Raw genomic sequence first — 143,818 nt, forward strand, 5'->3', positions numbered from 1 at the left:
GGAGAGGCACGTGCTGGCCTCTGGAAGTCTAAGATGCTGAGAAAGCTCAGGAGAGGAAGCCACCCTCCCTCCCCGTCAGGCAACTCCTCCTAAATCCTGCAAGACGTGAATGACAGCATCTTCCCAGGAGCAGCACCGCTGTTTTCCCCTGTTCACAGGGCCGCTCTGAGCATCAGAGGGGAAACGATACATGAAAACTGGGTGCAACATGGCGTGTTAAACAGTCACAAGGTATGTCATCATTAGCGCCCCCCGATCTTATGATTTTATATTACAGTAATGAGGACCACTTAAAACCATTTTCATTTTCATTGAGAAGAACTTGGAAACTACAGCAGACTATGAAATAAAATACAAATTAACCATTGTTTCACTGAACTTCCTAGCCTGACGTTTACATAGCTTCTTACCCTTGTTGCTATCCGTATTCATGGTGGAACATCTGAAAAATGCAGGACAGAAGAACGAAGCAAAGACAAGTTGCCGGTAATCCGACAGTCTAGAGATACTTTCGCATATTTATTGATAGTCTATTTTCAGTGCCCTTTAAATTAAGCGGTATTATTCTGTAAACTGTTTCTTCCCCTAAATATAACATGAATATATTCTCTTCTCATGGAATATTCTTTTTAAACATTATTTGAAATGACTGTATACTGTCCTATTTTATGCATGTAAAAATTACCCTTTGGGACTTTCAAAAGTTGTTTTTAGTTTTCAGAGAAAAACAAAACATCTTTGCTTTTAAAAATCATGATGGTTCTAGGCAGCAAACATAGAAAAATACAGAAACAGAGAAAAAGCTACTTTACTCTCCCCACTTAGATAACCACTGTTAACATTCAGGCCTATTTAAAAATTTTTTCAGTCTTTTCTTATGCACACATGAACATATGCGTATATATACAATTTTATTTAGAAATCTATTTGGAACATTTTTTCAAATCAGTAACTATTCCACAAAGTGATTTTCAGAGGCTGCTGGCCACGTGGTATTCCACGTTAAGAACAGACCACGATTCTTTCAACCAATTCTCTATTCTTGGATATTTCAATTATCTTTTATTTTCAATATTACAGGTTCTATAGCACATAATAGGACCCTATGAAGTCATTAAATTAACTTTCTGAAATAAAACTCCATGACTCGACAAAACGTGCATGTTGCATTACAAAGCAGAAAAAACTAAGTTGCAAGATGTTACCCTCCACGATGACAGATTTATACACACGGCAAAACTTATCAACTGTATGGCGTTCACCTTACGTCAGCTAGAACTCAATACAGCTGCTCTAGAAGAGAACATGCGCTTCTTTTATAAATAAATAAATTCAAGTAAGATAAAACGCATTTCTTAAAAAAATTTCTCCTCGACGCGATGAGCGTCTTCGTCTGTCCTTGCAGCAGGTCCTCAGAAGCGAAATTCCTGCCTCTGAGGCTCCTGGACCCTTCTGAGCAACCGCAGGCGGTGCTGGAGATTCTGGAGATGCTCTTCTGAAAGCTGAGCGGGAGACTGCAGGGCTGAAAAACCTTGTCGCTCACCAGATTGTTAGGGGAGGATGCGATGATTTTTTTCCAACGAGTGCAAAAATGGGTAAAAATGTATTTGAACTTCGCACTGGGTGACATTCAGTAGAAGAGGGAGAGAAGGCAGAGCCACGGGCGAGGGGGACGCGGGGAGGAGCCCCCGACGCCGCCGAGTCGCCCCGCCTGCGCGAGCCCAGCGCCCTCACCCGGTGACGGGACGCAGGTGCACGGTGCGCGGAAGCCGGGAGCGCGAGGCGCCAGGGAGCGTCCCCCGAGCCTCGGGGGACGCCTGGCCCCGCGGACGCCTTGCTTCCGGACCCCGGAACTGGGAGAGAATAAACTTCTGTGGCTTCAAGCCCCCCAGTCTGCGGTCATTTTTCACTGCAGCCCAAGGAAGCAAAGCCACCTAGCAAGTCTTTCTTCACCTCCGACCCGAGCGGAGCCCCCAGAAACGCTCGTCAGAGTTGCTCTGCGTCGTGCAGCGCTGTCCTCCGCGCTGGACCGTGAACCGCGCGAGGGGAGGCGCACCCGTCCCTCCGCACCGCCTGGCGTGGAACCTCAGGATACTTCGGAATAAATAATGAGTCACGGAGCAGGGGTCTGCACCTGGCCACGTGCTCAAGTGCACGGGGCAGAGCAAGGCCCTCGGCGGCCACCTGCCGCCCCCCGCCCCCCGCGGTCCGAGGCCTTCGCCGTGGCCGTCACACCGCGCGGCACCATCGACCCAGCCCGTCCACCTACCGGCTGCTCTGCTAAGCCCCGCCCAGCGTCACCTCCGTAATCCTCGCAACAGCTCGATCGGGTGGGCGCCTGCGTGTTTCCCACTTCACAGATGCAGAAACTGAGGCTTGGCCGCGGTGGCACAGCTAGCAGACAGCAAAGCCAGGTTTGTCCGGGGGCCCGGGCACAGAGCCGCTTGGAGCCCTGGCTCCGCTGTGCTGTCCGGGCCAGGTCCTAAGCTGGGGGCTGGGCGTGACATTAAACGGAGGAAGGAAATGCCCCTGGGCGGGGCCTCTTGTTTTCTCTCCCTTCTGCAGCCAGGGTGTGGCACCATCTAAACAGCAAATCTCTTTGTGTCAATCACCTGCTTAAGATCCCACCACCCTGAGAGCAGGAGCCTTCAATGCGGCGCCCACAGCTGACTCCTCCGCAGCTCTCTGCCTGCCAGGGTCCAGCCACCTGGAGCAAGGGTGGTCCCCAAAGGGCCGCCCTCGACACCTCCCCGCCGCAGCCTCTGACCCACTTGTCATCCCGGACGTCGCGTGGTGGGAAACCGGGGCAACATGACGCTGTGGCACCAGACAGACCAGGGCTTTTATCTTGTCCCCCACCCTACCCCCCAGTTGCTCACTGGGGGCCCTTTGGGCAGCCACCCAAACCGTCTGAGTTTCATTTTCCTCATCTGTAAAATGAGCGTCCTCTTACTCATAGGGATGCTGGGAGCTGAATTACATTGAATTATATGCCAAAACAATTGCACATGTTAATGAGGCCAGATGCATAATGAAATCTCATTCCCTGCATTCAACTCCACGTAGTGGACATCCTTAACCAGGAGAGTAAGTCTGCTTGGAAGTTCCAGGCATGACCTGACTTTAGAATCTTCTGCATCCTATAAGCCTCGGCAAGTCCCATCGGAACACCTAGATCTGCGCTTTCCCATGAGGTGGCCGCTGGCCACGTGTACCTGCTGAGCACTTGAGATGCGGCTGCCCGGAATTCAGTTGTGCTCTATGTGAAACACACACGGGATTTCGAAGACTTGGAGGAGCAAAAGAAAGTAAAGCATCTCAGTAATCATTTGGACTGTTGATTCCATGTGGAAATGATCATATTTAGGATACGTTGGGTTAAATCAAGTGTATTATTAAAATTTTATTGCCATATTTCTTTTCACTTTTTTTTAAAATGAATTTGCTCAAACAAACTTTGAATTACCTCTGGGCTCCCCTTTGTGGCTTGAACTGTATTCCTTCTGGACAGCCTACCGCCGACTCTCAGAGGACAACCCGGATGTGTACAGCAATTCGCTCATGGGGTGTGTGTTTTAAGTCTTGTGATGGGCACGGTTCTAAGCGGCCATAGGTAAGGGGCCAATCAAACTAGCCATGGGTTCCCTGAGGAGGATAACTGGGTATGGGACATGGGTCACACAAAGGACTATATTTTTACAAAGAGCTCTGACCCTGTACACCAGAAATGAACACGACGTTGGAAACCGATTATACTTCATTTAAAAAAAGAAAAAAATTAAAAAGAGCTCTGACATTTGCTTCTGCCCCTGTGAGCTTTCCACTCATACAGTCTAAGCCTCCAGGTCTTGGGAGGCAGCTCTGACACGCTGGCTTCTGTGACAACCTCTGGCCCAGGTATGGTCACTTATGTGTCCTCTAAGGAGTCAGGGGTCTGTCTGCTGAGGCTAGAAGGGCTTCAGATTGCCCCAGATGTTTCCACAAGTGATAGTCGTCAAGTGAGATAAGAAAACATCCACTTGGCAGATGGAAACACTGAGGCGCAGAGGGCAGAAGCCCTTGTGCTAAATAATGCTGTCACTCTGTGTGAAAGACTCTGACTTCAGGCTGCACCAACAACAAACAGGGAAGTTCTGATTCCAGGAACGATGGCTTTGAGGAATTACGATTCACCCTTGGAAGTCTCTGAGAAAATTAGTTGGTAGAGACCAGAAGGCAAAGGGGAGAATGTAATTAAAGAGGCCGCTGATTGGGGTAAAATGCGTATTTAACCTCAAGTATCTTTCAAAGAGAAACGTGAAAGAAACCAAGCGGTCAGGCAAACATTAAAAAAGAAACAAGCCAAAGACAAGATGGTAGCCTCCTGGAGTAAGTAGAGACATCAAGAAGTGAGAAAGATAATCAAGGATGGGACTCTAATTTCAGAGCATATGGGTTTAGGCTAATAACCCAAAGCTCTGCAGACGCATTTGGAAAGAGAGAAGGAAAGAAAATATCAATTTCAGGAAGGAAGTCCCACTGGTTCAGTTACTCCGTCTCCTGAGGCTCCGTTTCCTTGTCTATAATCATCTCCAAGGCCTCTTTCAAATCCACGCTTAGAATTCTATAAAATAGCTAAACGAACATTTTTATTTATTTACTTTTATCTCAAAAATCACTTAGGTAATATTTTTGCAGAAAAAGTGAAAATCACATCTGAGCAGGAGAGTCGGCATCACCAGTCTTACCACCTAGAGAAAGCTGCTGTGGACGTCTTACTGTGGGTTCTCCCAGATTCATAGACAGACAATTTTGTCTAAATTTTGTGACTGCCTTTTTTTCAGCCAACAAAATATTTCCAGGGTATTTTTTGGTCATAATTTTTTTTGTTCTTTGGCTGCCAGGAATTACAGTTTAAGCCAAGCATCAGAGTGTAATATTAGTCGCAGGAGGTGTTACATTGCAAATGTGGGTGTGTCCAGGCTGGAAGAGATGAAAAAAGTTGAGGGGAAAAAAAAAAATGTATGAAGCCTTCTAATTTACAAAGGGCTTTTTACATAAAAGCTTTATAATCTACAAAGGGGGTTTATATCTCCCCTTATGCCCAGCTAGCTGTGTCTAGCATATAGGAACCATTGATAAACATTACTGAATAAGTGACAAAAATGAATAAACACGCATTATCTTATGTGTTCCTCATAAAACTGGGATGAGATAGGCACCATCATCATCTTGTTACAGATTTTACAGGTTGCGTCTGTTGCGTTGGTAAAATTCATCCTGATTTACATAGCATTTTGCGTAAACCCATCTCATTGGAGCTTCACAAATGCTCTGTAACTAAGTAAGATTTTAGTCCCATTAGAGAAAGACAGAAACTGAGGCTCAAGTAGTGAGGGCCAGGTGGTCAGGAAGAGAAAGAGCTTAACTTTGACCCCCTTAAACCCATGACACCCATTGCTTCCCAGCTGCGGAATGTCCCACTACAACCTGGAATCCTGGAAGTTGCTGGTTACTCCAACCAAGGCTACAACTCTTGGGGCTGTTTTTCCCCCTTAAGCAGATTACGGGGGATCTTCTCCTGTGGATCTTCACTAGAATTGGTCTGTGCTGATTAAAAAACTTGACTTTCTTGAGGGGAGATATGCTGTGAATCAGTAAAGAGCGAGGAGGAAGGCGGAGAATAAGACGGGCTTTGGCGCCATCTGATGGGAGTTGCTGTTTTTACATGCCGTGCGTGAATTTAATAAGATGGACAAAATTGAAATTCTGTATCCTGTTCTCCAACTCATAGCCGACTTTGAAAACCTCTTGTAAGAAGAAATATGGAATTTTGAAATGTAGAATAGATAAACAAGATTGTACTGTGTAGCACAGGGAAATATATACAGGATCTTGTGGTGGCTCACAGCAAAAGAGAATGTGACAATCAATGTATGTATGTTCAGGTATAACTGAAAAATTGTGCTCTACCCTGGAATTTGACAACATTGTAAAATGACTATAACTCAATAAAAAGTTTATATATTAAAAAAGGAAATATGGAAAACATAAATCGAATAAACATTAACTACTAACTTCTCCTCTACTAAAACACTGATCAAATCTGCTTTCAGATTGAATTTAAACCCTATTTTACCTTCCCCTCCAACCTCCCTCCACCCCTTCAAACACCCGCTAGAACAGCGCACAACTAGAGAAGGGGGGTTGGGACAGCAAGGCTGCGCGAGGCCCTGGCCTGGAGAAGCTGGCAGGTGGCTCTAGGTGCAGAGCCAGCATGGCCCGCTCTCTCAGGGGCCAGAGAAATGGACTTTTAGCAACTTCCCAAATCAGGTAACCACAGCAAAACGGAAACCGGAGGAGACCCGCCAGCTGGAGCCTGGGACCTCCTGGGTTTGGGCAGCGCCTTCTGGGCGAGTTCCCTGGGCGGAGCCGGACCTGCCAATGCCGAGCCCCCCCATGACCCCCGCCCCGGCCCATCTCCCCACCAAGAAGCGGCCTCCCAAAAGCTCGAGGTGCTTTTCTCCTCTTTCTCTCTGACTTAATTCACATTCATTTTCAACGATTTATTTGTAGGATACGGATAAATAACTTCTCCGCCCCCCCCCACGCCCCGCGTTATAGACCTAGGCGCACAGAGATATCACGTGGCCCTTATGTGTCGTCTGATGCTTTAAAGGCCGTCAAGGGGTCACCTCCCAACACCCTGCAAGGGCATCAGGAGGATGCCGCCCCGCTCCCTGGGCCCCGGGTGAGAAACTGAGGCTCCTAGCCGGCTGGATGCGTGGTCCAGACATGCTTCGTGGGGCCGCAGGGGCCGGAGGCCTACTTGGTGCGGAGTGGAGACAGGGCCAAGCGCACCACGCCGGGTGGAGCTGCTCCCACTGCCACCTCCCGCCCAGGCTGCCGGAGCAGGTTCTCCGAGGAGCAGGAGGGAGGGGAGGCCGCCCAAGGACCTGCTGAGGGACACCTGAGCTGAGCGTGGGCTTGATTCACGGCCACAAGGTGACTGTTGAGCAACTTACCAGGTACCAGGTGCTGCGGCTGCCGGAACCCAAGGCTGGGCTGGGTCCTGTGTCATCCTCGGGGACTCTCAGTTTCAGGGGACACCAGGCGGGTGCAAATGACCACACTAGGAAGCAGGGAACGGTCATTATCCTAAGACAGAGCATGTGTGCCAGGAGACCCTGGGGTGGGGGCGGGGGCGAGAGGATGCTCAGGTGGCTTCAATGGGACGTCCAAACCAGGGAGTGGGTCTGAGGGATGGTGTGAGATCAGAGGCAATCATGCCCACATCCACACTCACACGCAGATTACCAGAGGCAGCCCCCTGCCATGCCGTCCCCACCCCACCGCACCCATCAGGGGCTCAGCTCCCCCTGAATTCCCCAGGAGCAAGTCACACAGGTGCTGATGACACCGACCTTCATGGAGGATTTCTCCCAAACTGGGGGAGACAAAGGACTTTTCCACACTCTGGATTTGGTTTTAGCTCTGCTGGGACCAGGCTGTGTGAAGCCGCACAGCTGTGCTGTGTCACTGGCTTGGGCCAATGTGGCAGCTTTGTCTTGTTTCCGGGACCAAGGGGCCTGGTGGTGAGTTACAGGCCTGGCAACTATTTCTGCTTCCTGGGGTCTCCTGAGCTTCCCGGAGATGGGACGGTGGTCGCGGGAATTGTTCCATGATGGAGTTGGTATGTCTGGATAGCAGGAACTCTCCAACGAGCTCAGCCGAGGGGACCCCCTGCCTGTGACCCAAGCTGTCACTCTCATGCCCCATGTCCTTCCTCCTCCTTCTGGTAACTGACTGCCTGACAAGTTCCACGGAGGCTCCCACAAACACCAGGGCGTAATTCCTCCTAGGTGTTTAGGACACAAGAGGCAAGGGAGTGATTTCAGGTGTTGAAAAGTGAAATGCATGTGATTAGGACCTGGCCCCACCCAGCCCTAGGAGAGAAGACACATCATAAAGTGTATTTAACGGGCTCAGAGCCCTTAGATACCCGGGCCCCTGCCTGACTCATTTTCCACCCCTTGCACTTAGCACGGTGTCTCAGGTTTGAGTTTAGGAGCTCAGAGTTTATTGAATGACTAATTGGTCAGTGATGAAGAATCTACTTGTTACAACATTGTAAATCAACTTATAACTTTAAAAATGTTAAAAAAAAAAAAAGAATCTGCTTGCAACAGTGGCGATGGGTCCACTTGAGAAGAGAAATGGCAACTCTATGGTAACATGCAGAAAAAGGAATTATTGTTACTGCTTATTAAAGAAATAAAATGAAAATAACATGGGTGCAGGGGAGAGCTCCACCACTGAGCTGGGTTCCGTACCCAGCCATGCTCCAGGTGCTTGTTTAATCCTCCCAACAGCCCTGTGAGGTGAGTACGGTGATTGGCCCCATTTTACAGATGAGAACACTGATGCACAAGGTCAAGGAACTTGCTCAAGGTCTTCTGGGGAGAGAGGCAGAGCTGGAACACGCCCCTGGGCAGTGTGACTGCAGAGGCCACGCTCCTCGTATAAATCCCAGATTACCTCTGGAGTGTGGGGTGCAGGGAGGGGAAAGCGGAAACTTTCCTTTTCACATTCTACGTTCCTGAACGTCTGAAGTTTTTACAAGTCATGATTATTGTCATAATTTAGAAAAAGGAAGTTTTGGTGTTTTTTTAAGGCTAGATATCTGAGTGGAAAACACGCACAGGGAGAGGAGTGCCGTCAGCTTAACATACAGCTGAAAAGCAAGAAAACTACTGGGGGCTTCCAGCTCGCTCGGCTTCAGAGATGGGCGCTCAGGTGGCGCCCTCAGATGCTGTAACAGCAGCAACAAAGGGGACTGGATGCCACGGCCAGCAGAACGGGCCTGAACGGCCCTGCAGGTGGGCCCAACTGGCCAGCTGGTGCGATGCTGTCCAAACAAGCGGCTGACTATGTTTCTCATTTTTCATCCTTTGTTTTGCCATAGTCTGACTTCAGTGTAAACCTAGGAAGGAACAAGCCCCTCTCAGGCAGCCACCCCTCCCCTGAGAGGGTCTCAGGCACACGGTCTCTCTTCACACTTGTAAATATTCAGCACTCTGGTTCCTGGAGGAAGAAAAGAACCGTGCGTTCGTAAACCTTCCCGGGCTGCGGGACAACCCGGCGGGGCGTGGGTTCGGAGCCGAAACGTCGCACCATATTTGGGCTGAAATGAGTGGATGGCTGGTTGTTTTCATTTCAGCTCTTCTAACTGGAACGAAGGATGTTAGGTCCACACAGTTGCCAGACATAAATAAACCGTGTAAACTGTATGGACAGTAGGTCCACGCAGTTACCGAAAAGAAATGGACTCAGGGGGTTTCTGTCCATTTCTTTATCCGCAGGGCTTCGTGGCGGAGAGGAAATCCGTGTGCCTTACACAGAACCCCACATGAGCCTCCACCTGGCAGGTTTTAAGTGAAAGGGGCATTTTGCACCTCAGTTAGACTACTTATAGAAAATAACATTTGAACTAGTTTTGGGTTAAAAAAACGCATCGCAATACATTGTGTCCAAAGATGATACATTAGTAACAGCTTCATAATGGCTGTTTAACTCATTTGCCTTTTTAAAAAACAATATAATAATCAGCTATGTTTTCTCCTTAATACCTACCTCCTATGCTACAGACATGCTAGCAAAAAATAATCTATGTTGAAGGACGCAAATGTATGTCTGTGGCCTACTGTTATCTGGACCAGTGAAGATGCCCTGCTGAGGGTAATAAACATATGAACTACACTTGTTTTAAGCACGTCTACACCTGTCAAGGCTCTCAGGGCCTTCCTGAACCCAGGGACCAGTGAGTCAGTTTCCAGGCGGTATCTGATGTTCGCACCCCTCGCAGGTGGTTAGTTCCCCAGCTGGCTCGAGTCTGGGTCGTCCTCATCAAGGAAACCGCTTGAACCGGATAGTTTTGGCTCAACATCAGTTCAGTTTGGTAAGCATTTCGCAGACATCTGCTCTGCGCTCCCTCCTGTGGGACCACCCAGAGGAGAGCAAGGAACTGAGCCTGGTAAGGAGAAAGGACTCACAGTGACAAAAGGTGATCATAGGTGCGATCTGAAGACACGGGAGGTACACTCTGTCTTCCAAGGGGCGGGAGAAGGGTGTGGGGCACAGGAAGCTGCGTGGGGTGCGGGGTGTCTGGGCGACAAGCGTGAGGTGGGAAGTGAGGGTTGCCTCCTCCACGGGCAACCCCCAAAATGAATAACAAAAACAACAAAACAAAACAAAAACAGTCCTGGGGCACCTTTGTTCTGGGACAAAGCTTTCATTAGTCCCTGGTAAGATTGTTTTAAAATGACACATATTGGGCGAGGAGGGCACAGCTCAGTGGTAGAGTGCGTGCTCAGCATGCATGAGGTCCTGGGCTCAATACCAAGTACCTCCATTAAAAAAACCAAAAAAAAAAAAAAAAAACTAATAATAATTTAGCCCTAATGACCCCTCAAAAATAAAATAAAATTTAAAAATAAGTTTAAAAAATTACATATATTACAATTACATGTTATATATAATCACATATATGCAGTTACATATACATATATATTCTTCATATAAAGTGGATTTTCCAGGTTAAACATATTTAATTAAAAAGACTTTTTTTTTGCCTTTTTTTAAAAAAAAATTATTGAAGTATAGTCAGTTTACAATGTTGTGTCAATTTCTGGTGTGCAGCATCGTGTTTCAGTCATACATGAACGTACGTATGTTCCTCTTCAGATTCTTTTTCATTATAGGTTACTGCAAGATATTGAATAGAGTTCCCTGTGCTGTGCAGTAGGACCTTGGTGTTTATTTTCTATACAGTAGTGTGTATCTGCAAATCTCTAACTCCTGTTTTATCCCTTCCCACTCCGCTTCCCCCGGTAACCATGCTCGTTTTCAATGTCTGTGAGTCTGTTTCTGTTTTGTGAATACGTTCATTTGTGTCTAAAAGGACTCATCTTGACCTTGACCCTGTGTCATTCCAGTATTTCAGTGTGACATTGTCCTGTCATTAATTGAATGATGGGGACAATAAAAAGTTGGTGATTCTCTGTTGATTCCCTCGATTTTCACTTAAAACCTCGTAGGTCTCGGGAGCCTGCAGTTCTGGGAGCCTCTAAAAGACGTAATGGGGGATGACTGGGGGACCGCGGGGTCAGGCTGTCTGAAAGCTCCCTCGGGCAGTTGGTGGAGGGTGAGAGGGGGCCAAGTGGAAACAACTCAGGACCCAGACAGGAGGTCACGAGGGCCCCAACACCCAGGGTCCGTTTCTGTTTGTGTTTCAGCACAGAAATACCCCTTCAGCCTGAGTTCAGTCAACCCGAGTCCCAGCTGGCCTGGCTATGCCTGGCGATGGCCTGAAACAGAGGAGGCTGCCCGCATTCCCTTCCTCTGGGGAGACATCAGCTCGGGGCGGGGTCTTTGCTTCCCCTGGAGGGTCCGCTTTCCCTCTTCCTGTAAAGATCCCAAAATACTACCAGAAACATCCGACCCCTTCCCGTGTGGTCCTTCCATCTCTAATAGGAAGTCCTTTTCCCCCCTTTTCATTTCAGACTTGAGAGGTTTCCTGACCGTTCTAGTGAGGTCTCAGCTCCCCCTGAAAGCAGAGGCCCTGCTCATCAGCTTGTGTTCCTACCTCAGGCTCCTCCCCGCTGGCCAGTCGCAGGGCCAGGCCTGGCTCAAGCCACGGCACAGACTCTAGAGAAGCCGGGGAGTGACCCTGGTTAGGGGCAGGGAGCACATCCTTCCTGATTTAACTGGGCGAAGCAGGACGGAATCAGGCTCAGGAAGGGAGGCAGAGCTCAGAGGCCAGGCGGTGCCCTGAACATCACCTTGCAGTAGTCGTTCCGGTCCTCACACCCAAAGCACCACACAAGCACACACACATTCACAAGTGCACACACATGTGGAACACATGAGTATACACACTGACCTCACCGACTACTCCCCTCTCTCACTCTGGCTCTAGCCACTCCTGCTGTCTCACATATACCAGCCACGGTCCTGCCCCAGGACCTTTGCACTGACTGTTGTTCCCTCTGCCTGAAAGACTCACAGATCATTCACTGGCTTCCCTTTAGCCTTTGCTCAGTTGCCACCTTTTCAGCAAGGCTTTCGCTGACCACCTTATTTAAAACTCCGACTTCCTTTCCACCCTCACATTTCCAGTGCCCTAGCTTGTCTCTGTTTTCTCCACAGCACTTCTTCTGATACATTATATTTTACTTGTATGTTTATTTTCTGTCTCCCTCCACTAGAGTGTAAGTTCCATGACAGAAGGAATGTTCATCTCTTTCGTTCAATCCTGAACGGAATGCTGAAAACAGGAGTCACCAAATAATAGTCCCTGGGCCAAATCCAGCCCTCCCTAGTTTTAGTAAATCCAGCAAGCTTGGGAATGTTTTTACATTTTAAAATGTAAACACATAAACAAAGACCCACTATTAGCTTTTTGCTTCAAGAATTCAGGACATTGAAGACACTATGAACTCATCTACAAAACAGAAACAGACTGGCAGACATAGTAAACAATTTTCTATGATTACAGGGGGAAAGGAGGTGGGAAGGTATAGATTTGGGAGTTTGAGATTTGCAAATTTTAGCCACTATATATATACATATATATATATAAATAGATTTTTTTTAAAAGTTTCTTCTGTATAGCACAGGGAACTATGCTCAATATCTTGTAGTAAACTTTAATGAAAAAAATATGAAAATGAACATATGACTGAGATATTGTGCTGTATCCCAGAAATCAACACATTGTAATCGTACTCCAATAAAAAAATTTAAATTTTAAAATTAAAAAAAAAAAAAGAATTGAGGACATTACCTCTTCACCCACAAAGCCTAAAGTATTTATTTGGCCCCAAAACTTTGACCTACTCTGACCTAAAACAATGTCCAGCACATTGTAGATGCTGAAAGAATGAACAAATGAATGAATGAATGAGTAACTCATTTCACTTTTAATTAAAGAAGTCAAATAGTGAAATTAAAGAATTATGTGGCAGCGTTTAGGAGGAGTTTGATTTTTCAGGGTTATGTGGATCGAAGAGGGGAACGGGGTATTTCTCTTGCTTGTTAGAGGAAAGAGAAGGAGTGTGTAGGATGAAGTAAAGACTGAAAGGGGGACACTAGAGAGGGAAAGAAGTGGAGGAGAGGGTTTGAGACCACGGCATCACGGAGGGCGGTTTGGGGTCCACCCCCAGGGCCTCTGACTCCGTAGTTCTCGGTGGGACCCCAAGAACGGGCACTTTAACAAGTTCCCAAATGCTGCTGCTGGTCCCACGTCCTGAGCATCATAGGGCTGGTGTCTCCTTATCAGAGAGGAATGATTCAGAACACTGGCATGCTGTCGGGAAAGCCTGCAGCTTGAATGACAGGCAGCCAGTCTGTCTGCAATCAGATAGTTTCCCAGCCTTTGATAGAGGACCCGCTCACGTGGTCATGGGGCATCCATCTTCCATCCCCGTCCCACGACCCCAAAACATCCCTTTGCCCTTCCACACACCCTAAAAATGTTCATATCCTTTGACCCAGTAATCCTATTTGGGGGAAGAAGATTAGAGGAAATAATCCCCAGAGAGAAAGAGCAATATTCACTGCAGATGTTTTAAAATAATATCTGGGAAAAAAAAAAAAAGAAAAGGAAACGGCCTAACTGCTAACAGATGGGAAATGGTCAGATTAATCACGCTCTAATAAATGCAGTGTATGCAAAGTAGGCGCTATGAAAGCTGTGCCACAGCATGGGAAACCCATTGCATCAGCGTGCTCACCGGAAAAGGCGAATGCAGAACGGGGCGTGTCCATGGCAGTGGCAGCCTTGCCTAGAACATTTGCATAATAGAACAGATTAGAATGCAAAAAAACCCAACTTCTATGTTTTGTATTTAGGTAATCGTCTTATGTGGCCTCAAACATTTTTTATGCAATTGCTTGAATGTCTTGACGTGGATGGAAAGAGTATGGTGTTATGTTTATCAGCTGTTGAGACCTCAGGCCACCATTTAAATACTCTCAGCCCCAGTTTCTGCACGAGGAACGTGAGGATGGTCATACATCCCTCACAGGGCTGCTGGAATGATTAGATGGCCCATGTATGTGGGACATCTTTTGTAAACGACACAGATGTAATGGTCCTCTTTGCCGGGGGGCAGTGAGGGAGCCAGTCCCCAAATCTCACCCATCTTCTTCTTGGGCCTGTGAAGGATAAAGCAAGGGAGCAGGCGTCGGCAGGGGACCATCAGACTCAGGCGGTCTCACGCGGGTGGAAGGACGGGGAGGAAACCGGAGGATCCCGAGGAAGACCCTCAGGCTGCCACATGACTCTTGTTAGCCGATGGGGGCTCCTTGGCCAAGTCACCTGAAGGAGGAGCCCACACCTGCAGGAATGGGGTGCCCGTACCCCGCCCCCCGAGTTGGGGCAGGGGGCCTCAGCCTGATGCTGCGATGGGTGCAGAGGTCCAGCCACCAGCGCTGTCAATCAGCGGTGATGGGAGCAGCACGTTTCCATGGCTACCGCATTCCCCTCCTTTTCCTCCTTATCGAGTCGGTCTCTCTGAAGTATTGGTATCTTTCCCTTGTGCCTGACACTCCCATATTCATGACGTTTCTTCACTAATTCCTCCTGAACCGTACAGATACAGGAGTCTTCCCACAGGACAATTCAGTTACTGTCACCACTCAGACACTATCAGCGGCTCCTCCTTGCCCAAGAACACACCTGGTCTCCACCCTCGTGCAGGCCTGCTCTTCTGCCCCTCCACGCCCTAACCCGGCCTTCCTTGTCTGCTTCCTTGTCTGACGTATCATTGTCATACTGCTGCAGTGTGGCTGTACACGGGGTGATTATTTAACCCATGGGAAGCACAGACGAGTCGGCTCTGGTTATGTAGCAAGAAGTTGTACCCAGACCCTGGATTTTATCTGCAGGGGACATGCCTTGCCTTTGCAACCCAGTGGAGTTTCAGGAGATGTGACCGGGGTTATAAGAAGTTTGATAAGACACCACATGGGGTTCTCTACAACCCCTGGACATTTCTCATCTCTCCTGGACAGGCAGCAAACCAATACCGCCAGCCTATGTGGTTTTCCATGAGGCAGTAGAAGACTTGGGAAGTCATGAGCCAGAAAATTCCTGGGCCAATCATTTCCCCCAAAAAGTCTCCTTTGCACTTACTTGTGTAACATTTCTGTGTCACCACCCTCACTTTAGGGAAGTCTCCCATCCACCCCTCAGGACATTCAGAGTTCTGCTGAGTCTGACCCTAATGGACCTCTCCAAACTGACTTCCACTGGCTAACTTCCAGTTACCCCTCCTTCTAACGAATTATTTGCTGCCAGAAGACAAATTTTTGCCATCTAAATGGATGACTGTGCGTGGTTTCCAGTGGGCAGGAAGCCAAGGGCGGGAGCGTCTCCAGGAGCAGATGTGGACGAGGCAGGCGCTTTGAGAAGGATCTGGAAGGCGGACTCCCTGGCCCTCTGCAGGAGACAAAGTTAACTCAAAGGAGGAAGCCAGGTGCCCTTTGGTCCCACAGTGGCCTAAATGTCATCGCTCTCCAGGTTGGCACTGGGAGGTCACTTTTTTTCTGATTTGAATGACACTGGAGGGAGACAGGTGGATCCGAGGAAATCTGCACATCATCTTGGCTGTGCTGGAAGCTGTTACCGGAAAGTGACAGGTTCTGCTAGATGGCAACACGTGCATTCCTGAAAATCACCGCAGAAATAAAAACAGGGGGTTTGTGGGGGAAATGGTGTTAGGAGCCCAAAACTTCATCAGTGAAATTTAAAAAACAACAACAGGAGATAAAGGGAGAAAATGAACAGAAAACAGAGAGAACAAAGTGGGCTGAGTGGATAGTAGAGAGAGGATGGCGGGGCCCAGAGGGCCAGGGTGGGGCTTTGCAAAGGTGAGTGTCAAGGAATGGATGGAGGAGTATCTGAAATGGGAAAATCGTAGCCCGACCTGGGGGTGGGCGTGGCTCACCGTCCTGGCAAGAGCTGTGCGTCTGAGAGTTTGTTCATCCCTACGCAGCTCAGTTCAACTCGTGCAATTTTCTCTGTTCATCTGATGCTTCTGGAAGACGAAGTTTTGCACAAGCACTTGCAAAAACGCATTATGCCGCAACCGTTCCCTAACCTATCGTCATTCCTGTTGGAACAGATTTGCATTTTCCAAGCAAGCAGTCGAGGAACTGGCTGTACTTCTGAATGAGAAGGCACTGGAGTTTTGCTCTTTGTATCTCTGTCTTCCCAAGGACAACGGCTCATTCAGTCTCACACTGGGATCATTTCCCTTCTTGGCTCTCTCCTGCTGGATTCGTACTCTCTTCAGCGTTTTCTATAACCAGAGGCAGCCATTGAAACTCGATCATGAAAATACGTATTCTAGGAATCTGGTGATTCCTTCCGGTTTTGGTATCGCTTCCTGGGCCATTCTCAGGCGCTTGCTAACTGTCCAAAGCCCTTACCGGGGCCTGTAGGGCCAAGACGCCTACCCCTCACTCACCCAGCTCCTCCTGCCCGGCCCACTTGCCGTTCTGCGAACACCGGGAGGCCCTCTGGCTCAGGAAGCTCACATCCGCGGTCCCTGGGCCCCCGAGCAGCCCTGCGCAGACCTCCGCCTGGAATGCTCCTCACCGCACACGTGCGGCTCCCTCCCTCCCCTCCTCAGGCCTCTGCTCCAAAGGAACTTCCTTGAGGAGGACCTCTCTGCTCTCCCTAAATAAAACCACCTCTCACACCGACCCGTCCCTCGGTAAACCCGTCCCCTAATTTCCTTCCGAAATTGTGTTCATTCGCAGCACCTTCCCTCATCACCACCTGACACAGCGCATAGCTGCTTATCCACCCCGTGACGGTCCGTCTTCCTCACCGGCATGCGTGGTTCTCCGTGTGCCCAGGGCCGAGAACAGTGCCAGGCAGGTGCTCAGTACATAGTAACTGATGAATAAATGAACAAATAGATGAATAAATGATCAGTGTAGGTTACTAAAGATGTAAATATAAACTTGCATTTATATATACAAATATACGTAATGATAATAAATATATATTTACATTTATACTTAATAATGCATTTACGTGTAATTATTATATATAATATATTATATCACACAATGTAGTATATAAATATAGTAAAATAATAATTAATACTTACTAAATATAAATTGATGAATAAATGAGTAAATGAATTAATGATCAGTAGAGGCTATTAAAGATGTAAATATAAATTCACATTTGTATATATAAATATACATAAATATAACATTACACATTTTATTTAATAATACATTTATATTTAATAATTATATAACATATATGTTATATACTTTATATAATATAATATTTTATGTTTTGTAATAATAATTCATACTTAATAAATATAAATGAATGAATAAATAAATGAATAACGATCAGTGTAGGTGATTAAAGATGTCAGCATAAACGCTAGGTAAAATGACTTGGAGTCAGTTAACCCAGCAAAAAGCTTAGCACCAAATATGTGCCCTGGCCTCAGCACTTGAATGGGCAGGCCTGGCTGACCCCAGTGGGACCACGAAATGGGCCACTCTGGTTTCCCCAGTCTCTTATTTTCCAGCCCTCACTGGTAACCTCCCATACTTCTTCTAGTCCTTGAAATTCTCTCTGCTGTGCCAAAACGTGCTTTTCAAAACTCACAAACTTAGGTGGCCTCTGCTTTAAATCGGAAGGAAAACCATAAGTTTGACAGACAAAACGAAAACCAGTGGGTAAATCGGGAAGTGGAGGCGTCTTCTGTACCCTCTAAAATAATCCCAGAAACAACAGGTTTCTAGAGCACAGGGAACTATATTCAATGTCTTGCAGCAAGCTATCATGAAACAGAATATGAGAAGGAATACCTGTGTGTACGTGTCTGACTGAAACATTATGTTGTGCACCAGAAATTGGCACAGCACTGTAAACTGATGCTCTACATCAATAATTTTTTAAAAATCCCAGGAAGGCAGTTGTCTAGTCTATTTCACAGAAAGATAAACTATCCAGAGAAGACATTATGATGCAGTAGTTCCCAGAAGGCACAGGCTCTAAGCGCAGCATCCAGGCACCAAGGACGTGGCATGTAGCCTGTACCCCCGGACTGGGTGATCTGAAGTTCTAGCTCAGCAGATTCTTTCTTCACCCCACCTAAGCACACCTGGGGCTGTGAGGAAACGGGTTACAATTTTGTTTTTTTATTTTAGAAGATCTGTTCCCCACCCATTTGCTCAGTGGCTAGTTGGTCTAGCAACAAACACAGAACCAGAGGCCAAATGGTGACTATTGCTTAATCCCATTCCAACAAGGACAGATTGTACAGAACACACTTTTGAAATCACTTTCCACCGAACTAGCTAACACAGAGTAATGAGCCATCATGCTCTGACCACCTTCTTGCTATGTAACGGAGTACAGTCAGAGATAGCGAAGTACATTGTCATCAGTCATCACAATTTGTGCTGAATTTACTTAATTATGTGAATTTGATCTGCTCTGTTTTGTGGCACTAAACTTGCCACATGGAAATCGGACTTTAAAAAAAACTGATTTTATTTTTTTAAAGATTTGTTTTTATTTCTTTTTTTTAAGTGAGATTGACCTCATGCATGCAAAGGACCTCATGCATGCGAAGCACGTGCTCTACCACTGAGCTATACCCACCCCACTGGAAATGGGACATGATGAACATTTATTAACAACAGAGAATTAAGAGAAAACAATACCTTTATTTGCACTTGACTGAGATGGAGTGGTAGTCAACAAGCTTAGGCCGTGAGGGTGACCTATCACAGATCACTGTTTTCTTTAACTGAAGTACCGTCAGTTACAACATGTCCGATTCTGGCGTGCGGCACAGTGTCCCAGGCAGGCATGTGCGTCCATGTACTTGTCTTCATATTCTTTTTCATTGTAGGTTACCACAAGATAGTTCACAGGTCACTGTTATTGTCCATGAAATATCCATGTGAGTCATCTAAGGCGAGTATGGGTGACAATGTTAAAAGCTTTTGCTGTTCTCTCAGAGAAGGGGGCGTAGAATGGTGGTTGCCAGGGGCTGGACAGTGGGGGAAATGGGGAGCTGTCAGCCAGAGGGCACACACTTCCAGTTACAAGGTGAGTAAGTCGTGGGGGTCTAATGTACAGCATGGTGACTCTGGTCAGTAGTGGACTGTACACCTGAAATTTGCTGAGAAAGTAGATTTTAAGTGTTCTCACCACACACACAAAATGGTAATTGTGAAATGAGAGGTGTGTGAATTATGATAAATGTGATGGATGTGCTTATCATATGATAATGGTAATTATTACATGATGTATGTGTATAGCAGATCATCACACTGTACACCTTAAATGTGTATGATTTGAATTTGTCAATTAAAGCTAGAAAAAAAAACAGTGATTAAATTAAAATATGAAAATCCGCTATTGGAAGAAGGAAATTGTGAACCAGAGCTGAGAGGCTATAAATATAAGCCTTTTAGGTTAATCTCCCAAGTTTCCTGTAGTATTGTCTGGGGACAAACATTGTCCTGGAACACAATGTAGTTGTAAAAATACCCTCACAAATGATTTTGGAGAGAAAAAAATATAGAAGAAAATTGATATTAAAGGAAAAATTTGAAACACAGGGATTGGAAATGGAATTAAACACATGAATATGCTTTACAAACTCTGAAGTGGGGAAAGATAATGAGTCTTCATTAATAACAAGAGTAATAATGCTGGTGCTTAAGGAGACATTACTAGTTAATTTTACTTTCTACAAAAATACAAGTGGAGAACTCTGGCAGACACCACTTCAGTCAACTGACCAAAGTTAACACCACCAGTAACGGGGCCGAGGGACGCACTGTGACGCCACGTCAGTTCTGCAGTGTTCCTGCCCGATTGCACAACCCTGCTCTAATCCTGAGAAAACCATCAGACAAACCTGAACTGAGACGCGTCCCACAAGATAATCGACCTGTTCTTTTAACAACACGGAAGACACAGAAGGACTGAGTCTGCTCCAGATTAAAGACTAGCGCGACAGGACAACTACATGCAACGCGTGACCTCGGATTAGATCCTGGATCACCAAAAAATTCAGGACCACAAAGAACGTTATTGGGACAATTGGTAAAATGCGATACGGACCGCGTGTTCAGGTAATGAGACTGTGTCCGTATTAAACTTCCTAAATACGGCGCTCTTAGGAGACCTCCCATCAAATACTCAGGCACAAAGGGTCATGAGACATGTAATTTACTCTCAACTGGCTACACAAATAATAGTAATAATGTACAGAAGGGGTTGAGTGAGACGAAGCAAATGTAGCAAAATATTAACAATTGGTGTTTTGGATGCAATCTTGACCAGATTTTCTCAAATTTGAAATTTTTCAAAATAAAGAACTTTAAAAAGGGACCACTACTGATGGAGACTCCAAACAAAACCCAATCCAAAATGGGCAAAGGGCTTGAATAGACATTCTTCTAAAGAAGATATGCAAATGGCCATTACGCACCTAAAAGATGCTCAGCATCACTAATCATTAGGGAAATGCAAAGCAAGAGCCACGGTGAGATACCGCCTCACACACATTAGGATGGAAACTATTAAAAAACAAAACCACAAAAAACAAAACAGGGAGTAAGTATTGGTGAGAACGTTGGAGAAACTGGAACCTGTGTGGACTGTTGGTGGGACGGTAAAATGTGGTGCAGTCTCTATGGAAACAGCATGGTGACTCCTCAAAAAGTGAAAATATAGAGTTACCGCGTGATCCAGCAAGTCAACTTCTGGGTCTAGACCCCAGAGAACAGAAAGCAGAGGCTCCAGTAGGTGTGTGTACACCCCTGGTCACAGCAGCATCATCCACAACAGCTGAAGTGTAGAAGCAGCCCAGCTGTCTCTGAAGGGCGGTTGGACGAGCAAACGTGGGGCACGCGGGCAGCGTTCTTCAGCCTGGACGAGGATGGAAGTTCTGACACACGCTGCAACACGGATGCACCTTGAGGACACTGCGCTCCGTGAAATAAGTCTCCAGAAGGCGAATACTGCTTGATTCCACTCGTCTGAGGTACCTAGAGGAGTCAGGTCACAAACACAGAGAGTAAAATGGTGGTTGCCAGGGGCTGGTGGCCAGAGGGAGGGTCGGGGAAGAAGGCGGATTTGTTGTTTAATAGACAAAGGGTTTCAGGTTTGCAAGATGAAAAGAGGTTGGAGATGGAGGGTGGTGATGGCCGCACATGAATGTGCTTCATACCACTGAACCGTACACTTAAAAATGACTCAGATGGTAAATATTATGTTATGTGTATCTCACCACAATTTTGAAAAAAAACTTTTAAATGACCAAAGGAATTAAAAACCATTTGGCAAACATCACAATAATAACTGATCCTGGCAAGAATCATCACTGGAGTTTCAACGAGAAGGTAAGCGTTTGATGAAGAACAGGATATTTACAGCCTCAAATTAACTCCCTACAACATACATATTAATTTCAAAAGAAAATACCATAATTTTATGGTGGAGAAATCCAGGAGATGCGAATGTACCCGGTGCAGCCAGCGTGAACACCGGCAACATCAGGACCAACCGACACCACGTGCCTCTTGACATGACGCGCTGAGAAAGACACCTCATCACTTCCGCGCTCCTCCTGCCAACACGTATGCAAAGATCTCATCTAATTATAAAGGACACGTCAGACGAACCCAAACTGAGAGGTAATCTGCACCCTTAAAAACCATCAAGGTCATGAAAGATAAGGAATGAGGAACTCTTTCAAATTAAAGCAGGATAAACTGTTATGAAAGCAACTTATAAGTGGGGATGTTCTTCTGCTATTAAAGGACAACATTTTGACATCTGATGAACTTGGAAAAAGATCAGTAAATTAGATGACAATAGATTATGTACCACATACATGGATAATGATACGTAGTGGTGTATATACTGATATATAATCATATATATATATATATATATATATCCACACATGCTTTTCAACGTTAACATCCTTATTGTGATGAGTACACTGTGGCTGTGTAAGAGAATGTTCCAGTTTTTAGGAAACGTACACCAGAGTATTCTGAGGTAACGGGAGACGTTTGAGACTTACCTTCAAATAGTCTAGGTAAAATCGTGTGTGTGTGTGTGTGTGTGTGTCTGTGTGTGTGTTTTATGTGAGTCTGCAAATAACATAAACAAAAATAGACTATTAAAACAACAACAAAAGGCAGGTGTTACTGTAGGTCTGATGGTAATGAACCAGCAAAACATCCAGATGAAAACAGGATGTAGCAATAGAAGGATTAAATGTTATCCTGAAAACTGCGGTATCTTCCAAACCAAACACATCGATGAACATGATCGTGTTTCCCCAAAGTCTCTTTGCTCCAAATCTCCTTTGAAAATACTGAAAATTGAGCGCCAGATCCTGTTTGACTCTCAGACTTCGCTGGGGATGGTCATTCAATTTACGGTCTCCTTCTAGCAATGGAGCTTAATTTAACTTGTTTAAAGCAGCAATCATCTTACTCATGAATTAAGTGAATTCCCCTGGAACGGAAACAGTAGTAAATTTAACTCTACATGACATCTGGTAAATGAAGGACTCTTCGGTGGCCATATGTGGTCAGCAGCCAAACCTTGCAGGAGAGTGAGATTAGAACAGACATCTCCTTCAGCGAAATAGACAATTGAGCTATTTTTCCACGCGGTTGCCTGGATGTTTGTTTGAATGAGCCAAATAGAAGTTACCTTGGCTACTTATAGAAAGAGCCTGCTTCCTAAATTTTGTCTTCCTGCCTCACCCAATGACTTTAACTTTAAAAAAAAAAAAACACTGGAGTGATCATGCCTTTGTGGGTGCATATGCTACTGCAGATCTCAAATGGTTCTTAAAAGTATTACTGAATTCTCAAACTGTTGACTTTTATTAATGTGCATGCAGTACTGGGCTAGGCTCTGTAAACTTTGGAAAGGAAAAAGGACACATGATCCTTGCCCCAAAGAGCTAATATCTGGGGGAAAAAAACCCATAAAACAACTAGAGAAAAACATCTAGTTATTAAATACACTTATGTATATTTAATGACCAGAGCAAAATATGAAATTAAATATTCTGTGATGAAGATTATGATTGCACACTAAGTAAGTGTACTTGAAACTGTAAGTTCCAAAGGAGTGGCTGGCAACCAGCCCACATTGTCCTAACGGGAGGCACAGCATAGATGTCATGTCCCCCGAGCACCAGGCAATGTGCTGGGCTATCAATAGGAAATGACAGGTAGTGACAGCATATACCCCACTTACTTCATTAGCAAGACAGTTGCTAATGAAATCAGGAAACAGAAGCAGACGTAAACGGGGCATGAACATTGTGTGTAAACAACGGAGCAAATATGTTTTGTGGATGGCAATGAGGGAGCAACCTCTCCTGCTACAGAAAGGAGGGTGTAGTCCATGGAATATCTGCTTTGATTTCAGATACACTGGGATTCAAATCCTGGCTCTTCCACTCACTGTGTGAAACTGGGCACATTAGCTTTTGCAAATCTCATTTCCCTTCATCTCCTATAAAGCTACCAGCTTGAGCAATTGTTAGTATTAAACTTGAAGCTCTGTACAGCATCCAGCAGGCGCAGGCGTTCAGTTAGGGGCGTCTGCCGTCGCTCTCCGCGTGTCTGTTCAACATCCCACTCTGTTGCCGTTGTGTCTGCCTCTTCCAACAGACAGCGAGCTGCTTACAAAAGGGATTATGAGTTCATGGTTTTCGTATTTCGAATTCCTAGTACAGTGACTGACTCCAAGTGGATTCTGAGTGAATGCTGAAATAAGAAGAATCATTAAAAAAAAGTACATTCAATAGTCATGATGGCTTCATATTAACTGAGCACTTACTTTGTGCCCGGCTCTGTGCTGGGACTATTTCCAGGATCATCTCATTTTTTCCTCATAACAATCCTTTGACGGTAGGTATGACATCCCATGCAAATGGGGAGGATACAGAGCCCTGCCTGAGTTTAGAGGGCTGGTAAATGGCACAGTGCAAGTCTCAGCCGACTGGACTCCAAGCTGCTCTGAACCGCCAAAGTGAAGACCTGCCCCTGCTTCTGCGTTAGCTGAGGAAAACTGCCTGGCCCAACAGGCGTTTCAGAAGCTGTCTGAGTACTAAAAAAGGAGAATTCGTAAGATGGGTGAGAGCATTCCAGGGCCAGGCAACAGCGTCAGAGGCCAGAGGTGGCTCTGATGTCAGACAGAAGGTGGGATGGGGGTTCTGAAAGGGGAGGGTCCGGGGTGTGGGCAGGATGCGGCTGGCTGAGCGCACATGGGGAGTCATGGGGCCCGTGCTGCCTACAGGTGAGCACGGAGGACGAAGAGCCTCTATATGGAGTTCTCTTGGTTGGAACAGGCAGAAGCCCAGAGATGGACCGCGCAGCAGCTCAGGCTACGGATGGCATGGTAGAGTCAAAGTGCTCCTGGGGCAGGACGGAGGCTCCAAGCCCCCAAGTGCTGCAGTTCTGGGAGGGAGCTGAAGGAAAAGCCAACGGATTTGGCAACAGACTGCAGGCAGCATTAGTCACTCTTTAACCACAGGAGTAACAAATGCAGCAACAGAGGCCACTTAGTGTCCTGATTAAGGTGGCCCCAGAGCTGGGTCCCACGCAGGCTTCCAGCTGTGTGACCTTAGCAAAGTGATGCAAACCTCTCTGGGCCTCTTCGTCCCTCCCCTGTAAAGTGGGGGTGGTCTCTGCCTGCTAGGGCTACTGTGTTTGCAAAATGAGTGTGTATTTTACTGGCTGCTTCTTTGTATTTTCTACTGACTCAGAACTCATGCTCCCTAAACACTATATAGAATTTGCTGCCTATTGGGAGAACTATCCCAAACCGGTCCCAGGTCCTTGATTTTAGCAGGCGACAGGCAATGGGGGATACCCTGGTGACCTCTCCAGGCTAACAAGTCTGACATCCAACACATATCCAGCTCCCAAAGTCCCAGCTCCCATTCCCTGATTGCAAAAGGCAGCACAGGTTTTGCAATTCTCCAGGCTCAAAACCTTCCACCCAATTTAAACTTTTCTCCTTCCCCTCCACCCCTCCACCCCCCTAAGCAAACGTCTAATCAGGTCTTATTCTTCTTTCATTGCAGTGCCTGTTTGATTCATCTCTTCTCAGTTTCCACCTTTTCCTCTCTCACCCCTGTTTTTCCCCCCTTTTCAACGATCTTCTGAAGACCTCCAAGTCTTTACTTTCAGCCCAGTGCCAAATTAATAATCAACCGACGATTCAGAAGACCACTTACATGGCTTATGTCCCTTTGTCAAGGACTCTCCATAGTTCTGTGAGAGTTCAAATTCCTCGGTTTGGTATTAAAAGACTTCACTTCGAACAGGACTCCTTTCCCAAATTCTCCACTGGGGGATGGTACCTTGACTACACCCACAGCTCACGCCCTCCAGCTTCCAGAAATTTCCTTCTCCAGACTCCCTGGTGAAATTCCATCCCTTCCAGGAATCAAGCCACGTCCCCAGAGAAGCTCTCCTTGGCTTTTATTCCAGCCCTAATGTCTTTTATCACTGGGGCACCCCACCCCACCTAGCACTGAATGATGTTTAATACATTCTTGACCGCCTGGGAGGGTGGAACCCGACTTCTGGCCGAATTTCCACGTTACCGAGCCCCAGATCCGGCACTCAGCGACGCTGAAGGAATGGATGAAGGCGCAAAAGGCCGCGCTTCTGGTCCAGGCCCTTCTTGCTACCTCCAGCCCCCACCACCCTCTCTTCCTGCCAGAGTCTGAGCTTGTGGGTCCGACCGCCGACGCCGCCAGGTATCAGTGGGGTGGACTGTGTCCCCGAATCCAGAGCATTTCCGCGTCGCCCGACCTCCACGACTTAGCCCTGACCCGAGGACAACGGTGCAGAGCCGGGCGCATTGCTCCCCCCTCCGGGAGGGGCCGTCCCCTGGGAAGTGGGCTGGTTTCGGGAATCGCGGCCACCAGAGCCCATGACCCCGCGGGAACGAGGGCGACCGGGCCCGCAGGGCGGGGAGATTCGGCGTCGCCCCTCGCCCTCCCCCTCGCGGCCATTGGGCAGCCTCGGCGGCGCGCCCCGTGGTCGGGGCGGGGCCCTCCCCATCTCCCCTCGGTTCCCCTCCCCTATTTCCCGGGGTGGGGACGGCGGGAGGTGGGAGGCGTGGAGGGGCTGCCGGGGCGTCGGGTTACGTCTCCGCCTTCCTCAGCCTCGGGCCGCGGAGCCGCTCGGCTTGCGGGACGGCAGTTCGGGATCATGTGGAGCGCGGTCCGCCGGAGCGGGGCTGCGTGGACGCGGGCGCTGCTGCTGCTGCAGCTGCTGCTGGCTGGGCCCGGGGGCTGCCTGAGCCGCCAGGAGCTCTTTCCCTTCGGCCCCGGCCACGGGGACCTGGAGCTGGAGGCCGGGGACGACCGCGTCTCCCCAGCCCTGGAGCTGAGCACACCGCTCCGCTTCTTCGACAGATCCGACATCAACTCGGTCTACGTGAGTGTGCGACCCCGGGCGGGAGGTGGAGGCAGGTGAGGGGGAGGACGTGGGGGGCTGGCTGGCGTCGGAAGGGAGCCCGGGGCGGGCCGGGGGCGCCCGCGGAGCGGGCCGGACGTGGGCGTCGTGGGCGGGGACCGGGACCCGCTGGCCGCCGGGGTGCGGGGTGAGGCGCCGGGTCTCCAAGCCCAAGGGGGCTCCCGCCTCCGCCCGGCCCGCCGACGCCTCCCCGCCGCCGGGTCACTGTCGCCGCTGGAGGGGCACTCGGGTCTGGGGAGCCCGCCCCGTCTGCGCGGCCCTGCGCGCGCCCTGCCGGACCCCGTGACCCAGCGGAGTTTCCTCTCCGGAGGCCGCGGGGGAGTCGGTCCGCGACTCGCCATTGTCCCCTGACTTCTGGGGACAGAACCCGGTCCGGTTGGGACCAGGCGCGGGCGCGGGGTGCAGGCCGCAGGCCGGAGCTGGGTCGCCGCTGGCGCGCGGGCCCGGGGAGCCCGCCGCAGCGCGCTCTGCGCCCGGGAGCGGGGCCGGCAGCCCGGCCGCTGCGCGCGCGGACTCTGGGCTTGTCTTGGCAGCGGTTCTGCTCGCCGTGGGGCTGGTTTCAGTGCAGGGTTCATGGCTGGGGACGCGGGGCGCTCCGGTGACCCAGTTTCCTGTCGCGCAGCATTGTCACCACGGGGGGCGGGGGACAGATGGGGAGCGGGCCCGGGACCTCCCGTTCTCTGGAGCCTTCTCGAAACTGGCCCGGCGCGGGGACGCTGTCACCTCAGGAAAGTCGTTTGGTGCCGCCTCCTGCCGCCGCGCGCCATGTGGATTTCATAAAAAGCTGCGCGCATTCCAGGAGGTGGGGGGCGCCGCCGGCCGCGGCGGGAGCCGGCCCTGCGGGGGGAACGGCTGTGCTGGTCCTCTGGCCGGGCCCCCGCGCCTGGGACAACACCCGCGTGCAGCTGGCCGGCTGGGCCGAAAGAGTGAGTGCTTACAGCCTCCGCCCGCAGAGCGTGTCGCCTTGCGGGCGCCTGCCCTGACCTCCCTGTGAAGACCCCGTCTTAGGTTTTAAATGCGTCAGAGAAAATCCACAGGTTTGCCGAGGAGATCTATTATGTTGAAACACAAATTTAAAAAAATTTTTTAAGTCGTAGGAAATAGTATATGTGTTTATTTTTTAACCATATTAAACAGCACGGTGTAGCCGTGGATGCAATGGCGGGTCAGCTGGTGACTGAACTTTCAAGGTCATGAGGACTGTAAACAATATTGGGAGACACCTGCGGTTACTATGATGCGATTGGACAGACTCTGACTTCTAATAGTGGCAAGGTCATTAAGTGCTAATTCTACTGTGCTTCGTTGCCCGCCTTTATTGTGGAAGGAAATTCTAAATGTCAGTTAGGGGTTACTGAAAAAGGAATTTCTTTTTCCATCTAAGTTAACAGACCCCTGAATTCTCTTCATGACCCCTGTGGGGGTCCATGGACCCCCAGCTCAGAACCCCCATGTTAAATTTGGTACCTCCTGCCGTCCTTTACTTGTGGCATCAGACTAACCACATCACCTTCTAAAGACCTAGAAAATCTATTGCTAAAAGGTGATTCCTGTCAATCCACACCTTATAGCCTACTGGGGTTTTTAATCTGCACGTCAATGAGAAAGACTGAACTCACTTTGCGTCTTATTCCTGGGCTACAAATTGGGTTCCCAGGAATCTGACTCTGAGATGGAGGTAAACAGGCAAGTTATGTCTTTAGGGTGAGCTCCTCAGATCCGCACCTGTGGAAGGGAGGGCACTGAAGAAGGATGAGCAGAGGGAGATGCAATGCAGGCCAGCGAGGGTGTCAGGCAGCCCCTGGGAGCTCTGGAGGTGGGATGGCCTTTCAGCGCAGTCTCAAATCTCCTGAGAGGGCTGGGCTTTTATGTCCTTAACAGTGATTGGTGGTTAGATAAGGGCTGCCCTGGAAGGAGGTGTGACCCGTGAGGGAGGCAGTTTTTTCCACGAAGGCCATCATCAGAGAGGGCTGACCACTGAGGGCTGCATTCCCAGGGTCTGAAGGGGGGTCTGGTGACACATCCCAGTGCCCACCACGATCTGCAGCTGTGTAGGTGCTCTTCTGAGCGGATGGAAACCCTCCTGAGGCCCTGAGCGAAGGGTGAATTGACAGGCAGTGTGAGTATCAACAAGGTGATCTATACCGTTCTGGGCACTAAATTAGGAAAATGAAAGGAAACCCACCGGGAAGGAAAACAATTATTGAATGAATATATCTGTGTGTTCCGGGGTCTTAGTTTTACATTATTTAATCCTCAAAACAACCTGCCCCTTTTTTCAGATGGAGAAATAGTAATAATTAGTAATTACCCAAGGCCATACCACCAGTTAAATGCCCCAACTAGGATTCTAGCCCAAGTCTGTATCTGACTCATAATGCTTTCAAGCATCAAGCCTAAAACATGGAGAATGGACACAAGGGATTGCTGTGAGTTATAGTGAGGGGAGACTTCACAAAGGACGTTACATTTACGACTTGAAAGACAGGTCCCGTTTTAGTTGGTAAAGGGGGTACTGGAGAGGCCATTCAGAGTGGAAGGTACTGCAGGAGCAAATGTGTGAGGATGGGAAGAACCTTGGCATATGCTGGGAGAGTGAGGGCTATGATCCCATTTGTTGGAATAGGAGGGTTCTGTCTGGGTAGGCAGGTGGGGTCAGGAGATCTATCAGCTAGCTCTTGCTGTGTAACAAACAACCACAAGACCTCAGTGGCATGTAACAATAAGCATTTGTTTGTTGCTTACGTGTCTGGAATCAGCAGGTGGTGGGCTGGTTTAGGGTGGCTTCAGCGGGAGAAACTGGGGTGATTTGGTTCTGTTCCATGGGTCTCTCATCCTCCACAGCTGTTTTGCCTGGTATGGGTGCCATGAATGGTAGCTATTTTCATTTTCAATTAAGTTTTCTGTGTAGCTATTTTCATTTTCAATTAAGTTCATTAAAATTAAATAGTGTTAAAATTTCAGCTTTTGAGTCGCAGTAGCCACATGTCAAATGTGCAGCACCCTCAGGTGGCTAGTGGTTACTAGATTGGACAGTGCTGCTGTGGAATGTGTCCATCATCACTAAAAATTCTGTCAGGCAGTGCTGCTTCAGAGGGCCAGCTCAAGCATGTCCTTTTTCAGGGGGATGTCAGAGCTATAAGGAGCAGAAATGCATAGTGCTTTTTGAAGCCTCTGCTAGGGTCCTTGTGGACTAAAGCCAGTTTCATGGCTGAGCCCAGAGTCAGTGGGTTCCGAGACTGGCAACAGGCATGGATACGGGGATAGGTGACCATGAGGGGCCATAGGATGCAATCCATTACATGGAGGGTCAGGGCCAGGCTGATGGTTGGTGGGTTACGCTGTCTGTCTGTCACTGGTCACAAGGCATGCCCGTCTTTTTTTTTTTTTTTTTTAATTGTTTTTTAATTGAAGAATAGTTGATTTACTATGTGTGTTGGTTTCTTGTATACCACATAGTGGTTCAGTCATACACATATATATTCTTTTTCATTATAGGTTATTACCAGATGTTGGACTTAGTTCCCTGTGCTATACAGTAGGGTCCTGCTGTTTATCTGTTTTATATATAGTAGTTGGTATCTGCAAATCCCGAACTCCCAATTTATCCCTCCCCACTTCCCCTACTCTTTTCCCTTTGGTAATGGCATGGCTGGGGGTGGTTTGCAAGAAAGCATGAACAAACAGATAGGGAGAGTTTGGGAGCAGGAGAACCAGTGTGGTAAGTTGCAGATTTGTCCAGACATGGGGATGAGAGCGTACAGGAAAGGGAGGCAAGGAGAGAAGTGGGTGAGCCTGGGGGATCTAAGCTGCATCCTGACCAGTCCCACATCGGACGTGGAGGAGGCAGGGAGGGAGGGGCTCTTGGTCCTGAGGACTGAGTGAGGAGATGGCTGAGGGGGCTGACCTGAGGGGAAAGGCAGTAACCCAGGGTGAGTCTGTGGCATTGGGGACCGGAATGTGGAGATGCCCTGGATCTTGTAGACCTTCAAGCGAGTGGTCAGGCTGGGAGGCAAGTGGAAGCCCTGACTCTAGTTGACAAGAGGAGATAGGAGAGTAAGAAACAGTCTGAGGGCTGGGTTCAGAGACCGTGGAAAGGGTGCCGTTAGTGATGCCCCGACTCAATGGTCCTCACAGTGCGGTCTGGGGACTCCTGGGTGTCCTGGAGGCTTTTTCAGGAAACTCACAAGGTCAAAACTCTTTCCCCAATAAAACGAAAATGTAATTTGCTTTTCATACTCCGTGCCCTCATGTACATCGTGAGCTCACTGGAGGCTACGTGATGGGTGATATCTTCACACGTCGTGGTACCTGTCACGACAGATCAAATGCAGAAGACAGGAGAATCCAGCTGTCTTCCACTAAGCCAGATGTCAGGCTGACTTGTACAAATGCAAAGCAACGACACTTCTCTCCCTCGCTGCTTTTGGGTTTTACTTTCATAAAAAAAATACGTTAACATGTAATGAGTTCATTATTGTTGAAGTATTACAGATATTTAGGGTTTTCTCAGTTTTAGTTTCTGATACGCTAACTATTGATCAGCATAAACGCAAGCTTCTGGGGGGGGCTCTTTAATAATTTTTGAGAGTATAAAGGAGACCAAAATGTTCAAGAGCTGCTGGTCTAATGGTATCTCAGCGTCGCATGCCTCTACCTTAACTTGAGAGCTGTTCAAAGGCAGAGGGTTTTGCTGGGGAATGTTCCACGGTGGCTGAGGAGCTACCTTGGTTCCCCGACTTGCTCCTGTGGGGCGTGGCAGGCTCACTGCAGGATAAGATCGGATTCTCCCCAAGGCGGTACCGGGGGTGGAACCCAGGACCTCGTGCATGCTACGCACGTGCTCCACCTCCGGTTGCAACCCTCCCCGCGCCCTCCAATAACCTCTTATTTTTGAATGGTGAATCGGCATGTGACTGTCCCAGTGATGAAACCAGCCATTCTTTGGACCCCATCCTGGGTAGGCTGAGTGGAGAAGGGACCAGTCTGTATACCGCAGCCAGCTCACCGAGCCAGCGGGCACTTTGCAGGAGCTCTACCCCCTGGGCCGATGGCCCGACCTCCCCGGGCAGGCGAGAGCTCTTCAAGAACATGGTGAGGCTGTGCAGGGCGGATAAGGCGCTTTCCTCCTTTGTGTGGAGCTGTGTCTCCGCCGTTTACTCTTGCTGGTCGTCTCATGCTGACTGAAAGCTCCGATCGCCTACAGACCAATAGGATTTCTAGAACGTGATTTTATTGCATGTGGTATTATTTATGTCTTGATTCATAAGGATGGAGAAATGAATTAGTTATTATTTAAGAAGTTTGTCTCTCTGTCTTTCTCTCTTACACACATCCCCCCCCCCCACGTACATCTTCCACAAACTGAGTTTCATTCTGTCACTCACATATAGGAATCTTTCCTTCAGTAGGGTACATTTAACTCCTCTTTCAAGATCTTCTGATTTTCTTCCCACTTTTACCCTAACCTGTCTGTCAATACAAAACTTGCTTTCAAAGGGAACCTCCTACACTGCTGGTGGGAATGTAGTTTGTTGCGGCCGTTGTGGAAAACAGTATGGAGAGTTTTTAAAAAAAACTAAAAATAGACTTCCAAAGAACCAGCAATCCCACTCCTGGACATACATCTGGAGGAAACTCTAATTCGAAATCCTGCCCTCAAGGAGTTTACATTCTAGCGAGGGATGGGAGCAAGAAAGTAAACAGCAAGCAGAATGAATAGGTAAGTTATATGGTGCATGTGGGTGGTCCTTCACTAAGCGGGGGATTCAGGATGAAGTTGGCAGTTGGCTGTCTGAGTCTGGAGCCTGGAGTCTGGAGGGGACGCCTGGGATTTGGATGTAAATTTTAAAGTCACTGGCACACAGATGGTCTTGAAAACAGGAGAGCTATGTGAACTCCACCGAGGGAGTATGTGTAGACAGAGGAGAGTTCTGGGGGGGTCCCCACAGATCAGAGAAAAGAGGAGGAACCAGCAGCGGGGACGGAAAGGGGGTGGCCAGTGAGGCAAGAGAAGACAGTGCAGTGGGGTCCTGGGGTGACGTGCTCTAAAACTGGGTTTGCTTCTTCCCTGAGAGCAGAGATGTCTTTTTTTTTTTAATTGTGTCTTTTTCTTTTTTAACCAAAACCTTTGTTCTACGCTTTATTCTGTAGGACTTTGGTGCTAGGTTTTTGGTGTAACTTTTGCAAAAGATGCTTCATACACACCAAGCTGATGCTACTTTGTCAACAACAGCTACAAAGATATGCCCCTCATACTTTCATGCATAATATACAGAACCATAAACTATGTCAAGGTGGAAACTCCCTGCAATTTCTTAGTGTGCTGGGAAGTACAGCAAGGCAAAAGAAAGCGTGCATACAAGTCGTGTTTGAAATGACACAAATGGACTTATTTACAAAACAGAAACAGACTAGCAGACATAGAAAACAAACTTGTGGTTACCAGGGGGGAAAGCTGGGGGTGGAGGGATAAATTGAGAGTTTGGGATTAGCAGATCCATACTACTATATATAAAATAAACAACAAGGTCCTTCTGTACAGCACGGGGAATGATATTCAATATCCTGTTATAGCCTATAATGAAAAAGAATATGAAAAGGGATCTATATATATATATATATATATATATATATATATATATATATATATATGTATGACCAAATCAGTACGCAGTACACCAGATGCTAACACAACACTATAACGCACTGTACTTCAGTTAAAAAAAATAGTGTTTAAGCCTTCTGGCATATATGGTGTTCTTGGTGTGATTTATCTGTATATACACACAAAATATTTTAGAAGTGTGGACAAAAATAATCAATAAACAATCTATAATAGGAATAGAAAAGAGTTTTATTTGAGCCAAACTGAGGACTATAATCTGGAAGACAGCCTCTCAGATGACCCTGAGGAACTGCTCTGGAGAAGCAGGGCTCCCAGCACAGGGTTACGTCTTGTCAGAACAAAGAACATCAGACAAGTCAGGGATATATCCCTTCTAGGTTTCAAAACAACAGCAACAAGAACAAAGCAGGCCAGCACGTACGTGGTGAGTCCGTGTGTGGCCTCGGCACCTGGGAGGGGAGTCTTACCATCAAAAAGGACCAGCACTGGGGTCCCAGGAGGGGAGGCATTGAATCTTTATTTCTAACAGACATTCTTTACTTCTGGTCACCACGCCCTCTTCTTCAGTAATGAACGCAGCTGTACAGTGTATGTTTGATAGGCCACCAACAGGCTGTTTCAGTTAGCATCAAATCTGAGTTACATTATGTATAAGCCAGAATGACTTCCAAGACCTCAAGATGTGAAAATGTCTTTTATCAGAAGCAAGTGAAGTAAACAGAAGCGCCAGTTCTAAAAATTACTCTTGGTCGTGCAGACGAGGGAGTCTCTGAGAATTCCCCGGGTTCTGTCGAAACAGCCTGGGTACCAGCAGAACCAGTGGGCCCCGTGCTGTTTCCATCTGAGATCAGGGCCAGCTTCAGCTGCCGTTTCTTTTTTTTTAATTGAAGTAAAGTCGGTTGACAGTGTTGCGTCATTTCTGGTGCACGGCATCATGTTTCAGTCATACATATACATACGTACACTGACTTTCACGTTCTGTTTCATTATCGGTTACTGCAGGGTGTTGAGTGTAGCTCCCTGCACTGAACAGTAGGACCTTGCTGTTCCCCTGGTTTATATGTAGTCGTGTGTGTCTGCAAATCTGAACTCCCAAAGCTGCCCTCCCCTGAAGCAGCAGATCCGCTTGGTTTGCGGTGCTGTCAGGGGTGCGGGACCACTCACCATGGCCTCCCTTTGTTGGGACTGAACACCCAGCATTTCCAACCGGTGTTCATATTTGTCCATCGGCGCAAACATCTCTTCAAGGTTCTTGCCTCTCAGTGCAGCATCTGCAGACGTCACCCACGACCGTCAAATTGTCACCTTGCCCACGGGGTGAACTCCTGCTGCAGCGTCAGCCTGGCGCTCACACTCGAGAAACCAATTACTTGGTTCTTCCGGTGGGTCACATTTTCAGCGTGTCTTCTGGCAACTTCTGTACTGCTCTTCTGAGTGGCTTTTTTAATCTTGGCCTTTCCATGCCTGTGAGTCTGTTTTTGGGTTGTACATAGAATTTGTATCATTTTTTTAGATTTCACATGTAAGTGGTATACGGTTTTTGTCTCTGACTTACTTCGCTTACTACGATCATCTCCAGGTCCATCCACGTTGCTGCAAGTGGCATTATTTCCTTCTTTTTTATGGCTGAGTAGTAGTCCATTGTGTATATAATGTATACACCACATCTTCTTCATCCAGTCATCTGTCGATGGACATTCAGGTTGCTTCCATGTCTTGGCTGTTGTAAATAGAGACGCTATGAATGCTGGGGTGCATGTATCTTTTCAAGTTAGCGTTTCCTCCAGATACATGCCCAGGAGTGGGATTGCTGGATCATTCAAAGATTCCCATTCCTCCAACAAATAAATGGCATGAGAGGAAAAGGAGGGAGGACTGGTAGAGATTAAAAGAGGCTTAAGAGACATGTTAACCGAATGCAGGGCGAGGCCCTTGTTGGTTCCTGATGGGAGCAAAGTGGCTGTGGAAGACATCTTTGAGACAAACTGCCTCTGCAGAAGAGATCCACATGGAACTATTGACAGGGGAAATCATTTGTTGTCTGAGATTGTATTTAAAATACTTCAAAAAATTAAAAAATAAACATGCATATGTATGGAAGGAAGGATAAAAGAAGAACAGAGCATGTGGTTAATTTTGGGAACCAACCGATGACTGTGTGGAGGTTCATTGTACTATTCTTCAGTGTGTGTTTGCAAACTTCCCTTATAAGAAGTCTTATTATAAAGGATTCCTAAACAACTATGCTGCCTCTTGGGTGGAGGACGTTTAGCGGCGTGTGGAGGAGGAAGAGTGAATTCCACGGCTACACCTGTTTCCAGGGTCCGGGTGAGAGGTGGTGATGGTGTGTAGACACGGGTTGTGGGTTCCAGAACTCTTTCGAGGTGGGAGCCAGGGGGCTTGCTCATGTTATTTCATCTGAGACAGGCAACAGTCCTGTGAGGTCGCTCAGGCACGCCACACTCAAGCCCCGTGTTAGAGAGAAGACTGGTGCGTACATCTAAGGGTCTTGTCCGTATACGCTTAGCTGGTATCAGAGTTGGAACTTGAACTCAGATCTTCTGACTCCCATCTTTATACGGTGCCATGCTGGGTACCAATTTCTTCCCTCCCTTCATTCATTTATTCACTTGACAATTTCTTAGCAGTCCTGTAATGTACAGAATTTTGGGCTAGGTGTGTGGGGCTGCCTTACACGACGAGTGACATCACACGTGGTCCCTGCTCTCCTGGAACTCACTACTGCTCACCCCACTGACAGTGCATCACACCACCTACTGCTGCATCAAACTGCTCATCACTGCATCCCGCCACCCACCACCGCGTCCCGCCACCCACCACCGCGTCCCGTCACCCACCACTGCATCGCTTGTGAAGAAAGTTGGTTCTCGGGCCATAAGGAGCAGGTTTCTCAACTGCTTTGTCCTTAGGTAATTTTTTTCTTTAATTATTACTTTATAATTTATTACAAATGTTTTCAAACACACACAGAAATGGGGAGAAATTAGTATCACCAACACCAGTAGGCACATTACATACGTGTAACAGTTGTTAGCATTTTCCTTATTTGCTTGATTAATTTCCCTTTACCTCTGTATCCAAAGTATATAGTTTCATGACCTGGCATCACAAGGTACTTTATATGCATTCCCAAAGCAGTAAGAGCCTTTCCCTATATAACCACTTAACAAAGTCAGTATTAATTTGATATGATCACACTTAAGGTCAATAATAATTTCCTATCATCAGTTTCTGCCTGGTCCATGTCAGATTTCTCCAGTATTCCCAAAGCTGTCCTTGGCAGCTGGGCTTATGCAGACTGGGGTCCAAAGGAGGACAAGCATTACATGGGCTGTGACTCTCTGGTGTCTTTAATCTTGACTAGCGCCCTCCCTCTCTTGATTGATCAGTTCATTTACGCGGCGGTGCGAGTGTCCTGTAGGACGTCCCGCTTCCGCATCTGACGGCTTCTCTGGAATGTCATTAGCCTGTTATTCCATCTCTGTATTTTCTGCAAACGGCTAATTTTGAAAATATTCAGGTTAAACATTGTCTTTAAATTTAGTAAACATGTAGAAATTTATTTTTAAATTAATTTTATTTTAAAATTAATTTTATTTTTAAATTTAGTAAACATGTAGAATTTTATTTATAATTAAATTAAAGGAATAGTAAGACAATGCAATGGTTTAAAAAAAATTGTAAAAACAGTGTTAAAAAGAGTTTCCTTCCTACCCTGGCCTCCGGCCCTGGAGTTCTCTCCCCAGAGACAGTCGCTATTCATGAAAATGCTTTATCTCCATGCAGAGAGACTCTCACAAGCACAAGCCTATGTGTATACACATCCCCCTTGTTTTATACACCTCCTTGATTTTCTAAATAACAGCTTTGTGAGACATAATTCACATGGCATAAGATTCACCCCTTTAAAGCATACAATTCAGTGTTTTTGTATATCCAGGGAGTTGTGCAGCCGTCACCACTGTCTAAGTCCCAGATGTTTTGCTCACCCCCAGACAAACCTGGTCCACTTCAGCTGTCACTCCCCCCCCCCCCCACTCCCCTGTCCCTGGCAACCGCTAATCTGCTGTCTGTCTCTACGGACTTGTCTGCTCTGGAAATTTCACACAAATAGAATCATACAACATGTGACTTTCTGTGACTGGCTTCTTTCACTGTGCAGAACGTTTTCAAGGTCCATCCACATGGCAGCTCATATCAGTTCTTCATTCTTTTATGGCTGAATAATATTCCGTTGTTATATTTGTCTATCCAGAGATTCATGGGTGGATATTCAGTTTGTTTCTCCTTCTTGGCTGTTGTGAATCAGGCTACTTTGAATGTTCGTGTGTCCAAATTTTTGTGCGGACATCTGCTTTCGGGTCTCTTGGGCATATACCGAGGAGTGGAATTGCTAGGTCATGTGGTCACTCTATGTGTAACATTTTAAGGAACCATCAAACCATTTTTCAAAGGGGCTGCACCGTTTTACATTCCTGCCAGCAATGTGTGAGGGTTCCGATTTCTCCACATCATCGCCAACACTCGTTGTTATCTGATTTTGATTTTAGCCATCCTCCTGGGTGTGAGGTGGTAGCTCATTGTGGTTTTGTTTTTCTAATTCATATTTTTTATTGAAGTGTAGTCAAGTTACAGTGTTAGTTTCAGGTGTACAGCAAAGTGATTCAATTATACATAGTCATATATATATATATTTTTTTTTCCCCCAGATTCTTTTCCGCTACAGCTCATACTCATGGTGGTTTTGACTTGCATTTCCTGCAGCTAATGATGTTGAGCATCTTTTCCTGTACTTACAGGCTATTTGTGTACCTTCTTTGATGACGTGTCTGGTCACATCCTTTGCTCATCTTTTAATTGGGTTGTTTGTATTTTTATTGAGCAGGCTAAGCATTATTTAACAAGAATACTTCATGAACGAAGCCTTATGTATCGTATCGTGTAATATTGGGAGGCAAGTGACGTCTGGCTGTTGCTCTGCTGGCTGCTTGTGCTGAGGCGACGACAGTTACATCGTATCTGCTAAGTCATGTTTCTCCCCTTCTGAGGAGCCAGCAAGCGATGGGGTGATACTTCGGCCTCCCGCAGCTGTTCCCTCACCCATCAACCTTTCGCTTAATGTCTTTAGCAACCATCGATGATCTCTGCCTGAATCAGTTATTAAATTAAGGGTTGCCAGATGGTGTTTTATTTTGTTTTGTCATTTGTGGCTTGGTTTCTGTCATTCTTTCTGTGTTTACTAGCCGGCATACTTCTGTACAGAAGGGTTTTTCCTCATCCACGGGGGCTTTGGCGTCCACTGACACGTGTCAACTGAAAAAAGGTGCAACCTAAAAGCTGAGAATTATTATTTGGTGGACTTTCTGAGGATCTCAAGCCTGGGAGGCAGCCTCTCAGATGCCTCTGAGGAACTACTCCGAAGAGGTAGGGGAGGAGCCAGTATACATAGGAGTTTTTGCAACAAAGACCAGGTAGAGGTAATGTCAAAAGATTACCGTCAATTAAAGAAAACCAGACATCTCAAGTTAAGGAATTCAGTGTTTTTCTATGTACAGGAAGGTGCGAGAGTCTGGGCTCATTGAAATCATTCCTTTGATGTGCTCCGTAGCTGTCCAGGGCCCGTGTCCTGTTCTCTCCCAGCCGGGGGCCCCTCTGAGTGCTCTGTTGGGGTGGCAGCAGTGGCTGAGGGCTGGGCAGCCGGCAGCCCCTTTGTCTCCATCCTGATTCCCTCAGGGCTCCCCGTCGGGGCGGGGCGGCTGTAGTGGCTTGATGGCCGCAGCATCCTTTGTTTGCTGAACGGCAGGCAGCATTTTTCAGTCACACATGCTTCATTCTGGAAAGGCAGATGAGTGTTCAGTTTTTTCCCTCTAATTTCTGACATTCAAATTAAGAGATGGTTGTTCAAATTAAGGGATTGGTATAATGCAAATTCAGGGAGTCCTGGTGCTCCAGCCAGCACAGGTGAGCACCTGGCAGCTCCATCTGAGGTGTTTAAGGAAGGGCACACTTCTGCCCGAGACTGAGGGTTTGGACGAGGTCCTTTTCTTCCCTTCCCTGACCACCGCCTGTTCTGGAATGCTGAAGGACACTACTTCTCAGACAGACACATCAGAAGTTAAAATTTAAAGACTCTCAGCCATTCTTAAATGTTGGAAGGTAATCTCAGGAAGAAATTTCCTGCAAAGAAGATGGGTAACTAAACTGATCCAGTCTCTCATTAGACATTAACTGGATTAAGTGTAAAACATTGACTCTTAACCGTTCCCCCTAGATTACGCCTTATTTTCATCTGCTAATCCTTTTGTTTCTAATTCAAGCCAGAGTCATTTCTCTGGCTCTGTGGAGTTAATAGAAAAAATTTGCATTTAGACTCAAGAGTTTTGTTCTGGAACTTCTGTGTGTGATCTTAGGCAAGTCCTATAAATGGAAACTCATTTTTTTCTTACGTGAAGAATGAAGATGATATTAATACAGTAACTGGAGTAAAAATGCTTTGTAAACTGTGAAGTGCCACACAAGGGGGTCAGGCCCCAGGCCCCCTCTGGGCTCTAGGCTGGAATCAGTCAGTCTCCACTTTGATTGTATCATTAGCCCAGGCTATTTCTGGGACTTCTTCATCAATTTTCCCCCTCCACCCCGTAGGTTCTTTTAGGTTTCCAGCTTCTTCTAGCTGCCCAGTCTCGGTCCATGAAGCCATTCTATGAAGCTTTGCAGCGTCCACGCCTTTTGCTCCCAATTTCTCTAAACTAGGCGGCTGAACAGAACAGGAAGAGCACAGGCCACGGACTCTGCCAGATGTGGGTCAGATCTAGGTTGCATCAGTAGCTGGCAGTGTGACACGACACTACGTTAAGGCTCTTGCCATTTCCTTGTCTGTTTGATATACATGACAGGAGTGGTTGTATTAAATTTTTGGAAATGCGAACAGCGTTATTAAAGGGCCTCAAACTTAGCGTAAGCGTTTGCTGCCTTTGCCTCCTTTGCCCTGATTACTTTACCTAAAGTTCTGGCTTCTCCCCACCCGGGAAGCTGGTTCTTGCAACTCCCTGCGATTTCGTTGTCTTCCCAGCACAGCTATTTGCCTTTCTAAAAGGAGCCCATTTGTTTCTCATTTGTGCCTACCTCCCGTATTCTTAACCACGTCTGTTTTAAAGCCGGCTTTCTGCCCTGAGGAGCTCTACGAGGCCCGGTAAGCCGAAGACGATGGCTTTTTGTTTCACTTCTCATTGCTCACTTGAATGTAAGGAACCTATAACGTGCAATTCTAACGTATTGAGTATCTGCATTTAGACCTTCTCCAGGGCTTCACGCCTCCTGTAAATTCACTTTAAACCTGGACAGGAGATTAGAAGTGCTTTTTAAAACAGGGCTCACTCCCCATCAGGAGTTAGTGGTGTGCCCCTTCACTTCTTACCGTCCGTCCAGTTGAAACAACTGTACGTAAGTGACACCAGCTGTTAGCCGTGGGGGGCTGGCATTCCACGCCTCCCTCCGCACCCCACCCCCACCCACCCTGGGGGGCGTTTTGTGCTGTAATTGATGGTCCTGTTGGATGAAGAGTCTGCTTGGTGTGTGCCTTGGGGTGACTGAACAGGTGTGCTCTGTAAAGGGGCGTTAAGTTGTGCTGGCAACACGCTGAGCTGACCGTTAACGTTGCCAAAGGAACTTCTTTATCCCAGTGTGAACCGTCAGGAAGATTTAGGGCGATATTTACAATGGTCAGTGTGCTGGAGGTAACTGTTTTTCAATTAAAAAATTAGGTATTTACTCTACCAAGAACCTCAGCGAGGCAGTGTTTGGTTAGAGTTACCACAAGACGATAATTTTATTATTTTTTATTATTATTATTATTATTATTATTATTATTATTATTATTATTATTATTATTATTATTACTACTACTACTACTACTCCTCCTCTCAGTAATCCAGACACTTTCTCAGGAATGCACTCAGTTCACAAGAGTTTTGCTGTGTAATCTGCAGCTAGGAGTGTGAGCGCTGGTGCCTCTGGGACTCAGGGCACCTGAGCCTGGGCCCCGAGGTGCTGACTCCAAACGGTTAAAAGACAAACTGAGGCATATTAAAAATGTTAAGAACTTATTTGAGCAAAAATTGACTTGGATTGGGCAGCATCCAATCTAACAGGTAGAAAGGGGCTCCGAGGAGCTGGACAAAAGAAAGACTTTCGTAGGCAGAAGGGAGGGGGCAAAAAGAAGTCATCTGGCAAAAAAAGCAGGTTGGAGGTTTGCAGATACTAACTAATATACATAAAATAGGTAAACAACAAGTTTCCACTGTAGAGCACAGGGAACTATATTTAATCTCTTGTAGTGACTTATGGTGAAAAAGAATATGAAAATGAATATATGTATGTTCATGTGTGACTGAAGCATTGTGCTGCACACCAGAAATTGACACAACATTGTAAACTGACTACTCTTTAATAAAAATATACTTTTTAAAAAAGCAGGTTGGTTATGGCAAAGTTACTTTCCATGAAAGGATGGCAGGGATCTCCCCAGTAGATGACCTCACAAGTGCTGATCAAGTGATTCCTGACTGACTGGTTTAAGATTGCATTTCCGGGAGAGTGGAAACTGCAGTTAATTAAGTCTTGGTTTGGTGAAATGGGGCTTAGCATAAGTGACTCCATTTTAGGTCTGTTGTCTTGTTTTTTTAACACAAGATAGAGAAAGGAGCTGGTGATAAACTCTGCTTGGGGAGGGCAGGAGGGTGTCACATGGAGAAATGGGACTTTGCCAAGGACATGAGCTGAGTGAGGGTCTTCGAGGCCGAGGGGACCACAGATGCAGAAACACGCCGCCTGTGTGCAGTTAAGCAGGTGAAACACCATGGTGAGTTTGGAGACGTGTAAGCAATTTAAAAAAATTTTTTTTTCCAGCACATGTATTTCCAATTAGCCTTCTCCTCACCAACGTTCGTATCAAAACTAAAACCTGGTCCCGTGATCCACGTAAGGTTTCTGCTGGCACAGAGGTGGTGCACAGAAAATAATCCTGGCAACGGCTGTGAATACTTGTATTTATTCAGTGTTTCTTTCTGGACTCAGGGCGCTGCACCTGGGGCCTCAAGCCTCTGTAACTTTTTTAAATTACTGAACCTGTTTTCACAAGCACCTTCTGCTCAGGAACACTGTCCAGCTCACCTCCCACAACTAACACTCCTGAAAGCCTCCGGTAGGGGAGGGGCGGCGGCTGCGAGGGAAGCGGTGGGCAAGTCTGCGGAAGGAGGGATTCACACCAAGTGCCTGGGCCCTCCTCCTGACGGAGGACGTTAGTGTGGGCTTAGCTGTGAAAGTTAACTGCCCTTCTTTGCTCGACTTTAGATCAGTCACTTCAGTATCTTTTTTTCAGCTTCTTTTTGAAAATTTCAGACTTATGCACAAATAAAGAGGACATTACCATCCACTCCCGTGTACCACTCAGTTCAACAAGTATCAGTTTATGGTTTGTCTAGTTTCACTTCTGTCCCCACCTGTCCCTCGGATCGCCCTCCCTCATCCAAACTGGGATTGTTTGTCAGCAAATCCCAAATATTTTATTTCGTTGTAAATATTTCAGAATGCGGCTCTAAAAAATGTCTTTTTTAAAAAACAAAAGTGCAAAATCATGGGAGGAACAAATTGGGAGTTTGAGATTTGCAGATACTAACTACTGTATATAACAGATAAACAACAAGGTTCTACTGTACAGCAGAGAGAACTGCATTTACTATCTTGTAATCCATAACTTAAAAATATGAAAAGGAATATATATGTATAACTGAATAACTATGCTGTACACCAACAACTAACACAACATTGTAAATTGGCTATACTTCAATTTAAAAAAAACTTGCAGAATCATGATCATACCTAAAAAGTTGATAACAATTCCTTAATACCATCCAATATTGTATAGGTTCGTAAAACATTTTATTTAGCTCCTGGTTTAAGTCAGGATCCAGGCAAAGATGCCACATCACGTCTGGTAGATACGTTTCTTAGGACTTCTGAAATCTACAGGTTCCCTTTGCCTTTTTTCATGCAATGTGTTTATTAAATAAACTGGGTGTTTGTCCTTCCAAATGTCCCGTATTCTGGGTTTTGCGGGTCACATTTCTCTGATATCTTTTAAGTGTGTTTCTGTCCCCTTTTTTTTGTGTAAAATGGAGTTAGATCTAGAGACTTGCCTAGATGTGAGTTATCAGTTCACATTTAAACATTAAAACATTTTTTTACTTACTTTTAAAATTTTTGGGGGGGTGGGTAATTAGGTTGTTTATTTGTTTACTTACTTGTGTATTTAACGGAGGAGCCGGGGATCGCACCAGGACCTCGTGCACGCTGAGCCGTGCTCTACCACCGAGCTGTCCCCTCCCCGGTCAGTACACGTTTACGCAGACCGTTTTGGTCATCACGTCACCCCCCAGCGGGAAGAACCGTGGTGACGCGTAATGCTGCGGTCCTTCCTGTGGCTCACCAGTCAGTATTGCTGCAACAGCCTTGGTCTGCAGGCCTTGTCCCGCGTGAACCTGCCAGCCCCACTTCCCAGGGGGAGTCGGGAAGGAGGGGACTGGTGGGTGCGAGGCGTGGTGTAGGCCCTGCAGCTGCAGCAGAGGCCAGGACGGACCTGGTCCTGGCCCGGGGCGTGCTGCCCGTGAGGAGAGCAGCAGAGCCGGCAGGTGCATAAATGGGATCGCGACGAGCTATGGTCTGTGCCCGGAAAGAAGCAAAGAAGAGGCAGAGGTGTAGATCGGGGTCGGGAGTGAGGGAAGGGAGGAAGAGGGCCCGCCAGAGGGGCCTACACTGGGTGGATGAGAAGTCTCCCTTAGAAGGGGGTGTTTCCTCTGAGCCCTGGGGGATGCGGGAGAGAGTCGTATGGATGTAGGAGGTGGGGAGGGGTGCTGGTGGGTGTGGAGATAGTGCATATAGTTTGGAGGCTGGACCCACAGGGCCTGGGATGAGAGAGAGGAAGGAATCAAGGCCGACTGCCGGCTGTCCTCGTGTAAGCAGCTGGGTGAATGGGTGTCACGCGTGAATCTCTGTGGCCTCCGTCTGGTCCCCTTGGAGACTGGGTTACTAACCTGGTCCTTGGCCTCTTTAATCAATAGAAATTGATCAGAGGCCAGATGGGAAATTCAGGCAAGTCTTTGCTGGGACTCGTGCTGCAGTGGGAGGAGGTGAAAACAAGCAACAGTTTCCCTTGCTGGCTCCCCAAGGGTGGGTCGGATGGGTGGGTCAGGCTGGGGGGGTCGGCCCACCCCCTTGGTGGTGCTGTGTGCAGGGATCATACGTGGTCCCTGCTTTTGCTCAGAAGTGGCAGTTGGGTTTTTGGTCATTTTGTATCTTGTTGTTCATAATTTGCCCCAATTGCACATGCACATGGTTATTTTTGGTCTCTTAGAGTTTCTTTGTGTCCTGTTGCTCGAGGAGACATTTGTCCGGGTGCAAGTGCAGCCGGGAGAGGGTCCCAGGCCCCAGCCTGTCTCACTTGTACCCAGGTCTGGCCTCCTGGCCTCCTCAGTGCTTTTAGGCCCTTCCCTTTGTGCCCCTGCCTGTCTACGGAATTGCTCAACTTTAAAAAGATGGAGAAAAGGAGCAAGGCCAGTTAGAGCATCACAAGCTGGAGGGATTTGTGAAAAAGAGGTTGGCACCCAGACGTAAGGGAATGCTGCTCATCAAGCTGCCTTTAATGGGCGTATCTGGAGAGAGACAAAACCCCAGACCAAAACCACTTACTAAGGAGTGTAAGGATCAAAGGAAGCTCCTGGGTGCTCCGTACATGACATTCACCTTTCCCCATCATCACAGACAAGTGAACTGGATGTGCCGTGAGACTGGCTGGAAGCTCATTTTCCAGCACTGACACTAATGAGGGTCACCCGGCCTCTGTCCAGAGTGTTTGTAGGGCTCCGCGGTACTTGTCTAAAACTCCACTGCTAAAGCCTGCCTCGTGCAAACAGAAACATTGCTGTGCCCAGATTCTAAATGATAACAGACACTGGCAGCATTTTCAGAATGGTTGGACGGATTTAAATTTCACTGAAAAACAGCTTTTTGAAGCTGAGTGGTCTGGCCTGTATGCGGCCTCCGTGTGTGACCACTTCCCACTGGTAGCCGGCAACTGCCAGCTTCTGGTGGCTGGAGAGAGTGAGTGGTTTCCCACGCTCCCCCACGTAAACCCAACCGGGATGTCTGTGCTGGGAGATGTTTGGATGGGGTGGGGGAGAAGAGGGAGCGAGACCAGCCGGACGGAGCTCCTTCCCCGACTCCCTTCTCTGCAGCCTGTCCCTGCGTTCCAGAAAGTCACTGCCGGCGTCAGCCGGTGGTGGACACTCTGTCAGCGGAACAGCTAACCGCCCGTGCAGTTTGGTGAAAAGGGGGGATTCTAGGCCCATACTTAACTCCCCAAACTGTTGTTCCTTTCCCTTCCTGGGGCCCCGATCGGCTCCACCACAGAGCCTTTTTGCCTGGCTCTTGGCAGGTTGCAGATTTGGGCCTAAGCTCCTTTCCTGCTTGTCTGCCCGCCCCACTCCAGGAATGGGATCTGAAAGGATGGACGAGTAAGGCTGCAGGGGGAGAGGGGAGGGAAATACGTGACCTGGAAAACCCACAGGCCTTCTGAGCAACTCCTGAAGTGCTCTTCCAATCTGCAGCCTCTTTTTTAGCGGGGAGGAGGGATGCGTTCTTTTTTTTTTTTTTTTTTTTTTAATTGAGGTCTATTGAGTTTACAGTGTGTCCATTTCTGGTGTGCAGCACCATGTCTCAGTCATCCACAGACACACATGCATTCCTTTTCGTAGTCTTTTTCGTTCTAGGTGACTGCGAGGCATTGAATTGCAGCCTCAAAGTGCAAACTAGGACTCCATTGGCAAGGCTCTCCCAGTGGATTAGGGATTTTTTGTTTGTTTTAATTCCGGCTCTGGAAGTAAAAAGACCACTGGCGTGGTGCTGTTCGCTGCCACTGCACGCTCACAGGAACGTGGGACGGGCCGAGAGCTCATTCTAAGCCCGAGCACGCCCACCCCCGGAAGGCTGTCGCCCGTCCCCCACTTTCCCGAGGAGTGTGGGTGTCAGCTGGGGGAGAACAGTGGAGTCTTTTCATGGGCAGAGAGAGCTGATTTCAGGAAGGCTGTACGTGTGCTGATTCAGAGGGCTGCCTTCGGAGTCGGGCCCCCTGGGTTCAGACCCTGGTGCTGCTCCTTGCTGGTAACTCTTGCCTCGTTTGCTGCCTCAGAAGAGTGTGGATAATAGTGGTGACTGATCTGAGGGGCTCTTCCGAGGATTAGATGCTAATAGGAGGTCTGCATGGCGAACACGCAGTAATTGTGAGCTGGGGACCTAACACATTACACTGTTCAAAGTGATGGTGGTGTCATGGCCTGTTCACGGTGACTTGGTGACACTCATTGTCTCATCATCTGTTTCTGTTAATCCCTCCCCGTGGTCTTCTGGACTGTGGGTGCCTCGAAGGCAGAGCCTCTGTTCTGCCTGTTTTGGGACCCACAGCGCTTAGCGCAGCCTTGGTGTGTAGTGATTATTCCATTTGTTGAGTAACTTAACGCCGGCTTTAAAGATGGCTTATGTTTGAGTGGTGCTCCGTGTGTGGAGCCCCGCACGCACATGTGGGAAACCTGAGGCCCCAGGTGTAAGGCCCTTTCCCGAGGTCTGGAGACTGGCATAGGCCAGAGTCAGGGCCTGGGATCCTTGTCCAGCCGCCTTCCACCGGGCCAGCCTCCCCGGAAGGCCAGCTGGGTGTTACGGCTCCGGCCCTGCCTTTGTCCTGTTCCGTCGTGTCTGCGCGCCGTCGTGCTGGATGCACTGTGACTGCACTCTGCGAGCGGAGCTCAGTCTCCCGGGGGAAGGTCGTGCCTGCACTCCTTTCAACTATGCTTGGTTTTTGTACAGGTCACCACGAATGGCCTTATTGCCGTGAGTGAACCCCCCGCCGAGGAATCCCATCCTGGGCTCTTCCCACCGACCTTTGGAGCTGTCGCCCCTTTCCTGGCCGACCTGGACACGACAGACGGCCTGGGGAAGGTGTATTACCGGGAAGACTTATCCCCCGCTGTCCTTCGGCTGGCGGCAGAGTGTGTCCAGAGAGGGTTCCCAGAAGTCTCTTTCAAGCCCAGTGGCGTGGTGGTTGTCACTTGGGAATCCGTGGCACCCTACCAAGGACCCAGCGAGGACCCTGCCCAGGAGGAGAAGGTAAGCACGCACCAAGGCACGAGCGCAGGCAGTCGGTGGCTTGGCTTTGTGTGCTTTGGTCTCTCGGGGTGTGCTGCTCTGATGTATGTGCCATCACCCCCGTCATTGATAAAGCCAGGACGCCCAGAGCAAAATCTAGTAGGCTGTCTATTGCAGCTCTGAAACTTCCAAGACTTTTATGGGCAGGGCTACCTAAGTCCCTGCTTTAATGATGATTGGATGTCAAGAAATCCAGTTCCTAGCGGGAGGGTACAGCTCAGTGGTAGAGTCCCTGCTTAGCGTGCGTGAGGTCCTGGGTTCAATCCCCAGCACCTCCATTAAAAAATAAGTAAATACACCTAATTACCTCCTGCCCCCATCCCCCCAAAAAAGCCAATTCCTGAGAAGATGGCCACGTGGCAGGAATAGGGTTGATAAATTGCAGCCCTGGCTGCTCTTACTTGGGGTGGTGGATGGTGGGAGATGGTGTCTAGATAAACAGGGAATTTATTACTAAGAGGTGACAGCAAAGGCGTTCGAGTGGGTAGAGCTTGCACTTGGCCTTGAAGGACGGAGGGTATTTGCAGAGGTCAAAATACCATCCCTAGATCTGGAATGACTCTTTGGAACGTGCCTCAGTTTCTCCTTGGAAAAATAATCTCGCTCCACTGTTATTTAATTTTTATAGCATTTTATAGTAATGCTATAAAAAAAAGGTAGAGAGAAACTTGGAAGGTCCAAAAGCACTTCATTTAAATGGGGAATGGTCCTGGCTGGTGGTTCCCAAAGTATGTGCCGGGGAACACGGGTCCTACAAGACCGTCCTCAAGAAAAAGGACGCCTCAGGCCACATACGTTTGGGAAGTGCTAAAACCCTGTCTCCCTCTTGGTGACTCTCCCTGGAAAGCCCTACAGTAAAGACGCTCGCTTACTTTTGTTTAGTTCAGCTGTCCCCGAACCTTTAGGCCAAACCCCTTCCCTCCCAAATGAGACCCATCGCACTGGACAGAGCACGCTCTGGGGAGTCTTGCGTGGGCGTATCGGACACATGTGGCTTCGCCACCTGTTTGTGTTACCTGCTGGACTGCTGTGCTTGAAAACTGCTTAAAACCTTCCATGTCTCAAGTGTGTGCCCCTTTCACTATTTGTTTTTAAAATATTGAAATACAGTCAGTTTACAATGCTGCCAATTTCTGATGAGGGGCAGCTACCTGACCTCTTGCAGGGAGCTCTCACCTGCGTCTCCAGCCGAATCCCCGCCCCTTCCTTCTCTGGGCCCCCTTGCAGCAGCTGTGTTAAATGTTACGCAGTTCCCTGGTCCCGGCGTTTGGCTCCTTGTTACCCGCAGTCTCCTGTGCTGGCTGTGCTTGCTGCTTCTGCCGGCCTCTCCCTGCCCCTCCCTGCTTGGGTCTCACTCCTGCTGGAGCATTCAGCCTCCTCTGCCCACACCCCTCCCCGCTTCAGGCACTCCCCCTGCGGCTCCTGGAGGGCAAGCACACGACTCAGTCCTGGAATCTGTCCTCCAGAGTGGCGATGTTACGTCAACAGGTCCGTCTTCCCACCTGGACTGTCAGTTCTCAGTGCGGAATCACGTGTTTGTATTCTTTGCAGGGCAACACCTGGCACATAGGAGCGGTATAACATTAAGGAATACTTCCTTTGTGCCTGGCCCTTCATCTGCCTTCTCAGAGTCCTCCTAACATTTCTCCACGGTCCGTGGTTTTATCTCCATCTTACAGATTCAGAAGTCGAGGCCCAGAGCGCTTAGGTCACAGGTCCGAGGTCACACAGCCAGTGATGAGGAGAGCGAGGGTTTGGATCCAGCTCTGTTCTCTCCCGGAGCTCATGTCTTTTCTTACTGTGTGGCGCTTGGCCTTAATAAATACATGCTAAATAAGGACTGTGGCTGAATATGTTTAATGGCCATGGAAACAAATTCTGAGGATAATTTGCTAAAATTGAGTGAGATTTAGGCCACCGTCTGGAGGTACTATCTCTATAATTTTTGGTTAACCTTAGGGTCACAGTGGTGCAGAAGGTATTTGTTAGTTAATTAGGAAGTTTCCTGTTGACATAGCCTTAGAGATACTTAAGTGGAACTATCCTGGGATACTTGGTCCTTGCTACAAAGGTGCTTCTTTTTGGAAGGAGGGCGTAGTTCAGTGGTAGAGCGTGTGCTTAGCATGCACGAGGTCCTGGGTTCAATCCCCGTACCTCTGTTAAAAATTAAACAAATAAAAATAAGTAAACCTAATTACCCCCCCACAAAAAATTAGACCAAAAATAAAAGGCTAAGAGGAAACTTTAAGAAGTACTTCTTTTCTTCCAGTTAATTGTTTTTTATTGTAGTACAGTTGATTTACAACATTCTGTTAGTTTCATGTGTACAGCATAGTGACTCAGTATTTTTATAGATTATTACTGGGGAAAGGGGGTGGAAAGGGATACATTTGGGAGTTTGAGTCTGCCAATGTTAGACATTATATGTAAAAATAGATTTTTAAAAAAGTTTCTTCTGCACAGCACAGGGAACTATATTCAATATCTTGTAATAACCTCTAATGAAAAACGATATGAAAACGAATATATGTATGTATATGCATGACTGGGACATTGTCCTGTGCACCAGAAACTGACATATTGCAACTGACTGTACTTCAATTTTAAAAAATTTAAAAAATAACTTCAAAAAAAAAGGTTATTACAAGATAACGGCTGTAATAGGATAAGGTGACAGTACTGCCATCTCGCTGCCTTTTCATAGTCTGGTGAGTAGCATATTTTAAGATCTGTAGATATTTTCCCGAGTAACTGAATTTTAACTCATCTTCACAGAGAAACACGTTCCAGGCGGTTCTGGCCTCGTCCGAGTCCAGCTCCTACGCCATCTTCCTTTATCCTGAAGATGGTCTGCAGTTCCATACGACCTTCTCCAAGAAGGATGAGAACCAGGTTCCCGCGGTGGTCGCCTTCAGCCAAGGTTTAGTGGGATTGATATGGAAGACGGACGGAGCTTATAATATATTTGCTAACGACAGAGAATCAATTGGAAACTTGGCCAAGTATGCGTCTTTTTTGCTCTTCAGTAGATTCTCCCCTTAATGAGACAATCATGTTACTATTTAATTAAGGACAATGTAATGAATATCATATAACATTACCTAAAAATATTCCCATGGATTTAAATTTTGTATATATACAGATAGATAGATAGATAGATAGATAGATAGATAGATAGATAGATAGATAGTTTTTATATTACACAGTACTTTTCCCTCATGACCTCAGGGGAACGTATTAGAATGAACAGGTGTCCTGTTTTTTAGATCTCCTTCTCATTTGAAATTGCTTTGCCGTCCCTTCCACAAGTATAAAGTTAGAAACACAAGTTCTTCAAAACTATCTCCTGCTATGAACCCCAGGCTGAGAAAAAACCCTTTTCCCCTGCACTGACTAGGGGAGGATGTTCTTATGATAGAAACAGTGCTCTCTTGGGCTGTTTTGTAGAATTTGGCAAAAGAGGGGAAAGCTCAGACTGCGTTTTTAAAGTTAAGTTCTTTTTTCTCCCATTATTTGAAAAAAAAAAAAAAGAATCACTTCCCCGCCCAACTGCATATTGTCGGTTGAGCCTAGAACTCCTCTGCCCTTTAATGGTGTGCTGGTACATGCTTAACGACTGGCTTTACAGGGCTGGGGGGAGACCTCGTTTACAGCATTTGCCTGTTCCCGCGGTGTCAATACTCCCCCCGTGGCCCGTTTGCAGCCACTCACATCATGTCGTTTACCCTGGGGTTGACAAGAGGTGAACCATTACGTAGCGTTCTCACCCAAGAGGGGCAACGGATTCAAATAACGTCAAGAACATAGCTAAGAGTAATGTAATTCGGATGTGATGAGCTTCGAGTCTCTATTGCCTCTGCTTTTAATTATCGTTTATTTAATTGCAAGTTTATATAATTTAATTTTCTGCAAGCTGGTGCAAGCAAGTTCTTGCACGCCGCTGCCTTTGTTTGAGTCCCAGGCACACAGATTGCTTAGACATCCAATTCCTGCAGGACTTTCCTGATTCCTTGTCCTCTATCCCACCCCAGTCTTCTTTTTATGTTAATTTTTAATTTTCATTATTTTATTTACTTATTTGTGTGTGGGGGGGTAACTAGGTTTATTTATTTATTATTATTTTTTTAGTGGAAGGACTGGGGATTGAACCCAGGACCTTGTGCATGCTAAGCACACGCTCTACCACTGAGCTCTACCCTCCCTCCATCTCAACCTTTTGCTTAGTGTTCCCCACTGAGTAATGTATGTCCTTTCTTTCCATGGTATAAGCTGGTCATTTTGCATAATTTGTGATAGGAACACTTTAATCACACACGTAGAAAAGCAAAAACGATGGTGCAGGAAGTAGAGATGAGGGTCATTCTGCTGCATTTTGGAACTATAAAATGCTCTTAGAGTCCAAATACCATTTGTCTCACTACATCCCGTGAGCATAAAAAGGCAAACTGAGACCTGTTCCAGGGCCCACGGCTAACACTTGGGATTGCTAATAAACCAAGTCTGGACTGTCTTCACACATAACACTTCTGACACCAAATATGCGTGTGTGTTTTTTTCCCTCACCAACCAATTTGCCAACTCTTCTGACACCAACTGGATGTCCTGCAATTTAATTCAGTTCTGATTCTAACCACCTGGAGTCAGCGCAGATCCCATCACTGAAGGGCTCAGTCCCATAGGACGGCCCCGGATTCAGAGCCCAGTCGCAAGTCCCAGGTTGTCACCTGAGCTTCTGATCAACCAGCTCTAAATCAGGGGTCTCCATGACCCCCTGCGCAGGTTTGATAATTTTCTAGACTGGCTCATAGAACTCAGGAAAGCACTTTACTGACTATGACCAGTTTATTAAAAAGGACACAACTCAGGAACAGCCAAATAGAAGACATGCAGGGGGCCGGGTTTGGGAGGAACAGTAGGTGACATGCTTCCGTGCCCTCTCTGGGCGCACCACCCTCCTGGCACCTCCATGTGTTCACCCGACTCAAAACTCTGTCAGCCTCATGCTTAAGGAATTCTCATTATGTAGGCACGATTGATCAAATCCTTAGCCGTTGGTGATATTTAATCTCCAACCCTCTGCCCTCCCTGGAAGTCAGGGTGTGGGGCTGAAAATTCCAACCTCCTGGTGACCAGCACCCATCCTGAAGTTATCCAGGGTCCCCAGCCCCCAGCCATCTCATTAGCATACACAAAGACACTCTCATCACTCCAGAGACGACAAGGATTCTAGGAATTTTATGCCAGAACCAGACAAACACCAAAGTCATATTTCTTTTTTTTAAGTATATTTTTATTGAACCGTATTTCTTATTGTATCACACATGGTGCCATGGAAAGAGAATGATGGAGAAGACAGATGTCTTCAGTCAACAGGGTGCTCATGTGGTAAAACTCATGACCAGCAATTAGTATAAATCGTATTTTAAGTCCTGAAAATGTCCCTGACGGGTGCCTCTCAAATGACCACCAAGAATAAGCCTTTGCTAGGGTTGTGCACCACTGCATACAGCCTCACCGAGTAGCCCTGGGTGGTGGCAGCCCCGCGACGACCAGACATGACCGCACCTGCTCTTCCAGCGCCCACCATGGCCGTGGGCGGAAGCGGGCGATGAGGTTCAGATCGACACACATCCCCAGGGCTCCTGCTTGGTTGGCGGGGGACTGTTTGTGGGTTGCTGGCCTGCTTCCAAGAAGCCTGTCCTTCCTCCTAGGAGCAGCAACTCCGGGCGGCAGGGCATCTGGGTGTTTGAGATTGGGAGCCCGGCCACCGCCAGCGGCGTGGTGCCCTCGGACGTGAACCTTGAAGTGGACGACGGGGCAGAGTATGACGATGAAGATTATGACTCGGTGACACATCTGGGCCTGGAGGACGTGGGCACCACATCCTTCCCCTTTGAGGCTCCGAGAAGGGGAGACGCTGGCACGCACAATGTGCCCAGCGTCCTCTCCCCGCGCCGCCTGACCACTGAGAGACCCCTGGAAGCCCCCACGGAGAGGACCAGGTCTTTCCAGCTGCCGGTGGAGAGGTTTCCCCAGCAGCAGCCGCAGGTCATAGACGTGGACGAAGTTGAGGAAACAGGAGTTGGTAAGGCCGTTTAAGTAGCAGTTGTTACGTTCTTGGATGCTTGGGTTTCCAGAAAGGGGAGCATTGCTGGAGGGTGTCAGCTGTGTGTTACACGGAGGTCTGTAAGGCTGAGAGCCTGGGGCCCGAGGGGCCAGGCCCACAGCTGCAGAGCATGGGTTTCAAAGACTCCAAGGGATCTTCTGAGACTGGGGCTGGGGTCATGGAGACTGGGGAGTATGGCCTCTTTCAAGTTGCCTGTTTTTTTTTGACTGTTCTGTTGTAAAGAGAAACGTGTTCAAGAATTATTTTGAGAGTCAGATTTTCTTATTTGTGACTTCTGGGATCAGAAATACATTCACCCACCTGAAAAAACATTTTAGAAGTTCCTTTGGCTCTGTGCACGGTTTGTGTTTGACATGTATTTCCTCTCGGTTTTGGAAGGGGCATGGTTGATTATTTTTCCTCCTGGGTCCTGTCAGCTTCAGAATTGGCCTGTGAAAATTTTAAAAATACAAAATGAGTAGATCCCCTTTTCAAAGATGGTTTTGAAGTAGAATATCTTCTCGTCGACTGTGTTCGATCAGATTTTTCCACATTTGCCACTTGGACCCTGGCAGGCTTTGCTTTGTTTTATAAAAGACATTCAAGCTGCACTGTGTCTATTATTTTCAGCTCTTGAGGTTGACCTATAACCCGTTAGGATTCCTATCAATGGGATGGTCCAAGCCTTTAAATGATGTTTACCGAGTTGCAACAGCTTCTACCGTGAAGTTATCTGAAGGCCCTCAGAAAAAATCCCCTCTATTCCACATTATTCGCTCATTTTTATTTCTTCTTACCTGCTGCGATTTGTCTCATCGCAGTAGTCATAAATGTTTCTTCTTCTTGAATAACCCAAAGCCTGGACCAGATCTGGCGGCCAGGAGTCACGTGTTTACTGACTTCAGAGGCACAGAAGTGGGGAGGTTGCCCTTGAGTGGCGTGATGAGGACATGGGTTTGTGTCTTGGGGCTCCCCTCACGCACATGGCGCCCTGGATTTCCCAGAGCGATGCTGACATCTCCCAGTCCGGGCCGCCCTTCTCTTACAGCTGGGTCTCTAGAGTGATCGCCCCAACGTGGCTTGGGTGTGTTTCCTTGCAAACGATGGAGTTTTGAGTCTCAACCTGTCCCCACCCTACCTAGGTATCTCTGAAATTCGCGTTTGTGAAGCCGTCACTCTGAGATCACAAGCAGCCCCGACAGCTTATGGTCGTGTCTTGGTTCGAGTAAGAATAAAAGCCTAGATTTTAGACCCAAAGGGGTCTAAATCAGCTGTTTTTCTGCCTTCTGCCCCAGTTATTTCACTGTTTTTCTTAGAAAGATCCGTCTCCTGTAGCCAGCAGTGCCCTCCTGGTGCTGTTTGAATGGTCACACACGGATACGTAGGCCATCACAGACCCCCCGGGAGCTGGACTTAAGCAACCACTAGTGTCACGTGCGTTCAGCGTAGGGCCCGAGGGTTCTCGGCTCCAAACGCCACCTTCCTACACACAGGAAGTTCCCTCCTGGGGATGGAGGACACATGGAATCTACCTGGGGTTAAATAATACTTTAATCTTCACTCACCGCAGCCAGTTGTACGCTGGGTCGCTAGCCCCTCTAAAAGTCCACCCCCTCTTGTGCGTTTGAACTTCATTCCCAGCTAATTTGCTCTTGGATTTTAAGTTTAATGAGCGAGTTCATAATTCCAATCAAATGAACCCGGGAGGGAGAAATTTGAAATAGGGAGAAGTTCTTTCTGAGTCTTGAGTCAAAGGCTTTCTAACTGGGTATGACTGAGGAATTACGCCTCATCCGCTTCAGAGTCTAAGAGCCTCCGACGTACCCCCTGCTGGGAAGAAGGGGGCAAAAAAAGTTCTAAAATACTTGAAACTTGTTAAAATGGCACATTGTATGTTATATATAGTTAACCATAATAAAAAATTAGTTTAAAAATATTTTAAGGATCCCCCCCAAAATATGAAGCTGACCTTCCCCTGCATTGGATGGTTGTCGTATTAAGAGCGATAATGGCAGGGGGAGGGGACAGCTCAGTGGTGGAGCGCGTGCTTAGCATGCAGTTGGTCCTGGGTTCGATCCTCAGTCCCTCCATTAAAAAAATTAAGAAATAAATAAAAATTAAAAACATTTTAAACAAACAAGCAAAATGATTGATACTGGATGGCAGGAACCCCATAGTGATTCAGTGATACTGAGCACTTTGGATGATGGCAGCTTTTGATAATTTGCCCCTGCGATTTTGCAAACTCCTTTTAGACCCACCTGCCTTGGTGGTTTGAGTGATGGGGCCACCACGCTGTGTTGGAGGTTACAGGCAGACAGTCCCGTGTTGGAGTTGCCGGAGCAGAGGTCAAGCCTTGCAGGGCTGAGGGTGCGCAGTGTCGTGCAGCCTCGTGGTCCAGGGCCCTGGGAGGCGCTGACGGGTGTGCTGTGTTCTCTCTGAGCAGTTTTCAGCTACAACACGGATTCCCGCCAGACGTGTGCCAACAACAGACACCAGTGCTCGGTGCACGCCGAGTGCAGGGACTTCGCCACCGGCTTCTGCTGCAGCTGCGTGGCCGGCTACACGGGGAACGGCCGGCAGTGTGTTGCAGAAGGTACTTTGCTTTTGTGTGTTCAGTGGGCGGCGGGGGGAGACGGGAGGGGTGGAGTTTCTGTTTTAGTGCTTGTTCTGACATCTTGCCTTTACCCAGATCTGTAAGGGTGGGTGGTGATTGTAGTCTGCACAATGTTTCATCTCTCACTGCCCACTCTTGCCTGTCCGTCTCTGATGAGTGTTCCTTGGGGAGTACCTGTTTCTCCAACCAGATGAGGTCTCTTTCTTTCCTGGGCTATTTCCGCATCTTGGAGATGACTGCCACTGGGATCCCATCTTCACAGCTGCCCCTAGTGCTGAACAAAAGCTGAAGTGTTGAAATTGTGCAGCCTGGACCACGAATTATCAGTGCCCCTCATTTTTCTCCATTTCTTTCAAACCTCCTATTTTGGCATTGTGCACAGACCGGGCCCTCCTAACGGTCGCTCAGCTCCAGCAGGTCCACAGTGGGCTGGCGTCGACCAAAGTAATAGCGGGTCAGGTCTATTTCAGCCCCCCGCCCGCTCAGTTTTCCCGTACTTGTGCCCCTGAAGTCACAGCATGGTGATGGTGGGGCGTCAGGGGTGCACGCCAGCTAACGGGACCCCAAGCCCACTGTAGGGCCAACTCCAAAATGGATTCAGCTGTGGGCCAATGTCAGTTCCGAGCTCTGCCTGCAAAAGGGCCCCCATTCTTGATGCTCTCAGATGGTCAGAAGAAGCTTCTCTGCAGAAATCTAGGTGGCCCAGATAACAGGTCGCTCAGAGAGGGAGACCTAGTGGGGTCTGAAGCCAGGAAGTAGAATTCAACAAAACCACAACCCAGCCACACTGAACATCTGTCCCTCAGATGCCACGTCACCGCACTTGTCACCCGTCACTTTCCCGGTGTGCTCAGTGAGGAGCCTCGATTGCTTTGTGAAACTTGACTGCGTAACACTCGGTTGGGGAATATTTTTCTGGTTCTCAGATCCCCTGCTCATAGCTGTACTTATGTCAGTTATCTTGATTTGCCACCAAAAAAAGTTTCCTTCTGGGTCACAGTTAGGGAGTTTCATTAACTGCCATCCTCAGCAACAAAAGAAAACGTACACTTCGCGTGTTAATTTGGGGGCGTGGTTTTTTATGGTCTATAAAATGTGTTTCCTGTTTTCTTCCAAAGCCCACCGCCCCGGGGATGGTGTGCCTTGGCTGCTTCGTTTAGGCTTGGCTGTTATAACTCCTTCACCCTGGGGGAATCCTCCAAAATCTGCAGTGAACCGTTGCTCAAAGAGCAATCTCGTTAGCTCTCTCCATGCCAAGTGTCAGAGCTGGGAACGCTGACCCGCTGCGTTTGGCAGCAAGCGTAGATAGGACGGATTCCTTGGCTACATGTTTTGGCGTTATATACCCGCCCCGAAATAGTTCTGTGGTTTAAATATTTGTTGGATTCTTGCTAATTCTGAAACATGTTTTGAGCTCAGAGTTTGGTGGAGAAAAATTTGTTTGGTTTCCTTCGCTTGGCTCTCCTGCTCGCTTCTGTCGTAGTTTGGGGGAGGCATTTTTTCAGTATTAGTCTTCTAATGGACAGCGTTCCCCAGCGTGATGAGACCGTTTCTCCGCAGAAGCACTCCGCGGGCCGAGTGCCGTGCCGTGTCAGCGACCCCGTGTAGCGCCTGGCAGGGGGTCTTCAGAACGCGGGTGATGGCGCCCGGGTGGGAGCGCGTTCAGCCTCTGGTTACTCCACACACCGTCCCGAGGACTTGCTGTGGACGGAAAGCTCTGCTGAGATGGAGCCAGGGAGTCCGGGGTGGAAGTCCTGTCTCTAGTCATTTACAGTCTGGGAAGAGAAACCTGATAAGTACAGTCAGTAACTGGTAGAATTTAATTCTATATCAAACCGGAACAGTCCAACGTGGGTTTTTTTCCCCAAAAGATGTAAGAACAAGGAGGAGAGGGTACAGCTCAGTGGTAGAGAATGTGCTTAGCACGCATGAGGTCCTGGGTTCAATCCCTAGGATTGCCATTAAATAAATCACCTAATTATCTCCTCCCTCCAAAGAAAGAAAAAAAGATGTAACACACTCATTTAAAGTACACCATTCAGTGCTTCTCAGTATATTCACTAAGTTGTGCAGCTGTCACTTTTCATTTTAGAGCGTTTGCATCACTCCCGAAAGAAACTCTGGGTCTGTTAGTAGTTACCCTCAATTCATCCTCATCCCCCAGCCTCTGTCAACAACTAATGTATTTTCTGTCAAATTTTTTTTCTGTTCTTGAAGTTTTATATACATAGAACCATACAATATGTGACTTTTGTGTTTGGCTTCTTTTACTCAGCACCCATGTTTTCAAGGTCCATCATATTTTAACATGTCAGTACCTCATTCCTTTCTTCTAGCTGAATAATACTCCGTTGCATGGATATACCACATCTTGTTTATCCATTCATCAATTGCTGTACATTTAGGTGGCTTCCCATTTTGGCTCGTATGAATAATGCTCCTAAGAACATTTATGTACAAGTTTTTGTGTGGCCATATGTTTTCTGTTCTCTTGGGTAAACACCTAGGAGTTAGGATTGCTGAGTCCTATAGTAAGTAACCTTCAGTTTTCTTATTCAAATACAAGAACAGCTTCACTTCTTGACATCTCATCATTTCCCGATTAAACAGTAAGACATATATGCAAGTTATAAATATTTGAACAGGATGGAGATACACAGTATAGAAGATGAAAGTTCGCCATGTCACCCCGAGCTGACCACTGCTAGCAGTTTTGTGCACATCTCTTCAGATAGTCTCCCTGAAGTGTATGCTAACATTTATCATTAATCTGACTTTCAAAAATGGTGTCCGACGTATACTCTTTGGCAGTTATGAAGACAGCTTTTAAACATGCCGTAGTAGTAAGTGGCACATCTTTCCCAGTCGTCCAGATGGAACAGTGACCCACAAACACGCCCCGGTCCACAAGCTGGTGCTGCGTCAGAGGGCGTTATTTGCGTGGCGTGCAGTATGGCCACGTCTGTCTGGCTGGGGCTGAACGAATCTCCAGGACTCAGACCGGCTGTTCTAACCCTGGGTAGTAGGACAACCCTGAGCCAGAGATGCTCAGTTAATAAACGTCCCATCCCGTGTAGCCCTGCTGTCCCAGTGAAAGGACTAATACTCTCACAGTGATCAATTACATGTCACCTCGTCTGAGATCCCCTGTGACACTTTCCTTCACCTGAGATTGTTTTATTTGCCTCTGAAGTTCCTCCACCACACAGTGGCTCCTACTTTCTTGCTGACCACGTTATCACTCAGCGTGGGAGGGGGGCACGATGCTGGAATTTCTGAGGCTCACAGATGCGCTCACTGGAATTGCCTTCTTGGGGAGTAGAGCTGCATTCCCTTGTCCCCAAGCCCTTTACCCCAGCGCTGTGTGGCACAGATGCTTCCAGACATACGATCCTGTTTTGAAGGGCTGACTTCTTTCTGTGTCTCTTACTCAGGTTCCCCACAGCGAGTTAACGGCAAGGTGAAAGGGAAGGTCTTTGTGGGGAGCAGCCCAGTTCCCATTGTCTTTGACAACACTGACCTCCACTCCTACGTGGTGATGAACCACGGGCGCTCCTACACGGCCATCAGCACCATTCCCGAGACCGTCGGGTACTCTCTGCTTCCTCTGGCCCCCGTTGGAGGCATCATTGGATGGATGTTCGCAGTGGAGCAAGGTGGATTCAAGAATGGGTTCAGCATCACAGGTGACTGACATCGGACCTGGAAATGAATGCGCCACAGAGTGGGGCTGGGCGGGGTGGCTGGGTGAGTGGGAAGGGAGCTCTGTGTCTGCAGACCACTTACTGACAAGCATTTTGTGGCTCTGGAGATTGGGGTGGGGTAAACATATCAAGAAGTTCCCCATGAATGTACATGAAGGCTGTCTAGAACTGTGCTTTGACCAGGGAGTGATTTGGTGGTGCAGAGTCAGGAGTCTCCAGCACAGCAAGTGATGTTGTCTCCTGTATCTTTACAACCCAGGGTGTGGGTGGGGCTCACTCTGTTTATCCAGCCTGCCTCCAAATCCCAAAACAACCTGAGATGCATATTTGACATGTCCTCTGTATCTGCTTGGAAAAGGGAACCTGTCATTTAGAGCTGGTAAATTCAGCCTGATAAACATAACCCTCATGAGTCTTAAGAAACCTGAGTTTCCTTGGGGCTTCAGGGGAAGTTCAGTCTTCAGGCAGACCTTAGCTGCACAGCTTTTCATGTATTAGTGTTGCTTTGTACGTGGGTTGATTTAAATTGATGGTACTTTGTAACTTGTAACTTGCATCAACTTCAGGGAGGCTGAGGGAGCCTTGACAAATTCCCTACCGCAGCAAATCTTTGTGACTACAGTGGTTCTTCTCAGTTGCTCCAGGACCTGTGTCCTCAGCTGGATATCTGCCTGGGACTTGGGGGCTCTAGAGCAGGCGCTGTCAGGCTTTTCCTGCAGAGGGCCAGACAGTAAATATTTCAAGCTTTGCCTAAATATGTTAGGCTGTTCGGTCTCTGTTGCTTGCATCTCTTCGACTCTGTCATTGTAGAGCAAAAGCAACCGCAGATGATATTCAAGTGAATGAGCGTGGCTGCATGCCAATGAAATTATTCATGGGCCCATGTACATTTCATATGCTTTTTGCATATCATGAAATAGCATTCTTTTGACTTAAAAAAAAGCTTTAAAATGTAAAGACCATTCGTAGCTCAAGGCCAGCCAGCCCTGCTATCGGAGGGGTCTGCAAACGTGGAAAAGCGAGGAAGCTGGTAGAGAGGGAGTATTTTTCCTACTTGTCTGGGGCTGCTGCCCTGCACAGACCAAGGGGAGGTCCTGAGCCAACACCATCGTAAGCGCTCCTACGATGGTTTCTGGGCCTGGTGATGGTTTGCCCAGAAGAACTCACCCATCCTGACCAGGACTTAGCTGTTAACAACAGTCACTGCATAGCTGATGTCTTGGCGCACTTAACATAGAGCAGAGGACTTGTTGTTGTTGTTGTTACAAAAGCCTTCTTCTTTAATTGAAGTATAGTTGATTTACAATGTGTGTTAGTTTTTGCTGTACAGCATAGTGATTCATTTATACATATATATATTCATTTTCGTATTCTTTTTCATTATAGGCTATTACAAGGTACTGAATATAGTTCCCTGTGCTGTACAGCAGGACCTTGTTGTTTGTCTATTTTGTGTACAGTAGTTTGTATCTGCTCATCCCAAACTCCTAATTTACCCCTCCCTATCCCCTTTCCCCACTGGTAACCATAAATTTGTTTTCTATGTCTATGAGTCTCTTTCTGTTTTGTAAATAAGCTCATTTGTACCATTTTTTTTTTTAGGGGGAGAGGGTATAGCTCATAACTCAGTGGTAAGAGTACATGCCTAACATGCACAAGGGCCTGGGTTCAATCCTCAGTCCCTCTAGTAAATAAATAAATAAATCTAATTATCTGCCCCCCAAAAAAACAAAAAAAAAGAATTGTATTTTTTTTTAGATTCCACATATAAGTGATATCATACAGTATTTTTCTTTCTCTGTCTGATTTACTTTACTTAGTATCATAACCTTTAGGTCCATCCTTGTGTCTGCAAATGGCATTACTTTATTCTTTTTAATGGCTGAGTAGTATTCCATTGTATATACATACCATATCTTTATCCAGTCATCTGTTGATGAACACTTAGGTTGCTTCCATGTCTTGGCTATTGTGAATAGTGCCGGCCCCCACTTTTTAACCTACTTCAGCTCATCCAATTTCACTAGATAGATTGTATCCCTTTTTCATCAGCAGGAAATGGAGGCTCAGTGTAACTTGTTCAAGTTCCCCTAACCAGTACCTACCACAGTTGAAGGGTCAATCCCCCATCCCCTGCTTTTCCCGGCACAAGCCCTGGGCCTGCCCATCTCAGATGCTAGTTTGCAGCTGAGAAGCAGCTTCTATTTTCTGTGTATGACTCAGTTGAGCCTCGTGGGTGTCCCAGCTTTGTCCTTGGCATCACCAGCCCTAATTCTACCAACCAAACTAAAGCATCTGCAGAGGGGGTGTGAGCCTGCCTCACTGTGAGCCCAGGGCGGGCGTGAGGGAAGCTTCTTTGACGGCAAAGTGACAGACTGACCTTGCTTTCTAGGGGGCGAGTTCACCCGCCTGGCCGAGGTGACCTTTGTGGGGCACCCGGACAAGCTGGTCATTAAGCAGCGGTTCAGCGGTATTGATGAGCACGGACACCTGACCATCGACACAGAGCTGGAGGGCCGCGTGCCGCTGATCCCCTTCGGCTCCTCGGTGCACATCGAGCCCTACACGGAGCTGTACCACTACTCCCGCCAGGGTGAGCCTGGCCCCGCACCCGCACCCCCATTCAGGGCCAGTGCCGCGCCCGCGCGCCCGCCCCTGGCGCTCTCAGTCTTCTGGCCTTCGGAGAGGGAAATGCCGGGGGTACCTTACTACAATCACCTTTCCCTGATTGTAGACATCGGGCACACTCACCGGAGAGGACTTAGTGCAGACAAAAATAAGCATAACTTACAGAAATAAAACCAGGACACAATTATTATTGAATTAAATGTATTTCCTTTCAGCCTTTTCCTTACATATTAAAAATATCCCAACGTATCTACATACATATATATAGAGAGAGAGCATGTATGTTATCCCAACATAAATATCTCAACATAGTATATAATTTCAAAAGAAAATACTTTTGTTATAGTATACACCATATGAAGTTTTTAAACTTTACTTCAGATTTACAGAAAACTTGAAATTAGCACAATTTCCACATACCGTTTCCTCAGCTTCACCAATTGTTAGCATTTTGCCACATTTCCTCTATCATTCTCTCATATATATATATATATATTTTTTTTTTTTTTTGAGAGTAAGTTGTAGGCACCATGATCCTTCATCCCCTAAATATTTCATGTGTTTTTCCTAAGAACAAGAACATTTTCTTACGTGGCCCCAGCACAGTCATTAAAATCAGGAAATTTAACATTGATTCAGTACTGTTGTATACTCTGCAGTCAGGTGTATAGTTTTTATTTAAATAAAATTGCAGTCATACCACATTATCATATCTTCGCTTTTCCAGTTAACGTCAAAGCATTAATACTTTATAGTTAAATAGGCTTTGGAAACATTTTGTAATGACTCCGTACGATTCTCTTGTATGGCTATTAATTTAAACCACTCTTTTGTCTAAACCTTAGGTTATTTCCAATTTTTTCCTTCTCAGAAGGAGATGAAATGATCATCTTCATCATAAATCTTGACCAAATTGCTGGTTCTTTCCTGACCAAGTTCCTAGAAATAGAAGTGTTGATCAAACATTAGAAACTCTTGAGAGGCTCTTATTAAATTGCCATCCAGGAAGGTCGCACCAGCTGCCATGCCTCTGGGCCTGCTCGGCTCTCCTGGGGGAGGAGGTGGCTGCGGAGGAGGTGGGGTGAGCGCAGGACCGCGGTCTGCAGCCAGGCTGCACCCAGAGGGCGCTTGTGGCCGCCCCGCACGGGAGAGCTGGGCGGAGGCAGCTGACGCTAGTCTTTCATTTCTCCTCTGGCTTTTATCGCCAACTACAGCAGAGCTCTCTGATCTATACTTTTTTTTTCCTTTAAGTAGGAAGTTGAGATTTTCACCGAATGGGTGAGAAGCAGGCTGTCTTCTGAATGGGGAAGACTGCTTCGCTTCTCTATTGAGACTTGCTCCAACTCCTTAGTAATTTATAGAAACCCGTTAACGCCTCATTTTCTGTATCTCAGAGAACCGCTTGATCTAGGGTCTTTGTCACAGCCACTATTTACTGAATCCGAAGTGAGAGAACCCACCTAAAGCAGTTAGCGCTCTGCTAGTCACGTGGTGGGGGCTTTATAAAGGGCAGTTTGTCTCAGTAAGGTTATATGGAGTCCAGAACTTTTACACACATGATCTCATCCTCACACCCCTCCCCCTGTTGTAAAAGAAACAGGGCGAAGAAGTTAGTAACTGGCCTGTGATCACACACCTTGTGAGTTCAGGTGCGTCTCCCTCCAAGCCTGTGCTCTGTCCACCAGGTCTGAATCTCTGGGTTGGTTCTGCGTGACTTAGAAACTTCCAGAGAAGCACTTGATGAGAAAAAGCAATAAATACTTCTCACATGAATAGCACCCACGGTAGCATGGGAACTCTGGGTAACAGGATGACCCCCAAACTGAGATAAACGGTCTTATTTATCCTGTTCCGCCCAAACTCTCATCTGCTAGCATTATGGGCAGAGAGGACTGCTGATGGTTTTAAAGCCTGTGAGGAAGACTTCTGCATCCTCAGGACCTCTCCTTTGTCTCCCTGCCTCGTCTCCCTCCCCTCCCGCTCCCAGTGATCACCTCCTCCTCCACCCGGGAGTACACGGTGACGGAGCCCGAGCGGGACGGCGCCGCCCCTTCGCACGTCCACACCTACCAGTGGCGCCAGACCATCACCTTCCAGGAGTGCGTCCATGATGACTCCCGGCCGGCTCTGCCCAGCACCCAGCAGCTCTCGGTGGACAGCGTGTTCGTCCTGTACAACCAGGAGGAGCGGATCCTGCGCTACGCTCTGAGCAACTCCATCGGTCCTGTGCGGGGTGAGAGACGGCCGCTGGGTGGGGAGTCCTGGGCCTGCAGCACGCATGTCTCTCTGTGCTTTGTGACATGTTGTTTCTCGTCTCTAACTCTCAGTAAGAAGAGGAAAACTGTGCTAAAATAGCTCCCTATCTTGCTAAATGTCTCGTCATCTGCGATTCTTATCTACCCATCTCTGATCTGCTAACCTAAGGCATCTTTACTGTCCTCTTTGGGGTTGAGGAGAATGCTAACCTGTTGGCTTACCTTACAGGGCAGCCCATTCAAGGGCTGCAGCTGCCTGTGGCCGGGCATTTAAAACACGGACACTAACTGTGAAAGAAATGTGTGCTCAGGGCCTGGGAAACCCAAATAAAATCTGGTAAAACTCAGGTTCAGAGCCTACAGCAACCTCTCCGCTGGGGATGGCACATTGCAGGAGCTGAGGTCCGGTCTGGGGGCTGCGTGGAAGGAGCTGGCACTGGGGACCTCGTGGGACATCTCAGAGTCAGACTCCACACTGTCCACATCTTTAAGCCCCCTGTTCTGTGTATTTGGGCATGGGCATTAAGGTCTTTCTCTCTCTCAGTTCTTTTTGGTTCTCCCTCTGCCCAGGTCACTTCTGCAGCTGATCAGATTTGTCCTTAGCTCCCGAAAGCAGGAGGGGTGGCAGGTGTCCCTACCCCTCCTTTGACAGCTGTAGCTCCAGGCATCAGGGATGGGCGTATTTTTTCTTAAAAAGCCAGATAGTAAGTATTTTCAGACATGGCCAGCCACACAGTCTCTGCACGGGAGCTCACTTCTGTGACGGCAGCACAAACGTAGCCATAGACTGTGTGCAAATGAGTGGGTGTGGCTGCTTTCGAATAAAACTTTATTTACAAACACAGGCATGAGTCTGAATTTTGCTGATCCTGCCCCGGGTGATGCAGGAGTTGGCAGGTTTCCCATTCCAGGACCCTCTGCTGCGCTCCTGGTCATCAGTCCTGCCCTACTTTCTGTGGGAGGAGGAGACTGGTCAGTTGCTGAGGACTCACTTGGCTTCGATGTCTCTGCTTCACAGACGGCTCCCCTGATGCCCTTCAGAATCCTTGCTACATCGGTACACACGGGTGTGACACCAACGCAGCCTGTCGCCCCGGCCCCGGGACCCAGTTCACCTGCGAGTGTTCCATTGGCTTCCGGGGAGACGGACGCATCTGCTACGGTACAGCCGTCAATTCTGATTTGGGGGTGGGGGTGGTTCGGGGACAGATTCGGGAAACCAGAGAGCTGGGTGAGGCGAGGAACCACGGGCGAGTTAAGCACTGACAGGTTCACCACGCCGGAGTTGTTTCAGCCCCACACTTGCTGTTCCCCCCGTGATGTTAGGGACACTGCCTCTTCCTGCAGATTGTCAAATGCCCGGACTCTAGGCAGCAGAGTAGAATTTATAAGGCCACACTCCACTCCACCTTGAGAATGCAAAGGTTTAAAGAGAAGAGAAAGTCCACGATGAGTGAGAAACACAATGAGTGAAAAACTCTGACTGTAAAATCCCCAGGCGTTGTTTGTGTTCCGTGCTTCCCAGACACCATCTCATTTAATCCAACAATCCTAATGAGATAGATTCTTTCGTTTCTGTCTTTTAAAAATTACTTGATATGTATTTACAAATAAATAATTTAATTGTAATTTAATGTACACACAATATAAAATTGATCACTCTCACCATTTTTACGGGTCCAGTTCTGCAACATTAAATACATTCACGTCGTTGTGCGACCATCACCGCCACCCATCTTCAGAACCCTTTTTCATCTGCAGAAGTGAAATTTGGTTCCCATTAAATAACACCGTCCCATGCCCCCAGCGCCTGGCAACCACCATTCTACTTCCTATGAATTTGATGACACGAGAGACCTCATATAGATGGAATCATGCAGCATCTGTCCTTTTGTGACGGCTTCTTTCCCTTAGCATAATGTCCCCAAGGTTCACCCATGTTGTAGTGTGTATCAGGACTTCCTTCGTTTTTAAGGCTTTAATATTTGAGGAATGTTCCATGGTATACACGTGCAACATTTTGTAATCCATTCATTCATCATTGGACACTGGGGGTGCTTTAGTTCTTTCACTGTTGTGAATAATGCTGCTATGAACGTGGGGGTATGAATATCTGTTTGAGACTCCACTTTCAACTCTTTTGGTATATGCCCAGAAGTGGGATTGCTGGATCACACGAGTCTGTGTTTGATTTTTTTTTTTTTTTTGAGGAACTGTTTTGCACAGCAGCTGCAACATTTTATGTTCCCACCAGCAGTGCACAAGGGCTGCAGCTTCTCCACATCCTTGCCAGCGCTTGTTTTGTTTTTTGATAGTGGCCGACCTAATGGGTGGGAGGTTCATTCTTGTCTTTATAGATGAGAAAACAGAGCCCGGGACATTGGAACGTTGTAACTTGAGTCTCACTTCAGTCTCTGACTCAAGGGCATGGATTACATGTCTTCAATGCACTTAATTTATTACTTGGAATTTGATTCTAAATACTTTCACATAAACAGCTTGATACTTATGTTTGTTACCAAATTTTTAAACAAAATTTTTATTGAAGTGTCGTTGATTTACAATGTTAGTTTCAGGTGTACAGCAAAGTGATTCTGTTTGTTACTAAATTTTAATCCACTGCCGAAGGGCAGTTAATTGACTCCTGACTCAAGGAAGAATCCACATAGCAGAGGCACCTGCTGTAAGAATGTCAGATGCTTCACTGAGTGCTACCAAAACCCACAACAGAGGGCTCGCCAACGGGTGTAAGGAATTCTAGAAGCTTCTCTAGTGAAATGGGTGGTGTGCACACATATGTTCGGCGGGAACCACGAGCCGCCCCCTTGAGTGACGGGGGCGTGAGGATCTGGTGAGCCCAGCAAGCTTGGAATTTGGGAGCGATGCCTTGGGTCTGGAATCCAGGGCCGGCACTTAATGACGGATTGAGTGTGCTGAGTTAACGCGAAGCGGAGCAGATCCTGCTGCATTCGCGTCAGGGTGAGACTGGATGTAAGGTGCTCATTGGAACATCCAGAATAATGCAGAGCAGGGACTGGGCTTGCGGGAACCGGTTGTGCAGTTGTTCAGCCAGCCTGCTGCTCACTTTGCACACGTGCTGGAATTCGGTCTGAGACTGGCCCTCCTTGGAACATACCACCAGGCAGGGGACCAGTTCCTACTCACCTCTGATCATCAGACGTCCCTAGTATTTCCCCAAAGAGCCCATCAGTCTTGAGTGGCTGCATGCATACTGCGTGCGTGTGAGCAGAGCCCTCCTGGGCCGTGGAGATGGTGCCGGACACCGCATGGGGCTGGGGCTCCCGTGCTTCTCCAGTGGAAGCATCCACCGCTTCAGTCTTTCTGGAGCCTCGTTTCAGCTTCGTAAGCCAACTGGACATCAGTCAGATGTGGCGCTTCCCCAGCCCGCAGAAACCGAACCTCTCGGGCTGGTCCCACTGCCGGAGCCTGAGCTGGTAGTGGGAGCGCTTGCTTCACTTCCCAAGGCACAGCCAGCCGAGCTCCGTGCGTGTCATCGTTGCTATCATGGAAAACGCTCCGGTGTCCCCGCCCAGGAAGACAGGTGTTGGTGTGCACTTGCTTCTGTCCCAGCGTTCGTCCTCATTCCGGCAGATTTGCACCCTGGAATGTGAGTCTGTTCCCGGTCCGGCTGCTTTTTGTTCTGGGTCACGAGAATCACCCTCGGAGCGCTAATGCATTGAGACACGAGGCTGTTGATAGGAAATTGCATTAAGCAGATCATTTCACATATTATTTTGACCAGGAAAGTGCCTCAGAAGAGATTGAGGGTGAGCCTTTGTAATGCGGTGTGTGTCGCGTTGATATAATGACAGGCGACACCCGAAACAAGGCTGGTGTCGGTTAGACCCTGCAGGGTGACCCGCCAAGGTAATTTGGGGAAGATCTCTGGTTGAATCACAGAACTCTGGTGTCTGGCAGAGTGGCTCCCATATATTTCTCAGTTGGGAGTAAAAGATGGTTTTGGGCCATTTCTCATTGAGTCATTTTGAGAACACACAAGACATTTAACAAATCAATCATGAGACTCTTCTGCGAGAGCCTGTTGTTTATGAAAAGGAGAAATTATGGAAAAGAGTTGTGGAAAGTATGTGAAAAGTAGCTGCTCTGAAAGACAGGTCAAAAAGGAAGCAGTCATTGCAAGAAAAATCCACAGCTTTCCTGTGGGGTGAGAGAGTGATTTATTCGTGAACGGAAATCTCTCCCCAGAGAAGAGGGCGACTGGATATTGAATAATGAGACCAATGGTCTCCAAGCAGATCTTGTGATATTTTACGAGGAACAGTTACCACTAATGTTTCTACTGAAGACTGGATTAGAGTCCCAGCCTCAGTTTACAGAAGGGAGGGTTTCAACTGGGCATTAGGAAGAATTTCCAAACTGTAAGGATTGGGAGATGTTAGCGGGGAAGTTGCTAGGGTTTTGCTCTAACGAAAAGGTGTGGCCCCGCTTGGATAACCTGTGTAGACTTGCGTGGAGGGAGGGGTGGTCCCGGGGGCCCACTCCCACCCTCATCCCACAGGCCACCAGATCCTATTTGCACGGTTCCCCAGGTAGGGTGGGCAGCACAGCATCCTCCCCAATCACCTAAGGAACTTCCTTGAAACACACAGGTTCCCTCTCCTCAGACCTTCCGGGGGTTAGTGACTCTTGGAGAACCTCCGCTGTGCTTTCGCTCTGTGCCGTTGGGCCTTGGCAGTGGAGACTAAGCTGTGGAGCCCGCAGCCTGCACAGCGCGTCCAGACATCCGTGCCCGGAGTGTCCTGGGAGGGCCGTGGTGCTGGGACAGGGAGGCCGGCATTGTCTTTGTCTCCCACGTCGTTGCAGCAGCAGCTGGTGGATGGAGCTGCAAACACTCGCTGAATCTCCCTCCACCCCAGTCCCAGCTCTGGCTCATTTAGAGGCCGCCTTGGGAGGGGCTTTGTGCTGTGACCTTCCAGCTGTGCCTGGAGCGGCCCTCCTGTCTGAGCTCTGGGGTCTTAAACATGTCACAAAAACATACCAGGCAGGAGTGTTTTAGGAAGCTGAATGCTGTCAGGTTTGGGTTTTTGTCTGAGCATCGGTGAAGCTGTGGGGCTGATGTGCTGTGAGTGCTTGTCTTGTGCAAAGTTGTCCAGTAAGCCAGCCTGGCCTTTGGTCTCAGCCATGAAGGGACTGGCTAACACTGGCCATTGGAGGTGGATAAGGCATCGAGGAAGGGGAGTGGAGATGGGGAGAGCACTGTGTGGTCTCAGCCATTACGAAATCTTCCTCGCACGCGTCTCCAAGAGTTCTAGGAAGGCCAGAAGTGACTGTGTATATACGCTCGGAGAATGAGGTGGACGCACCAGGACCATGTGTGACTGTATTTATTTCAATCCATCAGTGGACCAAGGTAGTGACAAGGTAGCTCTGTCTCTCATCTGGCCCAACCAGCCTTACTGGAATGGCAGCCACAGACTGGTGTCCAGTGCCAGTGGCCATCTGAGGGCCATGTTCCTAGACTCAGCCAGATCCATCCCTGTGGCTGGTGGATTCGGATGAGCCCCTAAGAATGATAATAATAGTTACACTTCTTGAGCTTGCTGGGTGCCCCTCTGGTTTACCTCCATCTTGTGCAATCTTCAGAAGAAACCCCAAGACGAGTCCTGGCATGCTTGTCTACCAACAGGGAAGCTGAGGCTGGGTAGTTAGGCAGCTTATCTGAGACCACACCCAGGCTGGTGACCAAAGGAGGCGGATATGGGCCCAGCTCCATCCAGCTGCAGGCACCCGTCTCTTTGTTGCAATCACACGATGGCTACAGTGTGGTCACGTGGGAGGGCATCACTCCCCATCCTACGGGCTTTGGGTTCTTTCAGTGTGTTAAGCTCTAGATAACAATTTGGAAAGTCACAAGTTGACTTTACACTGTCCAACTTTTTTTGTAACTGTCACTGGAGGAAGGGAACGTTTTTGAACAGTAGCATATCTAGCGATGCTCTGTGGTTTAGGAACCTGATTCAGAGTCTGAATACTTGTCTGCATGTCTTTCCATTTGCCCATCTGCTGTCAGTGGGCCCCAGGCTCATCGACTGCCTCCAGGAGAGGTGGGGGAAGCACAGGTTTACAGAGGAGGGGGGTCTTGGAATCAGTCTCTCAAGTTATGCACAGAGCTTGTAGTAATGAAAAAAGTGCATGAGAAAGAATATGTATGTGTATATATATGTGTATAAGTGAGTCACTCTGCTGCACACGAGAAACTAGCACAACATTGTAAATCAACTAGACTGCAGTTTTCTTTAAAGGGGAAAAAAAGGGGGGTAAGTGGGTACAGCTCAGTGGTAGAGCACATGCTTAGCAAGCACAAGGTCCTGGGTTCAATCCCCAGTCCCTCCATTAGAAAAAAGAAAAGAAAAGAGAAACATTTTAAAAATGGGAAAAAAAAACCCTTATTTAAAGCTGCTTTTAGAATATAAAAAAATGTGTTTTAAAATGGATCCATCTGCAGGCCAGAATACTTTACACTTTATTGCATTTTGTGATGTTTGAAGAGATGTTTTTAAGTCTGCCTTTTGTACGCAATCTGCCGTAGATATCGATGAGTGTTCGGAACAGCCGTCGGCGTGTGGGAGCCACGCGATCTGCAACAACCACCCGGGGACCTTCCGCTGCGAGTGCGCGGAGGGCTTCCGGTTTTCAGAGGAGGGAGCGTGTGTGGGTGAGTGCTGTCGGTGACTTTCCAAACCATCATTCACGTGCTGCAGGTCGCTGGCTGGGTGGGGGGTGTGGCCCCCGGGGGTCCTCCGAGCTGAGGTGGAAGCTTCCCGGTTCTGTCGCTGGGGAGGGCAGTTCACAAAGCTGAATCAGACTGGAGGGTCCCACGTACAGGGAACAAGCAATGTGACTGTCTGCACGTGTCACGCCCTGCCCTCGCCTGTTACCAACTTTGGCCTTACTGTGCCTCATCTTACACAACTTTTACTTCTCGTGATTCTTTTAACAGCTATTAAAACACTTAGACTTGTTTCTCCTGGAATGTGGTGGCCAAGGGCCACCCCTTGGGTGGAGGGGACGCCTTCTAGGGGCTTGTGGCCTTACTGCCAGAGCATCCGGGCCCATCAAAGTGCGTAAGTTAAGGCCACGAGTTAGGCTAATGACGCGTTAGGCTGGTGATGATTCTGGTGATGATTGTTGATATCGTCCCACTTTTCCCGCCTGCTGCCCTTTGACCTGTGGTGTCCAAGAGCCTGAAGATCAGAGACTTGTGGAGATTTCCAGTCTGGAGGGCAGCTTGCTGACGGGGCCATCTGAACTCAGTATCTCTTCCCAATTTAAAACAGATTCCTCTCTTGCCGCCTCAGTGCACATCCCCTGGCCCCTCCTTGCTGTTTATCAGCCCTAAGCATGCTTTCTGTCCGCTCTGTCTTGGAACTCAGATGAGGCCGCCGGGTCCCAGGGTGAGGTGGTGTCCTCGGGGCGGGAGGGAACAGGCCGTTCTCATGTTTTGAGTCCGACCCAAACATCTGTGAAGTTAGAGACGCCAGTCCCCTTTGCACAGAGCTGTGATTTCAACTCTGCTAAAGTTCCTTATTTTTTATTTTTTTAATTTTTTTGAACTGAGACCAATAATTGTGAATCTGCCCTGACTTCCTTCTCAGCTTTTGGAGATGAAGGAGATTCGAAGGTCTATTTTTCATGGCAGCACCATTTACATTTTGGCTCAACTGGGGCAGTGGGCCCTCTACCCGGTGGGTGGGGAAGTGGACAGTCCTGGGACAGACATGTGTGGGGCCTGGTCTTCTGTGTTTCTGCCTCCAGCCGTTCCTGGTGTCCGCGCTCACTGGAGGGGTCGAGTGGCCGGTGCAAGTCAGATGGGGTGCAGATGTCCACTCCCGGGCGTTTGGTTTTGAGGGAGACGCTTCACCCCTCCGGGCCTCGGTTCCTCACCTGTAAAATGAGGTGATCAGACTGTAGCATGGGCTCAGTGCGTCCCGTGGAGACCTCGGAGCTGACTCGGGGGCCACCGGTCAGGGCACGGGGAAGCTGGGCGTGGACTCTGCCATTCTTCTATGTGTCCCATTCTGAGTACAGGTTTATTCTGTTTGAATAATGGCTCCCATGGCTCAGAAACAAGTGTGAAAACCACAGACGCAGCAAGGAAACTGTGGGGCAGGGGAGGGTATAGCTCAGTGATAGAGCGTGTGTTTAACACGCACAAGGTCTGGGGTTCAATCCCCGGTACCTCCATTAAATAAATAAGCCAGTCCCCCCCAAACAAAACCCTAAAAATAAATAAATTAAAAAAAATTTTTAAAACCTGTGGTTACCAGGGAGTAAGTAAATAAAAACCTAATTACCTTGCCCCTCAAGAAATTTTTTTTGAATTCTAAAAAAAAAAGAAGAAATGAAGGAAACAGAAAGTGAAACCCCAACTTACCATTTACCTGTAATAGTGATGACTTTTTAATTCCCGTTTTAAGCCCGATGTTCCCTCCTTTCCAGAATTTACCCCTCCCCCCCCACGCCCGAGTTAACAGCAGGGTGACAATTGTGGGGAGACGAACGGCCACCCTGCGGGGTTAGGAGCCTTTGGGGGAAGAATGGCTTGGTGTGCCGGGGGCCCCTATTGTGTGAATTAGTGAAAAGTTCTCCTGCACGTGTCTGGGACAGCTTCTCGCTTGTCGTGATGGGCCAGGGACCGTCCTGGTTTTAAAATGACTCCTCTTTGAATGAACATAATCTGTAAGACCATCTAAAACCTCTGTGTGTCTTACCTAAAGGAAAACATGCTGTAAAAAATTAAATTATAAACTGCCGTTTTTTAGCAAGGATTTGAGGATTATCGAAACGTGTATGTGAAGGTGATGACTGGGCAGAGGACATCGGGACCCGCCCATCCTGTCATAAGATCCTCTCCTGTTAACAATGGCGAGGGGAGAGGGCGGAGTGACACTGGAGCAAACCCGACTTGTAAAATGATCGCTTATGCGCGAAGAATGACATCAGTGTTTGATGTCAGAGGAGTGAGACTCCTTTCCTGGCTGATCTGTCTGAGTCTATTTTTCCTGCCTTTTTTGGGTCCCAATCCTCCGAGAATGTCCCTTTCACGCTTTGCGAGCTGGAGGAGTCGGGGAAGGGGTACCCCGGAGAAAAGACCATTAGAAATGATGGGAGGGGAGGGAAGAGAGAACACAGAGGGTGTCCATAGATGGGTTCAGTGTAATCTGCGTTACTGTGTTCTGGACAAAAATTTGGATTGCTTGTAGCAACTTAAAATCCAGCAACACTCTGGCCCCCAAGGCTTGGTTTGATGGCCCCTGTCCCACGGGAGTGAGCCAGCATTCCCGACTTCAGGGGTCTAGGTTGATGAGGGCGCAGGCTGGGCCTCCGTCCACCAATCCGGTACTTGGCTAACGTCTCCTGGGCACAGACCTTCGAAGGGCGTCCTCTTCTTTACGGGTCCCTTGGCAGTGCTTGGAGCTCCCAAAGCACCTGAGGCAGGACAAACTGGACTTAATCTTGGGAAGGCTTGTGGCAGAGAAGGACGAGGAGTCCTCCCGTATCTGGGATAACCCAAATGCGGAGGGGCTTCCTGGAGGGAGGGAGGGGTTCTGTTCTGACGTTGCCAGGACCGGGGCCCTGTCCTGGGTCTTGGAGCTTAAAAACCAGAAGCTAGATGGTGTCTGACAAACTAAAGGACTTGGACCAGTCATTGGAAATCGCCCCCTAGACCTCAGCCTTCGACGGGTGTGATTGTCTCACCTGTGTGTCACAACTCACTCTGTGAGTTCTGGCATTAGGGCCCTTTGAAAACTCATAGCCCCGTCTACTGGGCCTCCCTGTGCTTGGGATGCTGGGAGTGGTTCCTCCTTTTCGGGGGAAGATCGGGAGGCTCCGAGTAGTTATGTGATTGACCAAAGCCACGTGGTGGCCTCATCTGTACCTGGTAGAAGCCCAGAGCTGCCCACCCCAGGAGCCCCCGGCCATCCTACCGCCCTGTCTCCTCCCCTCCCTGAGAATGTGTGCTTCTACCCCCTTGGGGGAAGTGGGTGGCTTTGACTTTGGCATTTGTAGCAAGTGTTCCACCTGCCTGGTGGCCCGGGGTCAAGGACACCGTGCGGGAGTCTCAGATCCTCAGCCCCCAATGCTCCATCACAGTTGCCACGGGAGGCAGGTCCACCTCCACGTCCGGATGAAGGGAAGGTTCGGTTCCGGGGGCCCGGTGTGGAGAGTGGACAGAGCCCCGGGCTGAAGCTGAGGCCGAAGGCCAGCCTGAACGTCCACTGCGGTGTCAGTCCGCGGAGACCAGTCAGAGGCGGGATCGGGTGGGAGGAGACAGGAGGGGAGCCAGGGGTCCTAGCCCCGGGGGAGCAAGGGTGAGCCTGACAAGAAGCCTGGAGGTCTGGGGTCCAGGCAGGTCCACCTCAGTGAACTAAACTCAGTGGGTTAAAGTGGAGGGAGCTTGGAAGGGCCGTGGTACTGCTCAGGGAGTTCTTCAAACATCCTGTGTCACCCTTTTGTCTGAAGCCATCGCGGACCAGCGCCCCATCAACTACTGCGCGTCTAACCTCCACGAATGCGACATCCCCCAGCGGGCCCAGTGCATCTACCTGGGGGGCTCCTCCTACACCTGCTCCTGCCTGCCCGGCTTCTCCGGGGACGGCCGAGCCTGCCAAGGTGCGTGGTGGCTCCGACTCTCTCCCTGTGTAACCTGGAAACCTCTCCTCGGTGGTACCTGTCAAATGCTCATCACTGAATTATTCCCTCAGCTCTGTTGGGTCACCAGGCTACACTTTGTATCTCTAGTAGTTTGAACTCTGCGTTTTCCTTTTGGGGGCTGTCCTCGCCGGGGAAGACCCTGATCCTCCCCGTGCCATTTTGTTCTGTGTGACTTGCTTATTCAGGCTCTATGTCAGACACCTGCTGCCTACCGGGAACTGGGGAGATGGCTTGTCTTTTCATGAAAGACAAACTGAAAGTCCAGCCTTTTATATAATAAGATATATACAGTCATTCACCTGGCCTGCTCTAACCCTGTGCTCTAGAAAAAAGTGAAGTCTCTGATTGGATAACTGACTCAGAGGCAGGGAGTGAATGATCCCACAGAATTCTCTCAGACCTGAGGTCCGTCCATCCTTGGCGGCCAGTGGGCTCTTAAAGATAAATTTAAGTGAGATCACTTGGAACACAGTTCTCTGGTCCCTTGGTTTGCAAACGTACTCAACGTTATACCGTAGAGTATTTCTGGAAAGTCCAAGCTTTCCTAAGAGATTATACTTTCTGAGACCGTTTGTCTTTGTTACTGAACATGTGAACTTTCTCTTGTCTCTGAGCTTTCTCCGTTGAGCTATTAGTGACCTGTCTCCAAGCTCGCAGACATTTTGAAGTTCTCGTATATGATGAGAAGGATCATTTTATGATTAAAAAAAAAACCCTCTCGACTTTCCTTTTGCATGCTTGATTTTCATGAAAGCATTATCCTCAAAACGAAACATATGTGTAAATACACTAGCTAGAAGCGGAGGAGTTAGTGTTTTGATAAGGAATGTTTTGTGAGTTCCAAATCACTGTTCCCAGATCAGAAACTGGGTCCCCCAAAGCTGAGCAAGTGGCTTAAATTATTGTGTAAACTATGAATCTCAGAAGAAATCTCACTGTCCCTGTTTTGCAGATGTGGACGAATGCCAGCCTAGCCGATGTCACCCAGATGCCTTCTGCTACAACACTCCAGGCTCCTTCACGTGCCAGTGCAAACCGGGTTATCAGGGAGATGGCTTCCGCTGCACTCCTGGAGGTAAGGTGTCAGGGACATTTGGAGTTGGTGGGTCGTTGCCGTATCCATGAGGACTGAGCACATGGCCTGGGGAGAGGAAATGAGGTAGGGAAGTGGGAGGCTCTGTGGAGAGTTCAGGTGGGAGATGAGAGCCCAGCTGCAGTGTAGAGCAGTGCGGGTTGTACACTGCACAATTCCCAGGGGTACCACACATGCACCATAACTGTACTGGCAGCCTGGAGCCTGGTTATGCTTGTGACTTGAGCATGCAGTGCAGGATAAGAACTGATCTGCTTTGGGGTTCTCTAGGGAAACAGAACTAATGGACGTGTGTGTGTGCATGCATGTTGTGTGCGTATATATTGAGAGAGAAATTTATTAGAAGGAATTGACTTACACAATTATAGAGGTTGGCAAGTCCCAAGATCCACAGTCAGCCAGCTAGAAATCCAGGAATAGCCAGTGTTTCTGTTTGAGTCCAAAGGCAAGAGAAATCTTATGTTCCATTCACAGGTCATCAGGAAGGGAGATCTCTTCCTTACTTGTAAAGGGAAGGGTCAACCATTTGGTTCAAGTCTGGCCTTCAACTGATTGGATGAGGCCCACCCACCTAAGGGAGGGCAATCTGCTTTACTCAGTCTACAGAGTTAAAGGTTAATCTCATCTGAAACATCCTTACAGACACACCCAGAATACTGTTTGAGCAAACATCTAGGCATCCCGTGGCCCAGTCAAGTTGACAGATAAAATTAACCATCACAGATTCCTAAGAGTCACAGGGCATAGAGCTAGGGTCGGGGTGGGGGAGGTGGGGGGCCACCAGCTGTAGGAAGACGCAGACTGACGACTCCTCAGAATTGCCTATATTACCTATTAGGCCTGGACTGTGCAGCTTGTAGAGTTGCTCACTGCCCTGAGACTCAAGTGGTGCCCCGTTAGATCATAAGGATAACGGTAGCCCTAGGTCAGTACCTGGACCAAGCCTGGAACTGAGGAGGCACTCTGCAGATGCTGTTAACGGAATACGTATAATTGGCTGCCATTCGTGTGCAGGTGCTCTACCTACGTGTTTCACGTAGTGTTCATCATCACCTTTAAAGTAGTACTGTTACCATTTCTGGTTACACAGAGGATGCTAAAGCTGAAAGAGAGAAAGGCACAGTCAGGGTCCCACAGGTAGTAAGTGCGAGAACTTAGACCCAAGCCCAGGTTTGTCTGATGGGCCCCAACCTGGGTGCAGTCCTCTAAACCACACGGCATTCTGTCATGCGGTTAAGAGTGTATTTGACACCTCCGACTGGCGTTAGCCAGCTGTGTTGTTACTTATTTTCAATTGCTGCTGCTGCTGCTGTGGGCCAGATATATTTATGCCACTATCCGTGTCTCAGTAAGACATAAGTGGGAATTCCCACTTCATGACTTTTTAAAGCAATTGATAACTATTTCAGTGTCTGCCTCCTTTACTAGCCTTGAGTGCCTTGAAGATAGGGTGTTCACACATTTTATTTTCGTGTCCCCAGTATCCAGTGGAGTCTGTGGCCTGCGGTGGGGCTCCCAGCTCTTGATGGTTATCAAGGAAATAAACCAGTTTCCACTCCTACGGGCAGTGTTTAAAATTATTTATTTATTCCCACTCTGAGCAGGACTGGGCGTGACCAGTTTTTAGTATAATTGACCATCTAAAAAAGAGAAAAATAATCAGGTTAAGTTTAAATTTTGATAGACAATACTGCATATTGCTGGTCTGAGTTGTTTTCTTCTGCTTAAGAAGGGGGTCAGCCAACTATGACCTGCAGGTCACACCTGGCCCCCTGCCTGTTTTTGTAAATAAAGTTTTGCTGGAACACAGTCACGCTGTTTCGTTTCTGGATAGCCACAGCTGCTTTCCTTCTACAAAGGCAGAGGTCAGTATTTGTGACAGAGACCGTAAGGCCTGCAAAGCCTGAAATATTTACTAGCTGGCTCTTGACAGAAGTTTACTGGCCCCCAGCCTACATGAGCCCAGGCAAGGCCAACCTTTGGGTCCTGAAATTGTGGCTAAAAGCCTCAGCTCTGCCCAGGGATTCTGACAGGCAGCTTACGTAGACAAGAGTTTATGGCCATTTGAGTTAAGACCTTCCATCAACTATTAAAAATGACTCACAGGCTTCCTCCACATCTCCAGTTCAAAAAGAAGCAGATGTTTTTGTTTTCGTTTTTGTTTTTTCAACCTAACTCCTTGCCCCCTCTTCAAGGCTCTGTTGACTAAACAGAAACCAATCCAGACCGGTAGGCTCGGATCTGAAGATGGGACAAAGATAAAACCAGTACGAGCTACTTGCTAGGATTTGCTTTTGAGGTATCTCACCCTGTTTTCTTAAGAAATTCAACATCTAGGTATATGCTCGGGAGCAAATGCACACTAACAATATGCAAGAATATTCCCGAGTATTGTTTGTAGCAGAAAAAGATCAAAGTGACTGTCAACAGGAGGAATGGCTCGATGAGCTTGGGTACCATTCATAGGATGAAATAATAAACAGAAGTTACAATGAATACCTTTCAACAACACATTGGGGGAAAAAACCAGTTATAAATGGAGGCATGCAGTATGATCCCGTGTATATAAAATGTAACTCTGTATGAACATACACCTACATACGTATAAACAGATGTAGGAAAGCTATAAAGCACACTCATGGGAATGAGAAACAGAAACTTCAGGATAAAGATTACTTCTCTGGTGGGAGGGAGGGAGTTGGACCGCGCAAGGGCTGTATTTGTATTTCTAATGTTTTTTTTTCAGCTGGAATACGAACACAGGTTTTCATCATATTTTTCTTAATTTTGTACGACTAAATACTTGAAACATTAATTTAAAAAATGTAGTGTCATCTGGTGTCCTACTTCCAAACACAATGAAGTGCAGGGATGAGGGGGTCCGCATCTTGTGGTATCTACTCTATTCAGAGGGGACTAGTTTTGAAGGAAAAAAAAAACTAGCTTGGAGGGTGAGTCATTAGGGTCATGGCTGCTGCAGTGTCAGCCAGTGATGGGCAGGGCAGAAGCAGTGACGATTTGTCCCCTCTGTCCTTTGTCCAAACGCATGTATGGATTGTGAAACTGGCTCAGTGACTCGCTGTTACCATTTGCCTTTAAATGGAGTGGAGTGAAGTAGGAAACGGTAATCAAGAAAGCAGGGCAGGTAGAGTGTACGCAGGGAGAGTCAGTGCTGTTTCGTGAAATGCTGCTTGTTTATACGCTCGTCCACGTGCGTGGCTGAACATGTGTGCATGTGTGTGTGTGTGTAAGTGTGTCCTGAGGTGCAGAGTGGGATGTATTTCTATGGGTCGTGGTCAGGAAGTTTGAAAGTTGCCATGTTAGTTACCTATGGTTGGGTAACAAATGATCCCCAAGGTTAGCAGCTTAAAACAATAAATACATATTGCCTCACAGTGTGTGGGGGGCAGGGATTCAGCGGCTTAGCTGGGTGGTCTGGGTTCAGGGTCTCCCAAGAGGCTGTGGTCAAGACCTTAGCCAGGCTGTGGTCTTCTCTGAGGCTCCGCTGGGGCTGAAGGACCCAGTGTGGTGGTTGGCAGGCCTCCGCTTCTCACGGATGTCGGAAGGAGGACCTCAGTTGCTCATAGCATGGGTCCTTCCACCGGGCTGTCTGAGTGTCTTCAAGACCGGGCAGCTCCCTCCAGAGCAAGCGGGGAGGGGGGGAACCCAAGCTGGGAGCTGCAGTCTTTTGTCGCCTAACCTCGGAAGTGACAGTGCTGTCACTTCTGCCCATTAGTCACAGGCCAACCCTGTTACCGCGTGAAAGGGAACAACACAAGCGTAGGGGTCCCAGGAGGCGGCAGACTGGCTACCACAGCCACGGACCTTGCCTGGCCGCGTCTGGGGAAATGTAACTGGGGAGAGGTCTGGAATGTAGGAGAGCCTAGTAGAGGCTCAAAGAGGAGTGTGGAGAGTCCTGGGCTAGAGAGGTAAAGACTGGTCCTTCAGGACGAGTACCAAGCCGCAGGATGTCTGTTCACTCCTCTTTCTTTTTTGTTTTTCAGTGGAGGGACTGGGGATTGAACCCGGGACCTCATGCATGCTAAGCATGTGCTCTAGCACTGAGCTATTTCCTTCCTCGCCCCCTCCCTTTTAAGTAAATTTTAAAGAAAATTTATCTGGGAGTGTTTTTATTTTTTAATTATTTATTTGTTTTTATTTAGTTAATGGAGGTACTGGGGATTGAACCCAGGACCTTGTGCATGCTAAGCATGCACTCTCCACTGAACTATTTCCTTCTCCCCTCTTTTTTGGTTAATTTTTTAAAAAATTTATCAAGGAGTGGTTTTTTTTTTTTTTAATTTTTAATTTTAATGGAGGGACTGGGGATTGAACCCGGGACCTCATGCATGCTAAGCACACACTCTAGCACTGAGCTCTTCGCTCCCCGACTTCTCTTCTCCCCACTTGGCACCAGGCGCACCTAACTGCATCCTGCCTCCAGGTCCCCACCACCCATCTTTAGAGAGAAAGGTAATGAAAGAGTTCAGAAAGTAGGGCTGCAAGGAAAGGTGAAATCATCTAGTCTAACATGGCGTGAAAGAAGGAAAACTTGGACAGTTCAATGTGCACTTTTTGTTTGCTGTGAGTCTACTGTTCATGTGACAGTTTGTCTCAAACAAACCCGCTGTTAGAAGACTTGAATTTCCCAGTGAGAGCTGGAAAGGGCCCTAGAAATTTTGTAATTCATCTCCTTTATTTTGTAAATAAGGAACAGGAGGCCTGAATCATGTCTTAGTTTACAGAAAGGGTTTCTGGAACCCTCTATGTAAAAGAATTTCCTAAAGCAATTTTTCTCAAAATTGAGTAAGACCCTTCTTTGAAAGAAAAACATTTTTAAGACCTCCAGGGTTGGCTTCGGTTATTTTTATGATGAATAAATCTAGGTATCAACTTCTTTTATAATCATGAAAGCAAAACACATTTACAAATTAAATACCAACAAAGTTACAAATCATAAATTTCCAACGAACATCAATTGAACGTGCCAGATTATTGTTTGTCTGAGATGAAAGTGTTCATCCGGGGTGGTTATTCTTTCCGTCTCTACTGGAAAATTCCAGTCAGCCTGCAGACACGATGTTTGTCATCTGAAAGACAAAAATGAGGACTTCCCTTGACCGGACACCCCCCTCCCGCTGCCGTCCCACTGCTCCGCGCTTTTATACTGTAATTCCTCAGCAAGGTTGCCTGGAGTTGCCTCCGCTTCCTCTCCTCCCGTTCTCTCCTGTTTTCTACCTTTTTATTGTAAAATAAAACATAGCTACAGAAAGTCAACAAGAACAGAGGTACAAACTCCCTTGCAAGTACCACCCGGGTCAAGACTAGACCCTCACCTGCAGCCCAGAAACCCTCCCAGCTGCTCTGTCCCCGTCGGAGCCTCCTCCTCCTCCTCCCCCCACCCCCAGAGCCACCACCAACTTCACTTTTACAGTAACCACTTCCCTGCATTTCTCTCCAGTTTTATCACACGTGAGCTTCCCTAGACACTGTCATTCAGAGTTGCCTGCTTTGCTGTCTGTAGTTCCCTCTTCCATCCCTTTCCTTCCCTTGAAGTTTATTTACTGAGGAACCCAAGGCTTTTGAACTGTGGGTCCTCCCACAGTCTGGAGTTTGCTGACGGTGCCCTCGTGATGCTGTTCCACATGCTCGTCCGTCCTCCATATCGTCTGCAGACTGGCAGCTGGGGCCAGGGGCTCGATCAGGCTCAGGTCAGCCCCTTTGGCACCGCAGCAGGTGATGGTTTTACGTTCCATCAGAAGCACGGAAGGTCAGCTTGTCTCGCTCCTTGTGGTGGTCGCGGCCATGAGTGATTGTGGCCTGGGTACATTAATTTCCAGGAAGGAGCAGACGGTGAGAAGCTAGTTCCTTCACTTCTTTCTCAGTTGTTAGTTGGAGTTGATGCTGGTTGCTTCGGTCTGTTAACGTCTAGTGGGTGCAAAATGGTGATAGTCTAGTTCTATCACCATAGGTTTCTTTTTTTCATTTATTAGTTGGAATACTTAAAAAAAAAAAAAAGCGTCTCCTTGTCTGCCCTTTGGTTGCCCAGTGGTGCATTTTGTAAAGGAAAGGCGGGATAAATGCTTGGATCGTTCCCTTTTTCACTAGTTGACAAGGTAACTGATTGATTCTTTATCAGCCACTGATGTTTTCTAATTCATTGTTAGTTTTTTAATATCAATATAAACTCATGGGTATCAACTGGTAGTAACCATTATTCTCACTGTGGCTCTGAGTCCCATCTTTGTTCCATGGGAACCTCTTGAAGTTGGTCCCTGGTCCTTTTGACATGATTCTAGTACGGTCGTCCCTCAGTATCCATGGCAAACTGGTTCCAGGGCCCCTGAAGATACCCAAATCTGAGGATGCTGAAATTCCGTATATAAAATGGTGTAGCTCTGGCATATCACCTACGCACAGCCTCCCATATTCCCTTAGTCATCTCTAAATTACTTACAATACCTACTCCAATGTAAATATTCTGTAAATAGTTTTAAATACAATGTAAATGCTATGTAAATAGTTGTAAATACTATGTAAATTGTGTGGCAAACTCAAGTTTTGCCTTTGAGAACTTCCTGGAATTTTGTTACTAACATATTCGCTCCCTGGTGGTTGGAATCTGAGCACATGGAACCTGCAGCTACAGAGGGTCGGCTGTGGGGCTTGCTCTCTGGTGAGGCAAGGGTTTTAGATTCATGTATACTTCCTCCGAACTAGAACCCGCCTTTTCTCCATCATGCTCTGGTTTCTTTTACTGGGCAATGGTATTGCAGGACTACAAATAGGTACTTGGCATGCTCAGACAGAGTGAGGAATTCATGAATGCATAATGGCATTTCCCATTGGAAGTCATGACTACAGGATTTGCCCTTAATGTCATCTAGATTATACCCATCTCTCCTTTCTTCCACACTGAGAATCCTGGTTCTCAAGGGCGCAGAATTAGAATAGACCGCATGTCCCTGTTTACTTCCCTCCACATTCCACGCATAGCCTGAGGATACTAATACTCTGTACCACTGATGCAACTTCAGAGAACAAGTCAAATTTTTCGCATGTGCTGTCCACATCCATTCCTGTCTTTTTAGTTATGTCTGCATTGCCTGGGCTTGTGAGCAGTGCCTTCAATGTTCTCTGCCTGTCAACCCTCGCTTGATCTTAATTCACCCAGTAACTATACATCTATTGCTTGTTACCAGACTTTATGTCAATGGCTTTCTAGTCACTTGGCTGTCAGGATCTTGTTCTCTAGTAAACTGCTCAGGAAGGGCTCATGGAAACAATATTCCTTGGTTCATTTTCTTTCCTTCACTGCCCCAAACAGTCTTCTGACTTAAAGCACGGCTGTCAAAAGTGTAAATGGTAATCAGGAGAGAATTTTCCCTTTTTTCCCAGATGCACAAAAGATTTTTTCTTTCTCTTCCATCACTCGCTTCAAGCGTTCGGTAGTTTTACTGGAACATGATATGGTATTGGTTGCCCTGGGTCAGTATTCTTAGTTACGTGATCTGCTTTTTCAATTTGCTATTTCAAAATTTTTTTTGATTTCAGGGAAATTTCCTAGGATTCTGGTTTTAGTATGTGTTCTCTTTCCTTCCTTTGGTTTGTTTTTTCAGGGCCTCTCATTTTGCATATTGAATGTTCTCTGCCCATCTCCAGTGTTTGTCCTGTTTGATTTCCTTTCTTTTTGTCTTTAAAAGTTTTCCTCACTTCCACCCTGTGTTTCTCTTAAAGCATCACTGGTTGCATTTATTAACTTTGTGTTCCCTCGATTTGAGTCTTCATTTCTGAAATAATCCTTTTAAAAAAAATTTCTACATCTTTCCTGAATTTTGTTGCCTCATTTCTGAGATTTCAAATTCAGATTCCTTTTGTTCTTTCCTGGTTTTGATCATTTTCTTCCTCTCTTTTCACTTAAGTTGAAATAGAAAATTACACTCTTGATCTGTTCTGTTAGCACGTCCCTGGGGCAAGCTTTCATTGCCCGTAGGGTTGTTACTTCACTTCTTACTGTCCTTTTCTATCTTAGCCTTAGAGTAAGTTTGTATTGGACTTGACCCCCATCCTTTTCTGTTGCTCATTTTTATGAGAGTGTTTGTTGCCCTGAACTTCCCAAAAGAAGCTTGGTTCAGATAGCTTTCCTAACCACGCAGAGTATCCTCTTCTGTTCTTCTGGTGACATGTTTAAAAAGTATTTCCGCTTGCGTGTAAGATCCCCTGGCTCTGCTTCCCCTCCCCCACTCAGCCATCTCCGCCTGCCTGGGTCTGACTGCATTCCCAGCACCTTCTCCCCAGTGGGGGTGAGATCTGCCAGCCCCTGTCGGCTTCACATTCTACCTGGGAGGAGGAAAATCCCTCCCAAGGTTCAGCTGCTGCTTTCAAACAGGAGTGCTTCCTAGCTGGGTACCTGGTACTCTTTGGGGCTCTCCCGTCCCCAGAGCGGTTAGGTGCCCTGCTGCTCCCCTCTCCGCACAGACACTGATCCCCGGTGGTGGTGTGTCCTCACCTTCTTGTGTTTGGGGCTCACAGGACGACCTCGTCACCTCACTTCACTGTAAACGTTGCCCATGGATTTTGTGGTTACTCTGTAATTCGATCCTAAAACTAGGCTGTTATCTTCTTCCCAGAATCTCCCAGTCCCCCTTGAACTGCTGCCGTCAGCTTTGCCTGGCCACCCCACCCTGGAAGCGCTGCCATGAAAGTCAGCAGTGACCTTCACTTCGTTAGCTCTCAGGCCCCCACTTTCTTAGTAGCGCTCAGTACAGTCAATCTCACCTTCCTGCCTGCAGCATTTTCTTCATGTGGTGTCCAGGGCGCCATACCTCTTAGTTTTCTCCATCACTTGGCTGGTCTTTGTTGCTGGTGGTTCGATGAACCTCCTTCAACGGACGAGGGTTTTGAGAAGCCACCTAACGTGTCCAAGGCTCCCGGCTCACGAGCGGCATAGCTGGGATCAAATTGCTCGGTATTCCGTGAGCATCTGTGATGTCCCTGCCACTGTGCTCGGCACATAAACGGTCATGTCTGCCCTCAGGAGGAGCTTGCACTCTAACTGGGCAGCGGAAGACACTTGACGCCATAGTGAGTCTGGGAGAGGTAACTCGCGGCTGGGAGTGGAGACCCAGGTGGGCTGCGGCGGTGAGGGGAGGCGTGAGAAGTGGGCTTGCACTCGGCCTTGGATGACGGGTAGGACTTGAACAGGAGGTGGGGAGGCAGGGTGAGGAGGAGATGTGGTTAAGCAGCTGGGGTGAGGTCGGGGTGCGGAGGCTGCCTGAAACCAGATCCCCAGAGGCTGGAGAACTTCCTACGGCCTTGAGGCCCGTGGCCCCTCTGACCACCTCGCGTGGCCTCATGTCCAAATCAGCAGTCCTTGCTGAGCCTTGCGGCCCCTCCATCCCTTCTTTTTTTTTCAAAATCTCACCAAAACCCCAGGGAGCAAAGTGTCAACCACCCTCACCGATACCCTGGCTTTTGGTTTCTGATCCTCCTCCATGCACAGGCTGAAAACCTCCCACCTTCAGTGGGTCAGTCAGGCTGCCGGGCACAGCCCCACGGCCCCTCGGTGCATAGTAGGGACCCTGCAGAATGATTGCCCTTGACCGTGGCACTGCCCTCTCTGCCCCCACAGCAGCCCGTCCAGACCCCTGCCCTGGTGTGCCCTGGTGGGGTCCTGGGAGTTCCCAGGACCCTCCTACCTAGCAGCGATCCCCACTGCCTGCAGGGCACTTGGCTCAGCCGAGGTTTCAGTAAATGCTTTTGATGCAAACACATACATGATTCAAGGGTCCGTGGGTTTCCTGATCTGAGAAACAACAATTTAAACGTGCACTGATAGGGTGTTGGGACAAGACGGATGCAGGGAGGGGCCCCAGGGGACAGAGCCAGTAAAACCCAGAGGTGCAGTGCCCCACGAGGAGAGGGCACACAGACTTCCTGCTGTTTCATGACCTTTGTGCCTCCCCTCCACCTTTTGCCCTTTCCTGACTATTAGCTCATTTCCTCCTGCCCAGGCATTCTCCTTCCTTGCCAGTCCTGTGAGGACTGGGAGTCAACGCTGGGAAGGGACTTGAGCTCATAAGGAGAGAGATTTTTACCTCCAGCACCACCACCGCCACCACCACCACCATCGTCGTCATCGTCTCTGGTGGCAGTGGTCTTAGTAAACCCCTAGGAACATGAAAACAAAGACCGTATCCAATTGATACTGTTTCCTTTACCGGTGAATTCCCATTGTTGGAAATGTGGCCATCTTGGACTAACAACCGTCCATCTGTCAGCTAATGAGATGAGGCTACAAGCCAGAACGTCTCAAACCCAGCAGAGACCAGGCATCGTCACCACGGTGTTAGCGCATCCCCAGTGTGTGTGCGCAAAAGAGCCGCTGGGAGCCGGCGGCCCCCTGCGGAGGAGGGTGGGCTGCGCAGGAAGAGGTTGAATAAATGGCACCCCCCCGCCTCAAAATGAGTTTCTCCACCCCACTCTGTCTGTCAGAGGCTACAACAGTTATTTATCTGAATTTGTACCTAGAAAGAAGTTTAATCAGGCACAGGAGTGGAATGCAAATCAAGAGATTTCTTCTCCCTCTATTTCATTTTCCTCTCATTCTTTTTGTCCCCAACTTGCAAATAGTCACCCCGAGCTCCCTGCTATCCCCCGGATAAGTATCAGGCCTCAAATGCTTCTTTCCCCGAGCACATCAGACTAGACGAGTGAAGAGACTCACCTGGAGACTAGCTGGCCTCAGGTGTCATTTCATCACCAGAAACAAGACTGGGACATGAGTATTACCCCATCCCCACCGCACCCACAGCGGAACACTCCCCGCGTGGCCTGGGTCCCGGCAGGCGGCGCCGTGGTGGGCGGGTGGCTCTCGCTGCCTGCAGGCCAGGCTGGAAAACCATCCCAGGAAACCCCGTGAAATCACAGCTTTCCATAAACATGCATGGAATCCTGTTTCCTGAGTCACAGTTACGGTTTCGCCCAACTTTAGTTAAGTTCAACATACAGCACTTTAAAGTTCCACTGTAAATTCTAGATCACTGGAGATTTGTACATCAGCCAACACAAAACTCGGTCAGCCACCTAGCCGGGAGCCACCCCCACTCCCTTAAAAGTTTGTTTTGGATGACAGTACGCAGAACACCAGGCCTGTTTCCCAGCTGGAAAGGCAGCACCGTGTACAGACGCTGATGGAAGGAGAATGAGTCTGCGGGCCTCCGTTAAGTTCGGTGAGCGTGTGAACGTGTGTGTGGGTGTTACTGTTGACGTGCGTGTTCAGTGCGCAGGGGCCACCCTGGGCACTGTACACGTGGGTGCAGAGGGCGGGGGGCTGAACTCGGAGTCCAGAGGACCCAGGTTCTAGCTTGAGTGGAGCCACCTCCTGGTGCTGTGGCCTGGGGGAGCCCCTCACCAATCTGAGCTTCCGTTCTCTCATTTGATGCAAAAACCATACGCCTGTCTCATAGGATTGCAGTGAGAATTTGTGCATCGTGTGTGAGTGGAGACGGCTTACATGGAAAACTCTACAACTGTCAAACATAAGGTCCTGAAGATGTAAACAAGTCCTGCATCCAAAACTGAACAAAATCAACATTTTTATTCTCAGCCAGGTGGCTCATTTGTATCTTTGTTTCACTCTTCCTACATCAGATCTGTTTTTTGTTTCTTTAGTTGGTTGGTTGTTTTGTATCAGCCTCTGGGATCAAAGAGAAAGCTTACCCAGTTTCCCCTGCCAGGTTCAACAAATATTTTCTCTGGCGCGCTCACTGCTTCCGATTGCGGGGGCAGCCATGTCCAGCAGGCTGACGGGAGACCTGGCAGCCCAGACGAAGGCACTTTAAACGTTCATTGGCAGGACACGCCGTGAATGTCACTGCGAAGGCCGTATGTGGGTCCGGTCACAGATGGATGCTGGAGCACGGGGCTTAAAGTTCCAGCTGTGCACATGGCCTCGTCACGTCCCACTCACTCCTCAAAATAATACCGTGGGATTAGTTACTGCCACCATCGCTGGTGTACAGCTGACGGGGGTCCAGCTCACCCAGCATTGTTGGCGTGCCCAGAATAAGACCAGAAGTGCTGGAACAGAGGGTCGAAACCATTTTTCAGACACAAAAATTCTGTGACATGTCATATGTTATTATATATTCTATTATCACAATGTCTATATTACTAACGAAGGAATCTATTAATACATATTAATAGATTAATTAGAATATTTATATGAAAATTTCCCCCCAACGAATCTAGCAATGCCCTAGGCAGCTAGAGTCCCCACAAGCCAAATCTGGCCCACTGTTTGTTATTATAAATAAAGTTTTATTGGAACACTCATTCCTGTATGTATCAACCACGGAGTTGAGGACTTGTGACAGAGATCATATGGCCCGCAAAGCCGAAAAGATCTACCCTCTGCTCTAGATTATATAACCTGCCTGGATGATATATCCCTGCCCCAGATTCTATAACCACAGTCTTCCAGGGAAGATCAAAAAAAGCACTCAAGCACCCCTTGGCTCGTGAGCCCTCGCTGTAGCTACAGCGAGCACCTCTGCTGTGTGTCTGTCGTGTCCTGGGCTCCTGTCAAGACACTGCTCACTGGACTGTTACTGTGTGTCTGCGTGTTCCCTTCCCTCCAGGCTGTGAGCTCCTGGGGCACAGGCCCTGGGGGTTATTCCACGTGTGTCCCCACTCAGTCTTCCTCGCCCCCTACCCTCTCAGAGCCTAGACTCTGCTCAGGGAGACAGATGAGGAACAGCCCCTCGAAGTCTCAGCGTCAGTGGGACAACAGCCACGGGGCAGAAAAGCCCAGAGCCCTGCCAGCTCACGTAGGCACCGGGCCCAGCCTTGGAGGGCCAGAGACACCTTCCTGAAGGGAGGACCTGCCTGAGCTGATTCTCGCAGGATTACCCGAGGAGGATGGGGAAGTCGCAGTGAACTGCACATGGAAAGGCCTGCGATAGAGGGGCAGCAGACGTGGTTCATTTTGGCTGAAGTGTGGCCCTCGGCAGTGTCTGGGCATCGCTTTGTGTGGTCGATGCTGTGGGGTGGATGGCGACATTGGACGCGGTGGCGGCTGGACTCTAGCCAGTGTGGAATGTGCTGCAACTCTGCATATTTGGGAGTTGGTTATCCCAGGCCTTAACTTCTCATCAACATTTCCATAGATAGAGCAGTACTTCCCTGCTTTGGGAGCTGAGTTGCAGTCAAGAGGCCATGTTTCATGCCAAACACTAGCATGTAATTAAAAGGAAACACCAATGTTGCCCCTTGTACCTTGTGGCCTTTGGTGCCCCAAATCTTTGACCTGGACTCAGTGTGGGTGATCAAGAAGCTGGTAATGATAAAAAGGATACGTTTAAGAAGAATTTAAAATTTCTTAAAACAAATTTCAGTGCTGTCCATCAACGGATGAATGGATAAACAAAACATGATGTAGCCATGCAATGGGATATTATTCAGCCACGAAAAGGCATGATGCACTGTTTCGGGGCTACAACATGGGTGAACCTGGAAAACGTTCTGCTGAGTGAAAACAGACACAGAAGGTCGCAGATTGTGTGGTTACATTTATGTGAAATAACCAGAATAGATCAGTCCTTAGAGACATTTGCAGACTGGTGGTACCAGGGGCTGGGAGGAAGGAGGAAGGGCAGACAACCGCTTAAAATAGGTCTGGGGTTTCCTTCTGAGGTGAGGAGAATGCACTGGCGCTAGACAGAGGTGCCGATCGTTGTGACTGTGATGGATGCCCCCGGTTTGTCCACTTTCAAATGGTTGATTTTAGGTCAGTTTTGCCTCAGATTAAAAAAAAAAAAAAGCCTAGGAAAGAAAAGAAATGTAGATATAATCTTGACCACTCAATTCATTACATGATGGTTACATTTTAGAGAAAAAATTAAAACAGAACCAGGTGATGAACCGACAGCGCTCGCGGTTCTGAGTCGGGTGTGGGGACATCCGTAGCCGGGCAGGTGAACCCCGCCGGTGACACCGCTGACGTCTGTCCCTTTGCTGTCCCTCTGACAGAAGCGGAGAAAACCCGATGCCAGCTTGAGCGAGAACACATCCTCGGGGCGGCGGGGGCGGCGGACCCCCAGAGGCCCCGGCCGCCGGGGCTGTTCGTGCCCGAGTGCGACGAGCACGGGCACTACGCGCCCACCCAGTGCCACGGCAGCACCGGCTACTGCTGGTGCGTGGACCGCGACGGCCGCGAGGTGGAGGGCACCAGGACCAGGCCCGGGATGAGGCCGCCCTGTAAGTCGGAGGACCAGAGCCCCAGCGCCCGCCGGCGCGCGTCGGCACTGGGGAGCCTCGCGGAGGGCGCCTCGGCGCGCCCTGCCGGCCCTGCGTCGCGGACCGCTCCGCTGGCGCGAGCCCGCAGCCGCCTCCCTTGCTGCCCTCGGCGACCCTCTTCTCCGCCTCCCCGTCCCTCGGCCGCCTCCTCTCCACCTCTTTCCCTGCCCGCCCCCTCCCTCCTCCCTCCTCCTATCCTCTTTTCTGTGCAGACCTGTTCTGTGCAAATGGCAGGCAGGTCCTGCTGCCGTGGGGCTGCGACTGGTAGCGCAGAGGGTGCCTCTACTCGGGCCCCCAGGGTAAACCCTGCGGGCGGTGCACGGACTTCGGCGGCGCACGGACTTAGGCGGCGCTGCGCTGGGACGGCGCCGCGGTGGGAGGGGCCAGCCGGAGCCCCGCCCCTGGGCGGGGCCTTCTTACTCAGGGCGGGGCTGTTCTCCTGGTACGCTTGTCTCCTTCACAGTTCACCTGGACCTTTAGGTACTGAGTCCACTTTTTTCAAATTTTATTTATTTATTTATTATTTTAAAGGAACTGAGACAGTCCCTTTTATTTTATTTTATTTTATTTGGCGGGGGTAGGTAATCAGGCTTATTTTTATTTATTTTGATGGAGGTACTGGGGATTGAACCCAGGACCTCGCGCGTGCTAAGCACGCGCTCTACCACTGAGCTGTACCTCCCGCGAGTCCATTTAGAATGCCAGGAACCCAGGCAGGTCCACGACCCATCCACATGGCAGGCGTGGCGGGGCCGGGTCTGAGGCCGTGGTTTCCCGACACCTACGGCGTGTCCTTACCAGCAGCACAGGCCTCCTGTCCCCTCCTGGGCCCGCTCTTGTAGGGTGAGCCAGGAGCCACTGTGCCAGGTGTTAAAGTTCTGCAGGTAGGAGGCAGGCTGAGCCCGCGGGAGGACTAGCCCCGGTCATCATTTTGTTCTGCCAAACCCAGAAGGGCGAGTTCCTGCCTGCAGGGTCTGAGACTCTCCCACCCCCGTGGGATGGGGTGTATGGGGGCAGGTTCCCTCCGACGGTCTCTTGGGCGTGAGACCGCCTGGCAGCTGCCCCTGGGGTGCGAGCCCCCTGTGGGCGGGAGTTTCAGGCTTGGTGCCATTGCATTGTTTTCGGTACTGCTTCAGCCCACGTCCAGAGCTGGGGACCAGCCGCTCAGTTATTTCTACTAAGGGGGAGGCTAAGCCTTTTTTTTTTTTTTTTTTTTCACTTGACCTTTAAACTCATGCCCTGCAGTAGCTTCATCACATATGCCCTTTGATTGACAAGTCTTCCCTTCCTGCTTTCAGATGTAAAATGCGCATGCGTGGCTGAGCCGTTCCGGGTGCTGCATCTGTGCACGCGGGCACACACGTGTGTTTGCAGTTTCCTGCTGCACACGGGCCCTGCTCATTAACATCTCCTGTCACCCAGGTCTGAGCACCGTGGCTCCCCCGATTCACCACGGACCCCCGGTTCCTACCGCCGTGATCCCCCTGCCCCCCGGGACCCACCTCCTCTTTGCGCAGACGGGGAAGATAGAACGCGTCCCCCTGGAGGGAAGCACCATGGTGAAGACCGAGGCCAAGGCGCTGCTTCACGCCCCGGTGAGTGCGGGCTGACTGCGCGTGGGGATGACTTCGGCCTTGGTGGCCTGGAACAACGAGCAGGGGGGAGTCAGACCCGGGACTGGGGCTGGACCCCTGGACCCAGGTGCCTCGTCGTTCTGCGTGACCCTGGTGTCCATCTCTAGATGAAGCCACCGTATTCCTGAGCCCACCCCCCCACCCCCCCCCGCCAGGCTTGAGAGTGGGAGCAGAAACGGGAGGCCTTCCTTCCAGAGACCACTTGGTATCTGACCCCTCGGGTGGGGGCGTCATGTGAGCTTGCTATGGTGTCTGCGTGCATCCGCAGAGTTTGGTCTTGCCATTCCTGCTAAATTGGCAAAGTGACTCATCTTTCCACAGCCGCTGGTCACAGGATCCTCTTATCTGCCCAGAGGCAGTAACGAGCTTTAGCTTAGAGCTTGTCAAAGCTTCAGAGAGGTGTTTTGTGAGTTGGGGAATTCTGGTCCCATAGATAGAAGTCAGACACTTCTGAAAAGACATTGTTTTATCTGTGATCCCGAACTTCTGCCAGGAAACCAAACCTAAGACCCAGATGCTTCTGGCTATGGACTCAGTCAGGGATGCCAGGCCATCGGGGTCCCCTAGGGAGTGAAGAAGTAACAGTGAGCAGGCGTCAGCTCTTGGAGATGAAAGTCCAGGAGAAATTCTTGTCATCCTCAGTTCTGGCTGCAGAGCCTGCTTGAAAATTCTGGGTAGACATTTTGCTTGGGCTTCTTTGCCACATCCGGTCTTTCTTCTCCTTTTCCTTTCCCTCCTCCCGTCCTTCCTGCCTGCCTTATTTTCTCTTCCTGCATCCGTCACCACATCACAGACCCCACACACTGCCACACCCCCTCTCCTTTCTGACCAGGGGAGAAACGTGATCCAAAAAAGCCTGCAAAATAAAAATGCTTCTCAGAAGCCTCTTGCAAAGTGGTCTTGATTGGATTCACGTTCTTATCCAGCACAAAACCCTCTGATGGATGCACCCTTCATGCAGAATAAAAACCAGTTCTTCCCATGGCCTCTGAGTACCTCTCCCACCCCCACTCCCTACCACTGCATCCTCACTCACCAGCTGCAGCCCTCAGGCTTTCTGGCTGGGCCCTCAACATGCACAAACATTCCCACCTCAGGGCCTTTGCACTTGCTGTCTCCCTATCTGGGGTTCTCTCACTCCAGACACTTGCATTGCTCACTTCACTCACATTTCTGCTGGCACATCACCTCTGAGAGAAGACTGTCCCTATTTCAACTACAACCTCCATTTATCCTGCTTTGTTTTTCATCGAGCACCCAGCACTACTCAATACATTATATATCAGTGTATATGTTCAGTTTCCTGTGTATCTCTTCCCACCAAGAATACAGGCAGGCACGACCAGAAAATGTTGCCTGCTGTATTTCGTGGAGGTACGTGTTTCCCAGTGGTGTTCCCAGATCCCCAGACAGTGCTTGGCACTCAAAAAATATTTGCTGAAGGGACGAGTACGTGAGTTTTGTGTTCTGTTGCCTCCCAGAAGCATAAATCCTTCGAAGGGTAATCACCATTCTTCACTAGCACACACTCCCAGGTCGTGGGAGTGGCTTAAATTCCCTGTGAAATTCATGTTCCCCCAAGACCGAGGGAAGAGGCTAAAATCTCAAGGGAAGCTATGAAAAGCAGATGATTGAGGTGGGATCGGTGGAGGGGAGGGAGCCGAAACAACACGATAAATACTCACTGTGTTCTGTCTGCTTAGTTTTACATTCAGCTGTTTGTAAGTGCAGAGTTCAAGGCCGTTAAGTACTTTTACATTGTTGTGCAACCATCATCACCGTCAGTCTCCGGAACTTTTTTCATCATCCCAAACTGAACCTCTGTATCCATGAAATAACAACTCCTTCCTCCACCCCCCCAACCCAACCCCCAGCCCTTAGCAACCCCCATTCTACTTCCTGTCTATGAGTTTGCCTGTTCTGGGTCCCTCCTCTACGTGGAATCATACAGTATTTGCCCTTTTGTAACTGGTTTACTTCTCTCTGCATAATATCTGTAAGTTTCATCCATGTTGTAGCATGTGTAAGAATTTCCTGACTTTTTAAGGCTGAATAACATTCCATTGAAAATATATCACATTTTGTTTACCCATTCATCCATCAGCGGACACATGGGTTGCTTCCACCTTTTGGCTATTGTGAATAATGCTGAATAATGTGAATAAAGTTGCTATGAACATGGGTTTACAAACCTCTATATTCGAGTCCTTGCTTTCACTTCTTTTGAATATAAACCAGACGTGGAATTGCTGAATTACACGGTAATTCTATTTTTAATTTTTTGAGGAACCGCCATACTGTTTTCCTTAGCAGCTGCACCGTTTTGTATTCCCACCACCAGAGCACAAAGGCCACAATTTCCCTTTTACCTTGTCAGCACTTATTATTTTCTGTTTTTTTTAATAGCAGCTGCCCTCACGTGTGAAGTGGTATCTCTCTGTGGTTTTGATTTGCGTTTCTCTGATGATCAGCGGTGTTGAGCATCTTCTCATGCACTTATGGACCATTTGTGTATCTTCTTTGGAAAAATGTCTTCTCAGAGCCGTTGCCCATGTAGTAATTGGATTGTTTGGTTGTTACTGAGTTGTCGGAGTTTTTTGTATATTCTAGATAATTAACCCCTTATCAGGTATGTGATTTGGAAATATTTTCTCTCCGTCCATGAGCTGGTGCTTGTTTCCTTTTATGAACAAATGTTTTTAGTTTTGATAAAGTCCCATTTATGTATTTTTGCTTTTGATGTCATATCCAGGAAATCATTGCCAAATCCAGTGTCCTGAAGCCTTCCCCTTGGCTTCCTTTTAAGAGTTTTATAGTTTTAGTTCTTCCATTTAGATCTCTGATTCATTTTGAGTTATTTTTTAGGTATGGTGGAAGGTTTGGGTCTCTGTGTCCTTTTTGCCCTGACCTTTTTGGGGGAAGTGTCTGCTGAGAACCCTGATTCTCCCAGTGAGAGATCGTCCTGGCCCCCCACTTGTGTGGACCCCAGAGCCTCACTTTGCATTTCCAGAAACATTTGAGAGTAAGCTTGTAAGTTTCTACCAAAAAGGAAAAAAAAAAACGCCTGCTGGGATTCTGACGTGGAGGGCACTGGACCTTTACCTCCATTTAGGGAGAATTGATACCTTAGCGATATTAAATCCTATGATTGACCCATTAAACTAACTTGTGTCTTCATTTGTTTGGGTCTTCTTTAATTTCACTCTGCAGCATTTTGTAGTCTTTAGTACAGAATCTTGCACATTTAAAGATACTTACTATTAATTTCTTTGTTTTTGTTGCTGTTATAGACATTATTATTTAAAAATTCTACTTTATGCTAGTGTGTAGAAATACAATTTTATATTCACCTTGCATCTTGCAGCCTTGCTAGATTTAATTGTTAGTTAAAATAATATTATAGATTCTCCAGAATCTTCTACGTAAATGATCATTGTCTTAGAACAGAGTGGTTTTACCTCTTCATTTCCAATATTTATGTCTTTTAAGTTTTTTTTAAATGATCTTCAGGTAAGCAAAGATATCTTAGGCAATATACAAAAGGCATTAGCCATAAGAGAAAAAAAATAATAAATTGGACTTAATAAAAATTTAAAACTGCTACACTTCAAAAACATCAAGAAAATTAAAAAGTGCTCTGTACCAAGAGGAACACACACAAATATATGTGTATAACAAAAGATGTTCATCTGAAATATGTAAAGAACTCCTATGACTCAATAAGAAACATTTAAAAATTGGACAAAAGACTTGAAGACACTTCATCTTCAAAGGTATCCAGATGCCTGTAAGCACATGAAAGGTTCCTACCGTCCTTAGTCACTCACGTGCTAGGAGGGGGCCACTCTCACCACTGCTCTGTGCTTCCAGGACAAAGTCATCATCGGGCTGGCCTTTGACTGTGTGGACAAGATGGTTTACTGGACCGACATCAGCGAGCCTTCCATTGGGAGAGCCAGTCTGCAGGGCGGAGAGCCGACCACCATCATCCGGCAAGGTGGGCAAGCCAGGATCCTTCTTGCTTTTTGGTTTTGCTTCCAGCAGCTCAGGTGGCTCTTGGGAGGGCGTGGAGGGGGCGGTGAAGAGTTGCTCACAGGACATGGTAATGGGAGAGGGGCTGGCTTCTCAACTTTCAACACCACCCTTTCCAGCCTTCTCTGAAGAGTCCTTCTGGGACTCATTAAATCATGAACACCTTAGCGGGGACTTGCTGCTAGCCCAAGGAGAACATTAAAACAGAGCCAGTGTCCGTACCTTTATCTGAAAGCTTACGTAGTCAGTTTTAATGAATAGTGAAGGCCAGACTCGGCCATCCAGTCTGGATACACCTTTCTCCCTCTGGCTTCGAAGCCCAGAATTGAGTCTCTGAGTGTGTGCTGCACAGGGTGCTTCACTGGGGTTTTCCCAAAGGCAACAGGCAGAGGAATCAAAAAGATGGGAGGGTCAGAAACGTGGCGGCGAATACAGTCCTGGAGAGCTGAGTCTGCTCCCAAGGCAGCTGAGTCGAAGGTTTGTCACTTCACCCTGTAAGATCGCGGCGGGGCGGGTCTCTTTTCTGCCTCGCCCCCGCTGGTACTTGGTCAGATTACCGGACGATGACAGCACATCAGGCTGAACTTTGACGGACATTTCTCAGCTTTTTGGTCGCATCGCTGATTATAAAAGTGCATGGCATTGTGGCCCAGGCCACCCCCGACACTCAGCCTCCATCCCTTAACTTACAGATGCCGATTTAAGCCAAGGGCTGTTCACACAGGACTTTGTCAGGCACAGATCCCGGATAAAGGTTTTCCAGGGAGTGGGACCGGCACATAGGCATAAAGGAAGGCGCTTACATTCAACAAGTCAAGGCTATTTAACATGGATATGTTTTATCAAGGTTAATGCCCATGACAACAAAAATCCAAGGACCTGTAAACATCCTCGTGCACTGAAGAGGCCACATGTTTCATGTTGCTAAGTCGGTGACTCATCGGCTGATTTGGAAGTGTTTCCAATCCGAAGACACTGTCATGCCAGTGGTATTTGCTACATAAAATCATCTTGTTCCCTCAGGAAAACCCTCAAAATCAATGATACATCTTTAAAATATATGAGCCTCTTCGGTATTTCTTCTTACGCAGGGCCGAGTATAGCTTTTCCAATTTCCAATTTAACATTTCCCAGCAAGTGATACTCTGGAAGGGTCCCTGCGTCCCGGGGCCAGTTTTTCCTTCTTTGGCTCCTTTAGAAGAGATGATACAGCAGGATTGTCAAGCTGAGGTTGAGTTCAGCATGTTTGACTTCGGTCATAAACCTCGCACTCTTTTCTGGAAGCCAATGTGCTATTTAAATAATGTCTGCTAGTCTTCGTGGCTCTTGCTTTAATGGGCAGAAGTTTGAAAGTGCCTTTTTGTATCTTATCACCGTTAAGAATGCTGTTGCTCTGATCTATGATTTGACTTCAAACCCCAGTGGAAGAGGGGAGTAGGTCATCGTCTGCTATTTCCTGTTGCTTTTGGAATTGATAACCATCCAAGAGAGCTGTGAGCACAGTTAAGAAACATTCCAGGCAAAAGCTCGCTGTGAAAACACAGAATTAAATCGGAATGTGATCTTTGCAGAGGAAAGATCACTGGGAAATTTTTTTTTTAATTTAAAAAGAGAGAAAGTAGCTTCCGCTTGAACCTTCATCCTGGTGCATGTGGTTGTACATCCCTAGTGAGTGAAGGAGCCAGTGGGATCTTTTCTTTCCTTTCTAATTTCAGGCCAATTTCATGTAGTTGGAATTCTGGGCCTCCCTGTCTTTCCTTGAGCTCAAGTCCTAATCAGATATCTCTAACAAGTACCATCCTCTGTTTCCTTTCGACATGAACAGTGCAGAATATTACTTCCCTGCTGTCTTCCCGTCTTGCCCTGACTCACAGCAAAGGGCGAGGCTTTCCAGGCCTTTCCTTTGGCTCTGTAGCCCAGAAAGAAGTATTCTCCTGGTGAGGGGAGGAGGTCTGGTTGCTCTTGGGTTTGGCGTCAGGACCAGGGCTGTTTATAAAGGGACATGACGTGGAGTTCCTTCCCAGGCTTCCCCAGGCATCTGGAAAGATGCTCTTCCCCCCGCCATCCTGTGCGTGTCTGAGCACTGACGCCCCTCACACAGGATGTGCTCCTTCCAGATATACCCCAGAAGGACTTGTGGTTGCGTCTGAGAGTCGGAAGGGGCCTTTAGGGGTTAGCGGCCCCTTTGCCTCTAGGGATGTGGGACATATTCGAATACTTTATAAAACTTTGCTTTGGGTCTGAATAATAAAGACCTTGTTCAACTGCTGTTTCTCATTCTTAAGAAACTTCCTCTGGATCGTGGTGGTCCTTCAAGGGGGGCTTTGACATTTCCGGCATTGACAGTCATGGTCGTGTTAGGAGTCCAGTGAAGGCCCATACCGAGGGGGCCGGGGGTCGGGATTGCTTCTGTGTTGAGGGGAGAACACAGTGCTGGGCTGGTTTCTTTCTCCCGGGTCCCAGGGTCAGGGCAGCTCCACCCCCGGCTCTTCTCCTTCCTGTTTGCCCTGCCAGCCCTGCCAGGTGACCTTGAATTCTGTAGTCAGCAGTGGGGACAGAATCCCAGGTGACACCAGTAAAACCCTGGTGGGGTTTTTAACTTTTATTTTGATTGCATCTATAGTCAGGACACCGTTGTGATCTCGGACTTCTGATTAGGTTAGGGGGACGTTGAAGGTTCACATTGCGGTCCGTTTACCTCGTGGCAACCCCTGGCTTGCAAATCAGTTACTTACAACCTGGCAAAGACTTCTGAGGAGTTATCTGCAATCACTGACACCCTATCTTTATACTCCTAATACTCGTATAAAAGTGATAACAGCTCTGATTTCTTGTATATATCATTTCTCTGAAATGACTTTTTTCCCCATTAGCAAGTAGCAAGTCTGTTTGTCCATCTCCCCATCTTCAGATCTTCCAGTGCCTCCCCTTGGCCTGTGGGAGAAGCTGTAAGCTCATGAACATGGGCACCTACCTTCATCTCTGGCCGCCTTCCACCCTCGTGGTCTGCAGCCATACAAAATTATGAACAGCTCACTTCAAGCCACGTCCAGTCTTCCTTTATACCTATGTGCTGGTCCCTCTACCTGGAAAACCGTGATCCAGGATCTTTACCTGACAAAGTCCCTTTGTTACTTCAGGAGCCAGCTTTGCGAGGTGTGACGGCCCCGGGAATCTTTCCCTGGTCTCCCCAGGCTCCATGCCCCCACAGAACCCGGGACTCGGTCTGAATTGTGATTGGCTGTGGGCTCCTCGAAGGCGGGGCCACGGCTTCCGCATCACTGTGGGCCCAAGGCGGTGCGCAGGGTGGCTGTCCATCAAGGGACCTAGCGGCTTTTTTTAGCTTGCGGCCAAGTGTTACTTATAAACAACAAGCACTTCCCATCGCCATTGGTTTTCTCAACGTGCAAGGACTAGACTCCAGGTGGAGTAGCACTGAGTAATCAGAAATCAGTAATCTTACCTGCTAAAAAAAGCAAAAAACCACCCCAGTAGTGCTCTGTGTTGGCCTCTAGATCTCGGAAGCCCAGAAGGCATCGCTCTTGACCATCTTGGCCGCAACATCTTCTGGACGGATTCTCACCTGGATCGGATCGAAGTGGCAAAGCTGGATGGCTCCCAGCGCCGGGTGCTGTTTGAGACCGATTTGGTGAATCCCAGAGGCATCGTAGCGGATTCCGTGAGAGGGTATCTCTGTAGATCTGTGTGTGCACCTGTTCCGCTTGTATCCGCCCCTTTTGGAGCTTCTCAAATGTCAGGCTGTAACTCCCGCATTGCTCTCCTGCCATGAGTGCGTTTAGGATGAATGGGTTACAGCCAGTGGCTTGTAGATACATGGAGAAACGCCAGAACGTTTACACCACGTTCCACACTCAAGTCTTTTACCGAGAGAAGTTTGATATTTCCATTTGGGTTGAATGTGGATCAACACCTGGGTTGTATCAGCCCCAGACGAGCATCAGGGGAGCATAAATGTATCCCAGGGGCTCCCTCCTGGGGGCCAACCCCACGTGGACACCTTGGAGACCCCTCCTGTGGGTTTCGTCAGCACACAGTGCTCTCTCTCTCCCCCTTCCCCTCACTGCAAGCTCTGCATCTCACACACCAGGCCCGTGGCTCCTTCCCTTGGAGACCGCAGCCCTTGTTCTGTGGCGCCTCCTGGCGGCAGGTGCCATGATCACCGCCTCTGCCAGCATCCGCTCCTGCGCCCAGCTCCTGGGTCAGCTCTGCCTTCCTGTGTGGTGACAGCAGGTGGGATTGCCACAGGTTTATGTCACTTACGCTTAAGGGAAGTGAAATCATTAGTAACAGAGTAGGCAGTTTCAAGCGAAGAACCCAATCCAAGTGTCTTTGCGAAGGAAAATGTGTCTTACCACCTCCACGTGTCTTAGCCATTCTGTGCTTCAGCGTCTGCTCTCGTCTTCATCGGGGGTTCCGTGAACGTTTTCTCCTGCGTCTTCATGATCTCTCTTCCTCCTTCTCCCCACTCCTCCCCTCCAGGAACCTTTATTGGACAGATTGGAACAGAGACAGCCCCAAAATTGAAGCTTCCTACATGGACGGCACACACCGGAGGATCCTTGTGCAGGACGACCTGGGCTTGCCCAACGGGCTCACCTTTGATGCCTACTCATCTCAGCTCTGCTGGGTGGACGCAGGTGATGCCAAGCCCCAGGCCTGGCTCCTGGGTGGGAACAGTGCTTTGTTTTCGACCAAGTATTGTTACCCAGAGTGATCCAGCCCCGTTGGTACATAGGAGTATCTGTTATAGGGAAGAGAGCTTAAGATAACTGTTTTTTTCCTCTACACAAAAACAGCTGCATATCTTTGCTCTGAAATGTTGTTTCCCTGGGCTTGGCGCAGTCCAGGGAGAGCTCTCCATCTTCTAGGCCAGCAAACGACAGCCCCTGGGCCAAATCCAACCTGTGGCCTGTTTTGGTATAACCCTGGGAGCTATAAACGGTTTTTACATGTTTGAATGTTACATTTTAAAAGGTTATATCAATGCTTATATGAGGTCCTCAATTTTGCCTCTTGGCCCAGAAAACCTAAAATAGTTACTATCTGGCCCTTTAAAGACAAAGTCTGCTGACCCCCAGAGCCGGTCCTCATCCTGACACTGAGCAATTCTCTGACTTATAGTCTTGTAGCTCCTGCTTGTCCCCAAATGTTTAGACAGGTAAAGTCATGCAGCTCTGATTGTGGGCCCTTGCCTGGGCAGATCTGGGGTGTCCCTCGGGCAAGGGATGTGGGCAGGATGCTCAGTCAGGGAGGAGTGTCAATCATCCATCAAATCTCTGCTGAGTTCCTGCTTTGTCCCAGATGCTGTCAGGTGCCACGGGGGATGCAGAGAGTAAAACATGCACAGTTAGATGAAAACCCGAGCCTTAGGTCGGTCCTAACGCGGGCGCTGGTGCCAGGCTGTGCACAGCTGCTAACCCCGTGGCGCAGTTTAGCAGTTTTTGTGCACGCTGACATCCACCTGACCTGGAGGAGCAGGCAAGGCTTTAGTCATCAGAATCCCTAACCTGAAGCTGTGGTTTTTCATGAATATGTTTCCCCTTAGAGTTCCGTGTGTTCCTCTGACTCACCTTAAGATATGCATTGTACCCATCACCGTTTCTTTTTCTTTCAATTGAAGTATAGTCAGTTTACAATGTTGCATTAATATCTGGTGTGCAGCACAATGTCTCAGTCATCCATAGACACATATTTTTTCCATGTTCTTTTTCATTATAGGTAGCTGTAAGATACTGACTACAGTTCCCTGTGCTGTACGATAGAAACTTGTCTATCTATTTTATATATGGTAGTTACTATCTGCAAATCTTGAACTCCCAATTTATCCCTCCCCACCCCTTTTCCCCACTGGTGACCATAAGTTTGTTCTTTATGTCTCTGAGTCTGTCTCTGTTTTGTAAATAACCCAGAACTGGAGATTGTCATCCTAAGTGAGAGGGAGAAAGAAAAATACCATATGATATCAATTACATGTGGAATCTAAAAAAATAACACAAAGGAACTTATTTACAAACAATTTAGCAATTCTGAGGGCTGTGAATGCAAGGAGGGGAGGCCTGGAGCGGCTTCAGGGAGGAGGGGTTACAGCGGGAGCTGGGAGACGGCATCCTTCCCACTCAGTTCCCAGCCTCTGCGGGAGTGGGGAAACGGGGTACCGTCCCTCTGCCCCGGCTCCCGTCCCCCATCAGAACCAGGTGTAGTGCTGGATGGAGGTGGGGTTGACCAGTGGGAGGGGCCAGGGAGGACGAACAGACACCTTTCTCATTTAGAAGAGCAAGTCCTCAGGATCTGAGCGCGTACCGCTGACTTTGACCCTTGCCTGACTCTCGCGTTTGGACACAAAGGGACCGTTTCTTGTGTGAACAATGGACGGCTTGTTTCCACCCCACACAGGCACCCATCGGGCCGAATGCCTGAAGCCCAGTCAGCCCAGCAGACGCACGGTTCTTGAAGGCCTCCAGTATCCTTTTGCTGTCACGAGCTATGGGAAGAATCTGTATTACACAGACTGGAAGACGTACGTCAGCTGCTGCAGCGCGGGGGCCGGGGCTGCCCTGCCGCCCTCCCTGGGGGCCACGCCCCTCCCAAGTCGCCCCTGGCCCTGCCCTTCCAGCCTCCAGAGCTGGGCGAGGCGGGCGATTGAGGGGCGGGCAGGGCTACTCGGGAAGCAGGGGGCGCTATTTATTATCCGGACGCCCCTGGGTGGGCAGCTTTGAGTCCTCGAACTTGGACTTCCTGAGCGTGTCTGTTCTTCCCCCAGGAGCTGGCCTGGGCCACTCGGCTGGTGGGCTCCGTGCCCACAACCCCCACTCCGTGCCCCAACTTCATTATAGTCCTTTAACTGCGGTGTTCCCGAAGTGCCCTCTTGACCAGTCCTTCCTGCAGAGGCCGGGGTTTAAACGGCGCTAGCTGCTGTGGTGGGGGCATCCGTGTAGAAAGCCCATTGCCCAGCCTGGGACTTGGAGCTGGAGGGCTGGCCTTGTTCTAAGAAGCCAGAGAAGCGCAGGCTTGACGCCGCCTGGGAAGAGGAGGGTGGGTGGGAAGCAAGGCCAGTGTGTCTGTTGTGGCTGCCAGTGCATCCCCCAGACCACGGAAGAGACGGCCCTGTAGAGAGGAGGTCGAGCCATCGGCTGTGTTCTCACCACCTGTCCTCTGGGGCTCCGTAGGAATTCTGTGGTTGCTGTGGACCTTGCTGTTTCCAAAGAGTCGGACACCTTCCACCCTCACAAGCAGACCCGGCTGTACGGCATCGCCGCCGCTCTGTCTCAGTGTCCTGAAGGTAACTCCCTGGTGCTCTGACTGGTCAGGGGCTGGGGGCGCCCCAGCGCAGAGCCCACACTCCGGCTGATCCCTGTGTGGCTGTGGGTAGCCCGGGTCATGTGGCAGGTGAGACACAGTCCCTTCCACCAAGGGTCTTCACTGACACGTTGGTGAGCCGGGTGAACCGAAGGAAAGCGTTAGGGGAAGGAGTGGATGGTGGGCCAGGGCGAGGAAGAGCACTGGCTCTTGGAGTGGGCCTAGAAGTATGCGGCCTTCCGGCTCCGACCAGGGACGTCAGTGTTAGGATCTCTGCTGCTTTAAAAGTCCATCCATTTGGCCTGACAGCACCAACAGTAGTTAACAATAATAACCGTTGCCGGCGTGCACGTGATGCTGGGCACCGCTCCCGTGCCAAGTCGCTCAGCGTACTGACTGCTCTGTGTTCACTGGTTCACTTTGTCCTCATAGCAACCCTGTGAGGCGGGTACAACTCTTATGCCCACTTTATAAATAAGGAAGCTGAAGCCGCTTGCCTGAGGTGACACAGCTCACGGTGGCAGAAGCTGGGGTGAGCTGGGCGGCCTGGCTGCAGAGTCGAGCTGTGCCGCCTCTGCGAGACTCCTCTCCTCGCCGGCTCCCCTTCCCGCTCCCCCCACCCCCGTCCCCTAGTCAAGTGGCCAAGCCAGACAGAGAGTACTTTGTGCTGAAAAGCCCAGCTTCGTGTTCTAATCAGAGCTGGAAGCCTCTCCCTGGGGTCTGTTAAGTAACTGCGAGGCTGCCTGAGCTGTCGCGCTGACTTCTGCCTTTTCCAGGTCACAACTACTGCTCTGTGAACAACGGCGGCTGCACGCACCTCTGCTTGGCCACCCCTGGAGGCAGGACCTGCCGTTGCCCTGACAACACCCTGGGCGTTGACTGTATTGAGCTGAAGTGAAGTGAAGACCAGGGGGCCGAGTTCCCTCTCCAAGTATTTCACAGCCACACCCTACTTGAAAGGGTCCAAACTGCCTGACCTGGTGGCTCTGTGGCCACCAAGCCCAGGCCCAACCCAGCCTGTGCCCCAACTGGAATGGGACAGCCCCTGCCGCTACACAAAGACAGAGACCTCCCTGATCCCAACCCTCAGACAAGGCCACACAGCCCAAGGGAGGGTCAGATGCCGTCCCGGCGCTCCAGACCCTTCCCCAGCCTCCACTCCCCGGGCCTGCGCTGCCCCTTCCCAGGGGCCTTGCGAGCTCAGCCTCGCCGAGACGCCCATCGTCCAGTCAGCTGCTGGACACAGCAGCCAGGATCGTCTAGGCAAGGCTGTGAGGGAGGCAGGGAGTTAGCCCCCCTTACTTCTCTTGGTGCTCTGGTTTTCCTCTTTATCCTTCTGACCTTTCACCCTGGAATCCTGTACCACCCGCACCCTGCCGAAGGCCCACCTTTTAGCGAGCCAGCCTTGCCTTTCGATCAAAGCCCAGCCTGTCCCAGGGACGCATGAGCGTTTGGTAGGTCATACTGAGCAGCCCCTCCCGGGTGCGTCACTGGCATCTCCACAGTGGCCTTTGGTAGTGAAGGGCTTACATCACAGGAGCGTCCAGTAGGAAGGAACTGCAAGGTGTCAAGTCAGATGTTTGAGGATGGGGATTCTACTGATGTGCCTTAAATGATACCAAAGATCACCAAATTGTCCTCCTTTGTCCAAAGCGCTTAGATGCCAGCCCCTGGTCTCCTGGGCACCGCAGCCCCACCATGGCACCTGTGCCCAGCCCCCTCGTGGAGACCCACCCGAGACACGGGCCGGGGCCAGTGGCAGTGACCTCCCCCTGTTGTCCCTCACCTCTGGCCTCCACTCCTGAGAGCCAGTCTGCAGCCAGCCATGACCCTGCTCCTCCTTTGTCTCCCCTTCTGTCCGTGGCCCTTGCTGTCCGTATTCTCAGCTGAAGACATAATCCAGGAGGGTTAAGTTGGATATCTATATATGGCCCCAACCCTTCACTGCTCATTGGTGTAATTAAAAGGACCATTGCCACGTTTCATGTTCATGTTTCTCCAGTTGGTTTAGAAAACATCTCCTGATCACATGAGTAGCTAGTGTTATTATTTTTTTTAATGAGCTGCTTCCCAGAGTCCTAGAACAGTGGAAACTTTGGATTGGAAGCTGAGCATCAGGAGGTTGAGTCAGTGAAGTCTAGGGTGAAGGAGCAGAGAAGACCCCGTGACAGTATCGCAAAGAGATCAACCAGAAGCAGGAATGAAAACCCAAGAGTAAAGGCAGAGGAGGGGATTTAACAGAATTGGGAAGAAAACCTTTTAAATAACCCCGAAGGGAAAACGGCATATTCTTTGCCAAAGAACACTTACACGCAAGACCGCGGAAGAAATGGCCTGGTTTTCTCCTTCAGGGGGCGATCCCTCTGCTTATCTGCAAAGCTCAGCACACGTAGCCCCCCCACCCCCTTACCTGCAGCACACTGGAGCCTGAATTGAGAGAGAGCCTTTCCCGGAATAATTGGAGTTTGACTTGAGAGGCAGGTATATCCCCAAGCATCACAAGGTTTGGAGAACATATGGATCTTTTTTTTCATATCGTTCCACCCCATAAATTAGCTTCACTTTATTTTTATATTTATCACGCCCCCTATATCAAATGTTCTGTCGTAATTTTTTGTATAGTTTTTATAACTTTTATTCATTCTACTAGATTCATTCTAAACCGTTTTAAATGGTAAATTCTTAAACTGTGGAAACCGTTGAAGGTGCTTATTAACTCTTCCCCCAGATTTGTACAAGTATTGGATGATTCCTTGAGTTTACAGCTGTATAAATACTAGTGCAGAAAATAAATTTTTTTCTTAAAAAAGTTTCCTCTACCTTGTTTGAACGAAGCTATTTAAAGTTGAGAGGTGGAATCACAATGGAAAGACAGACATTTAATAATCCACAAACCCTTTTCAGCCCCCAGAGTTACAGAGGATTGTCTGTTTTCTAAGCACATCCCCAAACTGAGGGACTGGTGATTGACTTAAAGATTAATTCTATCATAGATCTCAAAGCACCCTTTGAAACATTGTTTTCATTTTTGAGAAACGTTTCTGCTGCAGGCAGTAGGGTTTCCTGATGCAGTTCTGAAGAGGAGCTGTGGTTTCCTCCCCTCCCTGCTTCTAGAGGAAACCAAGATGCCTTCCTGACGTTGGCCGTGAAGTAAGACCGCTGATCTGCTCTAAGCTGCGACCGGTGGTCAGTGCTGCCCATGCTCGCCCCTGGGTGGGTGAGCACGGGCCTTTGACTTGGACGGAGCATTGCAGGAATGGGGCGCTCAGAGCAGCAGTTGTAGAGAGGGGAATAGGCGCATCGTGACGTGACCTGCTAGTGAAGCGACCATCAGTGAATCAGCCACCAATGTGAGTTTTTTGACGGGGACAACCTATGTTAGGGCTGAAACTTACAGTGTTTTATTCTGGTCATAAAATCTGTTTACCTACAGGTGACGTCAGGGAAAGGGGTGGAGTTAAAGCTCCAGGAATCCATCCCTCTAGCAAAAGAACCATTGAACTGGCAGGAGCCGTCGGAATAAACAACTCTGCCGAGGAGGGAGCTTGATGAAGTGGATGGTCAATTTTGGTCAGTTTCAGTCAGTTTCAGCCTCCCTTTAATATCACCCTCCATCACCCAGCCCCAGGACAGTCAGCCATGGGACAGCAACCCACGTTCCTAGTGTGGCCGCTAGAGCCAGGTGCCTACTTTAAGCAATAGGAGCTGACATTTCTCATCAAAAATCAGGGTTGTGGGTTCTGATTGCTGATTGCTGCTTTCAGCTGTTGGGAGGGTGGGCAGCAGAGTGAAGACTTCTTCACGACATTGGGTTTAGCAATGATTTCTTGTATACGACACCAAAGGCACAAGCAGCCATAGAAAAAGACAAATTGGTCTTCATCAAAATTAAAAACTTTTGTGCATCAAAAGAGCCCATCAAGACAGTGAAAAGATAACCAGTCCACGGAATCTTACATCTGATAAGGGTTAATATCCAGAATATATAAAGAGCTACAATTCAACAATAACAAAAGCAACCCAACTCAAAAACTCAAAGTTTTTTAACAAATATATTTTCAAAGAAGACATACAAAGAGCCAATAAGCTCACGAAAAGATAGTCAACATCATTCATCAGGGAAAAGCCAGTCAAAACCACAGCTAGATTCCACTTCACACCCACTAGGACGGCTGTGAAAAAAGTGCCTAACAAGTGTCGAGGAGGGCACGGAGAGCTGGGGACCTTGTGCACCGCCAGTGAGGTTCCCCACCTCACACATACCCTTAAACCTCCCTCAGATACCCGAATGTAAGTACATCTGGCTTTTGCTTGAGATTGCCAACTGGGAGAAAAATAAAAAATAAAAAGCACAACATAGAAGTTGAGAATTATGTTTTATTCAGCAAACTTACTGAGGACTTAAGCCCGGGAGACGGCCTCTCGGCTCTGAGGGGACTTTTTGAAGATAAACAACAAACAAGTAGTCGGAACATCGTAAGATTACTGCTGAAGAAAACCAGACATCTCACGTGAAGGAGTGCTCTTCCGTGCATGGGAGGATGCGGGAGTCTGCACTGACTGGAATCGTTCCTTTGCGACGCCTTCTAAGCATCTAATGGGCCAGCATCCTGCTTTTGCTGGTCCTGAATCCCCTCAGGGTGCACCATGGGGGGGGGGAGGGTTGTCGCGGCAACACCCTTTGTTTACTGCCATGGCAGGTGACATTCCTCACCCGCAAAACCCTGTCTGCGTTCCCCGCTGCGTCACCGGGGCCTAGGGTGTCCTTGGCGCTGATGCGCATGTGCCGGCTGCAGCCCCGCACCCAGGCTGCCAGCTTCCTCCTGCAAGGCTCCCAGGGAGCGGGCGGAGCCCCGGGCAGGCCCCGCCCCCCGGGGCCCTCCCCCCGGGTCCTACAACCAGGGAGGCACGCCCTCCTGGAGCCAGCAAGGGAGTTGAGAAGAGTGAGTAATCCGCCAGCCTCACTCCTCCGGCCTGCAGCGCCGTCTACTCCCTGCTCTGCAGGTCTGTGGTCTACACCGCCCGACAGGCTCCCTGTCCTTTCCCCCGATGGGCACCTCCCTCCAGCATCCTTTTCCTTCCCTCAAGTCTGGGTTATTCAGTCCAGGGTAGTCCCTGAAAGACTTTCCAGGATAAAAACATACCTCATTACCTTTACATCTTATGGGGAATAGAAAAACAGAGAGAAAGGCGGAGGGTTTCACATCTCCTTCCAACAGCTGATGGTAGATGGGAAATCGCTGGGGTAGCTGGGTTCCCGGGATACGAGTGGGGAGTGATGGAACCGGTTTGTTTTTGAAATGCCAATGTGGACAATGCACTGGAAGGTACATCTCTTCCTAACGAAGCAAACCTGTGATGAAAAATGTTTCCTATAAGAACGCCGGCGGAAACCTGGTTGTGCAAAATTCTTTTAGCCGGTCCTGGAGCGAGCGCATCGGAAGGCCGAAGGTCTGGAAGGTCTGGGAGGAGGAGGAGGAGGAGGAGGCAGGGCCCCGGCCCCCGGCCCCCCGCCCACCCCGCCGCCGCATCCCGGGCAGAACGGCTGCTTCCCGGCTGTGGCTCTGAGGGCCGGCACGGGCTGCTCCCCGCTCCTCCCGAGCCTGGGTGTGGGGCGCTGCCCAAAGCGGACTCCCTTACTTTGGAGGACCCTTACGAGGGGCCCTTGTGAAAACAACACACTGTTAAGAGACAGAAGGGCCAAAAAGCCTTGAAAAACAGGCCGAGGTTGGCTCCCCGGTAAGGCACAGGTGGGGACAGGTGAGCTTTCCCGCCCCTGTGACGCGGTCTCCTCGGAGGCAGTTCCAGGAGAGACCACTAGAGGGCAGGGGACGCCGCTCAATGCCGGCCTGGCTCGGAGGGGTTGGGGTAGGGGTGGGGGTGGGGGTGGGCGGTTGAAAATCCCAGGCCTGGATGCCCGGATAACTTCCCCAAAAGAAGCCCGGTTCACACTTTCCCATCGTGCTACTCAAGAACTTTCTTAAGATCAGTTACCTAACCTGCCACCAAAGGAAGTCTAAAGATTAGTCTCCCAAATGTGTTCCAGCCTCTTCGTTTTAATGCAAATTTCCTCCCAAACAGCCCAGCACGGTTCTCACAGGGTCACCTCTTACTCCCTAAGTGTTTGCAGTCAGACATCTATGCACTCGGTCCCGGAAATGTGAGAGAGGGACACATAGACGTGTTCACGTGAGCATCCTTCTCTCCAGAGACCGGTTCCCAGAGTCTCTGAGTGGAGGACCGCACAGAATCCCAGGCTCATTCCAGACACTGCAGGCCCCTTGCAAGCAAGACGGGGCCCTCACCCACAAGTGTGTCTAACTGCTTAGTCCATATTAATACCAGATGGTGCTGAGTGCTGAGTGCCAACATTAAGGCCTGTAATTTACAGAGATCAGAGAAGCGACGGGGCTCAGGAGGGATCCCGTGGTGAGACGCTTTCATTTGCTGAAGGTAAATGGGAAATGGGGTTCCTTCCTCAGAATCACCTGGTGAAGTAGAATTTCTCCTGCACATTGTGCAACTCAGGAAACTGAGGCCCAAAGTGAAGTCACTCAGCAGAGGTCATGCCCTTCGTATCAGGGCACAGTCTGGTTTGTGCTAAAGGTACATCCTTCCCACCTCCCCTCTCACAAAATATTTTCAGTGGAAATGAAGTTTTACTTTATCTCACTTTATTATTTCTTTGTATTTAATGCATTTGCATTTAGAGAACTGGAAAAGAAAAGTAATGCACAAGAACAAGAAAACACGAGAAATCTCATTATTCAGCAACCATCTCATTAATACATCTGTATCTTATCCCAAAAATGTACATATACACACACAGAATCCTGTTATATATATTTTGAAAAAAAAAAAACAAAAAAAAAAACAAAACAGCAACAAAAGTGGGATCCTGATAAATATACTTTTAGGTATTTTTGTTTTCCACTTAAATAAACGTGCACATGAGCATCACTTTAAAAAAAATTTTTACTGAAGTATGGTTGATTTACAATGTTGTGTTAGTTTCAGGTGTACAGCAAAGTGATTCAGTTATACATACATATATTCTTTTTCTGATTATTTTCCATTACAAGAGTTTGAATATGGTTCCCTGTGCTAAACAGTAGGACTTTGTTGTTTACCTATTTTATATACAGTGGTTTGTGTCCGCTAATCCTGAACTCCTAATCTGTCCCTCCCCCCTCCTCTTTGGCAACCATAAGTTTGTTTTCTACATCTGAGTCTCTTTCTGTTTTGTAAATAAGTTCATTTGTGTCATTTTTTTAAGATTCCACGTATAAGTGATACCATATGGTATTTGTTTTTCTCTGTCTGACTTAACTTCAGAACTTAGAACCCCTGTGTGTCAGGCAGGGTTAGCCCAGGTCTAAATCAGAGGCCCTAAGATAATATTGATGGGGATGAGATACATCTGTAGATCAATTTGGGGAGAATTGCTTAATTCTTCAGAACACTGAGGCTTCTAATCCACCAACATGGGATGTCTCTCCATTTATTTAAGAAGAGCTGCAATTCTTGAGTAACTATTACTCTGATCCTTGACTTACATCAAGTATAATCCGCATTTTTTTTTTTTTTGATGTGTCATCTGAGCCCAGAGAGGTAGAGAAATCTCAAAGTTGGCACAGCAAGCATGCTGGAACCCGGGCTTGATCTGTCTGCTACTCTTTCCACTTCCCTCTGTGGTCTCTTCTTGCTACTAAGTGGCCAACAGCCCTCAGTCAGTTCTTGTTTAGGGCCTTCGTTTGCATAAGTAGTTGCCTTAAAAAAGAGATGGGGGTGGGGGAGGGATAGCTCAGTGGCAGAGCGCATGCCTAGCATGCACGAGGTCCTGGGTTCAACCCCCAGTACCTCCATCCAAAAAAACAAAAAGTAAACCAAATTATCTCACCCTGCAAATAAATAAATAAAATTAATTTATTTTAAAGAGACAAGGATTGATAAAATCAAAACAAATCGGGTGATCTTTAGTAACATGGGAAGATGTTCAAAATGCAGGGGTAAGTGAGTAAGGAAGCCATTGCACACGGCGTATCCTGCCGCCTGTGTCGGTACAACCAGGACCATGCGTGTTTTGCACTTAGGGACAGCCAGGAGGTGACACAAGAAGTTGGTCACACGGATTCTCGGGGGGCGGGGGGGCTTGACGTGTTGGTGGGTCAGTGAGAAGGGGTCTAACTTCTCAGCATAGACCATCCTCCACCGTCAGCAGAGTGCTTTACTGGAAGCTATGCGTTACCTTTGAGGCGGGAAGAACCTCGGCTGAGCGAGCGGTGGGGAAGGACATCGCCCCCCGCCCCACGCCGGTTGCAGAACCCTGCCGATGGGAAGTGCCTTGCTTCCCCTTCACAACCGTCCTGGCTGTGGAGTAATGCCGCCCTCCCCGGGGCGCCTTGCGGGGGCGGGGCGGGGCGGGGCGGGGGAGGGGCTTCCGCCCCCGCGGGAGCCCCCGTGCTCCCGCCCGCCGCGCCCCAGGGTCCTCCGCGGAGCGTGGTCGTCGCTGCTGTCCTGAAGAGGGCGCTGCCGGTTGTCCCCCGGGGGTGAAGGCCCCTTACCCGTCTCCGGAGCTGTGCCACCCAGGGCGACGCAGGGCTTCACAGCAGTTCCTGTTTGGGGACCCCGTGAAAGTGACAAAGAGGAAGCTGTGGCGGCGACAGTGAAAGTGCGGTGTGGAGAGACCTCCCTTTGCCCTCTGGGGAGGGACCGCTCCCGGGATCGCCTACAGCAGGCTCTGCCCGGCAGGGGGTGCTCCCTGCCCGGGGTCCTGGACACCTTCACCCTGATCCTCTTTCTCCCCCTGTCATCGCCACCGTCCCCTCCCCCGCGGCACCCACCCTTCCCTCCCCCCGGCCACTTCTCACCCTGCGCCGAAATGACCCACGTCTTCCTCCTCCTTCCAGACTGGCCTGTGCATTTATTGAAAGTGGGGACTCCATCTGACTCACCTTTGCTTTCTCAACGTCCAGAATCATGCAGGGGATGTAACACGCACACCTTACATATTGGCTGGATGGACAGAGGGATGCATGGAGCTGGTGCAATGGAAGGGGAAACGCCCCCACTCAAAAGACACTCCTCCCAAACTCCCTCCCATTGCCTAGACGCGGCCCCACCCGTCAGCCTGCTGCCCAGAGAGCGGGGCACACACGGAGCACAGCCTGGGAGACACAGGGTGTCTGTCCTCATCGGCCCTCCTGAGTGTCTGAAAAGAGGAGACAGGTCACAGACTGGGAGAAAACATTTGCAAAACACACATCTGATAAAGGACTGGTATCTAAAATACACAACGAGCACTTAAAACTCAACAGTAAGAAAACAAATGGCCCAGTTTTAAAAATGGGCAAAAGAGCTAAACAGATACTTTACCAAAGAAGATCTATAGATGGCAAATATCACACGAAAAGACGCTCAGCACCGTATACAACTGGGGAAGTATAAACTAGAACAGTGCTGAGATGCTGCTACGTCCCTATTCAAATGGCCAAACTCCAGAACACTGACACCACCAAATGCTGGCAGAGATGTGGGGCAACGGGAACTTGTGCTAATTGCTATGGGAATGCAAAACAGACCAGACACTTTGAAGACAATTTGGTCATTTCTTACAGAACTAAATATGCTGGTGGGGAGGGAAGGATGGGCAGTTGGAGTGGAGACTCCTTTAGCAGAGTTTTCCCCTGGCTTTTATGACCATTTCGGCTATGATCTTTGTCCTTTAATATTTTGATTTCCTAAGTGCTTCTTGCCATGGATAAACCCCAGTGCCATGACTGAGGAACAATTCCTCTGTTTTGAAAAGCTAGAAGTTGTTGGTCACCCCTGTAATTTTTATAGAATTTACTTTCACATCTAGGAGTTTCGGCCAAGATGAAGCTGACCTCCTCCCGCCAGGCCGGTGTAGCAACAGCTCATTGTTCACAAGTCCTGTGAAAACGTAAAAGACCCCGTCTGAGGGAGCGAGGAGTTTCAGCGTGGGTGTTGTTAATGATTACACTCCCTTTGCCGTATGATTTTATTCACTTACTGTCCAAAGGTCCCCCCAGTGTTTACATGTTACTGACTAAACTTCACTGCTATTTTTAAACACTTTTACTGAGATATAATTGACACATTACATTGGTTTCAGGTGTGCAGCATAACGGTTGTGAAAGGATCACCACAATAGATAGTGAATGTGTGTCACACACACAGTTACAATTCTTTTTCCCCTTGTGATAAGAACTTGAAAAAAAATTTTTTTTTTTGGTGGGGAAGTTAATTAGGTTTATTTATTCTGATGGAGGGACTGGGGACTGAACCCAGGACCTCGTGCACGCTAATCGTGCGCTCTACCACTGAGCTACACCCACCTGCCTCTTGGCAACTTTCAAACACACAACACAGTATTATTGACTGTAGTCACCACGCCGTATGTTACATCCCGGGGGCTGACTGACTTTAAAACTGGAAGTTTGTACCTTCTGACCCCCTTCACCCCTTCACAGTGAACGTTTGTTACAATAAAATGCATTGTTTGCTTTGTAAGAATATAAGAAGGCGCCCGCCCGCCTGGCTGTGCTGAGCGGGAGGACCCAACACCTGTGATTTTACCCTCGATGTGTTTACACGGTGCCTCGCCGGGGCCTCAGCTGACGCCGGTCCTCAGCCAGGAGCTCGGCACGAGCGAAGGCTGCCCGTGGGGCTGATCACGCCGGGCAGGCGGCTCCCGCTGGAGCGGAGTAAACCGTCCATGGGGCCATCTCTCTTCTCCAGGGCTGACTTCCAAGGAGGAGGTTTGTCCGGGAACCGCTCATCGTTTACAACTGGGGCCTTATGGAAGGCTGAAAGGAACACGGATCTGGAGCCTGGAGACCCAGGTTCAAGCCCTGGCTTTCCCTCTTCGCTGGCTGCGTCTCTCCACTTTTCTCAGCTTCGGCGTCTCCTGCGCGGCCTGTGGCGTGGCCTCTGTGACTGTCCACTTGGCAACCGCTCACACGAGGCTCTCCCTGCAAAGTTTTGCCTGGTTTTGTCTGCAACGCTTGCCTGTCTGGGAGCTGCTCTCAGGACCTGTTTCTTGGTCCTAGAGGGCAGCAGTAGCCCACTGATTCAAAACTGCGCACAGTCCAGGAATACAGTGGCTGCACAGACACAGGAGGTTAGCCAGCCCCACTCGGCCGATCGCTGGGCCTCGGGTCCTGGAATTACCTGGTGCCCTGTTGAAACAGAGGAGCCAAGCCCAGGTGAAGAGGAGTCTGGGGAGGAGGACTCGGTCTTAACCCGGTCCTGCGCCGCCAGGCCCCAGCCTGGTCACATGGCGGTGAACTCTTGTGCAAGGTGCCCTGTGACCCTGGGTGTGACATTATGCAGAACGTTTCCGGAGCTGAAAGCTGCGAAGGGAGGACTTCTCCACACACAGTAAGTGAAACCAAACCCAGCCTCACTTCGGGTGAAGGTGACCCCTGCCCCCGTGGTGCACCACCAGGGCCAGATCCAAATTAGCCAAATTAGACGCCAGGCCAGACCCACAGCAGAGCGGACGTGCAGGGGCCAGTTCTGGCCGCGTCTGTGACCTGTCTGGACTCAACACAAGCGATGAGTTTTGCAAGCAGACCTCGCCCACGGTCAGGTCTCAGACCCGACTGCCAGTTTATGATTCTTTTCCTTCCCTTCTTCTGGGTTTCTTTCTCACTGGCTTCATCTGTGAGGAGATCCCTGTTCACCCCGCTCTGTCCCTCTGTGAGCGCGTGTGCATGTGTGCATGTACGTGTGTGTGCAAAGCCGCCCCAGATGCGTTCGTTCAATCAGCGAATATTGATCAGGCACTTCTGATGTGGGAGAACGAGGGATGGAGCAGGGTAAAGAGAAACAGGATCCCTGCCCACTGTGGGGCCCTGCCTGGCCAGCCATGTGCTGCTAAGGAGACCAGGGCTACGATGCTCGATGCTCGGGTACCAGGCGGGGCAGCCATGCTCCAGCTGGGAGGGGCTCGGGGAGACCCGGCTTCCCTGCTCACACGCATCTCATGGAGGGTCCCCCTTCTGCTCAGCACTCACGTGCCCGGCCTTCACCTACGGAGACGCTGGGGAAGCCTTGCTTCTCCCGTGGGCTTCTCAGTGTGTGCGGGCGGAGGCCTTGGCCCACAGCGCCCGCAGGAGGTATGTCTTCTCAGAGTTGTGAGGGGAGAGGGCGTGGCTTTCAGGCCATCACAGGCCTTCTTCTTTCTTTCTTTCTGTTTTTCTCTTCCTTATTCTTTATTGAGATAGAGCTGACTTACAACATTGTGTTAGTTTCTGGTGTGCAGCGTAGTGATTCAGTTGTACACATACATACTCTTTTTCAGATTCTCTTGCATCCTAGGTTACTACGAGCTATGGAATATAGTTGCCTGCATCACAAGGCTTGAGCTTAGGCCTGGCCTCCATCAGCAGCCAAGCTGGCTCCAGGGTGGCCAGCAGATGGCTGTCTTCTCCTGTGTCTTACACGGTTTCCCTCTGTGTTTGTCTGTGTCCCCACCTCCTCGTCTCATCCCGACCCCAGTCAGACTGGATCAGGGCCACCCCAGGGACCTCATTTTACCTTAGTCACCTCTTCAAAGGCCCATCTCCAAGGACAGTCACCTTCAGAGGTCCTGGGGACTAGGACTTCCACATATGAACATTGGGGGACAATTCAGCCCATGACAGTGTGTGTGTGTGTGTGTGTGTGTGTGTTTCACACTTGAGTGTGCACATGATGGAAATCCCACAGCTCGGGGGACACCCCGGTCAGCTGCCTGTCCCTTAAGTGCTGGTGCGTGGAAATCCGACTTTCCTTCCTGCCTCGTCTGGGTTTGGGAGTTTCTGGGGAGGCCAGCGAGCTCTTCCCGTCGCCAGGAAGCACAGTTCTGTAGGTCCCAGGATTGGAGATGAGTTCCTCCCACGTGGGTGTGGTGTTCCTACTCCACTCAAGCAGCCCCTCCCTGAGCACCACCCTGAGCAGCGCGGGGACCACCGCTCGGACACTCCCCTCGGCAGAAGCATCACAGTCTGGGGGCAGCGGCCCCCCTCCCGGGGTGAGGGGTCTGCCTGCCACCAGCCCCCGGGCCTGACCTCACGGCCTGGCACTCTCCTGCTGCGCAGTGTCATCCTCTGTCTCCATCAGGCCACACTCTCCATTTTTTGTTTTTTGGGTATTTTTGAAGCTAAAAAAGACATTTTTGAGACTCTCTGTCGTGGATTAAGCTCGTTGTTTCACAGCGAGAGCTGTTGTGGGCTTGCAGGGGATGGGGCAGTCATTTCAGGCCTCCCCGAAGGTGTGTTGTCTACTGGGGATGGGTGATTACCTACGAGGCATCCTTCGTGGGTTCCAGTAGGAAAGAGAGGGGTGCTCACCAGCTTCTTTCTGGAAAAGCCTTGGCCGTGGAGACACTGCCTTCGAGAAAAGCTTCTAACCAGGATACATGTCAGTCTGCCTATAATTACTTATTAAGCACCCATGGTATGCAGGACACTGGGAAGCAGAGTGAGGACATGGTGACATTGGCCTTTTAGCCAGAGAATTCTGGTGGCCATTAGAAGGGTGGGGAGGCGGGATCAAGGCCAGAGAGCAATGAGAAGACCAGGAGTGGGTGGGGGGTGACAGCCTCATGTAAGGACCCAGCAGTGGGTGTCTGTGGGATCCTGCCTCGCTGTGACTTGCAGATCAGCTGGTGGGAATGGGGCCCGGCAGTCCTGAGCGGCGTCTCCCCTCGCCTTCCCTCCGTCTGCCAGCACCAAGCCCTGGCCCCCAGCTCTCTGCGTTCTCTCTCAGCATTTCCGAGTGTGCCAGGACACCCCCTTCTGTCCTCATGATCCATCCATGTCTGCAGCTGACCCTGTCCTCCCAGGTCCCCAGGGCTGCCCTCCTCCCGGGCTCAGCGTCAGGCTCGCCTCCTCCAGGAAGCCTCCCCATGGAGGTTCCTTGAAGCCCGCACTCCCTTGTCTGACTCCCACAGCCTTGCTTTCCACACTCCACCATGCTGGTTTTGCACTGTTAGTGACACATTCGGATCTCCTGTCACATCCCTCAAGTCTGGAAGAAGCTCTCTGTGGGAGTGACGACATGGGGTAAAGCCTTTTCTGGGCCTCACAGAAGCCAGCAAGTGCCGCCTCGTAGTCGGAATCAATAGATCATTGATGGATTGATCCCTTGTCTGCCTGCCTGCCAGGATGCTCCACCACAGCACGTGCCGGCTTCAGTGTTACTGGGTGGCATGTGGTCGGAAGAACCAGTCCTGGACGTGAAGTCAGAGCCTTGAGCATTTACCGTAACTCACAACCTTGGACCAGCCACTTAAGCTCTTTGGACTTCCATTTCCTCCTCAGGGAAATGGCAGAGGTTGATGCACGGTCATTAACCACCTTTTCTCGACAACAGAACCCCTTTGAGATGTGGACTGGCTTCCGTGCAGCAGAGGGAAGTGATCCTGAGACAAACCGCATCACCCCCACTCCTCCTCCTGCTCCCCCATCCACAGTAGACTGAGAAAAAAATCTGAAATGCCCCAGGGCTGAGTGGTTCCTTCCAAGACTCAAATGCGTCTGTAGCTACAGGACAGTGAAGATGACCCGTGTGACGGCTCTTGGTCTGAGCGCTGCTCGTGTCTACACAGGCGAGGCTGGGTCTGGGCTACGGCTTTGGGCAAGTCCATGCTCATTAAGCAGAGGGAAGCAGTTACTGCAGAATTTCCCGAGGAAACCAAAGCTAGGGTTTGGCTTCCACGGAAATTGAGCCACTTCCTTCCAGGGCACTCCGCCCCCTCAACAAACGTTCTCGTTCCACACGGGCCGTCCGCTAACACAAAGGGTTGTGACTGTACGTTTGCCATGAATATTGAAGTGCACCTTCAGGAGAAAGCTGGTGAGGAGGTTCACTTGAGTTCCATTGTCCACCTTAGTGATCTTGGGAATCTGAGCTGGGTTGAGGCCACAGTTCAGAGGCCTCCCTTCCCCGAGCTGGGCCCATTCAGCTCGTCCCCCGCCGCCCTCCACCCCAAGCTGCCCCACAGGCTGGGAGGGCAGCTCCCAGCCGTCAGTCTAACCAGGTTCTGAGGAGAAACAGGAAACGGTTCAGTTAAGCTAGGCCGTTGCCTCCACGAGGCCACGTTCCTGGGTTCTCGCTCCTCTGACCTGCGCCTGCTCATGTTTGGACTGGTTTTGGTTGGTGGGCTACAAGGATGGTCTTCTAGTTAGATTTGCTGAGTCTTTCCTCTCCCTGTGGGCAGCTTGATCTAAATTTCCCAGCCACTGCATACTGGTTATGACGCTCGCCCAGCTTAGACCTCCCGGTTGCTAACCCACTTCCGGTTTGCTAATATTCTCTCTCTCTTTCTCTCTCTATGTAAATAACTTCCAACTTCAGCTCTTTCTACCGCTCAGGGGGTGACTGGGGTCAGAGATAGCCCCTGTGAGCCTATCTGCCCTTGAGCAGCAGGGTTCCTGTTCCTCCTCTGGGGTGGTTGTCTCAGGGATGCGTGGGAACTGTGTCGTCCCCAGAAGCGCGGCTCGGGGTAGCAGGTGGCGGGCGTGGCCAGGCAGCGGCCTGGGCCATCGCAGACCACAGACGCGCCTGCGGGGGTTCAGACCCAGGAAGCCTGGGCGGTGCGTGCAGAGGCAGGCAGGCTGGCAGAGCCAAGCACTCTGACCTCCTCGCCAAGGGGCTGCTGTCGGTGCAGGCAGGACCCAAAGTGAATGAGCTATTTTGTCCACTGGATAATCATCTCCTTTCGGGATTCCGTGTCGGTGATGGTTCTGTCTGTAGATATTTACTACGAAACCCAGGAAAGGGCCTAGAAGTTGAAGGGGTCTGGTGGACTCCAGAATGTTCCGGAGTGGCTTCTGGTCTTCCTATGGGATGCACGTCCTGCTGTATATGCATGTGGGGTGCCCACATGACGGCTTCCCTCCCAAACCTGCTGTCACTTTCATAGTCATTCACTTCTGTTTACAAGCCCCAGGTTCCAGAAGGTTCTGCATGGCAGTGGTTTTTTTCTCTGTTAGGAGCTCTTTCTACAATTATTTATTTATTATTATTATTTTATATTTTAGGGTGATAGGAGCAGCAAAAGACAAAAACCTAAGCCAGTTTCACCCCTAATGAATTGATGTATTTTTCTTTTTTTTTTTTTAGGTTATTACAAAATAATGGCTGTCTCTCCCCCGTGCTGTACAATATATCCTTGTCGCTTATCTGTTTTATGCAGAGTAGTTTGTACCTCTTAACCCCCTCCCCCATTCCCTATTTCCACCGGTACCACTAGTTTGTTCTGTCTATCTGTGAGCCTGTTTTTGTTTCGTAATATTCATTCATTTGTTTTAGTTTTTAGGTTCCACAAATAAGTGGTAACATAGAATATGGGTTCTCTCTGTCTGACTTAAGCATAGTACCTTCTAGGTTTACCCATCTTGTTGCAAATAGCACAGATCTGCTGATTGTTAATATTTCCACATTTGCTTTATCTTTTTCTCTCTGTATACATACATGCTATCATTATCTTTTTCCTAAACTATCTGAGAGTTAAATTGCATTATTTTGCCCTTTGCCTCTAAGAACAAGGACGTTATCTTATATAACCACAATACAATTGTCATGTTCAGGAAATTAAACATTAATACGATGCAGGATCTAATATTCAGGCTATATTCAAATTTTACCCACTGACCCAATGATGTCCTTTTGAGAAATGGCTTTTCCCTGTTCCGGGATCCAGCGCTGCCTTCAGTGGCCGGGGCACACTAACTGTAGGCGGTAGGCTGGGATCGCTCCTCTGTCTCTCCTGTCGGATCGTGGCAGTCTGTGGAATGCCCCTCGTCTGGGCCCGTCTCATTAGTTCCTCACGAGGAGGTTCAGCTCTTTTGGCGGAAATGCTACCCACGTGATGTCTTCTTAGTGCGTCACACCAAGAGGCAGACGATGTCGGTTTTCATCTGTGGGGAGAAGCTATGAAGCTATAAATATCCTGTTCCTCTCCAACTTGCACCTGGTCATTTGTAGAACAGACCAGGAGGCCTCGTGCTCTCTGCACCCGGCCGCCCAGACCCTCCCTCATCTTGCCTGGTCCTCCCTGCCTGCCCTCCACCTGCTTTGAGAACAGGGTCTGCTCCTCACACACCCCCATTCCAGAGCTTTGCACAAAACAGGGACTCCCTAAATGCTTGTCAGATGGAAATAAATATAAAAAATATGACCTGAGGTTCTGTATACCTGCCTAGGAATGTGTGTGCCTTTTGGAAAGATTTCACTTACAGCTGATGGAGATGGGGCCTCCAAGAACACAGATATCCTTCTTTCCATCTGCCTGTGGGGCATTCAGACTGAATGACCCCTGGGCAGAATATATGCTAAAAACAAAGGAATGGAAAGGGAGTAGGAAGGGATAAATAGGGAGTTTGAGATTCGCAGACGCTATTGTATATATAAATAGATAAAGAACAAGGTCCTACTGTACAGCACAGGGAACTATATTCAATATTTTGCAGAAACCTATGATGAAAACGAATATGAAAAGGAATCTATGTATGTATATGTCTGACTGAAACATGATGCTGAGCACCGGACATTGACAAAAGATTGTAAGCTGACTAAACTTCAATTAAAAAATGAATAAATGAATGATTATTGCCAAAAAAAAATAGAGAAAGTTTACTGTGAATACACTTTCCATCCCAGCAACTCTGTATCACATGGTGTTTCTGGTAGCAGGAAATAAAAGACCACCCAAGTGTCCTCCCTAGAGAAAGAGTAAAACGTGATGGGTGCAGACTCATTTATTTACTGGACAAATATTTAAGAACCCATTGTTGGCCCTGTCAGTCTGGCGCGGTTCTCCTCTAAAACACAGCTGCGATGAAAACCTGCGCTCGTGGGACACCCATCAGCGCCCGCGAGCAGACAATCAGCAGACAGTACCCACCTGCCTACACATGCGCGCTCACGCCGGAGGGACAGCGACGGGGCGAGGGTGGTATACTTTGCACCATCTGAAGTAATAAACTAGGTTGACAAACGTTCGTGTGAGTAGAACTTAGAACCACATCCTATTGCAAGAAGGCACAGAATAAAATGGGCGGCACGGTACCATGTCTAGAACATAAGAACATACGGAATGATGCGCTACAGTGTACGTGTACATACGTCTACTTGTGCATATGAGTCCGTACATTCAGGGATGCACCTGTCTTTAAGGACATGTACGTAAACGTGCTAGTGTGCAAACCACATGGGGGTAAGAATGGACGCCTGGAAGGGGGATAAAGGGGAAAAATAGAAAATAAAACAAGAGATGAGCTTTGGATAGATGCCAGGTGTCAGGAACCAAGGTGTGGGATAATCTCAACTGAATGCACTGGGAGTTGCAGAAGAAAGGGGGAGGGAGATTTTGTTGCCAAGTACGAAGAAATAAATGCACTTTGCCCTGCTCCATGCATTCCGGGGCCAGGGCTGTCCTGGCGGGCGTCTCTGTGTCTCTCCCTCTGTGGCACCTGCACGCCTGCCCCCGCGGGGAACAAGGCCGGTGGTCCTGCGAGCAGGAGGAGGTGGGCCAGCAGGAGGCAGGGATACGTCACATTGAAGCAAATGCCTTAATCTCGCTAAAGCTCGCTTTCCCCATCTGTGAAGTGGAGACAGTACCCATCATCCCTTCAGAAGGTGGCAGGGAGGATCCCACCAGCCAATGCCTGGAACGCCCTCATGGCAAGGCCTGGACCACAGGGAATTTTTGGCGATTCTGTTATTCGTATCCTCTTCTGCAACCCGAAAAAGACTGCCACACTCGCCTCGTTTCAGAACTTCTCTCTGCCTTTTTGGCACAGGGGTGATGCCTACCAGCAGGGTACTGGTTACCTCTGCTGAGGACGCCTGAAGCTTTCACTTTCTGAACACAGCACACCCGAGCCTTCACTGTCCACTCCCGCGACAGGGGGCCAGAGATCAGGCTGGGACAGACTCCACGTGGGCGCGTCCGGGAGCGAGCACCGAGGAAAGCCTGCACTGCCCTGTGCGTCTCCTCTCCTCGGAGCTGCTGGAATCGCTTGTGTTTATTTTCCAGTGCACTGTGCCCAGGACAGCTTCCTTTTCCCAGAAATTTGGGATGGAATCACATCAGTGATTGGGTCATAGCACCAGAGAGAGGGCGTGTGGAAGCGAGTGTGCATGTGAGCGTGTCATCTTGGCCCAGGGAGTGGCTGCGTTCTCATCTCCGTTTTCATTTTGTGGCATTTCCTGCACTCAGCGTTCAGCCCAGGCCGGGGGGGTCGGCCCGTGTTCAGGCCTGATGTTGGCAGGAATTGTGAGCGCCGTCTGGAAAGCTCTCCTTATCAGAGGGCACCAGGTTGCAGAGTGGTGGTGGTTCCAGGACAAGCCAGACTTTCACTGGGACAACCGGTGGAGCTGCTTTTGTGGCTGAGATTACAGAGCTGTCAAAGCCACTGCGCCCTCTGTGTGGCGGGGGACAGAGGTCACAGGGGCCCCCTGGGAGAGTGGGGTGGCCGCTGCGCGTCCCAGCCTGCTGTCCTCCCTTCAAAAGCACAAGCCGGCTAGGGCGACCCTGGGAGCTGGCCCCTTAGCGATCAGCAGGAAGTTCCTGTGGTCAGGGGCAGTGCCTAATTCATCTTGTTCTCCTGGGAGCTGGCACAGGACTTGGTCCATAAGTAGCTGTTCCATAAGTGTTGGGAAAATTGAAACAGAGATTGAGGGAATATGATAGAAGCTTATATACATATATTCGTTTTCATATTCTTTTTCATTAAAGTTTATTACAAGATATTGAATATAGTTCCCTGTGCTGTACAAAAGAAATTTGGGGGGTTTTTTTAAACATTTTTTATTGAGTTATAGTCATTTTACAATGTTGTGTCAACGAAATTTGTTTTTTTATCTATTTTTATATACAGTGGTTAACATTTGCAAATCTCAAACTCCCAAATTTATCCCTTCCCACCCCCTTTCCCTGGTAACCATAAGATTGTTTACTGTCTGCAAATCTGTTTCTGTTTTGTAAATGAGTTCATAGTGTTCTTTTTTCTTTTTAGTCTCCACACATGAGTGATGTGATATGGTATTTTTCTTTCTCTTTCTGACAATCTCCAGGTCCATCCATGTTGCAGCAAACGGTATTATTTTATTCTTTTCATGGCTGAGTAGTATTCCATTGTGTAAATACTCCACATCTTCTTTATCCAGTCATCTGTTGATGGACATTTAGGCTGTTTCCATGCCCTGACTATTGTAAATAGTGCTGCTGTGAACATGGGGGTGCAGGTGTCCTTTCAAATTAGAGTTCCCTCTGGATATATGCCCAAGAGTGGGAATCCTGGGTCATATGGTAAGTCTATTTTTAGTTTTTGAGGAATCTCCACACCATTTCCCATAGTGGCTGCACCAAACTCCATTCCCACAGCACTGTAGGAGGGTTCCCTTTTCCCCACACCCTCTCCAGCATTTATCATTCATGGACTTTTGAATGATGGCCATTCTGACTGGTGTGAGGTGACATCTATCTCATTGCAGTTTTGGTCTGCATTTCTCTGATAATTAGTGATACTGAGCATTTTTTCATGTGCTTTTTTGGACTTTTGCTTAATCCCCTTTACATTGAGCCCAGATCCACTTTGCTGGAACTCTGGCATGGTACCTGGTAGATGTGCTGGATTGCTGGTGACTGAGTCAGCAAGTCAACTCATGCCAAAGCAAACACTGAAATTCAGTATGTCTGATGTGTCTGACAACATTAAACACCCTTCTCCTTGATTAAAACATCAGAATGTCTCTTGCAGTCACTGTTTACACATCCCTACACAACCTGCCCAGCCTCAGACTCCTAGGCCAACCGCTCTGTCGGACCATCCCAGGCCCCCGGTCTCCCTACTCACCTGCCTCCATCCTCCGGGCCCCCATTCAGAAGGGCCTGCTCACAGATCTCTCTCAGACCCTCCTCTCTGACCCCACGACTCCTCCCATGTAGCCACCAGGCCTGACATGTCCTTTCATGGTGATGAAATTCTTCCTAAATGTATTTCACTGGGTTCTGCTTTCGTACCCCTCACGCTGCTGGCATCCCCATGTACCCGTGCCCTGAAGGTGGCTGGGCTCTGGCATGGCAACGCCTACTGTGACTCGCGCTCTGGGCGTAGATCCTGCAGTGACAGTCCCCAGCCCCCCACCGCCCACCACCCCTGCCCCGCCTGCCAGAACTGCAGTCACCGCCAGCAACTCCCTGCTCTCCAGGGTCATGTCTCGTGATCTTCCTTCTCCTGCTCACAGGAACTCCCAGGCTCCTCTGTAACAGAGCCCTTCGACTGCACGTGGTGTGTGTGTGTGTGTGTGTGTGTGTGTGTGTGTGTGTGTGTGTGCTTGCTTGCATGCACACACCAGGATCATTTCGCTCATACCGAGAGCATTCATTGCCTTACGAGGAACCAGCCTCGGGCATCACCGCACACTTGACGTTTGCCTTCTGCCGTCAACTGTAGCTCAGCACCCTGCAGATCAGGTGGGAGCCTCCTCTCCAAGCCGCCCTGCCTTGTGTCTGGCCCCAGGCCCTCGCCGGCCCTCTTCTACACGGCAGTGTTCATTAGCCCAGGAGCTCTCACAGCTGACAGCCCATCCGAATCACTGGAGAACATTTGTCCCGTGTGGATTCCATGGTAGCACGTCTGAATCATGGTAGGCTCTGGGAGAGGGACCCTGGAATCTGGATATTTCAAAAGCTGCCCGGGCTGAACCAAGTTTGGGGACCGCTACCCTACCAGCAAGCTACCCTCTCCCAGACAGAACCCTCCAAAATGGGCCTCACACGGGCACCTGGTCTGTTAGGGGGCAAGGTGTGATCTCAGTTGTACGGCTGGAGTAAGCGAGGCCCTGGCGTCTGTGTGACCTGTCCAGGGGACAGGAGGATGCTGGCACTCGGGGTGTTGGCCCCCCAGGGCCCTCGCTTCCCACTGCCCACGGTTCCGCTCACACTGGTGTGGAGGGCGAGATCTGTGAGCCCTTGACATGCTCGTGCTGCACCACGTTCTAGATCGTAACCCTGGGGCCGATGTGAGCACACAGGCCACACCTGGGCACCGCCTGACGACAGAAACGCATCTCACCGCTCTGAGGGTTAGAAGTCCAAGGTCAGGGTGTCGTCAGCGCTGGCGCCTCTGAGGGACATGAAGAGAGTCTGCCCCAGGCCCCTCCCCCGCTCCTGGTGGCTTGCTGACCGTCCTTGGGGTTCCTTGTTCTGCAGAAGCACCTCCCTGTCTCTGCCTTCCTCCTCGCATGCTGCTCTCCCTCTGTCAGTCTGTGTCCACGTCTCTATTTCTTATAAGGGCATGGGTCGTGCTGGATCAGAGCCAAGCCTAATGACCTCATTTTAACTCGATCACTTCTGTAAAGACCCTGTCTCCAAACAAGGTCACGTCCCGAGGTCCTGGGGGTTAGGATCCCAACATAACCTTTTTCGGAGGGGACACAGTTTAACCCATCACTCGTTTCATGACTTTGAACAAGTAGCAGACTCAGAAAACCTCACTTTCTTCCCCTCTGAAACCAGGATTTAAAAAAAAAGATCCTACTGCGTGAGTGTTTTTCTTAATAATTAGTATCAGATTGGATAAGTGACTTAAAGCTGTGTTTGTTTTAAAAGCACGGGACAGAACAGTGAGATTAGTTGCTATAATCTGGGTTAGAAGAGGTGGGGGACCTCTCTGTTCTGTGTGTGTGTGTGTGTGTGTGTGTGTGTGTACATCGTGGACTGTGACAATCTAAATCATCAGACCCTCAGTGTCTAAGGCAGTCAGACTCTAACACAAACCACATATCACACAAACATGATGACTTCGAGTTTTCACTTGAATGCAAGGCATTATCAACGCTAAGATCAAGAACTCTGGGTGTTGCGAAATCGTCCTTGTCATTTTGCTCCCAGTGAGTGGTGTGCTCCCCAAATCTCCTGCTCAGACCTGTTAAAAGCACAAATCTTCTCCGCAGAAAGCCGGGTCTGGCCGGTCTGGGTGGGAATTTTTTTTCGCTTTTATGCATTTATGTGTCAACAAGAACACAAGCACCTGTGTAGACAAGCTTTTGTTCCTCTGGGGTTTACCCCTAGGAGCAAAATTGCTGGGTCGTACGATTGCCCCGTGTTGTAATCTTGTCCTGTCGACACAGACACTTCCACTAAGCTGACCCCGTTCACCCACGCAAACTGCACGACCAGGACGCGCGCGGCCCTGGAGGAGGCTGAATCCTTTGCAGGACGGGAAGGATGAGCACAGCTGGGCGGGCTTTTGGTGAAACCTGCGCTTTACCACCTGCTGGGTTTGCCGCGTTGGACAGGAAGCCCGGGAACCCAGGCAGAGCGGAGCAGGGCTGATCTCACGTTGGGGGGCCTGGCTCCCCGCCACGGCTTCTCCTGCTGCTGTCTGGCCAGGTGTAGATCACCCAGCCTGGGGATCCTCGGTGTCCTCAACCCCAACCTTGTGCCTGATGTTGAGTGGAGATCTCACAGCCCTTTCCAGCTCTGAGATGCCATCCCTTTGCTCTTTGGTTCAGACTTGTCTACATTAGAATATGCTCTTTGCAGGGGGTGGTGGTAATAGCTCAGTAATAGGGCGCATGCTTAGCACGCACGAGGTCCTGGGTTCAATCCCCAGTCCCTCCATCACCAAAAATATAGAATAGGCTACTTGAATACTGCTGACATCTTTTTCCAGATGTCTTCCCACCAGCTCAGTGGGTGTTCAGCCAAGCTGACCTGCTGATGGACCAGAATAAAATGCGGACGAGAGCAGCTGACCAGGGAGTCAGCCCAGGAGCAGAACAACTTCAGCGCAGGCTCCCTGCCTCAAGCAGGGGAGAGACCATCTTGCTCGGCCCTTCAGGGGAAGCCGGGGACCAGCTGGGCGAGTTTGTTCCAGGCTCACCTGTTAACATGGCCCCTTTGTGAATCATTGTTCCAAAAGATGGTTGGTTTTTCAGATGCCCTTGGCAGGCTCAGTGTTTTAGGATGAGCCAATTGTTTTGATTGTTTTGTTTCATCAGATGAAAGAATGAGTTACTCTCCTACCCTGCTGGTGGGAATGCAAACTGGTGCAGCCGCTGAGGAAAACAGTTTTGCAGTTTCTTAAAATGTTCAACACGGAGTAATCATATGACCCAGTAATTCTACTCTTGGGTGTAAACCCCAGAGAAATGAAAGCATGTCTGCACAGACATTTGTGCATGAATGTTTATAGCAGCATTATTTGCAGCAGCCAAAAGGTGGAAACCACCCAAATGCCCATCAATGGACAAGTGGATAAACAAATTGTGGTATACCCACACAATGGAATATTATTCAGTCATAAAAGGAATGAAGTACTGTTATATGTGCCAACTTGAATGAACCTCGGAAACAGAAGGTTACAGGGGGAGGGGATAGCTCAGGGGTAGAGAAAATGCTTAGCATGCACGAGGTCCTGGGTTCCATCCCCAGTACCTCCACTAAACGGATAAACAAACAAACCTAGTTACCTCTCCCCCCAGGGGAAAAAAAAACCAGAACGTTAAGTGAAAGATACCAGACAAAAATGGTGGCAGGTTGTATGATTCCTTTATACGAAATGTCTAAAATAGGCAAATCTACAGGGGCAGAAAGCAGATTAGGGGTTGCTGCCAGGGCCTGTGGGAAGGGAAATGGGAGTGACCCCTTAGTGCCCACGGGGAGCTCTGGAGTGATGAGAAAGCTTGGAAACCAGAGAGAGATGATGAATGCACAAGAGTGAAGGCACTAAATGCCACTGAGTCATGCGCTTTCAAATGATTCACTGTGTGCTGTATGGATTTCACATTGATAAAAGGAGAGGGCGGGGTGACAGAGAATGTGGTGGGGGAAGAGAGAACGGGAGAGAGAGAGCGGGTGGCTGGGGGAGATGTTATCCCGCCCGATGGGATGTTCTGAGTTTAAAGGAAAATGTGAGCACACGTCAGTGAAACAGAACAGAAAGCATCATTCTGAGCACAGTGACCACAGATCTCCGTGGGGGTGGGGGGGGCCGGCATCACTTCCTCCCGCCAGCAGCGGTCTCTGACACCGCAAGTCACAGGACCTGGTGACCAGCGTGGCATCCTCGGACTGACTGACTGAGGCCCCGGCAGCATTCTCGCAGTGTGGCGCCAGCAGCTCAGAGGACTCCGCTCGGACTCTGGGCCGCACGAGGTTCTTCCAGCCTGGGGTCCAGCCGACCACCTCCCTCCCGGCTCACTGGGCACACGGGGCATCCAGGGAGCGTAGGCCCTTCCAGTCTGGGGGTTCTCTAGCCCGTGTGTAGGGACCCCTTTCCATCAGCTCTTCACCGTGTACATCATACTTCTCCTAGTGCCTGGCAGGGTAAAGACTTGGATTTAAAAAAACTAGACACACTGATGGGGATTTGAGCTGGGCAACAGAAGACGTGCCAGTGGTCAGGCTAAAGAATGCATTTGAAAGTGTCTTGGCACAAGTCGTTTGGGGCTGAGCTTTGCAACCCTGATGTCAGGTCCCTTTCAGACGAGTCTGCATGAAGCTATCAGGCAGGGTTGACCTTGTAACAAAACCTGTTCCTGTTGGGAGGGTACAGCTCAGTGGTACAGCGTGTGCTTAGCATGAACGAGGGCCTGGGTTCAATCTCCAGCATCTCCATTAAAAAATAGCAAAAAACAAACAAACAAACTTACCCCCCCCCAAAAAAAACACAAACCAAAAATAATGTAATAAAATTTAAAATTTTAAAAATTGAATGCTAAAAAATATGATTAAAAAATACCAGAAATTGACACAACATTGCACACTGACTGTACTTCAATTAAAAAAACAAAACAAAACAAAACAAAAACCCAAAACAGCTCAGGGTGAGAATGGAGCTCTGCAGAATTCGTTCACTCACAAGTCCTACCCATGTGGCTGTCTGAATGTCTGCCCTTGGCTGCTGGCCTGGACTTCTGCCTCCAGGACCACCCTGCTGGGGGCTGGAGTCCAATGGTGGGCACGAGCCATCACCACTGTCATCATCCTTAACCAGCAGTGACTTCCAGATCTCTGACTCAATCTGTGTCCCACTCGCAGGCACTGAGCACTAACTCTGACCAGTCCTGGATGCAGGGTCTAGGTTGGTGGTTGCCTCTGAATCTCAGTTGAGAAGCTATTTGAAAAGAGGCCATGGTGACTCCTAGCACAGTCAGGGTGGGGGTGTCGGGGGCACTCCAGGCGTCTCCAAGGACACATGCTCCCTTAGACCCCTTGGAGCGGAGGCCTCCGCGCTGGAGCCCAGGCAGACCCAGGACTCTGCAGTCCCAGGCCAGCCAGGCAGCTCCTCCAGCACCTCAAGCATTGCTTGTGGTTTAGATCGACACTAGGTAGCTGCCCTGGGCTCACAGCCACCTGTGCCTCCTTGCTGGCGTTCCCTGCTCAGTGGGAGGGGGCGGGGCGGTCCTTGAAGGGCTGCTTTCTCTCCCATCAAGTCCTCACTGCCCTGAGCCGGTTCTGAAGCAAAACTCACGGTGCCCTTAGAGTCCTATGATGGTGGCTGTTTTCTGCATATTTGAGTATTTTGGCAAATGACTTCCTTGTTCTCCTGCCTAAGACTTCCAGGACAGTGCACAGTCTTTGAATCAGATAATTAACTGAAAATATAAATTGCGTTTGGGGGGAGGGGATAGCTCAGTGGTAGAGTGCACGCTTAGCATCCCTGAGGTCCTGGGTTCAACCCCCAGTACCTCCATCAAATGAATAAATAAACCTGATCACCTCCTCCGCCAAAAAGAAAGAAAGAAAGAAAGAAAATAAATATAAATTGCATTTAAAATTAAGTGAAAACTGAAGAGCACTGACATTTACAAAAACGCAGCGCAGCTGTGAGACCCGGGTCGCAATCCGCCCCCAAGCCCCTCCCCCGCTCCCGCCCCCCCCCACCAAACTTAATCCTGATAATCCTGCCTGGACTCCGCCTCCCGCCCCCGCCCCCGGGATGGAGCCGGTGCCAGGTCTCCCTGCGGGAGCGCACAGCCGCCTGTCACATGGTGTGGGAACTCATGCTTCTTAATCAGAGCATCAGATGATTCGGTGGACGCAGTTGTGCTTTTATTTTCGCAAAGCTTCTCCCCAAAGGCTTTGAGCTCGCGGGCCTCTCCTTGGCTCCACTTCAACAGCTGATGGATTTCCTGTGCGAGGGCCTCGTCGCCAAGACCCCTTACGTGAGCCACCGCATCAGAGCCCGAACGGACTTCAGAGTGTCCGCAGGAGCGGGGGGGGGGGGGCCTTCCGCAGGTGGCTTGGGCACCGTGAGAACTGAGCCCTGGCGCAGGAAACTGAAGGAAGTCTGGGCGGGATTTCTGGCTTTGCCCCTTAGTAGCTGTGTGACCTTGAGAAAGTTAACTGACTTCTCTGGGCTTCCGTTTCAACATCTGTAAAACAGGACTTACAAACAGGATGCAAAGAGAGAAAGGGGCTCGGGCCCCAGAGTGGGGCAGAGATGCGTTCAAACCCCCCGCACTGGGTCCTACTTGGTCTGTGCCCTTGGCCGTTCCTTGACCTCCCAGAGCCTCAGATGTCCACCTCTGTGAATGGGAGAGATGCAGCCGGCCTCTCTGGGCGTTCTCTTGGAAATTAAAAAAGAAAATGTCTGGACCATGCCTGGCACGTGCTTAGGCACTGAAGAAATATTTTTGTTGACTATAAAATAAAGAGAAAACACACCATATATCTACCTCCATGGACTTTTGAAAGGATCAGGTTAATATAGGTGAAAATACACTGTAGACTATAAAGTAATATAAAATGTCATTATCATTATTGGAATCTATTTTTTCCCTGAGACCTTTCCTTTTTTTTTTTTATTTGAAGTATAGTTAGTTTATAGTGTTGTGTCAGTTTCTGGTGTACAACATAGTGTTTCAGTTATACATGCACATACATATATTCATATTCTTTTTCATTATAGGTTACTGCAAGACACTGAATATATTTCCCTGTGCTGTACAGAAGAAACTGTTGTTTACCTATTTTATATGTAGTAGTTAGTATCTGCAAATCTTGAACTCCTGTTTTATCCCTTCCCACTTCATTTCCCCCTGGTAACTATAGTTTGTTTTCTATGTCTGTTAGTCTGTTTCTGTTTTGTAAACAAGTTCATTTGTGTCTTTTTTTTTTTTAAGATTCCACATATGAGTTATATCATATGGTATTTTCCTTTCTCTTTCTGGCTTTACCTGTGGCTATTTAAATATTTTATTTTATTTTTTAAACTGAAGTATATTCGGTTTATAATGCTGTGTTAATTTCTGGCATACGGCATGGTGATTGTTACACATATATAAAGTTTTTATTTGCAGATATAGCTCACATTATAGTTCTGTTGGACAGCACTGTTCTAGAATATTCTCCCCTGCATTTTTCCCCCCCTCAGGACATGGACACTTTTGAACAATCCAGGCCAGTCGTCTTATAGAAGACCCTACTGCCAGGCTTTGTTGCCATTTGACTAGACCTGGTTTAACCTTTCTGACAAGAATACACCTTAGGTGGAGTTGCTACTTCACAAGGCATCACGGCAGGAGGCTCATGGTGTCTCCTTGTTGGGATCACAGAGTCTGATCACTTGGGTAAAGTGGCATCTGCCAGATGTCCCCAACGTGAAGGTCTCTCCGCCCTCCTTGTAATCAGTAAATAACCTCAGGGGTGACCCTTTGAGACCATGCAAACATCTTGCTCCTACAACCTTTAACCCAAAGTTTTTAGCATCTAGTGAGGATCTTTGCTGCCACGAATTATTATACATCAGAGGTTGCAAAATTCGCAAGTGTCTTAACTTTTTATTTTGACTCAATGGCTTGACTAATTTCCTGGTTGTGTCATTTATGTATGCTAAGCCAGGATGTGAGCAATTCACTAACTTATAAATCTCATCACATTACTGATTGCAGGGCTTTCCATTGTATAGAATCCGGAATGCAACATATGTTATATAATCTCTGTTGATGATTATTTAAGTCATTTCTATTTTTTGGCCACTAAAAATATTGATTCCACGAACACCCTTTTAAACTATCCTTGCAAACTTCTCCTTCTTTGAGATATGTTCCCAGAAGCGGCGTTGCTGAGTATGTTTAGCTAAATTTTTGACACCCGTAGTCAGACTGCCCTCCAGAAACGTCGCACGGTTCAGGCTTTTAGTGGGTCGCCCAGGATGCCTTGCTGCACAGGAGCAGCAACCCCCGCGCACACCGGCTTAAGCAACAGAGACGACGTCTACTTTCTCACACGAGCCAGAGCTCCGGATGAAGGTGCCATGTTTTCACTCGACTTCATTTTTCAGAGGGACCCTGGTTGTGAACCAGCAAACAAACTTCGTGTTTACAGTCTGAAAAATACTGGCTTAGAATACTTGGATTCCATCCTGGAGGTGGAGGCAGGGGGCTACCTGAACGAACTCTGACTTCTGTTGGGAGAGGAGGCATGGAGGTGCGGGACACACCTTCCCCCAGGCCCCCGCCACCCCCTCCCTGGCCGTCATTCAGCTCCCTAGTCTTTGCTGATCTGATAAGTGAATGGACTATCTCTCTTTTTAAATTTCATCTGTATAACAGTGCGATTTCACGGCAGGCAGTACTCTACAGTGTAGGATCTTGTGAGAGAACTGCCTGGCTTCATGGTCTGGAACCACCACTTATCAGCTGTGTGACCTTGAGCAAGTTATTCACCCTCTCTGTGCCTCTGATGCCTCATCTCTAAAACGGAGATAATAAACCTAACAGGCTGGTTATGAGATTTTAAAGAGATAATTTGTGTAAGGTGCTCAGCACAGTAAGTGCGTCTCAAAAAGCAACTTGTTTTTCATTTGCAGATTTCTGTTGCTCTTTTGGGATGAAATCTGGGCTTGAGAAGTCAGTGGGAATGGGATCTGTGCTGGCTGGACTGCGTCCTGGTTTCCTGACACTACACAGCTCTGGTACATGGACACTGAAGGGAAAGGCTGCTTGAGGACAGAGCCCTGGGGCCCCACGAGGCCGAGAGAAAAGATGACAGGGACTCTGTCTTCCGGGGCTTCATTAAGGAAAAGATGGCAAACAAAGACTAAAATATAAATGCCCTCAGCACAGACGTGTTTCATACACAGCACACGCAGCGCCTTGCCCTCTGCTCGCCCCCTGTTCACAGGTTCATGGCAGCCACTTCACTGAGTCCGGTGTCTCCTTTCAGGGTCCTCTCTTTGGTCTGAGATCCTTATGCCTTGGTCCACGCCCTCCCGTCTATCGGCAGGGGCCAGCACCTGGTCTGACACGGCATGCAGGCTCTGTAGACGGCAGGTGATTGGCCAGATAAATGCAGTTTACAGCCACGTAGCGGAGGATGCTGGGGTACTCGGAGTGAAGTTTTCCACTTGATTTCAGCGTTCCCTCTAGGGTCCGCAGCGGCTTATATACAGAATCTTACCGTCAGTGTCTCTTGAGTGGGGGAGGAGAGCCTGAGTATTTTGGGGAAATGGGAAGTGGCAAAAGGATTAAGAGGAAGAAAAAGAGGTGTACATTGTTCTTGCAAAAGAACTGATAGTGTGGAAGGGAAGTCTGTGGGACGACGTGGCAAACTGTAGAGGGGCGGGTGAAGTCGGCTGGGTTTCAGGGCAGACCAGGGCCAGGCTGCTTCATCTCGCTCACGGTCTAAGAGCCTTGACGCACTGTCATTTGAATGCGTGCAGGTAGATTTCAGTTGAGATTAATAAGGAAAAAGGGACTCGCCCATAATTGAAAAGCAGGCAAATTACACAAGCAGGTAAATCATAGAAGAAGAAGTCAAATATTGGGCTGACATTGATCACCCAGTGTCATAACTGACACCATCAATAAGGTGACAAGTGAACAAGATTGTTTCAAATCGTAACCGGAACGGGCATAACAGTAATAGCCAACAGTCACAGTGATGGCTGTCCCTGTGACTTCTTTCCCCCTTGCGTGACTACCCCAACAGAACAACAGAAATCCATAATCGGAAAAAGCAGTGACTTTCTGGAACACGTTTACTGTGCTAAGCATTTTACATGAATTTCCTCTTTTAATCCTCGTAACAAATCTATAATGTAGATATTTTTATCCCCATTTTAGATTTGAGGAGCCAGAGGCTCCTTAACAGAGAGGTTAAGTAACTTACTCCAAGTTGCACAGCAGACACCGGGTTATGAACCCAGATCATGAACCCAGGCAGTTCTCTCACAGAGCCTGCACGATACAATACTGTGTGCGTATGAAACCTCACTGCTGTGCAGACGGCACAAAAATGCAGCGGCTTTCTGAAATATAAGTATACTCTAGAGAGTTAACTCAGAGGCCTGGAGATGTCCCCCAGCTTGGTGACACCAGTTATTGCAGTCTTCTAGACAGGGTAGAATTATAGCTGGTGTGGTGCTGAAATTTCCAGGTACTTTAAAAAATACGTGGGGTTTAGGAGGGCCACTTCTTCAACCTTCATTGTGAGAAATAATCAAATCGAAGTCCCCTCCACTCTGTGACTAACACCCTGTTCCAGGGCGGTCCCATAATGCTGCAGTAGCCCCTGTAATGACAAAGCCATCAAGATACTTTTTTTCCTAATGATACGTGCTGCGTACGACCAAATTCTATTAAGCCCGTCTTTGAGTCTGGACCTGGAGGGGAGATTATGTCTCTGTCTTTCAAATTAGTCTCAAAGGACCGATATCTGTTACCATAATGGGATCCAAGTCTCCTCCTTCTGGGATGCCTGACCCCACCAGCTCATTCTCATCTCTTCCCTGGTGAACCTGCTTCAGGCTCATTGTGGGCAGTCAACCGTGACCGCATCTCCCTGAGAAGGAGGGTGTTGGACTGGGTCAGGCCTAGGGGCCCCTCATGGCGCCCCATCTTGGGTTATTTAACAGTTACTCAGGGCCACATACAGCACTAAATCAAGGCAGCAAACCAGAAAAAAGCAAGGACCATCATTCACTGCACCAATGTCTTTATTTTTAAGCCGACCCCGTCTGGAGTCCTTTCTGACCCTGACGTCCTAAATTAGGGTCCTCATCAGTATTTATCTAGACAACTCACATCAGTTGATGACTTTCCTGGTTACTTATAAACTGTGAGGGTCAGAGGGGAAGAACCAAGTCCAGTTAAGTGTCTTAAACTTGAAGTTGTTTCAGATATTGAATTACAGGCATATCTCGTTTTATTGCCCTTGGCTTTATGACGCTTTGCAGATACTGTGTTTTGTTTTGTTTTGTTTTTTTCACCAATGAAAGTTTTAGGGCACCCTGTGTTAAGCAAATCTATCAGGGCTGTTTTTCCAACAGCACTGGCTCACCTTGTGTCTCTGTGTCATGAAAGACTGTAATTCTCACAATATTTACAACTTTGTCCTGATTATTCTCTTTGTTATGGGGATCTGTGATCAGCAATCTCTGATGTCACTGCTACGACTCACTGAAGGCTCAGGGGATGGTCAACAGTTTTTAGCAATGAAGTATTTTTAAATTAAGGTAGGTACATGGTCTTTTTTCGACACAATGCCATTGTGCACGACAAACTGTAGCAGAGTGTAAACATAACTTTTCTATGCACCGGGAAACCAAAAAAATTGTGGGACTTACTTTATTGCGGTGGTCTGGAAATAAACCCACAGTATGCCCGGGGCCGGCCTGCTACTGAAATTGAGTTCTAATGTTTGGTGTATTTAGCCTCTTAACCAAAATCCTGGCCTTTTTCTCAGCTTCTGATAGTAAAGAAAATCTGTAGAGACTATTCTCAGCTTAAAACTTGTCAGTGGCTCCAGGTTAGCCTCGAGATAAATGCAACCCTTCTACCCTGGTACAGAAAGGTCTTCCTAACTCAGCCTTTGCTGACCTTATTAGTCTTACCTTTCCGCGCCCTGACCTCTGTCCCCAGCACGGCCTCGGCCCCCCGGCACCAACACACCAAGGTCTCTCTGTTTCTTGGTGGGTCTAGGAGATCCCCTCACCTGTGTTTTTTTCTTTTAATTGAAGTATAATTGATTTACAATGTTCTGTTAGTTTCTAGTGTACAGCATAGTGATTCAGTTATACATATACATGTATGAATTCTTTCTCAGATTCTTTTCTATTTTAGGTTACTACGATGTATTGAATATAGTCCCCTGTGTATACAGTAGGGTCTTGTCATTTATCTATTTTATATATAGTAGTGTGTGTATCTGCAAATCACAAACACCCAGTTTATCCCTTCCCACCCTCTTTCCCTCCTGGTAACCATACGTTTGTTTTCTGTGTCTGTGAGTCTGTTTCTGTTTTGTAAATAAGTTCATTTGTCTCGATTTTTTACATTCCATATATAAGCAATATCATATGGTATTTGTCTTTCTCTGTCTGACTGACTTCACTTAGTGTGATCATCTTTAGGTCCATCCATGTTGCTGAAAATGTCACTGTTTCATTCCTTTTTCTGGCTGAGTAGTATTCCGTTGTATAGATATACCACAGCTTCTTTATCCAGTGCTCTGTGGATGGACACCTAGGTGGCTTCCCTGGCCTGGCTGCTGTGAACACCCCCTCCCTGCCCTCATCCCTCCACTCTTACCTGGCTGAGTGAGTCTTTGTGCTTCTGTCTCTGCTAAGATGCCCTTTCCTCCTGGAAGCTTTTCTCCCTCCCCACCAACCCCTGCATGTGTGGGAGCCGCTCCTGCGTGTTTCCATGGAAGCGCTCAGCAGTTCCCAGGCTGTCTTATGACGGCCCCTGATTCCCCCGGGTCCCTCTCTGACTGTGAATTTTTTGAGAACAAAGACAGTTACCTTCATTGCTACATTCCCAACCCACAGCCATTGTGTCTGGCACTTAGCAGATGTTTGATAAATATTTGTGATTGAATGCTATCCATGTCCATATGATTTTTTAATATTTCTCGCTAACTCCCATTTTCCCCACCCCAAGCTAATGCCTACTCCAGCCATCCGGAGGGCAGTCCTCTCTCCACCCCTCCTACAGACTGAGCCAAGCCTCCACCCTGCTGTGTAGGAACTTGAATGTTACCCCAGGGAATTGGCTTTTATTCAACTAGGAGGGTGAGTCAGCAGACGTGTGTTTAAGATCAGGTGAGTGTGTGATGACAGCTCTGTGCCAAGGTGAACGTGGGTGGACTGGAGCACAGGAACCTGAGAGGAAGGGAGATTGGTTAGGGAACTGGGACAGGAATTGGTGTAAATTGGGCCATGGAGGATGAGAATGGAGAGGAAAAGCCAGATTTGAACTAAGAGGTAGGATTTGGCAATTCATTAGGTACAGGGACAGAAAAAGAGAGAGGCTAGAAATTGACTCCCAACTCTTGGGTCTAGATAATGGACAGGCAGGTAGGATTAGCAGACACGCACTACTGCATATAAAGTAGATAAACAACAAGGACCCACTGCACAGCACAGGGAACTATATTCAATATCAATAACCTGTAATGGGAAAAAAATCTGAAAAAGAATATGTACATGTAACTGAATCGCTTTGCTGTACACCTGAAACACTGTAAATCAACTATACTTCAATAAACTTTTTAAAAATTTTTTTAAAAGTAAAAAGAAACTGGGAAGGCAGGTGATACCACTAGGAGAAGTGGGGGCTGCTGGAGGGGGTGGTGTGAGTGTTTTGTTTTTCAGGGGGAGAGGTGTGCCTTGGATCTGCTAACAAAGTATGCAAGTTAAGAAGCTCAGTTATTCACATAAGAATTACGGACTGTGTATTAAGCGGCTGCTAGGTACCAACCACTCTACAGCATTCACTTCTTTCATGCTTACTGCAACATCATGAGATCCATTCTATTACTCTCCCATTTTACAGATGAGGAGACCAAGGCTTAAGTCCCTTTCCACATTCACGCAGCTTCTCTGGGCAGCAGAGCTGAGAACCAGCCTGGGCTCCGTGACCCCAGCACCTTCAGTCTGGTGGGAACCGAGGCTCCAGAGAGGACTCAGAGCTCTCCGAGGACTTCAGGGCCCTCCGCTGTAGGGTGTTCAGCAAACACTGGTTGGACGAGGTTGTCAACAGAGGTAAACCGGCAGAGGAAAGCACTGAGCGCCAAGCGTGGAAACGGAAGACTAAGACGAGCAGCGAAGGAAAGAAGGGAAGACAGGTGGAGACCAAGAAGGCACAGCCCAGGAGAGGGGGTGGTGTCAAGCATCGTAGGGTCATGTGGGAACAAGCTCTGGGAGAGTCTGATGATGGTTTCGAGCTGTACAGAGAAGGTCAAGAAGGAGAAGTATTTTCAGGCCATGGGAGTGTTTAGTTACTTGTTGATCGATACGCTTGCCGAAGTGTCCCTAGGCCTCTGCAGGCAGAAACGTCGAGGGAGCAATTTGAGTGATGTCAGCAGCATTCCGGGAACTGTACTCAGAAAACTGGAGGGAAATTTGTGCTGTGGTTTCCATGCTTTGAAGATGCAAAGCTGTGATGTGCCGAGTATTAAGGTCACTTGAAACCCACAGGGTATCACTCCAGCACAACTAAAGCCTCAGAATCGCTCGGGGTTAACACACTGGCATTTAGTTTGAACACATAATCTGAGTCAGCCTTGACCCTGCTGTACTGGGGCCCCTACGGTCGTTTGCCAGAGATCCAGGTTTGATTTCAAGCTCTCCTTTCAGGCTCGGCACCAGATGATGGAGGGTGGCCATGTCCAGAATTAGCTAGAACTGCTGTTCATCTGGAACCATTCATGTGCAATGACAGACTCTACAAACCAAGGTCATCCTCTTCAAATTTGCCAATGGCTAATTAATCTCTCAGCTTGACCTGCAAAGTTTCAGAAACTCAAGGAATTTAAAACGATCGCTGCTAACACTGGCCTCTTTGGAAGAGGAGAGGTTTCTTTGCTTTTTCCTTGGTTAAATAATAAATGAACTGGCATCCCTGTGGCTAAAACTGAACTCCCGTGAGGGTTGTTTTTTTGAAGTACAGTCAGTTACAATGTGTCAATTTCTGGTGTACAGCACAGCGCTGCAGTCATGCATATACACACGTATATTCATTTTCATATTCTTTGTCATTAAAGGTTTTTACAAGATATTGAATATAGTTCCCTGTGCTGTACAGAAGAAATTTGGTTTTTTATCTGTTTTTATATATAGTGGTTAACATTTGCAAATCCCATGAGGGGTTTAATGGCTTCAAAGTGTGTGTGCCAGAGGGGAGGGATAGGCCATCCCAGTAGTCTTGGAAAATTGTAGGATGTTAAGACTAAAGCAATATTAAAAACCATTACACTCAAGTCCTTATTTTGCAGATAAGCAAAATGAGGCCTGGAAATGTGGAAGGATTGGCTCAAGTCCTGGGGCTGGTTACAGCACTAGGACCAGAGCCTAAGTCTCTTCACTTTAATCCACTTCGCTTTCCACTGTCCTATTCAAAACACAAGGCACCGATCCCAGCGTCCTCTCTCTGGCATCCTATGCGTGTTAGCATCGAATGCCACTTACCATCTACGTAAGTTCACACTGTGCCTTAGGCAAGACAGAAGGGAAGGAGCCAGCAGACAAGCCCTTCAAAACATACTGAGCAGGTACCCAAGGAGCTGCTTTTTGTTGTGATTTTTTGTTTTATACTTTTATTTATTTAATTGACGTATAGTTGATTTACAATGTTGTGTTAGTTTCTGGTGTACAGTATAGTGATTCAGTTATACATATATATATATATATATATATATATATATATATATATTCCTTTTCATATTCTTTTTCATTATAGGGCATTACAAGGTATTGAATATAGTTCTCTGTGCTATACAGTAGGACCGTGTTGTTTATCTACTTTATATACAGTACTGTGTATCTGCAAATCCTGAGCTCTCCATTATCCCTCCACCAACCCCCTTTCCCCTCTGGTAACCATAAGTTTGTTTTCTATGTCTGTGAGTCTGTTTGTGTTTTATAAATAAGTTTGTGTCTTTTTTTTTTTTTTTTTTTTTTAGATTCCACATAAGAGTGATATCATATGATATTTTTCTTTCTCTTTCTGGCTTACTTCTCTTAGAATGACAGTTTCCAAGTCCATCCATGTTGCTGCAAAAGGCATTGTTTTTTATAGCTGAGCAGTGTTCCATTGTATATGTACTACGTCATCTTTATTAGTCTTTATCCAGTCATCTGTTGGTGGACATTTAGGTTGCTTCCATGTCTTAGCTACTGTAAATAGTGCTGCTATGAACATTTGGGTGCTTGTATCTTTTTGAATTAGAGTTTCCTCAGGATACTTGCCCAGGAGTTGGATGGCTGGATCACAGGGTCAGTCTATCTCCAGTTTCCTAAGGAATCTCAAGGCACTTCCTGAGAGGTAACGTGAGCTTTGGAGAAAGACCACAGGCTTTGGCGTATTCACTCTTGTTTCTAATCTTGGCTCCATCCTATCTCATCTGTGACATGGGGCAAATTATTACTTAAAATCTACATGGCTTGTCTACAGCTGCTGTAATAAATTACACAAACCTAGTGGCTTAAAGCCACAGGAATGTATTCTAGTACAGTTCTAGAACAAGTCCAAAATGCGTCCTACAGATGAAAGCAAGCGTCTGCAGGGCAGTTTCCTTTGGGGGAGCTGGAAGGAGATTGTGCTTCCCTACTGGTTCCAGCTTCCAGAGGCCGCCTGTGTTCCTTGGCTTGTGGCCCCTTCCTCCCATCACCCCAACTTCTTCCATCTCCCCCAACTGACTTTGGCCTTCTTGCTTCCCTCTCATAAGGGATTGTATGTGGTCACATCGGGCCTACCCAGATAACCCCAAATAATCTCCCCATCTCAAGACGTTTAACTTAACCACATCAGCAAAATCTTTTTTTTACTGTAAGGTACCACACTCATAGGTTCTGGGGATTAGGATGTGGGCATCTTTGGGGGCCAGTATTCTGTCTTCCACAAACTCTTTGAGGCTCAGTGGTAACACAGGAGATAACAATTTCCATCAAATAGTGCTTAGACATCACTTCCCATGAGAATACTTCCTGGGCGCCCCAAAACTGGGTTAGGGTTTCCCTCCGTGTGCTCCCAAAGCTGTCTGGGGTCACCTCTTTGCCCTTATGCTGTATTATCACTTCCTGATCTTGATTGTGTCTTCCACACTAGACTACACAACTCTGAGGACCAGAGACTGTGCCCAATTTTCTCTTGTCTCTCCTGTCCCCAGCAGTGTCCATCACATAGTAGTGGCTCGATAAACAGTTGTTATCACAAGGATTAAATAGAGGGCACACACACCACGCCCACTGGTACCCGGCTCAAATAGGTGTTCAGTGGGTGAAGGATGCTGTTACTAACACCTCTAGGCCCAAGCATAGGGGAGGGTTTCTATGGGTGACAAGTAAAATGTCTCCATCCCTAACGGGAAAATGCAAGATGGCATGTCTTCCAGCTCAGGGACAAAGACTCCTGGGGGCAATGGGAGTCAATGTCACGGGTCACCTTTTCTGTTTTTCTGATAACGCTGTTTTGCCCAGAACCCAGCACACACTTGCTGCAGAAAGAGTGCTGGCTGACTTTCAGAAGTCGGGTGGGGCAGGAGCTGCTGGGAAGGAAGAAACCTACCACCTGTGCTTGCTTACCCCAACTGGGCAGCACAGAAATGCGACCTTCCAAGTGCCATGAACTTGGGCATCTGTGTCTTCTCATCTCAGTGGCCAGATCCACCTGGTCCAGGGGAGGGATGAGAAGATGGGCAGCAGGCTCAGGAGTTCTGGGTGGCTGCGTGGCGGCGAACCCGCCATGTTCTTGGAATCACCGTCTGGCCTCATGCAAGTCGTTCCTCTTTCAACTAACTCTGTATCTATAAAATGCATGCCTCACCTCTCAGATGTCAAGAAACTCAAAGACTGTCTTCCTGTTATTAAAGGAGAAGAGTTAAATAAAGAAAGAAATAAAAAGCTGCTGTAGACATGCCTACCCATTATTAGACCAAAGCTTGGGTCAAGGCCAAAGCAAGCTTTGATTTTATTTCAAAGCCTGGAGCAGGGGGTCTGGTGCCAGAACTTTTAAGATGCGTGCTGTTTAGAGGGTGCCCAAGCGCCCTACAGCTTAGATTCAGATTCAGACATGTTCTGCTATGGGGACCCTGGTTCCCCTACAGATCCACTGTTCTAGCCAAGCAGTGGCGTATCCCGAATGCACACATTGCCAGGGCCTAGCAAACTAATTCAACTGGGATCCACCAGAATTCAGAGATCCTGGGTGAGGCAAAGCCTGCAAAGAAGTGGCCAGTGGAAAACCCAGGAGAATGTAATACCAGAAGCCAAGGAAAGACGGTGCTTAAGCAGGAGAGTAGTCACTGGTGCCCAGTGCAGCTGAGAGGCCAAGTCCAGCAGGGATGGAGGAACGACTGATTTACAGGGGCTTCCGTGTTGAGGCAGCATCCCTGACGGCCTTGAGAGAGCAGTTTTAGTGGAAAGGAAAGGGCCAGGGCCAGCGGGAGGGGCTAGAAGAAAGGAAGAGAGAAAAGGGTGTGGACCAAAAAGACAAACCGCCCAACCCAAAAATGGGCAGAAGACCTAAACAAACATTTCTCCAGGGAAGACATGCAAAAGGCTAACAGGTACGTGAAAAAAGGCTCAATATCGCTACATATCAGAGAAATGCAGATCAAAAGTACAATGAGGTATCAGTTCACAGCAGCCAGAATGGCTGTCATTAAAAAGTCCACAAATGACAAATGCTGGAGAAGGTGTGGAGAAAAGGGAACCCTCCTACACTGCTGGTGGAAATGTAGTTTGGTGCAGCCACTATGGAGAACAGTACGGAGGTACCTTAAAAGAACTGAAAATAGATTTACCCCATGATCCAGCCACCCCACTGTGGGCATATATCCGGAGAGAAAAGTGTGTGGACAGTTTTCCTGGAAGAGGAAGTGAAGCGATGGAGCCATAGCCAGAGGAGAATGTGGGCTCAAAGTTTTTTTGTAAAGATGGGACCGTGGAAATAATTTGTATGTCCAGAAGACTGCTAGCCAGAGGGAGAAACGGA

At 48.7% G+C, this 143,818-nt stretch overlaps 1 protein-coding gene across 1 annotated transcript; it reads left to right on the top strand.

The window, feature by feature from the left end:
- The first annotated feature begins 26,205 nt into the window (after positions 1 to 26,205).
- Positions 26,206 to 105,837, top strand: NID1 (nidogen 1). The gene is made up of 20 exons (XM_031460815.2): positions 26,206 to 26,532; positions 47,132 to 47,431; positions 50,246 to 50,472; positions 53,182 to 53,555; positions 56,023 to 56,172; positions 59,628 to 59,879; positions 62,290 to 62,490; positions 64,513 to 64,758; positions 65,799 to 65,942; positions 71,352 to 71,477; positions 75,287 to 75,436; positions 76,431 to 76,553; positions 90,603 to 90,830; positions 92,292 to 92,464; positions 96,374 to 96,500; positions 100,051 to 100,222; positions 101,036 to 101,193; positions 102,950 to 103,073; positions 103,723 to 103,835; positions 104,629 to 105,837. Exons 1-20 carry the CDS (start codon positions 26,305 to 26,307, stop codon positions 104,748 to 104,750), a joined length of 3,738 nt encoding a protein of 1,245 aa, XP_031316675.2. The 5' UTR covers positions 26,206 to 26,304; the 3' UTR covers positions 104,751 to 105,837.
- Positions 105,838 to 143,818: the final 37,981 nt, after the last annotated feature.

The sequence above is a fragment of the Camelus dromedarius genome, chromosome 8, assembly GCF_036321535.1.
Source record: "Camelus dromedarius isolate mCamDro1 chromosome 8, mCamDro1.pat, whole genome shotgun sequence".
NCBI classification, from domain to species: domain Eukaryota; kingdom Metazoa; phylum Chordata; class Mammalia; order Artiodactyla; family Camelidae; genus Camelus; species Camelus dromedarius.

Coding starts and splice junctions, on each gene's coding strand:
- NID1 (XM_031460815.2), top strand. CDS start 26,305: ATGTGGAGCGCGGTCCGCCGGAGCGGGGCTGCGTGGACGCGGGCGCTG. Junction 71,478..75,286: donor AGAGGAGGGAGCGTGTGTGG/GTGAGTGCTGTC, acceptor TTTTGTCTGAAG/CCATCGCGGACCAGCGCCCC. Junction 96,501..100,050: donor GACCACCATCATCCGGCAAG/GTGGGCAAGCCA, acceptor GTTGGCCTCTAG/ATCTCGGAAGCCCAGAAGGC.